The sequence below is a fragment of the Struthio camelus genome, chromosome 12 (assembly GCF_040807025.1).
Source record: "Struthio camelus isolate bStrCam1 chromosome 12, bStrCam1.hap1, whole genome shotgun sequence".
Taxonomy (NCBI): Eukaryota; Metazoa; Chordata; class Aves; order Struthioniformes; family Struthionidae; genus Struthio; species Struthio camelus.
Window position 1 is genome coordinate 4584684 of NC_090953.1, and position 106699 is coordinate 4691382.

The 106699-nt window shown below is 39.8% G+C and overlaps 3 protein-coding genes across 7 annotated transcripts; 2 read left to right on the forward strand and 1 right to left on the reverse strand.

Annotated features, from left to right (window-relative positions):
• Window positions 1-9768: 9768 nt before the first annotated feature.
• On the reverse strand, window positions 9769-40064 carry ASB7 (ankyrin repeat and SOCS box containing 7). Of its 3 annotated transcripts, XM_068958339.1 has the most exons (7): window positions 39984-40055; window positions 39041-39135; window positions 33400-33497; window positions 31078-31231; window positions 30048-30308; window positions 22470-23075; window positions 9769-11006 (listed from the first exon to the last, which is right to left on the reverse strand). In XM_068958339.1, the coding sequence occupies exons 5-7, from the start codon at window positions 30256-30258 to the stop codon at window positions 10867-10869; spliced, it is 957 nt and encodes a 318-aa protein (XP_068814440.1). In that variant the 5' UTR covers window positions 30259-30308; window positions 31078-31231; window positions 33400-33497; window positions 39041-39135; window positions 39984-40055; the 3' UTR covers window positions 9769-10866. The 3 variants fall into 3 exon arrangements, with proteins under 3 accessions (XP_068814440.1, XP_068814439.1, XP_068814441.1); XM_068958338.1 differs by lacking the exon at window positions 31078-31231 and having other exon boundaries at window positions 39984-40064; XM_068958340.1 differs by lacking the exons at window positions 9769-11006; window positions 31078-31231 and adding an exon at window positions 13743-14764.
• A 283-nt stretch (window positions 40065-40347) lies between these two features.
• LINS1 (lines homolog 1) lies at window positions 40348-52336 on the forward strand. Its single transcript, XM_068958161.1, has 7 exons — window positions 40348-40528; window positions 43535-44078; window positions 44167-44256; window positions 45507-45648; window positions 45949-46539; window positions 50026-50206; window positions 51454-52336. The coding sequence occupies exons 2-7, from the start codon at window positions 43671-43673 to the stop codon at window positions 52334-52336; spliced, it is 2295 nt and encodes a 764-aa protein (XP_068814262.1). The 5' UTR covers window positions 40348-40528; window positions 43535-43670.
• An 87-nt stretch (window positions 52337-52423) lies between these two features.
• Window positions 52424-106356, forward strand: CERS3 (ceramide synthase 3). Of its 3 annotated transcripts, XM_009681203.2 has the most exons (14): window positions 52424-52546; window positions 54888-55057; window positions 59218-59447; window positions 62373-62504; window positions 69002-69184; window positions 70760-70877; window positions 72318-72436; window positions 76345-76402; window positions 77299-77349; window positions 78500-78592; window positions 78870-78998; window positions 80630-80736; window positions 82130-82286; window positions 101480-106356. In XM_009681203.2, the coding sequence occupies exons 5-14, from the start codon at window positions 69003-69005 to the stop codon at window positions 101612-101614; spliced, it is 1149 nt and encodes a 382-aa protein (XP_009679498.2). In that variant the 5' UTR covers window positions 52424-52546; window positions 54888-55057; window positions 59218-59447; window positions 62373-62504; window position 69002; the 3' UTR covers window positions 101615-106356. The 3 variants fall into 3 exon arrangements, with proteins under 3 accessions (XP_009679498.2, XP_068814263.1, XP_068814264.1); XM_068958162.1 differs by lacking the exon at window positions 62373-62504 and having other exon boundaries at window positions 101480-106355; XM_068958163.1 differs by lacking the exons at window positions 52424-52546; window positions 54888-55057; window positions 62373-62504 and adding an exon at window positions 55066-58659 and having other exon boundaries at window positions 101480-106355.
• The last annotated feature ends 343 nt before the right edge of the window (window positions 106357-106699 follow it).

A 106699-nucleotide genomic window follows, 5' to 3' on the forward strand; every position in this document is an offset into this window, starting at 1 on the left:
GTCTATACAACGCAAGTGTTGGGTGAAGAACATGGCGGGGAAAACTGGACAGCAACAAAAACAATGCCGGGAGCGGAAGAGAATCTCTTTAAGCCTCATTCTACTTATAAAGAGGAAGTCTGAATAGCAATTGTTTACTACCCCTATGAGTATACGTGGAAATGATATAATCAGCAAGACGAAAGACTTTACAGAGACACAGCAACATTCATTACTTCCCAGCTGAAATTAAAAGATTCAACCTGGAAACAAAGACTTCAACGTCCCAGCAGTATGGCAATTAAACAGAAGTGGCTGAACAGTAAAAGGTTTTGATTTGCCATCATATGGACTTTAAGGTGCATTCAAACTTCTTCCTGAAGATAGGAATTCACCTAGTAGTTGGGATAAATTATTTGCCTCAGGTAGATGGGAGCTGAAGTTGGAATTTACCTTCTGATCTCCCATGACCCGCTGAAATAAACAAAGATCTGTCCACACTGAGCTCAACACTCTCATAATACTTTTGGCTGTTAAGAATCAAGACCATATTAACTTCTAAAAACGCTATTACGAAGACTACCCTTCCCTATTCAAGCTGCTAGGGATTGTGGAAATGCTTTGCCCCTCCCTGCAGCCTGTCTTACCTGCCATGATCATCATCTCTGCGATTCTCACGTAAGAGGCCAGCCTGCTGCTGTGCCAACAGAGCAAGGAATAGCAGAATGCAGAATGAAGAGCCGAAATCCTAAGCCAGGCAGTCCTGCAGCAGGACCCACTGCAAAACGAATAGAAAAAATAAAAAAAAGACTGTCCACATAGGTAACAGCCACTAATGCTGTTAAGATACAAATTCCAAGGCAAGTACCTCTTAAGATAGGTGCCTGAGGCACAGGCTAGAGGGTTACTTGTAGAAATCTTTAAGGTAGCCTGTTCCTCAGCCAGACAGTTTAGCCCTATCTTTGGAGCTTTAGAATAGGGCTCTTGTCCATATAACAGTTCTGCCCAAAGTAGAAAGGCCTGAGAAGGTTAAACATGGCCTTCTTGCTAGAGGAGGTGGTTACTTTGACTTGCAAGTGAGGTACGGTTTTTAACTCCAAGCCACAGGCAGGCAAAGAGTGTTTGTAATGCGGAGTACAAAGGATTATACAGTCCACACATGGCTCCTAACAGCGATAACCAATTCAGTGACAATTCTCACTGAGGAATACAGTTTTGCAGAGCATAATTCACTACAAGTGAAAACTATGCAAGCCAACAGAAAAAAATGCATATAATTAATTATTTATGGCTTCTCAGGAGTGAGGAAGAGAGGGAAATTAAGAGCGAACAATGCTGTGTTGCTCAGTAAGGAATGCTACAATATAAAGAACTGCAAATTACAGCACTGCAAAAAACAAATGGCAATTTTCAATAGATACAGCATTAATATATATTAGTATTTCTGACAAGCCAAGAATGTCAATTTCTAAATACAATATGAATCACATTAGAATTAAGAACAGCTGAGCCTGCATAACAGATTATATAAGCATTTATAAAGCACAGGAAATACTCAAAGCCAGCTAGTTCAGCTGCAGATAAGAATATAACTAATAACTGTTATATTGCATGCATCTGATTAAAAAATTCACTTTATTGACAAGAAAACTACAATTTAAATGAAGCACTAGAGATAAGACACTGAACAACTGGGCAAAGTGTAGTGGCTGTTAAAAATGCCCTTTAAAACAAGGGGTCTGCTCTCATTAAAAGTTTTCCTTCTACCAAGACGTAAGGAAGGCCAATGAGCTGTGAAAGCAATTCCAATTCAGCAAAATGTTCCTTTGCTCAAAGATGGTAGACTTCAGGAAATTCTGACAAAGTAGCTCGAGGGGAAGAAAAAACAAATCACAATGTTGTCCCCATGCTTGGGGGGAAAAAATAATAAAGAACCCCAAAGGCTTAATTAGCAGCAGGGGCTATCTGAAACCATTTATCAGATAAAATTGATAGTGCCCATATCTGGATCATCTTTCAAAGAAATCTTATTTGGGATTGTTCAATATAAAGCGTTTTCTAATATTACTTGATAAATATTGATGAGACTCTCAAAATAGTGAATTTCATTGCTGTGGATAAGAACAAATTACAAGCAGAGGATATAGTACTAATACTCAGATATGTCACTGCAAGATTTCGTTGTGCCTTTAGTCAGTCTGATCCATTAAAATAGTAACTGGCTGTGACGAGCAGCAAGCTGTTAAATGCGTTTAAGCCTTACAACAGCACAAGATAAATCAGTGATCTGGCATTCCACTGGGTTGGAACATTGGCACCAAACTCAACAAAAATGCAGAGTAAGGTATTTTGGTTTTATATATAAAAAAGTATGAGTTCTTTAGCCAAGCAATTAGATTAAAATAAAATAAAAATCAAAGCATGTAAAAGTCATCAGCAGTATCACGAAAACTAGAACCATGTAAGACTTTTCACTTACGCTAACAACAGATCGATAGCAAACCCTGTCACACCGGGGCACAGCTGTGACTTTTCCCACCAACCACCATTTAAGGCAAAAATTACATTTATCATTGCCACCTTAATTAGCATCCCCCGAGTCTTCTTTTCCTCACCACCTTCTCTTTTCAAGCTGCTCTCACTTCAGGTTGTGAGGAAATGGCTCGGAACAGGCAGACAGAGCAAGAAACCAACCTAGACAGGTGAAGGACAGCGGGGACAGCACTGACACATTGCATCTTGCAGTATCCCCGAGTTGTGGCATTGTCACATTCCGTTGATGGAGGAAAAGTGGGTGCAGTTGCCAGACAACATTTGCAAATGACACCAGTAAATGTATTTAAGACAATGCACTACTTCCCCTTCGCAGTCCTACTCTATAAACTACAAATAGCATTTGTTTTGTACCTGCTTTCACTGCATCCCGTTCTCCTAATCATGCATTCTTCACTCATGAACTTCACCCAGACTGCTCCCCTCTTTCAGCTGCCTGCGCAGACTACTCCCTCCAAAAAGGGAACTGATTGCAGCACCCCAAGGAACAGAGGGGATCATTCCCAGCAACTCCCCCAGAAGTGACGGCTGACAGAGCACCAGCACGTTCTTGGCAGATCTGAGTACTACTAAGCTCTCGACTTGGTGCCTCTGAATGCTGCTGTCACATGATCCCAGAAATTCAATCCACTTGCTAGGACGGTCTCCTTCTGACAGAGGGAGGCCTCGTTCCCTGTCCTCTTCAGTGAACTGGTGTAGAGGTGAGGTTGTGAAGAGGAAGAGAAGGTTGGCAGTGATATCAAGGACTACAGCTGGAGGCAGGTGGGAGCTCATGAACACAAACACCACCAGAGCTTGAGGTAAGGTGCTTAGGGCACCAGAAAAGATCTGAATAATCTTTTCTCCACGTAGAAGAGAGGTAAGTAGAGACAAAAACAGTCCTTTGTTCGCATAGGCAAAAGACATGAGGGTTAGCTCCACCCAGTTGGGTAGCCTCTGAAGTTGACTCTGAAAAGTCATTCAGAGTAGCTGTATACAAGTGAGTTTGTTCCCCCCCCCCCTTTCCTTCTCTCTCTCTCTCTCTCTCTCTCTCTCATACACACACACACACTTTTACAATCCTGAAATCACAGCACTGAAAGGTGGGAACATCAGTTCAAATCCTTGGCCTTAATTGCTTTGCCTGATTCAGAGTGGGAACCTGAACTAAAGCCTCTCACTCATCAGGAGGGTGCTTGAACCAGCAGAAAATAGAATGATTTTTTTCTGGCTCAGTGACCATTAAATAGCTCACACAAAAGTAGCAAAGGATCAGACTCAAACACCCACACAGATTATTTTACATTAAGGACGTTCAGACTTCTGAGCCCAACAAACCACATACAAATATTTCTCTAAAATCAACATTTTCTGCTCTTTCACACACAACCCCCTCAACCATGACCACATCGTAACTTCTTTCTCCTACCAAACATCCTTGTCATTTTATTTTCATACCGACTGCTATCTGAAAACTCTTTTTTTTTACTTCCTGACAGCAGTGTTAAAATCTATTACAAGATGAGGAATATCCAGATAGCTAGGGGATGGATCTGCAGTTGAAATGCTTAAGACAGGTATGGTCTGCCAGTCACATTTCAGCACCCCTTGCAAAGCAGCTGGGCACCCTCCAAGGTTTAAGTCGAGCACAGGAGGAAACTGAATCTAAATTTTCCATATCCCATGCAAACACTATTGTCAGTTAATAATAGATGAGGGAACCTAAAAACACACAAAGTTGGCTTGCAGCTGAACAGGACAGAGACATCTACCTTTCTGCAGCCTCACTTAACGCTTAGCCTTAGACATATTAGAGATAAGGCAGGTCTAACTGCTTCAATCAATAAGATGCTACTTAGACCCCTAACCTAACTTTTGTAATATGTTGTGAACTGACTGCACAACTGACTGCAGTCAACCGGTCCACAAGCTAAGCGCGCATTCAGCAAGAGGCGGAAGATCCTGATGTAACACTGAAGAACATAGCAGTTGACTGGACCAAAAAAAAAAACCCCCACACTATAATCTGTAACAGTTTAAAATTAATGAGGTCTTTAAAATAAAATTAGTTTACATTTTGCTTCAGACTTACTTTAACTAATCTGCTGTATTGGAGAATAAGCAAAATATATTAAGTTTATCAAAATACAAAATGGACAAACTGAAAAGTTTGTCACTAACTCAAAGGATTTAAGCAGCAACTCTATCACGTTACAAAAACAGGCCGTGGTTTTAGAAAAAAATTTGCCTATTTCTAGCTTATAAACATGACCCTAACTACAGAATTTCTCTTAGCGCTCCTTCACAGTGTTTCGTAAATACTTTAAAAAAAATACTCTCCCTATTAGGCCATAAAGCAAGAAGCACGACTGAAAGCTCCTTATATAAATGATCTGCTCTTTCACACTAGATTAAATGGCAAATAACAACCAGCTCCAATGGAGTTACAACAGTATACGTCAAGAATGAGGACATAATATAGTAAAATATAAGTAAAGATGATCTTTTGATATACTTGGTGAGTACTAAGACTGCAAATGAATTCTGTTTTTTCAAGTCAGAACAGAGGAGTTACGGTCATTTCATGGCCTGTAAATAAAGAACAAAACTGCTTAAAAAAATGACAAAGAATAGATGGTCTTTGCTGTATGTCAGTCATTTTCAGACTTTAGTTTTCTCTTAAAAGCATATGCTCTTGTATAACCTACTGAATATAAACTTGCTTTTCATTTACCTTTCCCAGACCTTCTAGAAATATTTCATGGACCCAGAGGGGTCTCCAGAACACTGCAACAGATCAAATCAGAATTTGGGAAATACTTACTCTCTGTAGCATTTGTAGCTCTCAAGCACATTTGTTGTAAGTCTACACAAATTTCATTACATGGAAAAAATGGGCAAGTTTAGAGAAGGCACAGCAATACTTCCTGTACACTTGTAAAAATACCTACAGAAGTAGATGTTTCACATATACCTCTTGCAAACATGAGGACAGACCTTTAATAGAACAGTGTTCAAAACTTACCTGAGACCTCACAAACAGCAGCCAGCAACACTGGGGATCCCAGATGCGTAGGAAGCAGCTGGAGTTCAGACTTCTTCACTAGACAGCTGGAGATTTCCCAATAAAAGTCAATGCAGCTTTCGATCCCAACTTTTTTGCTGCTCCAGCTGCACGTTGTGGATCCCTGGGGAATGCACTCGCTGAGGAACTCTTGGTAGCAAGGTTTCATACAGCAGTGTATATAGTTGGTTTGTTTCTTATTTTCATGACATTAAATTGCATATTGAGCTTTACTTTGGTTAACATCATAGGACAAGAAGTAGAATTATGAAGAAAAGATTCAAATATGCCCGTGATATGGGAAAAGAATAAACTTCAGCGTTTCAATACTCTTTTAGTTTCAAACAGTACAAAGCCTTTGAGGTTGTGGCAGTCCCAATCAAAACAAGGTGAGAGAGAGAGAGAAAGAGAGACAGACAGACAGATACTAGAGCAAAAAAGTTGCTTCTGTCCAGGCTGTTTGGGGAAACATATGGCAGAGGCAGAGCAGAATTCAGGTCCATGATCCTAATTAGCTCATTCTCATTGGCTCCATCACTTTTGCTTTCAAATAAGTTTTTTTTTTGTTTTAAATGCTTAAAAATAAGTAATGTCATACAGAATAAGTACACTTTCTTATTGCACACTTATACCAACATATGGAAAGACCATATATTCTATATATAATCTCATTTGACAACAGCTTGTAAATCAAGTAATAACATTAACCATTAATTGTTTTAAACTTAACAAGTGAACATTCAAACAAGAAGTATGATACATAAACAGGAACCAAGTCTTAACATAACATTTAGTAAATACTGACAGACTGACCAGGCTTTGACTAGTGTAACTATCATCAACAGTTCTAAACACAACTGTTGTCTTGTACAACTTATGTACACCCAATGATGTTTAATGCTTTGTCACCGGGCAATGGAAAACATCTCTTCCACTACCTTTCAGCAGCAATAGTTAAGTCTTTATTCCAGTTTCCTTCCTCTCAGACTTTTTGGGGTGCAAAAACTTATTGCAATTTTTGCTTGTACATCACTCTCAGGACTGAGAACCCTTGCTCCCAGTCCCCATTTGTGTGCCAGGAATATTCAGATATCTTCCTTATTCCACTTTTAGTATTAGTAAATGGATATGAAACAGACTTATCTACACAATATGACCTATATTTGGTCCATTTTTGAATTTCAGTTGGCGTAGGAACTTGAGAATGGAAAGGTATACCTATACCTTTTAGGCCTTAAAGTGGCTCCATTGGAACCTGAGCAGGAAAGAATGAACTACTCACAGCTAAAGACTAGCTTGTTCCCTCCCTTCTGCAGTCCAGCTCTAAGACCGAGTTTTATTCCCTGATTTACTGGTACAAATCCCAATACAATCCATGAGGCATGTGAACTCCTACGTGGGGTGGCAAATTTGAGTACCGACTGCGTTACCAGAATCATGAGCACTAGAGAAGGGAAAAGGAGCAGAAGAGACAGACAAACATTGAGAAAAAGTGTCTAAAGTGATATTATGTTATTAAAACATCACATCAGAAATAAACAGAACATAAACCAAAAGGAAGGTTTTAACCAGATTTAACTTTTTTTTTTTTTTTTTAAAGTTTCAAATTGACCCAAAGCAAAACTTACATTACAAAGGAAGAACAAAATACATTATGATATTGATAACAGAGTTGCATGGAAGCTAGATTTGTGGGCAGGTTGTAAATTGCTCTTGTCACAATGACATTGTGGGCTCTGGACAGATTTAACTGAGAGAGTTAGGATCCAAAATTTTTCATCTAGTCCAGGTCCACCCTGGTAAACATGCTACATATTCTCTTTGCTTCAGGGTATGTGTCTGACAAGTCTGTCCAGATGTGTTCTCCTACTATTGCCAACTACAGCCAGAAAACTAGATTTTTCACATGATCCCAAGGAAGCCAGAGTTATTCCAAGCATCAGCGATAATGAATTTAAAAAAATCCCAAAAAACAAAAAACACTCAAGAGCTTTTCAAACTAACAAGTATTGTCTATAATGTAAATAGTTTAGAAATATGGTAATTAAATAATCTAAAAAACACTCTTACTCTGCTGTACATTTATAAACATAAATATTTACAAAAACTTTCTGCTTTGTTTTAAAGGATGAGGTTTGCAGTTTGTTAGTGATCAGAGTCTTTTACTCATATTGTTTCTTTGGTGTATTTGCCAATTTTTAAGGTTTATTACAAGTGTTCAACTGTGAATTTTAAGGTAAGGGAACTAGGCTACATAACAACTTTATATTATGCACTTATCATTCCACGTTCTAGTCCAAACAAAAAAAAGTTCAGTTTGTTTTTCAAAATATTTGTGCACAATGTTTAAAATAATGAAAATAACCAAATTCCCCATTACTGAAGTTTGGGTAGGATTCGTGACGAATAAACTCTCGTACTTCACTCACTCGAGCACATGGGTAACTCAGAACAGCCAACAGGACTGTCCGCGTGTTCAGAGCTACACACGTGCTGCAGTGCTTTGCTGAATCAAGGTCGGAGAAACCATCTACAAGAGATGGTTTAAGCTTTGTAAGAAAGGATGAGGGCTTCCCTCTGCCTTAGGGAGTGGGGAGAGAGGATGGGATGAAAATGAATTTAAAAAGAACAGCTTTTTTACTGGCCTGAAATGTGTGTGCTCCTTTCAGATGTCAGTTACTCAAAAGAAATATCCAAAAAACAAACCTCAAACAATAAATAATGGAATTACATTTTTCTTCATTAAATAGCATTTCTGTTACCAACAAAGTCTTCCATAATTTTCCTCAGTCACAGCAACAGACAGAACAAATAATCTGCGTTAATATAGGTTGCAACTAAAATATACTCTAGATTACCTTAGAAAATATTACTGTAAAAAATCAGTGGGGAAGGACATTGGTTTAGACCAACTTACAGATGTTTTGAACAATATTAAGGATTAAAAAGAAAAAACAACAAAAAAAACCCCCACAATGTTAATGTTCTGATTTCATTTCACAAAGCTGAAGTCTCAAGCTTAAAACCTGCCAGTCAATTCTTAACTTCTGTCATCATGTCTCAGTACTGTCAAGGTTTAAAGATCTTAATGGCTGATCCTTCCAGCTTCGATAAAAGCTGACAGATACCATCATGCACGCACGCTCTCACGCACCTTACCCACGCTCTCAGTTTGCTGCCTCTTTAGTGCCACCACCATTACGTATAATCTGGAGGAAGCGCTGTAAAGACGGGAGCTCTGCCACCCAGAGGTGACCAATGCACTGGCTGTACAGTGTTAGGAGTGGACGTACTGGCTTCCTGTGCGCTGCCGTGAACATTAACTTCTGATCACTGCTGAAGCAGGCTGGACTTGAACCGATACGAGTTGGAGATAAAAAGGTTCAACATCCCATTACCAATCCTCTCAGCCATCAATCTCCAAAATCACTACTGTTTGGAAATCTGATGCAATGTTAGGCACAATAGGAAGAGGGAATCCTCCTTGCTTGCACAGCTCCAGTGCATCTGTTACTAGTGATAAGATTTGTGCTTGAGGAACTGCAATCCAGGGTTATAAAAAATTAAAAGGAACTAGTATAGTTAAATAATATGAGTATACTTGCTTCCCTTTTTCATACTTTTAACATTAAACATTTTGAAAGTGACAGCGTTAAAATGAAAAGCCACCACCGTTCTTTTCATCTCCCCTCTGCCATGGATGCAACTGGTGCAAAAGCACTCCTGATATTAGAGAGGCTCTTTAGGAGCCAGCAGGATGCCAAAACAAACGTAGAAGTCACTGGCAAGGACCTTATGATGATTCCACAATCCCTTGAAAATAAGGAGAAGGAAAGATGTGGAGATTTTGGCCCACTTTTTTTTGATGGTAAGAACAGAGTTTTCTATCATTGGAAACAAAATTCTTTAATGGATCTTTTTAATATCTATTATGAAAAACCACATTCAGTAGCCAAATTTCAGTACTGCTTGCAGTTGCTGCTTTCAGATTAATAGGAAACCACCTAATGTTTGCACAATTTAAAATTTTAATATGAAGGGGACTTTTCTTGTTAGTGCACGTAAAAGATGCAAATCAACAGATTACATGCACTTCCTACTCTAACCTGAAGCAAACTGAATTTCTGAGGGGGAAAAAAAATCGTTGCCTTTAAAGTAAAAGGGTTTAGGCCAATTTCTTTTTTTCTTTTTAGATGGACAAAATTTGTCTGAGAACCCGTAGATAAAATTTCAACCGAAAGTGAAATAAAGCAGGTTATACATTCATGAAATTCAGGGATTAATAATGAACAGCAACTGCCACATCATTAGAGTAATATCGTATCAACACTACAGTGAGGCAGCAGTTCCTATTCTTACAAATAATGTACTGAGACTAAATGAGGAATAGTGTGTGGGGAGAAATCACACATAAAGGGGAAATACATCAGAAAGATTATTGCACAGGAGGCACTGTATGAGAAACTGAATGCATTGGCTTCAAAAATCTAAATTTGTGTACTCTTAAGTTAATGTAAAAAATACAGAGGCTATGCCTCTCTGTAGTGTACTGTCACTGTTAAAAATAGACTTACAAACAGCCACCCATTTTACAGGGAATGTCAGGAAAGCAGAGGGCCCGAATTTTATCAGCATCCAAACTACAGTAATTAGGAAGAGAATAATACAAAAGAGCCAATGCTTACACCTATGAATTGAATAGGGTAACTGCTTTTTTTTTTTTTTTTTTAATTCCCAAATGATATCTGAATAGTACTCCAGGACATGTTGATTACCAACTCTACCTTCTGTCCTGCAAAAACACACAGCCAGGTAGAGACTTACAGCTTTGTAGCTCTTTGTGGACTCTTGTGAGTCACAACACACAACACGGCCCTGAAGATCTTCCTATAGGTACCCTTTTGCAGGACTGGTGCCTCGGTTTCCAAACTTTGTTTCATTTAATAATTGCTCAGCATGCCAATTCGAACCAATCACTTCCCTTGAAAGGCTATTTTCCATCTCCACTGCAAGTCTGCACGCTTAATTTGAAAACAAACAAACAAAAAACCAACAGCAATTTTTAAAATGTAATATTGTATAGAAAGCTTGGACCTTGTAAACTTGGACCAAGAAACCAAAAATTAAGACCTTCTAGCATGTGGTATAAAAAACCCAAGGAAGTGTATACCTGCCTTCTGACTTCACAGAAAAATCAGAATTTGCATAGGATATACTTTGTGCAAGGCAACAAGCCTCTTAAGTATCTGGAATATAACTAATCTTGTTCAGAGTTCTTCTCTTCATGGATATCAGATATCATCAAATTTGTGTTTTAAGTAGTCTTTCATGACCTTGGCAATGGGTAGTTCATCAAGTAGTTTTAGGTTTTGAAGGCCTATACACTGGCGAATTTTAATTCGGCATAGATCTTGCAAGTTTCTGGGCTGTCCTGAAAAGACAAAAGGAACACATAAAAGTAAAACGATCACATTTTAAACATAATTCAAGAGAACATTTACTTATTCAAATCACAGATGTGCTGCTTTCTTGAAGGAAGAGGGCAAGGGCACAGGCAGAAGAAAGGAAAAAATTAAAAAAAGGAGTGTAAGTTAGTAACTCTGTAATGAACAATAATTCAACAAGATCAAGGGATGATTCCTAAAAACGTTGACAGTTACATGCAAAGAATTTTACTTACATCAGTGTAAAGTGACATCACACACGTAAGGGGTTATGTTCGTTACATTCACGCAAGGAAGTAACGTGTGCTTAAGTGCTTGTAAAACAAAGGCCTAGAATAGAGCAACTACTTTACATAAAGGGAAAGGAAAAAATGCCCCCAAAGTTATCATCTGCGAAAAAACAAACTCAGCCTCGCCTCCTTTATAAGGTTAAGGCAAACATTTCTACGCTCAACTGTAACAGGAATAGGTAGTCTCCTTCGAGAGCAAGGCTTACAAAAGTCATTCAAGGATCACGCGGCTGAGTTAAAGATTAATTTCCCCCCCTCCCCCCGTCCCCTCTTTCTAATGAAGAGGCAAGGACTTTGGATGTAGCCACAACCTTGTCAAACAGAAAGAGATGAAAACATGAGTTAACCACCGCTCACCGAGGGAACGCTTTTCTGATATCACATGAACTTAAGAAATTCTGGCAAGCATTTTTCAAAACAATCACGCCCCTTTCAAACTCCTTAAGAGAAAACCAAACACTTTCAAAAACGGTCCTCCCATGCAACACAGCATAATAAAGACTAATGTAGTCTTGTCTCAGAAAACAGCCAGTAATGGATCCCAAGGAAGGAGATGGGGGAAAGCGCAGAAAAAAAAGGACAGAAAGACGACAACAACAGACATTGAGAAATCCTGTCCCGACGCACCCTTGTAGCTTTCAGCACCAGTAGCTTTGGGCCTTCCTAAACCAGCGATTGCATACAGATCAATGTCTTTAATAGCCACGAATGACATGCCCTCTGTAAATCTGTCTAATGTTTTTTGCATCCATTCATAGTTTCAGTATCCAAAACATCCTGTGGCAACAAATTTCACAATATAACGAGGCGTTGGCTGGAAAATGACAAAGAGTTTGCATGTATTTTAGATCTCCTTCCAGATCGCTTCATCAAGCGCCTAACGTTCTTGGAGTTACGAGAACTAATGAATAAACGTTCTCATGCCAGTCATGACTTTACATACCTCGACATTATTCTCCTTCTGCCACTCATGCTTGGAACCTCTTTTCAAGGTGAAAGACTTCAGTCTATTTAATCTCACCTTATGGAAGCCTCTCCAAAACTCAGACCAAGCTAGCTGCCTGCCCTAGTACCCTTCCTCATCCTACAGCATCTTTACGGAGGTGATACCAGTAACACTCGGAGCGTCTGCTCATCAGTATTTTGATCATTGACTTATGTGCGTCATGGTCTAAACCTGAAAAATGGGCCTAAACAGTTATGTCACCAGATGACTGTGCGAATAGAAATGACACGATGAACGATGTAGGTGCTTTTGCCAATGTATATACAATCTCTCGCCGACAGAGTGAGTTGCTGCAGTCTTTTATTATCTATGTAATTGTTCATGGCAAAAGATAGCACTTGCTTTCGCAAAGGAAGGCATAGGGGTTTTACCGCGCCGATCGTTTGAATCCATCATTTTCTTTAAAAGGATGAAATAACAAAAGTGAATTTAAGCAACTCAGATGGCCGTTTGCAACCTGATTTCCTGAGCCACCTCCAATTAAACACGATGTTTTCAAAACGGGAAATGTCTTCACCACCACACACGTGGGTTTTATGGTGAAGAGCCCGATGCCTCAGCTCACCGGGCAGCAAAGCGACCGAGCGGAGAGAGGAAGGCTCCACGCGGTGCCCGCACCAGGTTGCCCATGGGCACGGCCCCGAGCCACCCCACCGCCTCCAGAGCTCCCCTTCTGCCACTGAAACAGCCAGCGACACGACGAGTTTATTGGACGTTCCTGGTTAGAGCAAAGGGACTATGAAATTGTTTCCCATCTGCTACTTTGGGCACTCGGACAAGGTGTCAGGTGCCCTCTAGAGTGAGTTCTCTTTTTTCACTATGTGGGTTTTTCCTAAAGAAACGGCCTGACGGACATGTATATACTTGCATTTATCCTAAATACTAAAATTATCCAAGGTAAGCTGGCATGGGTAATGCATGAAATTAGTTTCAGTTTATTTTTAAAGAAATTAGATTTGAAATTAAATGGCATGAAAAAGGAAGTTTCCTTCATATCAGCTCATAATATTTTTGTGATATTTATCACCAGAGTATCTAAATGTCAAATTTTTTGATGATATACTTCAGCCAGGATATTGCAGCTTTGAATACTGATGATAAATTACTTAGTCCACTGGTGTTTTTCTTAGTAAAAATTTTGTTTCATCTGAAGGAAAGAATTTCTACAGTTCAGAAGACAGACAAACGTTCAAGTTCCAGCTACAGAAAAGTCACTTTTGGTAAGAAACCAAGCAGAGAAATCTTATGACGACAACGAAATAGTTCCGATACTTTCAAATGTGAATGAAAACAAGGTTCAGAAAGGAAACACCTTTTTAAAAGGTGACTGCAAACAACAGTGTTAGAGGCTACAGAGGACTATAAACCTGTATGTATATTTTATGTATTAGAGCACACAGCAATACAGCTACGAGACAATGATTTCCGGTTTCAGAAACGAATGTCTTTTTAATTAAACAGCCTATGTTTCACGTGAGAGTAAAACAGAACAGACAACTTTAAAACACCCGGAAGAATTTGGTCATCGGTTAATTCAAAAAGACCTGATTATCAAATGTATGACATTCTCCCCTGACAAGCCTAAAAATATTTCCTGGGAATGTGCTAACAATGGACGTTTCCAGTGTTAAGCACCAGTTGCTACATCTAGTGGCTGTTAGTGTCTTAGGTCATGCCTTGCAAATTCCAGGGTTATTAATGCATTTGTGATTTATTAGAAACGGTGTCTAGAGCACTTACTCATTCTTGGTTGCATCTGAATGAAAAAGAAAAAAAGTAAAGGATTACAGACCAATGTCAGTGAACCTTAGTTTGGCAAATGAAAAATGTTATTAGTAACTTGGCAAAGTAAGACAAGTTAAATGATGAATAAAGTTCTGTCTAACAACAATCAGGAAGTAACAAGTTTGGGTTATATCCTGCATTACAAGTTTGGAACGACGTTTAAGCAAATAAGCTAGAGAAGAAAAAAATTAAAATAAAAAAAGACAAAAGGTAAGATTGACCAAATTACCACCATTGTGCCACAGGGCAAAATAAAAGTAGTTCTGGTGCTGAACACACGCACACAAAAACCACCCCTTATCCAGTGTCAAAGGGACACCTCAATTACTGCAGTGCTGTTCCCCTGGAGCAGTTAGTTTACTGTCACCTTTTTACATAACTCCAGGTACAACCCCAGCAGCAAACACTTGCACTTGCTGGAGAGCTGCAGGTTAGCTAACGTGTTCACATGAGCAAGTCAGATACTTCAGTATATTTATTTTGCAAGCTTTATAGTATAATAGTATATAGTAAATTAGAAGTATTAATTACAGGAACAGAAAAGGAGATCTGTATATTTGATCTTTGTCTTCCAAAGCTGATGCCATGTGCCATAATGGAAAGTAGAAAGCCCCAAAATCCTTTTTGTGTATAGTTTCCCAAACACGACAGAAAAGTTTCTTCCCTACAGAAGAAATTATGGGAGGAAAAAAAAAAATTATAAAATATAGAGGATTACTGCTTCTCAATTTTATTCTCTCTACAAGCAGCAGACTTAAACATGTATGAAATCTAACATTTTCCTAACTCAGTTCTTCAACTGCTCACAAAACAATTTCCAGAACTTTTATTCCTTAAATAAAACTTTAATTTAAAGTAATTACTTCCTTAAATAACGAAATAAACTTTTGCCTTATTATTTTTAGTAGATTGACTTTCTCTGTCAAAACAAGGGGAAAAATAATGTGCATTTTAATTGCAAGAAAATGTTGCAATTAATCCTGCATTTCCACTCACTACTTTATCCCTTCCCCTTTTTCCATTTTAAGATTTTCTGCTATTTTATTTGGCAGTTTGTTGTTCTATCCCAAGGACAGACAAGCTCTTTCAAACAGAGCTAGCCTCTGTTTAAGTCCCAGGTTCAGTCACGGAAGTTGGAAGTCATGGTACCGTTCATTATATCCTACAATAATTTACCACCAGGCTCAATTTTAACGTAGTTAAGCGTGGGCCTCTTTTTTTTTTTTTTTTTTTAATAGAGCAGAAACGATTTCTCTAACATCTGTACACATTGGTTACAAGAGTTGGAAGGGATGAGGTAAACAGTAAGCTTTAAAGGTCTTTAAAAAAATCATGGCGTAAAAGGTTCCCAATTTTTCCTGTAGAACATTGCAGTAGTTTATTTCCAGCCATCCTACACGATAAAGCAGCCAAGTTTTTCTTTTAAAACACGCACGTAAGAGCTGTAAATAGAGGAACACTGACAGCTTTGTAATGGGGACATTTACAAAACAAGGCAAGTCCAACACGTACAGAACAGGATCCCTGGAAGTTTTTATTTTTGTGAATGCCGTACCGTTAAGTTTCATCTCACACCAGTTCACTGAACACTAATTAGACGGATGCGATCGAATCTCTCTCCAGCATACTGCCTATTCATCAGGAGCACACAGGCTTTAGGAGAATTTTTTCCTAGTGATCGTGACCTGAGGAAATCACACCTCAGACTTCAGGCAAAACAGAGACCGATGAGAACTGAGGGGAATATACAGCTTTGTGACAGCCACGGTGCAAAAGGATATGCCATCAAGAGCATTTTAAATTAAAACTTGAAAAACGCAAGGCTTCTTTAATAAATGCTAACAATTCTTCCCACACATTTGGGTAATTTGCACTTACCAGACAGAGGCCTTCTGGATGAAACATCCTGTTTTTCTAGATAAGGCACACTACTGAAGGGGGACACGTGTACACAGGAATACTCACACAGCTCCTCCACAGACACGATCCTCAAGAGCACAACACCTGAACTCACTCAGTAAGTTTATATTTAAGGATTATTAAGGCATAATATTAGAGCTAGTACCTCCGAAAACAAAGAGGTTTAAGGATGGCCTCACCCACTTTTAAGAATGAGGGATCCAAATACGGTAAAGGTACAGCGGGGGAACCCCCAACCACTGTCCTCCATTAGAAGATATGAGGACATCTGCACAAAGCAAAGAAATGACCTGTTCTGTTATCCAAGAGGAAGCTTAAGAGTAACTGAAATTAATGTACTTGTAGGCTGTTAGACAATCTTCTCCCTAATGTTTTGTTCCACCTACTTTAAAAAAAAAAAAAAAAACACTACTTATAAAAGCTAACAATCAGCGTCATTGGCTTCATGTGGACGGGCAATTTCTGAAGAAGTTAGAAAATAAAAAAGAAATGTCAGTTTTATATTTGGGAAGCCACCCACAGTTTTCTTTGCAATATTAATACATTTCTTTAGAAACCGCTTACAGCGGTATTTCTCAAACTGAGCCTCTGATCCCCCTGGGAATTGTGAAATGCCGAAAACAGCAGCAAGAAACCATTTAGTAACTTCTTTTTAGCTACAAAGAAAACTTAAAAGTTTTTTGAAAAATTTAAAAAAAACAACTGAACCCAGGCTGACATAGCTGGCAACAGCTCAGTTCCTCTAGAGCGTGTGAATAAATACTTCCTCTGCAGCTAACTATGAATCCAGTTTTATTCCACAACTGTGGAGGAACTGAGCTGCTGCCAGTCACTGAAGTTAGTTAAGAATTTGCTGGTTTTCAGGGTAAAAAGCGTCACGGAGACGACAGAAGTTCAAAAGGGGATTATAATCTCACACGCGCACTATGTAAAGAATTAATTTATCAACTAGAAACCTCACATTCAAAAAGCCAATAGCATGGGCTAACACACACCCCACCAGCCGAGAAACACAACGATGAAGTTACATGATTGACCAGGATCATGCTGAAAGGCTGCAATCACCTAGCACACACCACTACTGCTGAACTGAACAGGAATTCAATCATTAATTTCAGCCGGAGTAGGTCCTTAACAGTTTTAAGGGCTGCAGCTTCTTGTACTGTAGGTTAAAAAAAAAAAAAAAAAAAAAAAAAAAAGGCTAAATAACTACCAAAAATACTTGGTTTTGCAGCTTTCTAAATGCCAGAAAAAGCTACTACCACGAATCTATAGGTCTGAAATATAAACTCAGTCCTGCATGTCATATATATAATATATATATACACACACATATATACACACACACACACGTACGGGACTACTCCTGGTCCTGCAACAGCCAAAATACTAAAAATTTTTGCAACTACAACTATGCACTGTGAAACTGAACAGACTCCTTGAACTAGGAGAAAGATTTAATCTTTTTTTAAATGGATATCATACATACCATTTTCAAAGTTCTGGCTTAATTTTGTGTTTAGTATGCCTCTGCTGGAATACTTCAAATTGAAGTATGTTTTCATTGCTCTTTGAAAAAATAATTCTCCATAGTTTAACTTTGTTAAATTTCAGCTTCTGGCACAGAAAACAGGCACTAAGGAGGAGTGGGTTTTGGACTGAAAATTTATATATGGAAAAGCAGAATGCCAGTAAATCATAGTGTTAAATATAATGGGTGTATTTGACAATAAAATTAAGATCCGAATATGATAAACTATATGCCTGCATCAGATTTTTTTTTTAAAAACATTTTGCAACTTATCCATAAATTCAGGTCTTAGTTGAATCCACACAGCAGACTCAAGAGCAGCTTCAACAGCATAACGCTTACCTATTTTTAATGAGATAGTAAGTAAAGTGGCCTGAAATTTATGCCTGAACTGGTAGGCGAACGTAAAGAAAGGCTTAAGGCACACTGTTACACTACTTTCACATTATAACATAGAGCACAGCATAAATATGTGAATAGTGCCCTTCACCTGGGGGGAACACTACACCTGACATATAATTTTATTTTATATAGGCCTCCTGGAGTAATTATTCTAAGGTACCCATCTAGACATATAAAAAGGATTCAACTACTCCATACAATCAACTGCAATTTGCTTTGCTAGGTACATTAAATATCACATTAGATTCAGCCAGGTGATTCCGACTTAATCACAATCAGACAATGCTTTGAAAGTTATCTTTTCTTTTTCTTGAAAGAAAGGAATCGGGTTAGGTCAGTTCCCCAAAAAGAGAATTTGAACCAACTTAATTTTAAAGGTATCAAACACTACACTGGTCTTTAAGAAAGAGTTGCCTGCAATCAGCAGAAAGTAATCACGATTTAAGCAACATTTGTGCATCACTGATCCAGCTAAAATGCAATCTGCAATAACTGTTTTACCCTAATTCCCTGTATAACACTGGATGACCAAGCAGATCACATTTATCAGTGCAATATTTCCAGCAGCACCGAAGGAAACAATCAAAACTTGTAATTCCAGTAAGTTTCTTCTATAGTATAGCAAGCATGAAGATACCATTTCCTCAGCAATTAAACAGATCTCTACTTATTTTGTTATGACATTTCTGTATTCATAAAAGTTTCAGCTATGCAAAAACTTTTTTTTAAAATGCTCTTCCTGTGAAGAAAGCCTAGTGAAAAGTTATCTTTATTTAGCACAGACAAAGAAGGTATATGAGTTTCCATACCTGACTTCCCTCTAACTTTTTCTGCACGTTTATAGTGCTTTATAAGCCTTCTAACCATAAATTAAAATCTCTCGCCAAAGCCAATGACTTGCCCTTTGGAAAATACAAAGCTGAATGCAGATGAAATATCTGCATTTCATTTACCTACTCATTTGGTGACCTTTAGATCCCGTTCCAGATCTAACATTAGTTGCCTTTGATACCTGCTCACACGCAGGCCGTATTGCACTACTGTGCCCATATTCATTTATTTAGTTAGCTGCCTCCGCACAGAGCAGCAACTTGCACAGCCAGTTACAGGCTCTCTTCTCAGCTAAAGTTATCTGAACGGTGATTAAATTAAATGAAGCTATGGGGAGGGATTCAAGGGTTCAAGATCATAACAATTTTTAATATGTTAAAATTTTAAATTTAAAGTATTTTCTTAATGCTTAACATTTTTACTACCTGCAATATTCTCTTTATTATTAGTATAAAATTCTCAAACCCTGTTCAAGCTCAACTTCAATTTAAACCATTCCATTCAGGACTGTAATCACAAGTGTAATTCTCTTGATATATTCACTACCAAAAAAGTGTATATATTGTATGTGTATACGTATATATATACACACACATGCACACATATATATGTGCATCTATATTTTAATTTTACATTACTTTATTCCAAGCTTAACCCACTGACACCCCTGAAGAGGAAGTCCACATCTTGTATCTGAAGCCTCTGACAGTCCAGATAGCAAATGAATTGTCACTGCTTCTTTGCACAACTGAAGTGTCACGCTGAAGGGCTCCAGAATGACTCTTTACTGGATGATCGCAGCTACCGTGGTGGCTGCCAATAGATGTCTTTGGAGTGGGAAAGCGTAAGCCATATTATATGAAAAGGAAGGTGATTAATAAAGACATTAAGCGCTTATCTTCAATACTGCTATTTCACGGAGATATATTACTCATTTTTTGTGATGCGAGGGGGATAGGAGAAAGCAAAGGAAGGGCAGATAAGAGTGACTGCCTAAACACTGAGTCAACAGGAGACTCATGATTAAAAAACTTCACTTTCCTAACTTCCAACTTCATGCTTTAATACTGAGAGGCAACTACAGACTAACTTCATTCCTTTTGGAATTATTAAGAGTAAAGAAATCCCTATTTGTAACCAGGAAGAGTATCAGACACTTTCCCTCGGGGTCAAAGAACAAAATCTCCAACATGCCAATCTTCTTATAGACTTACAGAGTCAGTATTAAGCATTTCTGAGAACTTGGTTTCTTGCCCGTTCTTCAGAACGGGGACTAGACTAAGACTGTGGTTATTGCCCATAACAGCATCTAGCAGGGAGCCAAATGCTTTAAAGCAAAACAATTCATATATGCTGGCTTTTGCGGACTTGAAACTGTACAAATATATGATTTGAGGATAAAAGTAACTGCAACTTTATCTTACATATAGACTGCTAAACAGTATCTCTTACCTGAAGCACACAACTGCTTTCTTTTGAAGATGCATACCAGTTTGATCTCTTTCATAATTTACACACAGTAACCTTAAAAAATTGAATCTACTGCAAATGTAAATATTGGTTTCTGGTTTACTCTCAGAAGATATCTTTTCTAAACTCTGAACGCATATATAAGAACTTACAGCTATGGATTGCTACACGAAGCACTTAGTCTAACGCTCAAATAAACAAACAAAAAACTCCCCTTCCTAAAGCCCTAAAACCAGGGCACTGTTACCAACCACAAGAGATGATTCCAGTACAACTACCACTAGAAAAATTTTGTAAAAGTTTTTCTAGTAAATACATATTGCAATAACTCAAATAACTTTCTTCCCTGGAGTGCCACAGTATGAGATTTCAAAGCTCCTCTGTATATCATTTGAGCTAGCTGGGAACTGCTATCAAAATTCCAGCCGATTCTTTCCCCACATCCTTTCTCCTATATTGTCTTATTAAAGAGATTATTTATGAAAACAATGGAAGACAGCGTTTGGAGATTAATAATAAGGGCATCAGTCTGTTCATAGCTGTTGTAAACCATATATGAATATTAACTTTGCTCAGAAGCACAAAGCTGAAGTATTTTTCTCAGCATTAGACATCCCTCCTTTGCCACTTCTCCCTCCTTTACACGTACAGAAATATAAACCGTCAGCACAAAATTGGTGCCAAGAGCCAAGATTATAATATTGGCCACAAACTTAATCTACAAAAAGTTTTCTGTAGATCTAGCAGAATTTACTTACTACTTCAATGAAATCCTAACTCCAAACCATTAAAATAGGGAATCTACATCTAAAAATAAGTTAGAATACCAGCTTTTGACTTTCTGAATTAGTCTTTAGATATTGGGGAAAATCTCGGAAGCAATCTAACCCTTCAGGTTTAGAGATAAGTTTTCAAGGCCGAAATATTGCAAAAGTCTGGATATTATATCTTCTACTAATAACCCAGACTGTGCCGTCATATAGCATGAAGCTCTTAAAAAGGAAAGCGGGAAGAAGTACGTTTGAATAAGAAGGGGCAAAGGAAATTGTAAAAAGCCAATTAGTTGCTTGTATTTCTTATTACAGACTTCCTCATTTCAAAAATTCACTTTGCATTTCAGACATATGCAGAAACAGCAACACAAGTCAGGAAGACAAAAAAAAAAAAATCAAATTCAAAATGCTTTTTTGTGTCAGCTACTGCCAGATCTCAGCTGATTCGTTCCTCTACCTCCCCTCAATAAATGTCACTTTCTTTGTGGAATATCCAGAGCACCTACCACATTTTGAAACAAACAAAAAAACAAAAAACCTACAACACACACAACACAGGGCTGCAGGCAAGCACATACCAAGCACCCTATTCTTCTCTGTCATTCAAAGATAATCCTAGTTGGATGATACGTTATTGGGCCAGCTTAATATGCTTGAATTAGCAAACTCCCGCTAACTGCTAATCAACAAGTCCTAAATGCTTTAAGTAATACTAGAATTATGAAGCACTTTATTATAGCATTGCATGTGCAATGAAAGAGTAAAAGAAAACTTTCAGTACGTCTAGTATACCAGAAAGCGATAACCAAACTAAATACAACATCAGTAGCCTACATACTTTCAGCTGTTTAAACGTCAGAAGTAATGACAAGGTCAAATCTCTCTCTCATATCAGAGGTATCAACAAAATCAAATCAAAGCTACACAGCCTATGAATCCCCAACAAACTGCATGAATAAAAAAAATGCCCATTTTGTTGTCTGGTGAGGAGAGAGGTGAGATAACGTGGGAGAACATAAAGCAGCAAAAGCTCTTTTTTGCCCTAGTCACAGGGCCAGGCAAAACAGCCACCAACTGCAGACTGGCATGGCACTAACAAGAAAAAGATCCTAAAAAACCACACCCGCCCACCCGCCCCCCCGCCTTGTGCTAAGATCATTACTAAAACTAGATTTTACAGTCCTTTTTTTTTGTTTAAACGAATGCTTCATGCAGGTATTTAAACAAAATAAATTTGAATGAGATATAGTTAACATTAGCACCTTTGCTGAGTAGGACAGCAAGAGATTCCCGGTACTACCATCCCCTCACTTTCCCAATAACCTTCTAGTGCATTTAAATAGCCTCAAGGGGCAAAGAGGAAACATTTTTTCTGGGAACAAACTCAAAGAAGGCGTTAAGAGGACATTGTGTCCTGTGATTAACTTTTCTTACATACATACTTGTCACTTCTTGTAAGAAATCCAGACAGGGTCGGCTACTTCCAGAAATACTTATTGAAACAGCCAGTGGGGTCTGTCCTTCATAGTTCCTTGTGTTAGTGTCTGCTCCATAATTATACAACATTTGTGCACAAAGCACATCATCTCTAAGAGCAGACAAGTGTAAGGGTGTCTGTCCATCTTCCAAGCGACCCAAGTTTGTATCCGCCCCTCTCTGAAGGAACATTCGGCAGTAAGAGTGATTGCTTTTGATCACAGCGTATCGTAACAGGAAACCATTTTGAATGTCGATGTTGGCATTGTGATCCAGAAGGATTTTCACACAGCTTGACCTCTCTCGGATAATGGCCAGCTGAAGCGGTGTAGTACCTTTATCACTGAGCGGATCAACCTCAGCCTTGAACTCCAACAGGAGTCTGACAAATGAGTCTCTGCCGTAGTGGGCTGCTACATGGAGGGGAGTCCAACCATCATTGCTTTTTGCATTAATAATGTCACTTCTGTATTCAGACTCCAACATCAAGCGTGCAATCCTCGCTCGGCCATGCATGGCTGCATAATGCAGAGCAGTGAAGCCTCCAATTAAGTCCTTAACAGTGGGATCAGCTAAAGTTAAAATGAAATTAAAAAAAAAAAAAAATTAGAAGGCATTACAGTAATCTGGTTCTGCAAAGAAAATAATCAAATGGTTGAATGTTATTTTCAGGTATAACATTACACAGGTTTTTTTAAATACTTTAAACAAATTCCTGCTTTCACAAACCAAATGCTACTTTTAAGGAAAGTTAATTTACATTTAAGAAAATTACACCAAAAAAGGTTGGTTGGTTTGTTTTTTTTTTTAATGCCTGTTTGCATTTGACTAATAGTTTCCCACATCTTCTTAGCCCTCTTGGGCTAACTACTCAAACTTCTCTGTCTATCCAGTTTTCCTCCAGCTCTACAATATTACAGTTCTTTCTCAGTTTTTGTTTTATTTTCCCTTGTGCTGCTTCTTGGTCTTAAAAAGAAGCATGTGTAGCAACATCTGCTGTCCCAAATTGCGGATGTTTTGTGGTCTGGCAGGATTGTATTGTTTTCAGGGTGTAATACTGTATTAGGTAAAACGTTTCTCCGTGGTCTGCAGGATTTCCAAAGCATGTAGGATATATGTTATTTTAGATTATCTTGATAAAGTCTGTTTTTATAGATGACAAATCTGTTCTGAATTTATAGTTTTATAAAAATTTAAGATTTTACAAGAATGTAAGCATCCCGTTATGGAAAGAGTCAGGGGACGTTAGTACAGAATACAAGCGATTAGATAGATTTTATTCTCCAAAACAGTACACAAACTCAGTCCGCTTTGTGAATTTAAAAAATAAGACAACAAAGCCAATTTACTTAAGTCAATCTGCTCTGCACACCCAGATTTCTAAAGCAAGTGACTGTTTACATTTGCCACATTAACTACCAAAGGAAAGGTGCCTGCCTCATTACCATTTCTCAGCTATAGAGTAAGCCAGGCCAAAAAGTTTTTCCTTGTACCGTGTGCAGATGTCGCCTGTGGGATGGTAAGAGTTGAGCTTACTACAGCTTGGAGGTTTGAGGCACTTTCCTAACTTAAGGCTACTTGCTGGAAAAGAGAGATATTACCTGCACCAAGGGACTAGCCTGAAGCTGACACATGTTCAATATGCCAGGATACCTACTGAAAAAACTGGTGAGGTCTGTCCTTCGTAATCCCTTGTGTAAGTATCTGTTGTGTAATTATACAACATTTGTACACAAAGCACATCACGTCTAAGAGCAGACAAGTGTAACAGTATCTGTCCATCCTTCATAACCTTGACAGCCCTGTCCTTGCCTTCTGGCATTGAATTCTTTGTAGTTTCCTCATCTATACATACTGCGTTTTTAAAAAAAAGTAGGACCAGTCAGGGTGGGGGGGAGGACATTGAGACGACTCCGGTTTAAAACAAACTTGGTTGAAGGTTATAAACATCCAATGATCACATATATCACTTGAGAGGAACACTCGGTCTGCTCTACCATATAGAAAGGGCACAATTATTTCCAAAAAGTGCGGGGGGAGACCAATTTCCATCTTAAAATTCTGGCCTACTGTGAGCTAAGTTCACAGCATAATATTAATTGCAAGCTAGTTTAGTCTAAAGGTCTGAATATGTAAAGATTTTACTGCAGAACAGTAAGAAAGACCTTCCCAATATGGATCTACTGTGACCTTATCTGGAAAATGCACTGAGATAGAGACCTTACCAAAATAAAAGGACAGGCAAGAAGGAATTCTGAGTACACCTGCAAAAGTCATTCAGCCTACGTTAAGGATTTTTTAAATTTTTAAATAGGGACTAGGGGGAAAAAAAAAAGACAATCTGGCTATGCAATTAAACAGCATTCAGAGATACAAAACTGGAGAACTGCCTCTACTAAATAGAGTAGGTACCTCTAAGTAATGAGAGAAAAATTAAGGAAAGTTTAGACCCCTAGTGGTGACAGCCTTCCTAGTTTTCTATGAAAGGCAGCAGAAGTTTCAGCACTTTGCAAAGTTACACCTAACCCGAGTGAAAATAATTGCTGAAGCATCTACAGGTTGGTGGGAAGATGAAGTCAGCGACTGAAAAGCTGGTTCCTGGGCTGCACTATGATGAGGTCCAAAACACAGCAGAGAATCAGTACAACCCACAAAGTCACTGAAGACTAAGGGGAGTATTTCAAAGTGATGTTAGCTGCTCCCAGGGTCTGTTTCTTCCCACTGCTCAGACTACTCTAGATTGTTTCCTGATTGGTGATAAATACCTTAAGTGAGAAGCACAAACATGAAAATTAAGATGCAGAGGGGTGACAGATACATTCTGACAGCTAGAATTAGGGAGGAAGATGGACATAATGGAAAGGAGACAGCAGTGAGGGCCATTTTCCACCCCCCCCAAAATTTAAGTTTTGACAACCACTGTTTCGCGCTGTGCCTCTTCTCTTCTGTGCTGCACAAGGCACGCATGCCAACTATTTCTACCCTCCAACTGAGGTGCAGGCCACTGCTGCTATCTTGTTTAGTCTATGCCATTTCCAAATTCAATTAGATACGGTCAAAATTCTGCATGCATGTATTTTTGATTCCAATATTTGAATTTTAGCTCACAAAACAAAGATGCCCTTTCCCTACAGTTTAAAGTACCTTTCCACAAAATTGGATCGTTTTTGATGACAAAGGTTAACTAAAAAACTAAAAAAAAAAAAAACAAAAACAAAAACACACAAATCACATAAGTGATAAAGGTCTCAAGAAGAACAGGAAAAAAAAAAATTCTTCCATTGGGGAAAAAAAGCAACAAAAATAATAAAACTTCCAAAAGCAAGTCTGGAAACAAAACCTCATGATAGAAATACTGCAATTCCTGTTAAGATTACGGGCTTCTAGTGAGTTAACGGTGCCAGTCACCTCCTGGATTGGAGGAGTAATTTAAACAAGACCAAAACACTGCCTGTTACTATTCGGTAAGTGTTTTGCTGCCATCTCCTGGACAAACTATTTTAATTGCACAGGCACTTTTAGCAAAAGTTGGACTTGCATCATGTTGCATAAAATTTCCACCTCTTCAGTCCCTGTGATATTAGTGAAAGTATGCTACAAAGCTGATACTGCCTTAAAAACTTGGGATTTTTCTTGATTTCAGCATTTGCTTCATATCATGAAATAACTCTCTACTCTTGGAACACAAGTAAACCGGGAAAGAATTTTTTTGCTTACCTTCCAGAATCTGCAGAGAGGGAAGAAAAAGCAGCTATTATTAGTATATTTAACCAGGAAGGTATGAAGCCAGCACTTGTCAGCATTAATCTTGCTTTCAGCCTGACTGTCAAACATTTATAATTATTTCTTCTCAAACTTCCCATTAATTTGGGGATAACAAAATCTAGAAATACGAACAACTGCATTTGGTCACTCCAAACATTCTTAAGCATTAGTTACAGTAAAGTGACATAAACCTTAGACTGCTGCATTCGTTATCAAGGGCACCAAATAACTGCAGCTGATCTCAAACGAGACAGAGAATTTGCAGCTTTGAAAGATATGCAGACTATCTCACTTCATGTTACAGTTAGGTCCCTAAGCTCGTCATTTAAACTCAACTGTTAATGAGAACGAGACTCCAATTCTCTAATCTAGAGGATATATATACATTCTTAGATTTCAGCCTGAAATTTTAGTGTTTTAATTTACTCTTCAGTGGGACAGACTTTCCCTTCTTCCACGCTACCTTTGTTAGGTCATTTCATCATAGTCTAATTTGGGAAGCCAAGAAAGGCAACGCTTCTAGCTCTATAAAGCACATCTATTATGTCAAGCTTACTCCCCCACTAGGGTTTAATTATGACCTCAAGGTTTAGAAACATGGCTACATATAGCTTCTTGTTTTGAGTTTTCTAGGACAAAATGGATACAGAAGACCTCCAGGAAAGCATTACTGCTCAGGCACAAAAACATTTCATGAGCTGGTTTAGGGGGAGAAGCATTTCCCCTTCTCCAGTTTCTCCTGGATTCTGCATGATCACACTAAAATTCAGATACCTTGCAGTCAGGACTAAAAATAAATGCAAACCTCTATTTAGATACTTCCTTCTCTTACTCTTTCTTCAATTTCTAGGAGCTTTCATGAATTGTTCCTTCATTTTAATAGAAGTAACTGGAAATTATTCTGCTTAGTGTTAAGATGATTTCACTAATAGACAGGTAACAGCTACACACTTTGAAGCTTCTAGTTGGTCCTAACCTTAACAGCGATGGCAGGGGCGTGGATTAATAAAGGGTAGTTTTTGTCCAGCTTCAGCTGTCTAGCTCAACATATGATTTTAAAAGCAAAAAGTACATTAGAAAAAAAAAAAAAGCTTCTTAGGCCAGAATTCTAGATTTCTCAAAACTATGCCCCTATTTTTGCACTGTTCTCCTAAATTTGAGCTTTGTGACACTACATATTCTTATGGAGGGGAAGAGCTAATTTCACAGAATCTTCACTTTATTAAAATGAAACATACTCAAAGAAGAGTCTAATTTACCCTTTCCTATGAAAATTAACTTTCTCTACGACTCTGTTCAAGTTTCTGCATTTCATCACTTGCTAAAGAATATTTACCTGACCTATTATTTCTATATCCGATGGTTGTTTCTGCTGGCTTCATCCTTAAATTTGGACTAGCTATATTATGCATTCTCCCCATCTGTGTCTCCCTCTTGTTTAACAGATAATAAAAAGCTTGTTCCTATTCTAGCTTCTCCATTCAGTCCATGCAGCCTACATGCACAAGCCTGTCCCATGGCTCTTCCTTCGCTGGTGAGCAATGATGGAAGAGAAGAGTGAAAGAAAAACCAGGAGGCAGCCAGGCCATAACTCCCCATAGAAAGCTACCTTTTATTTCCAGGTCAATGATCAGATCCCTTCTCAGCCTACGTTAGCGAAACTCCATCTCAACCCCACTATCATTCAAGACTCTTTATGTCAATAGTGTTCGGTGTCCCAGATCTTAGGCACAGCACTTTCCCCTCAGCAACAACCCAGCATGGTTTTCTCACTCCTGCACTATGAAAATATTTCCAGCTCTGCTAAACTTCATCACCGCTGTAGTTAGACAGCTATCAGCGGAGTCCCCATCCTTCCCACTAACACCTCAGTTCCCTCTTCTTCAGTACTTCAACCACTCTCCCTTACTATCTCTTTTATTATAAATACATACAGTCAGTTCAATACTGTTTATCATAAGATTCACACCAAAAATGACTTCTTCTTTCGCCACAATATCATTTTAGCCTGCACGGATTAGCCCCCAATATAAAACTAAACCACTTCCTGAGTGGGAGGAAGGTGAAAAATTGTGTGAAGAAAGGTAGACACAGACCTCTCAGTAATGAGGCAGGCATAATTAAGTTTGCTTTTAACCATCAGCTCATTCACTGCTTAACAGTCTCATTTGTGACATTATTATTCTTTTTACATACTCATTATCTTTTACGCCTCTGTTTTGCAGGAAAACAAGGCAAGGCACAAAACAGTGCCAACTTTCTGAAGCAAGGCTCAGCTAAAGAAAAGCTGCTGTAGATGACTAACCCTCACACTATTTGTTACTCAACTTTCTAGTCCTGGTGATTAAATTCCATGTTGCTTCCCGAACAAGGATGTTTCACTACAAGCAATTCTCACCAAGCAGCAGATTGAGCCGATATTTCATTTAGGAAAGAAAGTAACAACAACAAAAATAGAAACAAAGCAAAACAGTAAGCCAGCAGCTATCTAATATCAAAACCTATATGTGAGATATACTTTTTTTTTTTTTGAGATCATCTTCAAGTTTACAGAGTTAAAAACAACTTATTTCCAGATTTAGATCCTAAAAATGTAAAATCATGAAACTGAAGACTTGGGATTTCCTTCATATATGACATTTTAAAAGTAGAATTTAAAGTTATTTATGTGTGCAGTCTAGTAGCTTCTCCTCCCTCCCCCCCAAAATGACATGGGGGATTGCCAATTTAATATGGTTAGAAAACTGTTGTAGGCATATGAACAGAGCCCAGTTGTTCAGGCAGTATTTCACTATTACTCTGAAGTAACATACTACCAATGGTACAAATATAACAGCCTACCAGCGCCAGCCAGCGTTACGAATGATCTATACATCTAACAAACAATGCAATACAAATGAGGGGCCTGTATAGCCTCAGGTGTAAATAAAACATAAAAACTCAAATGAGTTTGCTCGGGACTGAAAACATCTTACTTCATAATTTATTAACTTAGCTGACAGGAGCAGTGCTAGAGTAGAAAATGTTGTTCTCTTAAGAACTCTACTCGGAATGCAGAGAACCTTTCTCAATTCTTGTTTTCCACTCCTAGAGTCAAATGAAAAGTTTAAGACTACCAATTTCCAAAACTTAGGTGGTCTTGTAAAAAGATATGGCAAAAAGCAATTTTCACTCCGGCATCTGAGAGGGAACAAACATCAGCCAAAGGACCATAACACTTAAACTGACAAAATTCAATCAGCTGTTCAAACAAAGCTTCACTGTTCCTGATGCATGTAGGAGAGGCACAACTGCACTAGCTGACACTAAAATCCAAACACAAAGAATACCATCTTCAAAGCTTAGCAGACTGTGTTAAAGCCTACATGGAAGCTTAGTCTTTAATCTGACTTGTTAACTTGCTTGAGAATTATGAAACTATCTTCCCTAGGATTTCAACTCAAGGGCTTGCCTTCTAATAATCCCCCTAATATTGCAGGGAGGCCTATGATGAGTGCTGTGAGTGCATCTAAGAGCATCATGAGCTCTTCTGCCCTACTTTTATTCTGAAAAAAAATTAAGGTATTAAGATACAAAGCTAATCTATTACCTCATTCACAGAGCATGCATCAAATGGCAACAGTAATGAAGCACCACTCCAAAGAAAGAAAAGAGGAGGGGAAGAAAAAATAAATAAATAAAAAACAAAATCAGAAGCAGTCTCACTTAAGTGGTGCTGAAAAGGCATACAACAGAAACTGAGATAGAAAGCTGCGAGACAGGTTTCAAGATCAGCTTACCTCCATGCTCAAGAAAAACACGGACACATCTCTCTTTCCCTCTTGCTGCAGAGAAATGAAGCAAGGTCCAACCATTGGCATCTCGACCATTTGGAGAATATCCTTGCTCCAGCATCTTGCGCACGGTGTGAACATCGCCAGCAGCAACTGCAGCCTGAATCTGCAACTCTTCCTGTAGTTCAGGGTTTCTCCGACAGTGATGGTGTAACATCCTAGCTGAATCTGGCTTTTACAGAAGCGTCATGAGGTCACACTAGTCACCTTGAATCAATACAAAACATGAATAAATTAGGACAGGGACAAGAAAAAGAGGTATCTAGGAAAAGAGTCAGTAAGTTTTACTCCCCACACACAGAACAAAGCCATCTTATGTATAGGACAAGAACTACGGACTATCTCACTACTGCTAGCAGAAGCACAGCACATGGTTCAAATCACTCAACTGTAACAAAATGGGACACTTACACGTTATAAATACTAAACATTTTCTTCTGAAATGATAGCATCAACAAACAGTCCACCATTAAAGCAACCTGAGTAATAAGCAAAATAAAAAAACCCCTACAACCCAACTTTCCTTTAAGATCACAGCACGGTTATTATCACTAACTCCAGAGATATTTGCTACATAGATTATCTAAACTGTTGCATGAAACAGTGCTGGCTTGCTAGAGCAACTGGGTGACAATACTCTTTTCTAGAGACTTTTTTTTTTTTTTTTTTTTAGAAATGTAAGCTAAAATGAAAATATTTTCATCTGACTAATATAACTTTTTCTTGTGACACACTGCACAGGAATATAAGTAACATTAAAATAAAGTTCTCAATTTGAATGTTAAGCTACAGTCTATTGCCCGTATTTTGGCTTGTGGAATTCTTTACTAGTATATAAACACTGTAAAGGACCTTTATAATCCAAGGATCAGACACAAAGATGATCATATATGAAACCTGAGAACATGCAGGTGCAGTTGATGTAGCCCTCAAACACTACGAGCACATACATCAGAACAATTCAATTTATAATTACCTTGATATAGTATATGAGAGAGCTAGGCCAAAAGGCTATCTAAAATAGCCATCGTAAAAGAGCCTAGACACCACCATACATTGGGAAAGAAATAAGTATTATACTCCATGCTCTGACTGAAAAGTATTCATCTTCAGTTCTACTTGCTACCCAGCTGCAGACAAGAAAAAAAAAATACAGATATTTAGGGACTCTTTCACAGTACACAAAGTCTGCTAAATGTCTGCATTTGCACATACATTATGAATTACATCCCATTAACAGGTATTCCTAGAATGGAAAAGGGTATCAGAAGAACGTGAGTAAATATGAGCTATTAGAAAGGGAACGCTGAGCAGCAGAAGTCTCGGACAATATTCAGAAACTATTGCAATGGGTATTAACACGCAACTTGAAGATAAAAAGAGAAAAAAATCTTTTCTAAAAAGACTCCTATACAGTTAGTTAAGTTACTCTTACTGGTACAAGGAAACATTCTAAAGACAAAAAAGGAATTTTTAAGCTATCCTTAAAATTTACAGCAACCGTATTTTATTAGGATGTCAACTCATACCATCACCTAACCCTTCATTTACATAAATATAAGGATTTCCAGATCCTCGCGATTCATAGGTCATTCAAAAGACACTGCAATCAACTCCCCATAACCCAGTGGGCACTTGTTTTCCTCTGATCCAGATATACATGCAGACAAGAGAAAAGTGAAAGCATCAATCACTCGTCCTTCCCGATAAAAGCTTGGATACGTAGTCACTCTTACAACCTGGCTGGGCCCATGGCAAAGTTATCTCTGCAAGCAGCATGTAAATATAAACTCAGAAGTAACAGGTAGCCACAATGACCCTACTTGCACAGTGAATATGGAAATTACATAGAGAAAATGCCTATTTTTGACATTTATAAATGCTTCAAGATACCATGTATGGCAACAGTCATCATTTCAGCATATGGTTATGAAACATTTTCTAGCTCAATAGGTTATACATAGCTTAGGAACTGGCTTTGTTTTGTTTTATAATATGGATTCCATTATCTGGCACTGGAAGAAAAGAGGCTTTGCAAAGCCAGCACCTGTTTACTCCATAGTTCAGCTTTTGCACCATATCCAAAAATCAAACTTGATTAATCAGATGACAATGGAAGTATTTCTATTGACTCTAATAAGCTTTTGCTAAGCTCGTTCCTAACTTAAATTAGCACTTCAGAACATGCTCAACTGTGAGACAGTGAGCTGTATTTCATTTGGATCACGCTGGTAACGGTACCGTTATTGACATTCCAACTATATGGTCAAGATCTTCCTTTGGATTTACAGGTGAAGACTGATAGTAAAGCCTGCCTAATAATAAGCACAGGCCATGAGAAGATCCCTCAAAAAAACAGAACACGCCTCTTTGGCCTCACTTTCTGAACGCGTAGAAAAACAAAATATGAAAACTCTTCCCTTAAACTGAGACCATCTGAGAAAAAGGAAATATTCCTTGTAAAGGAATAATACTTGTAGGATCTCATACTACCTTGAAAGTGAAGATCAAACTAGTTGCTGAAAATACTACAGAAAGACTGAGCAGACCAGGAGGGAAGAAACAGGATTTCTCATTAAGGGGCCAGCAGTATCCCCCCAGGTATCTATGCAGACAGTTGGTTAAGAGAAAGCAAAGCTCTTTATATCGCACATCTCAGCTGGTGGGTATATTTGTAACGCAGCATTATAAAAAGTTGGCATCGGCCCCATATGTTGCACGTGACTAGCAGAGTTTATTCAAATTAGCTAGTACTGAACTATGTAAGTACAAAAACATACAAAACAGAAGACAAAGTCAGGCCTAAGCAGCTCCTTTTGTCATTTATGGAGTTTCTCAAAATATCTATTCTATCTCATCCCCATGGCAAGCAATGAAACTGAAATTACAAGAATACTTAACTGTAATGCTGAAGGTTTCAGGATAGTTCTAGACACATACCAGCTTTAAAAACATTTTCACTTCCACTCCATAGCTCGTTTAAAATTCCCATTTACAGATTTCCATTTACAGCATCAATCTTTGGATATGGAAAGGACGACTGGAAGTCATTAGCCATTTGGCACTTAATAGTTAATGTTTTGCAACTATAATCAATCTCATTCAGAACACAGTATGCGTTTGGACTGCTAAATTTTGGCTTTCTCCATGCAAGTAAAAAAACAAAATAAAACGAAGACAAGAAAAACGTACCTAAACATTCTTGGCTACAACGATGATAGCACCATGAAAATAGAGGATAACTACTGAACTGATTTTGCAAGTACAATAGCATAAATTCAAAGCCTTTCTGCATTACCTGATAGGAGGCTGTCACTTTGTGATGTATCTCCCGCTCTTCATTGTCTTCATTATTCATATCTCATGTGCCCATGTGTGTCAAACAACCTGCTACCCCTTAAAAAGAATGATATTTCTTATTAGGAGCAAAGAGTAGAAGTAGAGTAAAAGCGAGAGGTTACCTAATTTTATCTTGTACCTATGCTACAATTCTACATTATAATGAAGTTATGCCAGAAAAGACTAACGTGTGTTTTCTTTCATTATTAGACAGTCCTCCAGAGGTTTTTTTTTTTTTTTTTTGGGGGGGGGGGGGGGGGGGGAGGACCGGAGGAGCACAGAGCACTAGTGCCAGACAAGGAAAAGGCTGCAGAGAATATTTAATAGAAGAAAGGAGAAACTAGAGATGTACTATATTGCTGAAGTAAACCTTGAAGAACCCTTCTTACAGGATTTCACGTATCTGTTCCTGCCACAGAACGAGAATGGATGCAAAGGTTATAGCAGACACTTCTGCCTGACTGCTCAGCAGCTCCGTGTGGGAGCCAGACTCCAGGAAAAATGTAGACGATCCATTAAGTTCCTCCCAAACCATTTTTGTTTCTCTATCACATCTATGTTTCTCTATCTAAAGAGTAAAACCTGACAACACAGAACGCTGTCTTCCCTGTCCTTCAACTGAACTTCTCTAGTGCCACCATATAGTCTTTCCTCCCTCACGCAATAAACCTGCCTAACACACACTGCATTTCACAAACAGGTAAACATACTTTCAAAAAACTAGCAGTACTTTCACCTTAAAAATCTTCACTACATATATAAAACTTTCCCTTTTATCCCTAAGTTTACTAAACAGTTGTTACAATCCCTATCCAGCTTTCTCCTTCACATTAGCCCTTCTTACCTTCCTTCCCTGTCACCTACAGTTAATAATATCAGCCCCACAGTCAGATCATTCCTCACAGCACTTTGGAGAGCCTGTGCTAATTAATATTATTTCCATTAGTTCTTTGTATACCTCTTCTATCTGACCTTTCTTTCACTTTGGCTGCAAGCTTCTTGGGACAGGACCACTTTCAAGTATGTGCATACAATGCTGAACACAGTGGGATATTAGACCACGACTAGGCACTGCAATAATATAATAAATAATAAAAGCATTAATTACTTCATTTTATAGCAGATCATACAAGAACAACTTTGACTTGTTTCTTCTGTAAATGAGTTGTACCAGAATAGTTACAAGAACTACGCAGCTTTTAGCTTAAGTGAAAATTTCTGTCGCTTAATGCGACATAAAACCTTGCCTTCCCGATGATAGCTCAGAGAAGAGCAGAAAAAAGCACTCTTCATCCCTCTTATGCACGTTTTCAAGAGCTTTGCTTCCCAAGATAAAACATACAAGGTCTGCAGACATGCTCACAGCCCTGCACAAAATTGCACTGCCATGACCTCGTTTGATCACATTTCTAACCTTGTTTTTTGCATAGATGATCAGTCGTTAGTTCACCTTTTTTTTTTTTTTTTTCAATTTCTGCATGATTTTCACTTAAAAACCCACACATTTTTTATTAGCTGATGCAAATTAGAATTACACTGACTTCACAGACTACAGACAAGGTAACAGATTGCTCCACTAAAAAAGTAACAAGCTTTTTTTCCCCCCAAAGGAAAATTAGCTGCATATGGCAAGAGTAAGATCTGCAACTTTAATAAAAAGAAGTTATATTTTTAGTGAAAATAAAGTCACTTACTGAAAGACTTGACAAAGTTTGCTCAAGATACTAATAATGTACTAGAAGTAGCACACCAACTAAAAAAAATAAGACAAACATCTTCATTATCTATTGATAAAGTCTCATGTTGTCAAAGAGATCTGAGACTTTTCTACATCAATGTGTTACTTCATTAAACAAGTCACTGCAAATATTATGTGGAAAATTAATTCTGACACATCTACGTTTTTACTTTAAAGACAGTTCAAGGTTGCCACTAAAAGCAAGACCTTATAATAGAGTAGTTTGTTCATTCAGTTGGCCCGACAGACCTCAAGCCTGGGCCATAAGGTTACACATTCAAGAGCAGAATAAGGACCTTATCTTACTGATGTCAACCTAATGCTATACAACAATAAAAGCGTACCATTACATAGGACATTTAATAGCTAGCATAAGACCCAATCAACGTAGATCCTAATTGTCTCCAGTTGAAATGAAGTATCGTAAGACACTGGGGGAGGGAAGAAGGGCGGGGGAAAGCCCTGCGGACTAAGGATAATCACATTAGTGTCTGTTATCCCTGCAGCCCACTTCTCTCACCCAATTGAAAACTGTAGCAAGCAGAAAGTGTTCTCACTCAAATGGCATTTTAAAAATGGTCAGTATGTGTTCAACAAGAAGTCCAAATGCAACTATCATCTTCATGTGTTGCTTAGCTTCCTATTTCTGAAGCTGTTCAGACAGAGTAAGGCAGCACATCACGTTGGTATTTGTGTTCTCATATTGCAATAAAAAAAATTTGCAAATAACACATAAAATAGCAAAATTTCAGAGCCTTATAACTCTGAATGCACTTTCCGGTTGATGCTCAACACTACATCCCAGACAGACATCAAGCAAAGTATGCCTTATCTACCCACGTGGCTGAAATGAAGATTACCAAGTAACACCTGTGTACCGCTGGGTCTGAAAGCAATGAGTTAACAGTACCTGAATCCCCCAAAACATCACAGAGGAACTTGTACTGCAAGGGAAACAAACCATCACTAAGAAGTCTAAAAGATACACACACACTTCTCATGACAGCACCATCTTATAACTTGGACAAAGTTAACTTAAAATAAGTATAACCTAAAAGCACTACATCAACTGCAGTTGTTGATGGCACTGTATGATGCTGTCCCATGTTGTTCTATACTAATAAGAAGCTTCTCTTACATTCTGCAGGTAGCTGCAGCTCAAGTCTAGAGGTATCACTTTATGAACTATTATCCGTTTCACAGAGATGTTCTGAGGTCTGATTTTTGGGCCCGATGCAGAATAAGTGAAAATCCACAGCTCAAATAACTTTAGGTCTGCAAACCTGAGAACAACAGACGAGATCTTGCCTTCAGAAAGCACTAGTAATGCATCAGCTGTTAACCGTTCTCAAAAGTCTCACCCATACACTAACAACCTTAACTGCAAGCAGAGCCCAAGCGAAAGAAATACTATAAATCTTTCCAAATCAAGGACCTCAGTGTAGCGCTAAAGTCAGCCCTTACGGATCTTTTTCAATAAAGAACGTTGCATCAGGTTTGCATAGCTACAACTAGCCTTCCTCAAAGTCTATACCGACAAACTGCACACAGAGCTTGCGGTCTGCAGCATGCTTTGAGATCCTCATGTACCAAGCATAAAACCACGTCTCTTCTAAGTTATAGTGGCGCTGTTGTTAAGTCTCAAAGAACGACACAGTATAAGTAAGATAAAAAACTTGCCTTAAAAGTAAGCAACAATGCAGAGCAAGTGCTAGTATACAAGATTTATCCAGTTTAACGTGACTTGCTACCACCAAAGCATCCAAACGCCAACACTTCATTGAATAACAGACGCAGAAAAAATGGCCAGTTCAAACCTCATTAAAGCAATCACTTCAGTTCTAATATTCATAACACAGCTGATGAACAAATGAGCACCATTTATAAAGCTCATTTCATTCAACAGTCTCCAGAAGACTTAAATTTGCTCTGTATATTTTTTTTTAAATACTGTGTAAGAGTCTGAGAGGACAAAATTCATTAGATGACTTCAGCGGATAAAGCAACAGTTTTGCTCTCTGATAGTATCATTCTGTAAGCAAATTCTGGAACAACGGAAAACAGACTCTCAGTACATTTTCTTTAAGGGTTCAGAATTCACTGTAAGAAAAAAAAAAGAAAACAACAAAATGAGCATATAGCCTAAAGATAAAAGCAAAGTCTGGATGTGCAACTTTATCTAAGGGGATAGCTATACTTGCAACGTGCTGCATTTCCTCCAGAGAGGAAGAGCAGGCCTTCAGCACATCATTTACCTTTGTTCCCCGTTTTAACCATGCATACATGTCTGCCAGAAGCTAGTTCTCCAGTTCCTGTAAACTCAGTTTCAGTTTCTGCTTCTGGATCAAACTTCACTGCATTGGCATTTCACATTAAGGAGCTTCACAAAATCAAGTGAACAGTTGCATTTCATTCCGTGAATAAATTCTAAACATCCAAGGATTTATCAGCACCAGAGGTGTCCTGTTTGAGTAGCTACAGTAATGCAAGCTTCTATGGTTAGATGCACAGGATGGGTTGTAAGGAGAGCTATAATAAACCAGCTTCACATGAAATAGGGGTGACGTAACTGCATTGAAAAGTTTGCACTAACGTACATTCATCTTGCCTATTATATCGTTACCAAAAATCTCTCCTGCAATTACACTGGACACGTTCACACGCTCCAGTCTTACACATGTGTTTTTATAATAAGCTATCAAAATAACCGGAATATTTCATCACTGTATCTTTAAAATGCCTCTCCAAGCTTGTGGCTTGCGTTACCAGGAAATGTCCTACTTAATCTTTGAAGTTTAACAGCTACTCTTCGCCATACCCTGAAGATACCTATATTAGAGAAATGATCCATCCTTGACCAAGGTTGTTGACAACAGGTACTGCTCTTTCCCCTGCAACTAATGCTAAAAAAATAATTTACCGTAGACAATGAAAAACATTATGCTACAGTCAATGACATCTCTGAAAACATGACAAAGACAAATAGGATGTATACTGAGGATATATTTGCCAAAGTAACACAGGCTCATCTACATTTGAAATGGATTTAAATGGGTTCAGTACAGACTTTACATGAAAAGAATGAGCAGAAACTCCATTACTCGGAGCGTACTAAGAGCAGGACGCAGAAATAGGCTGATAGACATCTTGAGTGAATCTTCTTACCACATAGAACATGCAATTTGCCCTATGAACTCTTCTTCCCCTGAAACTCAACCCTTCTCATTTTAGCAGTAGCATTCCATTTTTGATATCATGTTTCATATTTTAAAGTATCTAACAGTATTATCTTCTTCTGTGATGTCAACACAAAAAGCTGGCACTTGTAAGCCAACACCCACCCAACTAAATGAGTGTCAATTTTTGCAGCTGAGTTACAACACAACGCAAAGAGCCCCTGATACATGCAAAAGTTAGATATACCTGAACCAACATAATGCAATTACCGTGGCCTACCCCAATAATGATTTTAGGCTCAGAGCAGTTACTAGAAGTCATGTGTCATACCATAAACCAGTGAAAAGGCTATAAGAAAAGACCCTTTTAACTACCCAGAGTAAAGTAATTTTAAATGACATTCCTGAAATGAGGAACCACAAAAAAACATTATGCAGCAAATCATAAAGAAAATAACGTCTGTAGATTAAATTTAGAAAATGAACAGAACAAGAGAGAGGAACAGAACTTCAGCTGGCCTTTAAAGCTTTTGAACTTTTAAAGCACAAAAGCAAGTAGTTTTAAGAGAGGAAAGAAATCTAATGCTACCTATTCAAATCTATCAAAAACATTCACAACAAGAGGCCCCAAAGCCAACCAAACCACATGTCTAGGATGATTTTGGAGAGTCTACATGAATTATCACCTTTTTTTTATTTTTTTGAGTGCTGCTTTCTCTCTTCTGTCTTATTTTGTTCTTCAGAGATGCAATTTTTAATTCTTCTTTAAGGCAGCTTAAATCTAAAGAAAAAAAAAGAAAAAGAAAAAAAAAGGAGCACTAAACCATGTAATGACATAAGACAGAGAAATGGAGAGTAAAAATAGTTAATACCAAAGCAATAACGGGTTGGAACAGGAAAATTCTTCAAAATTTAGGAAGGAAAGGGTTATTTACCCAAACCGGGACCTCAATTTGAAAAGAGGAGCGCTCTCTCAGGACACCCAAGAGTTGGAAGGCCCACAACAGCAGGACTGCTAGCCCTGTCAAGCCCAAGTCTCAAGGGAATTGGAGTAAAAGGTAAGCGTTAGAGAATGGGACAGGAAGTAACCCGCAAAGCAGAGCTGCTGGGAAATCCAGTCGCTCCCTTGCAGTTAGTAACTGCCTCAGGACCCGTCCAGCGCACGGAGAGAGCTGGGCGAGCCGCAGCGCGGGGCTCCGGGGCCTGGCAGCGGGGCGGGGGGGGGGGGGGGCGAGCCCGGGGCGGGGGGGAGGGAAGCTGGGGGCGCCGGGTCCGGAGGGCCCGGCGGCAGAGTGCAGTAGGGGGCGGGCCCCCCCCCCCGGGAGCACGGCGGGGGCAAGCCCAGGGCCGGGCGGGGTGGGGGGGGGCGAGCAGCCCTCTGCCCCCCCCACCGCGGGGGGAGAGGGCTGAGCGCCCCCTCCTTGACGGGGCGGCGGGGGCGAGGAGCGGAGCCGCCCCCCCCCCCCCGCCGACGAGGGGCTTCCCGGGAGCGGCGCAGCGAGGCCCCGCCGCGGGCCAGGGGGTCGCGTCCCCCCCTCCCTTCCCCGCCCCGCCGGGGTGTGGGGGGGGGGGAAGGCTCAAAGCGGACGCAGCTTTTCCCCCCCCCCTCCTCCCCCCCGCGGCCGTTACCTGTCTGCCGCCGCGCGGGGGGGGGGGGGGGGGCGGCGCGCGCCCGCTGCCTGCGCAGCCGCCCCCCGCTCTGGCGGCGGCGGCGGGAGCGGCGGAGCCGGGCGCGGAGGGGGCCGAGCCGTGTGGGGACACTTTGCACCGAGCCGCCCCCCGCGGCTCGCGGCGGGGTCAGCGGGCAGGGACTGACCTCCGCCTCAGCCAATCCGCTGCCGCCGAGCTGGGCCCGCCCCCTGCCGTGCGCCGCCGCCGCCTCGGGTTGGGCGCCGGGCTGACGGCGGCTCCGCCCACCGCTCCTCCCCCTTGCCGTAAAGGCGCTGGGGAGGGGGGGTAGGGTTTTGCGACAGAGAAAAGCCGGGGCGGGGGTGGAAAAGGAGAAGGCTATGGCAGCGCCGGCGTTTAGACGGAGGAGAATTGGGCCTTACCGCGCCCTGTCTCCAGGGGGCGGGTGACTCGGAGCGGTTGCCTAGCAGCAGGGAGAAAGTAGTGGGGGGGATCCGTATGCGCGGCGGCTCGGGGTGACTAAGCGGGGCCGCGCGCGCTGCCAGGTGAGGGGAGGGGGAGCGAGGGGCGGAGCCTGGGTGGGGGAGGGCGGGGGCGCGCCCTTGTGGGGGGGGGAAGTTTGGGGTGGGGCCTGGACTGCGGAGGGCCGAGGGGGCGCGAGGCCGAGGCGGGCCGGGCCGGGCCGGGCCGAGCCGAGGGGCGCGAGGCTGAGGAGGCGCGAGGTCCAGCCCCCCTCAGCTGAGGGGGCTCGGAGCCGGCCTGGGCGAGCTGAAGGGTCGCCGGGCCGGGCCAGGCCGGTTGAGGCTGCGGGGGAGCCGCTGAGGGGAAGAACGGTGCGGGGAGCTCCAGGGCCGCCTGGGCCGAGGGGCCGCCTGGCTGAGGGAGCAGGCCTGCGGGCCGGGGCTCCTGTCGCTGGTGGTGAGAGCGCCGGGCCAGGCCCTGCCTGCCGGCCCCCGAGGCACTGGGTTACCCGCCCGGCCTTGCTCCTTGTGCCGGCTCCTTTGGGGCAGTGAGTAGCCTGCTCTCACCTCTCTTCCCTGTCAGACTGCAGAGTGGCTTTTAGCCAAGTGTTGCTACTCCTAACCCGCCGGAGGCAGCAGTGCTAGAGGTACAGTAAGGGTCCGGTGACGTCTGATCAGGCCTCTCTGGTCCTGTGTGCTGCAGTGGGTAAAGGTGCCTGCTCAAGAGCAGGTTAAGCACCTAGCGTGCTTAGGTGTCAGAGTTAACTGTCTGGAAATGGACAGCTCACGGTAGAGGTTGTTTGCAGCCTCTGGAAGGAAATGATACTTCAGAGGCGATTATAGTATTTCAGCACTGAGCAGAAGCATATTCTTTAATGAGCGATGAACCTACAAAGTCACTGTAGGTACAAGTAGATCAAAGTATGTTTTCTCTGTTTTTTACCCATCGTGTCATACGGTGATCCAGCGCCTCCAAGCTCTTACCTGTTAAGTCATGCACCATGACGGCATTCTCTGGTTTTATTTTATGACGATAGTTTTTCTCCCGGTTGCTATTTCTGTGATAACATTTAATGGTATATGCAGCAGGGAAAGACTTATGCAGTGTAGGGATTTGACAAGATTTTCCTTTCATAATGCCTGTTCTTCACTGATACCTTTGAGTAATCATAGTGTGTTATTGTAAGCCATTCATGTTAGTAAAAAATAAGAAAGTAGATGCAGCTATCATATTTCAAAAGTTTTATTTTTTTCCAGTCAAACCAATGATTTATGTGAATTCAGGCTAAATTAAGCCTCTCACCCTGGAGAAATACCCTGATTTTATAATTCTATTTTAGGACATTCTGGGGGCATTTGCAACCACTTAAACTTTACTTATTTGGTTTATGTTGATCCTTAAACCAGGCTTCAGCTGCCATCTGAGCTTTCATTTCTATTCCATTATTTCCTTTTCCATCAAATTTCTTCTCTCCTTGCTATCTGCAGCTCCACGTGACTTTGTTTTTGATTTTAAAGCCTAACTAAAATAGACATGAAAATAATGTATAGCAAAATATTTATTCTCTTTTTACTGTATGGTTTTCCTTCCTGCCTGATCTGTCTGTATCTTAGCTCTTTAGAACTGCTCTCTGTTGTTTGTGCAAGTGTCTGGCACTGTGGAGCCTTATCTTCATTGCTTTTTAGATGCTGTCATGAATAACACAAATAAATAATACAAGGAAGGGCTGGAGTTTGTCATTTCTTGTTTCTGGGTATGATTGCTTTTTTTACTCTTTAGCTTTGTGCTTTTCACTGTGCTCTCTCTTACTATGTCTGAAACAAATTTAGTCGTTTGACATTCCCCCCCTCTTTCAAGTAAATGTCTTTAATTAGTAAATTTAATTAATAAATTTCTATATACAAAACAACACCCACTCCCAACTTGGCAGTAGATAAAGATAATGCTTTTCTTTTAATAAAAGGGTTCTGGGTAGATAATGTGTTAAAACTGTCCTGAAAAGACTGATATTACAGACTAGCATTACTCTTTAAGATTAACATGGTTTCTTTTTCAGCTGTATTAAGTATATTGTTGTTGTCTTCTGGTTTTTATCTATTTTTTGTTTTCTATCTAGCCGCTTTTATAATGACTGGAAATATGTAGGTGCTTAGCTACTCACACTTGAAAGCAGAGAGAGCAAGATTTTTCTTGAAAGGTTTTCATTTTAAGCTGTCCTGAGTCTTCTCATGCTATTCCAAAATGTTCCATTGACTTTGTGATCAAAGATTTTTCTGTTCTTTAACTTTTCTGAATGTGGTTAAATATTTTTACTGGCTTTCAACACTTTGTTTTTTTAAGTAATTTCTAATTTTAAATGTCTCAGTCACTGGTCCCTTGAGCCTACAGGCCTGTAGCATTGTTGGTCTTGTGCATCTCTTCTGGGTTACAAGATTTAGGGGCTCAGAACGAGAGTTCTGCAGGCGTAGATGTAAAGGAGTTCTGTTAAGTGTTTCGTTCCGTCCTCCTTACTAAATTAAGAGCCCAGTTCTTCCCTCCAGCATATTCATGTTACTCACCTTGAGTCTACGTGCAGCAGAATAGAAGATTTGTTCTTTAGTCTCCATTTGTTGTTTCTTGAGAAGTGTTGCTCTGCACAATCTTAGTGGAGCAATAAACATTGCCTGTTCAAATAAAAATTTGTTTTTGGAGGAATCCCAAAAAAGAAATGAGGTTTCGGAAGCTGTAGCTATGTAAAGATAGAGGAAGGCTTGATCACAATTTTCTTGTGGTCTTAGATGAAGTCCCTAATAGTAGTCATTCTTGTTTGCATTAGGCCCAGCAAATCAGTCTTAGTTTCAGTAGTATCGTACTTGGGACTATAAACTTCTTCACTACATGGTCATTCTTGTAAAGTTACGCCATTTAAATGTCCCATTGGGAAAAAAATTATGCAACTATTAGTTTATCACTCTTGCTATTTAAAAACATAGCGTATATTTTCACGTGATGTTTAGTAAGGGTAGTATTAACTCTAAAAATGTATGTAGTTCTTCTGCATCTTCCTGCTTATCTATTAAATTCAGTAACAATGGAATATTTATTTCTAGGTATCTTAGAAGAGAAATGCCTAATAGTGCTTCTGTTTCTCTTACTGGATAAAAATAACTTCAAAACAAATTTGCAGTGACCAGGAATAATCAGTGGAGACATAAGACGTTCTCCAGAATATTTATTGTTCTCATTATGGAGATGTCTCTGCTACAGCAGATGTATAAGGATGTACTGGTAGGCATTCCACTAGCAAAGGAGAGCCGTCATTATACCTCTTTCCTCAATCTGTGCACTGAACAGTCACCAGAAAGAGATGAATCGTGTAATCGGATGCATCTGCCGTCTGCTAATAGTGGTATTAGGAGCCATCAAGACCCTGATATTTCAGACACCGTTGTCCTTGTAACAGATGATGTATCTAATAACTTTGCAAATATGAACTCCTCGTTGTGTCCACGAGAAGTGATGCTGCTTCAGTTAACCTTGATCAAGATGATGGTGGCTAAAGTACAGTCCCAGGAAATTGAATTCGATGCAAGACGGAAGTACTGTGATATCTTTGTCCTCCTTCTGAAGGAGACAAAAATCGACTCAAAACTGGTAAGCTTTTACAAACTTTTGGAAGATTTTTATGAAAGGGAAAAAGGGAATATAACTTAGATACTTTATTCTTTTCACATGTCTGCAGATTTGTCTCCTCAGTAGTTCTGATCAGCTGTTATCTCACATGGCGTCAAGAAGTTTAGCGTCTCTTGTGTATTTCCAGCTGAAGGAAGAGGTGAGTGTGAGTATAACCTTCCACAACTTAGAAACGATGAGTTAGTGAATGTATGCCTTCAGGTTCTTCTATTTGACTCTAGAGCCGCCTTTTTGTAGTGCTTATATGGCACAAAAGCAGGGACTACATGACTACAGTAAAATCTATAAGTGCTTCTTAAGATGTGCATTCTGCGATTAGACCCATGGAGAGACATTAGGACTGCTCCTTTGCTGCATCTGTTGCCTGCGTGTCTATTATGCTCTAACTTTCTGAAAGGCAGATCTACAGTCTGTTGGTGTTCAGCATGAAATATATGTTAGTTCCCTCAAAATGTCATGCAGTTCTGTTGAGCTGTCTTTAGACCCAGCATCAGGAACAAGGTGAAAGCTATACAAAATAATGCTATATGATAGTTCTCCCTTAAAGAGCATCTTAAGGGGTTTGGGGTCAGGAACGATTGATAGGAAGGATATGTAATAAATATTCCAAGAGATTTTTTTTCAAGTGTGTTAGGAGATGCATGAAGTTAAGAGAATGTGTAGAAAGAAGGGAGGTTGGATGTGTAGCGGGAGTAAAGTTTGGAATGTGAGGAGGAATGTCTTTCTATATAAAGGATCTGGAGTTTATGAAACTATTTTAAGGGAAAAACATATCTGAGACCCAAACAGCATTCTTTTTAAGCTTGCAGTATGGATGTTGCCAAAACCTAATAAGCTACGTTATCAGTATGTTTACAGTTAATTGAGCTGTTAGCTGATGCAGTGATAAAAATAGGTAATAACCTATTGAAAGTTAATCAAATACTTTTCTGTGTTTTGTTGTCTGAATATTGCAATTATTTGCTATTTTTTCTACTTACTGTATATTTGATGAATATGTATTGTAGGCACCATAGTACCTTCTCTGAACAGGGATTTCTTTCAGAAGCACGTTTGTAATATTTCTTGTGAAGTTTTAAGGGACTAGGAATTATTAAATTATTGTGTCTCTACAGTACTATCAGATTTGAGGCAGGTCACATGACATTAGCAGGTTTTTTTTCTTTTCTGGAAAATACAGATAAATTCTATTGCGTAGTTATTTGACTTCACTTCTGTAGATACAGATCTACATACTTAAAAGTAGGAGGATATCGTTTTCCACCTGTTTGACTCTATGCCTATGTTTACATCTTTTAAAATCTACAATTTTAAATCATTGTATTGTGGTTGAATTTAATTTGCACAATTGTAAAGCATACATGATTATTTTTGAACGTATTTTTTTAGAATGCATTAAATGTCACCTGGCTCACATTTGGTTTGAAGACTCTGTCAGAATTTCCTGTAACTACTCAAGCAGCAGAATGTTTGTGGACTCTTACAGCTATTATCAGGGACATTTTGAAAGATAAAGTTTTACCTAAAGCAGGTACTGTAACAAACTTATGATGCTATCAATATGAGTGCCCACTAGGGGGAGGAAAATTACTTATAATCTCCTCCAGAGCAGCTTGTCTGAAAATATCAATGGCAGTGGCTTATTTTCTTGGTTGTAAAGAGGGAGGCAAAGTACTGTTAAAAATGTAATGTTTTTAACATGCTTAAAAACTGAAAATAATCACAATCAGCTGTTTGCTGCTTATTTGATGAGGATCTTTTAAGTGCTATAGCTGACTGTGTTGTACTTCTGCAAGTGCATCTCTGTGTAACGTTCTTCTTGTTGCCGTAGGTATCTTGAAGAAGTTGTTGGCTCCTCTTGATGCTGTGCTTGAAGGATTTTATAATTCCATTTTGTTCCATCATTTTGACAGTCACCACTATACTTCACCTTGTTCTGAAGCTGCAAACAATTTGATCAGTTTCATAGATCTGCTTGAAGCTCTTTTGGCTTCCAGAGTTGAATTAGAATTACCACTGAGATGCCAGAGAGTGATATTTGCGAAAGTTTCTTATGTCCTGAATCTCATTAGCTCATCAGTTCATTATTTATTCAAGAAATTGTTCATTATATTCCTTAAGAAATGTATCCTTTACAAGTCTAGAGAATATGCTGTGGGTGGACCACTGTTCTTACAAAAGCCATGTTTATATGAGGATATGCTTGCACTGAGTAATGCTGTTCTGCAAGGCGTAAATTTGACTTGGCTTAATCAGATCCCTCTCAGTGAAAAGGCGAGCTACTTTGGAGGCAGTGAACCCCATCCTGGAGATAATACTCACAGTGGTCCTGACCAAACCCTTCTCAGAGCCTTAAGTCTAGTTGTGCTTAAAGCATTGGAATTCAAGTTTCAGAATTCTGCTACAGAAGCTGAAGTCAAAGGTAATAGTCTCTTTTTGTTTTGTTCATCAAGCAGTAAGAGTCTTAAAACTTTCATGTTTCTAGTCACAGCTCATTGAGACTAAATATAATTCAACTGAATTAGAAGTTATTAGTATGAAGAAATTGATTTTTCTGAAAATTAAATGAACTGAATGTTAGAGAATATGGAGGGAGGAGGGAAGCCACACAGAAAACCTGCTACCACTGTCACTTTGTGTCCTGCTTATTAGTTGTCTCCTTGCCTTTGATCCTAGCCTTAGCCTAGGAATATGGAGGGCTTGAAACAGCTGCGTTTGGGATTGAAAACCGTTCTTTTTGAGAGCATTTGCTAATATATGAAATAGATGAGCTAGCTTGAGGAAATTGGTCTCCTCTCGAGCTGGGAAAGAAGAGAGCCCATAGAACAAGCATCTACTCTATTCATGGATGGAGAACTAAAGGAAGGGCAGGTAGTGCTCTCCTGGTTTCTAATGTGGAGGTAGACCTTTAAAGTACCATTATGCCTTTTTATCTTGATTGAATGTACTAGCCGCTACTGTCAGACAGATAATGTAATAGGGCAGAAAACAGCAAAGGTAGAAAAGGGAAAAAAATAACGAACCCGAAGAAATAAAAGAAGGGAAGACTGTGGAAGTTCGCGGAGTATAGTGTTGTTCTTTACCCTCACTTATAATACGCCTAGTCCTATGGTTTGGTAGGTGCTAGCCATACTTTCCATACCTGCTCAACCTGAGTTATGTTTGTTCTACGGAAGAGATGAGTTGGATAATAATCCAACTCATATAATAATTAGAAGATCAAGTCTCTTGTGCTAGGGCTATGCCACAAGGCAGGCAGTGGGAGGGCAGGGGAATGCTGTGTAATTTGCATTCCTGATGGGAGAGAAAGCATTGCTGTGTCACTCTAGCCAGGTTGTAGTCAGCCTTCTCCTATGCTATAATGGAGTGCTGGGGTGAGACTGTTCTCTTCTGCCTGTGGGATACTCGGGAATTGCATAGTCCCACTCGCCTCTTTACCTTTTGGAGGCGTATGATACACGTCTTCTGACTCTAAGCCATGTGAACGTGGATGTGCAAATTGTATGATCAAAGTAGCTTGCTGTCCCTCAATTACAGACTTCATGGCCAAAATGGAAAGGCGCTCCTTACTGTCAACCAGTTGTCAATGTGGTGAAAAATCAGTTTGTTTGTTTTTTGTTTTTTTTTTTGGTACAGTGATGAAATTTGACAGCATTCTAAATGTACTGGGGCATTTTTTACAAGTTCTAGATGTAAATGTTATTCTACTTTTTATATTTCTACGTTCTGTAAAAAGCATAAAATCCACTTTTTTTGAATCTGACTGTGCAAAAGAGCTACAGAATTCTGCAAGACAGCTTCTGATGCTTTTTCCAGATTTTGGAAGATGTCGTATTTGTGATTCCAGTTGCATTCTTACAGCTGTTAAGTATTTGTAGCGAGGATTTTCCTTACAGACCACCTTCTGAAAACATCTAGAGACTCTGAGATCCTCCAAGGACAAGTGAATAGAATAAATGTAGCCTAAAACTATTTTGGATACCTATTTAAAAAAAAAAAATCTGTATGTCTTAAAGAAAAAGTCTGATTTTTTTTTTTTCCAGACTCAAGCCACAAACATTTTTTTTTTTTTAAGTTCAGTTCAAATACCATAGCCATCATGAAGATTTTCAAGTTGAAAATAATGGTGCTTCTATTTTAGTAACATTAAACGAAGTGGTTAGCATTCTAGTGCTTGTTCTTTAATATGCTACCTTCCCTTCCGGGAAGCTAGTTGATCCCATCTTTCTTTATTAATATGAATTAGAGTGACTTAACTTTAATTCCTTTCAATTTTGAGAGTAATTTCCAGATAGCTTTGATGTACAGGGAAGAATTTCAATCTGAATAGTGACTATTAATAACTAAGATAAGTTGCTGTTTGTATGTCTTTGCTAGGAGGAAAAGTGAATCTTAAACATTCAGGCAAGCCGCATAATGCTGATTTTGTGAGTCAAATTGATTCCCATGTTGCAAGAAGTCTTGTAAAAGCATTAATCACTGTTTATATAAACCATGCATCTTTGCTCTTTGAGCCATAATGTACTTTCCAGCAGCATGAGAATTCTTACCTAAGGAGTACCTTCTGGATGAAGATGTATGTCACTGTTTTTTTTTTTTTTTCCCCTCCACCCCTGTCTTCTAAATGTTGAATATATGCTACGTTATGTGAAAAGCTGGTACCTAAGTTCAGACATGAAGAATCTTTTTATAGTATTCCATTAGTATTGAAGAGGTAAGTTTCTTGACTTATGGAAAACAGTCTATTTCTCAATTATATGACTTTCAAGAGTAAACCACTGCACTGAAATGGTTTTGAGGTGGTTTTCCCATTCAGGAGTGCAATGTTTAGAGGGTGGGAAATCAATACTGAAGATTTACCTTAAGGTCAGTGAACTCAGGACTTTTAACAAGGATTTTGTACCATCACATGAACATACCTTTACTCCAAGCCCATATGCACTTGAGAAACGTAATGACTGTATATCATTGAAGATTTTATTTTATAAAGAATAGGTTTAATTTTGACTGTATTATAAGCCTGATACCTTATTTTGTTGGAGGAATGATAGTTTGTTCCCAGGGACTGCAGCTGATTATCTACAGTGAAACACACAGAAGGGGTTTTAGCTTCAACCCCATTAAAACATTAAAATTGGATTATTCTTTCATGTGGGAAGGAATAACCAAGATGAAATCTCACCAAGTGGTCATATTGGATCGTTAAATCTGTGGCTTTGACTAGATTACAATTCACCTGTCTTTAGTTTGCCACATACCAATGAAACTACCTAACCAAGAAGCTAAAGAAAAACAGAAAACCCAGCTGTATAGATGTATTTAAATTTTTATAGGTTTCTTATATCTACAAGTTTTTGAAAGTATAATCTTATTCATTAGGCTGCAACGTTAGGTCTAATAGGGTGAATCCTCTTATACCCACAAGTTTTTGTTCCCCTGTGATTACTTTTTCTTGAACACCAAGAGAGTTGAGTTACTGGCATTCAGGAATATTGTTGTTTTATGAATAGCCTGCATCCTTAAGTTTTATGTTCATCTTTGGGAGAAAAAAAGAGTGCTATACCTAATGAGTGAACTCATTTTCTGCAGGATGTATGACAGCTGACATTGCCATCTAAACATTGATACATGTAGAGTTACGAAGAATAGCCATCCCGTTGAATTTAAGTTTAGATAACTCTTTGTGGCTTTCTGCAAAATGTTTCTTTATTTCTTTGGTACCGAGAAGCAAGAACTAGTCTACAAAATTTGATGATGCTGTGTTAAATCTGTTGAGCTACAGAATGATAAATACATTCAATGTTATGCATTGTTAAATTTAAAAAGTATGTATCTTGTTTAGTAATGAAAAACTATAGCAAAATTCAGTTACTTTTTCTTTTTTTTTTTTTTTTTTTAATGTTTTCAGGAGAGTTTCAGAGTTCCATGTCCCAGCTGTTGACTTTCTGGAGGGGTCATCTGACATCTTCCTCATGTTCTCACCCAGTTGTACATCACTGTGAATGGCTTTCCTTGATTTTCATAGAGCAAGATGATGATATGTGGGAAGCTGCTAAAGCATTGTTACTCATATATTTAAAATTTCATAGGTTAGTATACTTTTTATTTGATAGAACTATGAAGAATAATTTAATAAGGTTGTTGCAAAATATGTAATGACATTTTTATTGATGACTGCGTAAAGAAGGCATATTTTTAAAATAAGACTCAAAACTATGTAGTAATGTATGGTGTAAGAGCTGTTAACTTTTCTGATAACTTGATTAAGTGTTTTAGATTGACGTGAGAGAGTTGTGCAACAGTTTTCTGTCAAATACTTGATTGTATTGTTAATCCAGAATAATTGATTTCACAGATCTGAAATAGTAATTATACAAAAGGCAAGACTGCTTTCTTTCAACATTGAGAGTCTGAGAAGAATGCAATATTATAACTAAAGTCCAAGAATTCAGGGACTTGTGGCATAGTAGCCCTCTAAGGATTGGGCCCATGTTAATTCCTGTTTGGTTTAAAAACAGCAAAAACCCCACTGTTGTTACTAACATCTGAATCGTGGTGTTTATAGATTTGTCATGGACATTCACTGCTTCATTGTTGTTTAAATTCTCATACCAGGTACTATCCTAATTTATAAGAGCTCAAGCTCTTATCCCTCAAGCTTCAAATTTCAAGATATTGCAGATAGTATCTTAGCAATATAAACTTTTTTTCAGGAACGTAAATCCAAGTAGGCTGCTTTTTCCGGTAGGCTTAGCATCCTGAGAGTTAGTCTGTGTTTAGATTTACAAAAATGTTAAACAATTCATGTTGTAAGTAATTTTGTTGCTTCCAGAATGCATCTTAAGGAGGAGTACAATTTTAAAAAGCCTGATTTAAGTGCCTTCTGTTCCTAAACTCTCTGATCTTCCACCTGCCTGAATTCTTTCTCATTCTGGTATCTAAACTTTATTTTCTTTGTGGTGTTTACTTTTTGACAAAAACAGATGTGTCTGGTGGGCTATTGGATTTCAAAATGTTACATTCCGTAGGGAGGAACAAATTTCAAAACTGTGGGTCTTGCACAGAAAGCCATTCTATCAAAGCAAATTCCTCTGTTTTGATTCCAGCAGGTGCTTTTCTGCTTATTTTTAAACATAATTTTGTTGATTTAAAATGTTTATCTGGAAATGTATCACTGTAGAAACAGTTATTTGCAGCAGGATCTGGTATGCATGCTGTTAAAGTCTGTGTTTGAGAACACCAAAAAAGATCAGCAGTAATGTTTTATGAAAATACCTATTTTTAAACAGCTCTTAATTTCCATTGAATTTAATCAATTTCACTAACTACTTTTCAGGTTACGACGTGACGCTGCTCGTAGCTTGAGCCTAGAAGAGGAGGAAACTTGGAACTACCTTACTCATGCAAGTGGCTATAATCCCCACTGTATCTTTTTATTTTTCCTAAAAAATATTGCATTTGATTCCACAGTTCTTCTAGATTTTTTGATTTCATCGGAAACTTGTTTTCTAGAGTATTTGGTAAGGTATTTAAAACTTCTGAGAGAAGACTGGCACCATTTTGTCAACGTCTGTAACCATTTTGATACGAGACCTGGCACTTTTCAATCCGTTTCTTCTGACAAGCCACCCCCTGAAGGAAAACAAAACTATATGACTGATGCTTGTTGCGAACCAGATCCGCAGACTCTGTCTTTGGCTTCTTCTCACAATTACTTACTATTTGCAACGCAGCAAGGTGATAATGAAGTTGCAGAGTCCAACCAGTCTAACTCATTGCAGTGCACTGATAGTGTGCCTCTGCTGGATTCTCTTCAAAGCCTTGTTAATTATGACAGCTCAGAAGATTCTGAATTAGAGACGGTTGGAGAAGAGTGTTTGGTAAACACAAAGCAGATGCCTTCAAATTGCGAGGGCGAGGCAAAGATAAGGGAAGCTGTTTGCAACTGCATAGATGATAAACAAAATACACTCAAGTCTGAAGTGTTGCCTCTGAAACAAAAGGGGTCTAATACCTCATCCTTTCTGGCTTGTAGGGTGTCTTCAGATAACATCATTCCCCGAAGAATAATGCTTTACAAATCAACATCATGTTTGGAAGAACTGCAAATAGCTATTTCAAGATTGCAGAGAAGAAATCTTTTCCCCTATAATCCATCTGCATTGTTAAAACTACTGAGTCACATTGAGAAGATCAGTAAGAATGTGAATCCACGTTAAGACAAAAGTGTTCTGTTGATTTCTCACTGGTGTGCAAGGGAATGTTTACATAAGATAAATGAACTTTAAAGCTCATGCCTTTTGCACCTATCATGTATTTAAACTGAACAGGCTAAACTTGTTTTTGTTCACTCCTTAAAAAGACCTTAAAATTTGCAGTTGCATTCAGTGACCTGATCCCGTTACCTTAGAGTCCTAAGCTTATTCACGGTATGTATGTCACTGTCCTTGTATATAAAGATGAATTGTTAGGTTTTAAAAATCTGATAATAAATGATTAATCTGAAAGTATATCAACAGTATATGATGTTTAAAGTGATGTCAGTTATACCTGATGTCATGCTGATGTGTGAAGCCACTGCCAGATCGGTAGTGATTTAGGGACTCTGGTGCAGTACTACTGCAACACTTACATGCTTAGAGGTTGAGCTAAATAAAACCTTTTAGTCAGGGACAGTTCTTTGTTTTGTGTTTATGTTGTTTGTTCTGCATCAGTGGTCTGGCCTAAATGGACATGCTGGGGTACTCTCACAACTGCCAAAAACAGGTGTCTCTTCTGGGCTGAAATGCTTAATTGATGTCCAAGATGTATGTTTTAGCTGTTACTGTTTACCTGATTTTATCAGCAATCTTACCATTTCACTGAAAGTTGAATTTAATGTTTCTTAAATGTTTTATACTATATTCCTTTATAAAGAAAGGTAGATGTTGGACTAGCCTATCTGTAGGCGTTGTGTTGCCTATCTATAGAGCATTGTAATGCAGCATGAAATCTAAAATCAAGCTTGGGTAGCACAGAAGTGAAATTCAAACAAAACGCCTCACTTCCCTTATACATTCTGTATAGAACGCGTATTTATTTAAAGAACGTGTTAAATTAGAAATATGACTGAAATTAAATATTTTCAGTGCAGTAAGATGGATGTCAAACTTAAACTTTTACACTTGCATCCTTTATTAGAACTAATTTTAATTACCTAAAAAGTAAGTGTCTAAGACAGTGCCCAGGGAAAGCTAGTTCAGAACAGGATCCGAAGCAGTGGAAGCTACCTAATGTTGGTACGCTTAACATGCAGCTTGTAATGATGCTATAAGGATTAGGTAATGGGAAAATATTGGTGGCAGGGGGGGATTCCTCCAAATTTCTAGACTTCCTCAGAACTGTAAGGAAGCAATTTTCCTCTTCATAACTTCAGGAGAGGATCTTGAGTGCTCTATTGTCTGAGAGAACCAAGTTTTATCTTCCTTTTAAGATAGGTATTTAATGTAAAATTAAAATAGATATCGAGTAAGACAAACCGTCTTTGGAGTAGTTGACCCCCACATCTCTGTGATAATCTGCTAGATTAGTCTTGAGCTCTGAACTAGTGAGTGGATGGATGTGGTGGATGGGGGAGAAGACTAGATGGAGTTTACAGAATAATTTAGCTGGAAATTTGGGTGCCCTCCTGAGACATTTGAAAGACCTATGTTTCAAAGGAAGGTTTGAACCTTCCTTGATCTTACTCTTTCAGGATGACAGCTGTAATCACTAGGCTGTTTTATAGGGCAGAGTGATCTCCTTCCCCTTCTTAGCAGTCATATTGACATGTAATAAACCCAAACATTATGTGTCTATGTTGTACTTTGTTTTCTTCTTGCAGATGGATTTTGTGCTTAGGAGTGGGTGAAAATGTCAATGAATGAAAAATTGTACAGTTACTCTTATAGTCACTTTAGTTAAAACTAACAGGTACAGTCAACCTCTGAGTTGTCCTAGGCAGAAGAATGCCTAGTTTCTGTTTACTGTTTGAACTTGGGTATGACCTAGATGTTGAGCTGCTGAAGACGAAAAAGCCTCTGGGCATATTCAAAGATGCAACTCTAGACAACTTGGGAACTTTTCAGTTCAAATAAGGGAAGTGCCTTTGGCAAGGCAGTTGAGCAAGAGTTTCTCAAGATCACAATTTTAAATTTAAGTAATTATGTTTCAGCAAAATCTTTTCCACTGCTCCCTCTTCTTTTCTAATCTAGCCTTTACTGACTGGTTTATTTTAACAAAGTAACCTCATTATTTCATTGAACATAGTATTCAGCATTTCTTGATTTTTATGTTGCCAGTTGGGAATGTTAAATTAGAACAGTATTTTTTGCCCATTGATAAGATGAGAAGGGTAGGAATGGTGTAATGGGTAGATATTTCTGTTTTGATAAGTGCTAGTCTTCACTACGTTTGTCAGGGATTAGCTCTGCAACTGTAGAAACTTTTTTTTTTTTTAAGTAAAAGCTTGGACTCCTCAGAATAGTGTGTAAATTTAGTAAGAAGTGTAGGAGCCTAGATACATGTGTATATATTTAAATAAAGCAGTGTTAGATTGCAGTCTAAGTGAATTTAATTCTTATGGGCACAAACTTGATTGTGTGCCCAGTTATTAATAGTGATCATTCCCACGTATTTTACTTCTCAAAAATCCACTGTTGAAATTTTCAAAATATTTTAATGGTAAAAGTAGGTAAATGTGGTTAGTGTCTGGCCTTAACGTGGTGATATGTTTCCATTTATGAACTATAGGACCTGAGATGGAATAAAAGTTTGAGTCAACTTTTTTTTATTCCTCCTTGTATTCTTTGAGCAACAAAATGAGCGTGAGAGACTGCAAGTAACTAGTAGTTCTAAGACTGTGTTTCAAAAGCAACACAAAGAAAATACCTTTGCAAAAGAATGTATATGTTAATCCATTGGTGAGTATTTCAGATTTTACTTCTTTTCCTGAGTTTTTGCTATCTAAAGATTTTAGGTAGAGCTAGTATTTCGTTAGGCCAGAACAATTTATAGAGTGAATAAATTCAGCTGCAGAACCTCAGCTGCCTTTACCAATGTTAAATTAGAACTTCTGAACTGGGTCTATGGTGCTAATTCTTACTAGGAGTATGATATGGCCTTGTCTTTGGGTATTGATATCTAACAACTCTCTTGTATTATTGCAAAGCAAGATCCAGAACAATGCAAATGACCTGTCTAGGGAGAGTTGCCTGTTTGAGGACTTAAACTGAAATGTCCTCCGTTTCCATTTATGTTTGTGCAGTTGTTTTGAGTTTTCCTGCAGCATCAGCAAAATAAATTATGCTTTAATGAGGTAAGTGGTTAGCACTAAAGTTGTTTACGAAATGTGCCTTTTTTCCTTTTTTTTTTTTTTCTTTTTAGAATAGATACTAAACTGTAAATATTTTTAGAGCTTGACTGCGATTACGCCTAAATCCTGGTGGTTCTGTGCTTGTGGTTCTTCAGACTGGACTTCCTCCGATATTTATGATTGCTTTACATTCTAGTTTTAAGACTTGTAATATAAGTTTTCATTCTGTAATACAACGACAAAACCCAACCTTGAGTATTTCTGTACTAACAATACTCTTATAAAGCTGATTGTTCCCTAGTTTAATCACTGCAGGATAAACAGTGTCTGTACTTCTCCTAAAGTCACTCTGGGATGGTGTCTAAAGTGAGTATTAAAGATTTATAAGAAACTTTAGCTATCAGAAGGAGCTGAAAATACTGTGGCCATTACAATGCTACTTTAGAGTTGTCTGAATGGATTGGTAGACTCCTGTGCTTTGCACAACTCTTTTAGGCTACCTCATTCATTCTGAAATCTTGCTAGAAGCAAGTTGTGTAGGTCAGGTTGGATCATAAGCAGCCTGTTATTATCACTAGCTTGACAGGAGGCATGGACTGGACTTGACTGAGTAATATCTCTCAGTCTTGAGCTTTCCCAAGGCATGATTTCTTTAAATAGCATGGAGGAGAGTTTATTGCCAATTGCTCTGAAGGCTTCAGAAATCTAAGTCAGAAACACGTACTAATGGACAAGCTGACTCTATACAAAACAAGGAAAGAAGGAAGGAATAGAACCATATACTTGTGGTATACTTGTGGTGAAAAACTCTTAGATAGCATTACAGTATCCTTAGTCGTTTCTGGATCCTACTTAGCTGTACTGCGAAACATAAGCTTCCATCAGCAATGCCCTTTCAAGTGGAGGATCTGAAAAAATTGAGAAATTGATGTGAGAATTATAGATGCTGCGTTGTGGGCCTTTGTATAAAATTACTGACTTTTTTTTTTTTAATTCTTTATCTCCTCAGAGAGGAACCTAGTGCTAGGTCATCTTCAACAGAATATCGAACCCTCTAAACAAGTATTTCTTCACCTAGGTTTAAAACATTCAGTAGTGTGATGCTAGCATTTTTTGTAGTTTTATAGTGTAAGATGATTGGGGGAGGCATGGACTTCTTGCTGGCTGTGAGTCGTCAAAGGGATTTTCTTTAAATTTCACGAAGAACATGCTGATATTTTTGCACTTATGTTCTCTTTGGATAGAAGAGAGTAAGATATTGATACTATGAGAGTTTCCTATTAATGTAATCACACAACTTTTGTAATATTCTCTAATGTGCAAGTGATACAAATTGTTGAGGTTTATTTTCGTATACTTGTTAAACCAGTGCTTGTAGCCCCAAGGATAAAAAATGCAGCTTTTTTTTTTTTATCCTATATTATTTAGATTGTTGGAAATGAATTTAAAAACTCTCCTTTGAACTAACTGGTTGATTGACTGTTAAATTGCTGGCTGTTCCAGCTAGAATATTTTGTGTCTCGGTTTACTGCATCCTAAGATAGGGAATATTATTTGAACAAATAATGGGAATTTTATTTGAACAAATCAGCAGCACTATATTTGGAATGGACAGGGTGAACAATAAAAGTCAAGCCTCAGGTGCAGCTTTTTTTGCTAAGATTTCGTGAGTTGCATGCATAAGCCTTAACAAGGACATTGATCTGTGGCGCCCCAGATAAATTTAAACTTTCTTTGCTTTTTGTATAAAAGAAAACAAACAAAAAAAAAACCCTTGTTTTTATTTTATTTAAATATTTATTGACTGCCCTGCAGGTGCCATCATATGCCACTGATCTGATCCCAGAAATTTAAGATTTAGTATGTTTAGCAGACTAGCTGAGGCTGTTTTCCCTACTGAGATAGTTAACTATTACTTAAACTCAGGTGAAAACTCACATCCAACGGGTGGATTCACAGGAATTTACTATATGTATTTAGGTGACGAGGAAAAAAAGTTGTGAATGTTTTTGTTGGATTTTATTCTAATATTTTTTTCACTGAAAAATTATTTTATGTAAATGTTGTCCTTTCTAGTGATATGTGACATAACTGTTTGGGTCTAATACATGTCTTCATTATCTAGTTACATTTAATTGTCATCTGAGTGAATGGGTGTTACGCTGCAAGTAAGGAGTGTTCACATTGGGAATTTTTCCTAATGAGATGTACAGACTAAGATTTTTGTTTGGCTGGTTGGTTTTCCTTTTTGCAGCATTCAAATTTGAGATACCTCAAGGAAAAAGTGCTAGGAGCGTGCGGTGATAATTGAAAGGTCAGTGGGCCTTGATCAAGAGGGTATGGTTAGCTTGTTTACTGTGCAATATCGTTAATCTTGTGATATAATCCTACATAGATGGTAAGTTCAACCTAACAAATGCTCTTCAAAAAAGTATATAGAAACCACATTCCCCTATTTTATTATCTGGAGCAGCCCCAAATTTGCTGCAGTTAAACAAAAGGTTTTTTTGCAATTTAGTGCAACAGTGAAGAAACTGTGGATTGAGGCATAAGAGGTGTTCCTGCCAATTACCTATTATGTTACTGGCACTGTATTAGCCAAGTGATATATGAATCAGCTTGCTCTAGGCTTTCCTAATTGGCAAAGTGTTCCTAAATCTTCTGCTTGGTTCATTCTCATGGTTCAGATGTGGGAAAGTGTGGAAATAATTTAAAGCAATCGCAAAGCCATACTACTACCTTCCTAAAATAATCCTCCTTCATGTTTAATATGCCTTTGGTGCTTCAGTTTATTGCATACCGCTCCCTGTTTTACAGTAGGACTAAAGAAGTGCAATAGCTACAAAAAAACCCCAATACTTCAAAACAAAACAACAAAAAAACCTGTATGAACAAAAGCAAACCTTTCAGCCCAAATCACTTTGGGGGAAAATTAGAACTGGATCCAGATACTGGCTGTGTCTTCTTTTATTGCAGTTTTATGGATTATGATGAGAGTTTCCATGTGCTCAAAAGGAGTTGTGGAAACTAAGGGAAAAAGTCTGTGCAGAGCTATTATGTACATAGACATTTTCTCTGGTTTAGGAAGTCTTTGAGCCCCAGACTACTGAAGGCTGGGGGGGTATCAGCAATTACCATATTGTGCTTATCCTGTTCTTTTACTCTTCCATAGCCATCTGCTCTTAGCTGCCTTCAGAGACAATGTACTGGGTGAGATTAAACTTTGATCCAGCTTTGACATGCCTGTTCTTTTTGCATGGGCTGCTGTTCGCTGCAAGCAGAAAAAGAAGGCTAATAGAGCCTCTCTGCAGACTCAAAATGTTGAGGCTCCTAACTTGTACATGACACGCTTTTCACTCTTTCCAATAAGATGTCCTACCATCAGAATACTGAGCAGTGCCAACATCTTTGGATGCTGTTACTTATTCACCTAGGGTTAAGTAAAATTAACATGTTTTTAAAGCAACAAACACACATTCAGTTTGTGTAAGTTCCCTCTACTTTAGGCATTTCAAGAATTCCAGTTTATATCTTCTGAGGAATTGGGACTCTCTGTAAAGCATTCAGCTGATTGAGGCAGGAAGTATTCCTGGGGGTGGCCAGTAAAAGGGGTGATGCCCCCCCCCTTTTTTTTTTTTTTTGGCATAGTCAGCAGGCACAAGCATCCTCCCATGCATGTCTAGAGCAATTTAAGTTGAGACAAATTCACACACTGCAACAAAATATCATGTGACTTAGAACATTTCTTCATCTACTGTGTTGAAACAGGCACAAGGGAAGGCACTCAGCCTTACTACTCCAGAGTTGCACTGACTGGATACATATGACGTCAGGATTGCCTTCAGTCACAAATCTTGAAGTGCAGCTTTGCTGGGTGGGTCTCTGAAGAATTTGAGAGTGTTCTGGAGAGAGGGCGTGTTTACCTTGACAAAGTAGTGAACGTAATACTTCTTCCCTGCTAATGTGCTTACATTCTCTTCAACTGCAACATCATAAAGGTAGGAATTTCTTTTTCTTTTTTTCTTTTTTTTTTCTTTTTTCTTTTTTTTTTTTTATATGTGAGGTTATGGTTTGAATTGTTAGCATGTGCTAGTCTCTAATGTCTGTTTTATAAGAGATAAGGGAAAGTTAGAGCAACTCTTTTAATAGTCTTAGGATAAGGAATTCAAACAGGTTAGACATTTGGAACAGGTGCTGGTGAGATTGTGTATATTACCACTAATTAATTCAACCCATGAGAACTGCTTTCTATTTTAGAGAAGGATGTACAGGTCACAGTAGTAGTTTTTACTTTTTGTTTTTTACCTCCTGTTTCATCATTCTAGAAAGTATTTCTAAGAGCCAATTAATTCTGAATGAGAAGGGAGGTAAAAAATTAACAGGAAAAATGAAGTTAGTTAATGTAAATGTGTTTTCATTAAAAAACCTTGAATTTAAGTTGCTTGAAAAAGCGTTCTTTAAAATGCTATGAAAAACCTGTTCCATATGAAAGTCATTTTAACAGAGTAAAATACATTACTTAGCTGCTGAAGATCTGAAGCAGATACTGCTATGAATAATGCACTTTAAACAAGCTGCCAAACATACTTCTTTCAAAGTTATGCTGTAACAGTCAAGTGGTGAAACCCCGTGCATTTTTTCCTCTTATTTTTTTTAATATATATCTATTTTTAGTTAAATTCCTAGCTTGGATCAAATCTTCGGCAGGGGTGACCCCACTGATGAAGAAGTTGCATCTTCAGCTAACGTGTATCAGTGTGTTTCTTGCATTTGTTAGGACATGAAGAGATGCCAAACAGAAGCTGAAATAATGAAACAGCAGTTATGTTCTGGCTCCTCCTCTAGTTGGCTTTGTGGGTTGAAAACGTGTGAGCAGGTTAAATTGCAAAGGAAGAGATAGCCAATAGGAGGAGAACTAGGGAACTATTGATGCACAAGAGACTTAGTTCAATTTCTTGTTTGGGGTGGTGAAGAAATCATTAAAGGCAATGTCTAGTTTGAGGCACTGTATGATAGCCAAAGACCTTCATTGTCTGCCAGACTCTGTTTCAGAAGGTAGTGCAACTGCACCACCCCGTCTCTTTCCCTACCTCCCAAAGGCTAATTTAAAACACTGAGTCATCCGTGGTGCAGGCGAAGCAGTCAACATCTTTGCCTTTGCACCCTCAGGCCCACTCTCCACTTCCAAGTATTCTACTCTTTTCCCATGTGTTTTGGCACTGTTGTACGTATTACTGCTAAGAATGTGTTTATTCTTGATCATGCAATGGATGTGAGCAATGGGATGTTTCATTTCCTGAGACGCTCGTAGTTCAAAGAGGTGAAGCGAGGAGATTGGGTGCACAGGGATACTGCAGAGTACATTAGGTGACTGCACTGTAACAGCAAAGCTCATTTTTCCATACATATGTTTAACTAGAGGGTGATACGAAGGAAACGTAAAATGGCATAGAAAAGGGAGCAGCAACAAAGACCTTGTAGCTACCTTCCATCCACGATGGAGTTGGCTTCTGATGTAGCTCAGCATCACCTCTTGCACTTAAAACTCTCCCCTCGTTTTTCTTCACACATTTGATCTGACAGAAGCCTCTTGCTGAATCTGGCTCTCATCTGTTAAAGAAAAGCATCTGCTACCCTATTTCCAGTATGTTCTTTCACATCATAGATCTGGGGTCTGTCTACCTCTACTCTGCTTTTTGGGGTGCTTGCCTATTTCAGGCCTTGCTCACAAAAGTGTACTTCATACAGTCAGCACCCTGGACACTGTACCAGTACTCTCCTGTATTCTTTTGTGCCCTGGCGTATGAGCAGATGATGACTCTTAACCCTTACCTTAAATAAAAACCAGGTGACCAAGCAGTCTTGCACCTCTGCTAAAATCTCCTTTATATAACTTAGTATTTTAAAAAGTTAGACTTCAAGTTTTTATTTCAACTAAAATTTTAGTAAATTACAAAAAATAATCATTTCTGTATGTTTTCCTCAAGTTATTATTGGGGGGGGTCATATTTGAGCCCCCCCCCCCCCCAAAAAAAACAGATTTTTGTTACATTCTGACAAGTTCTTCTAGCAAGTTCTTGAAGCAACTGGTCTTGCCCCTTTTGGTCTGCTCAAACCTCTAACAAGTTAAGCATCTACCTATGAACCTGTACTTTTGATAGGGCATTTTTTTCATACAACTGTAGTTTTATTACTTCAAGATTATTGCAGAGATTTGAGTTTTTATCCAACTCAATCAATGTTATGGATTTAAAGCTTAAAAGCAGACATAGCTTATGCTATAGTGCAGTATAGTGAGAGAACTAGTTTTCACTTCCCTCAACTGCCTGTTGTCAGCTAAATTAATTTTAGATACTTCAAAATAATTCACCTTTAAGGAGAATATCAAAAACTTCACCCAGAAAATGAACTCTTTCAAACAGTTCTTTTTTTTTCTCCACCCCTTGAAAACAGGGAAAAACATAATAAAACTCACTTGCCACCTTAATTGAGAGTTACTGCTCAGTGCTATTTCAGCATGCTACGGTATAGAAACCAAGTTGCAAGGTAATATGACAGAGTAGTAAAAGACATAAAATATTCTAATTGCCTTATAACCAAGCACTTATAACTGTTTACAGTTGTGATCTGTATGTGTTGGTGAGTAAATCTGAAGTTAAAGGTCTCATACCAGTCTTGAGTTAACTCTCTTTTTTAATGCATAAAGTATTTCAGAGTGTTCCATCGTAAGAACCTCTGACAGCTCTTTTATTCTGTGGTACCACTGGTTGTGTGTGAAGACTTGGCAAGATATCTTTCCTGCTGTGGCTCAGGCTGTGTGAAATTTTACTGGAATCTTTGTTTCACGTTTCAATAAACAGGATGAGAAAAGATGGGCAAGATGCAGAATGATTCTAGCATCAACCCAATATTCTTCATTTCAGCCACAGTTCAGACTATGTGTGCCAGTAAACTGAAGCAATTCAATGGAATGCAACGAACTGTGCCAAGAAGCAGAAACCGGCAGTATCTCAAAGAGGAAGATACCTAGAACAAACAGTTAGTGCTTCTAACAGGCAGGTACCTAGAATGAACAATTGATGTCTGAGTGCATTTTTTGGATGGGAGAAGAGGATGGAGGTCAGGGTTGCCCTTATTGCCTTAAGGGCTAATAACTTTTTAGCATAAAAAATTACCAGTGAAGAAACTAACCTGGTATCACTTCCTACAATTGCTCATAAACTTGCAAGTTTGTATGTTCTGTCTGTCTGTATGTATGTATAAAGCAGCTGCTCTATATTTGAAAGGCTCGGTGGCACAGTATCAGCTGTCAACACTTGTATAAGTACTAACCAATTAGTAAGTTAGGGTTTGCACATGTGAGCTCTTTGAATTGGGATTTTCTTTTTCAGGTGTCTCTTAGCTAGTGCTTCTGCTATTCTCAGTAGGAAAAATGCTGCATAACTGTTAACAAGAAAGTGTATGCTCCATGTTTTTTCACCTAATACATGCGATTCTTTAAACAATGTGCTATCTAGTATTAGCAGAGCACAGATCTGCTGCTTGAGACTTGTCTGTTAATTCATGCTTTTGCTTACTCTGAAACGAAAACAAAACCTGTGATAAGGTGGATCTGGACCTTATTAACTCTTTCAAACCGCTTTGGTTTAATGTTGATGACTAAAGGCCTGAAACAAACGGCCTTGCTATCTCTTTTGATATCTGGGAGTCTTGATTTTTCCCCAGTTACTGCACCAGCTTTACTAGTTCTGTCAAATGATGAGAGAAATAGGAGAGAGAGGATATTCTTGCTTTTTGCTGATTTTATTCTTTCCCTGCTGCACCTCCAGAATCACACCCAGTAGACAGTCTAATAAGATGCTTAAAGAAATGAATCCTTTTCATTTGCATGTTTGTGTTAGTGATCTACTGGGCTTTTCAGTTTACTGAATGGATCAGGTAAGGAAGTCCTGCAAGCACATCCTTCAAATCTGGATATTGCCCTCTGATAGTTCTGTTCTTGCAAGTTAGGTCTTTGCAAGCAAGATTTTGAGTTTTCTGAGCTTTTACACAGGAGAAAGATCAAAGCTTTTCCTCTGTATTTTTTTATTCATTCCCCAGACTGTAGTAGCTAGAAATTCTACTTCAAAGCAGGCTTATGACTTTACTTTTCAAAATCTAACCACCCAGTTTATGTCAAAGAAAAATTTGTTCTTCTTTGCTTAACAGCATTAAAAATTCCAGGTTAATTTTTAAGTGACTATATCAGGATCTAAGGACCAGAGCTTTAAAATGGACTTGATTTTGGTACTTCCCAATTGTGTAGGCTTTGATTTTAATTATAAAGGATGCAATTCCTGCACCAATCATTCCTGATTTTCCTGTTTTGCACTAGCCCATGTAAAACTAGATTAGACAGGCTACAGAAGAGGTCCTTCCTTAGCAAGGAGGTGATTAGATTTCTTTACCTGAAGTGATTTATTTTCAGGATGCAGGGGGGCTTTCCATTTTTTGTAAGGCATCTTTATTTTATTATTAGATTGACTTTTAGGTCCTTTTTGAGCAAAGGCAAAGATTCCGGTTTTGTGAATGAAAATAACATTGGTAGTGCATGCCTGTGGATGTGAACCTGGGAAGAAGCAGCAGGTTGTGTGTGGTGTTTTTTTTTTGTTTTTAAATTTTTCCCCTCTACACTGGGTTCAGCAGAATACGCGTCACTCGGCTGCTGTGTGAACCTGGCATACATAGCTGCTTCCACAGCTCTGTTAGGAGCTCTAAGAACAATGCTGTGAACCAAGCCCTGGGAGCAATAGGAGGTTGACGCCAGGCAGGCTTTCAAGTTTCTTGTCAGAGCTGGTTCCAAATCAGGAGAGACCAGGTCTTCGCAGCCAATTCATTGGAAGCAGTGTGTGTGCGGGGAGGATGACAGCTGGTGACAAAGGGAGGCAAACTAAAGCGGTCACTGCTCTTTGGCATCCAGCATCGGCAGCGTGATCCCAGCACTGGAACTGATGGCTGCAAGCTGGAGCTATGCTGGGAGCGTTGTAACAAGCTCCTGACCACAGTTAGTGCGCGTGTGCTCTAGTTTTACACTAGCCTGATCTGAGCCTGAGTGCTGCAGTCGTGGCCCTTGCTTTTCAGGGTGAAAGTTGCTTGGCAACATAAAATGAGTTGCAAAATGCACTTCCCTCAAGTGAGTAATAAGAAACTGGTTCTCCCGTTTCCCAAGGAGATGTCAGGCACTATCTGAGGAAATGTCTGTCTATACCATGCTGCCTACAGCCCCTCTTCCTGCGTGGCAGAAGGGACAGCTGAAAGAAAGACCTATACCTATTTATTAGTCCCATGACAGGAGCATCTATGGAGGGTGCCTTTCACGCTATGGGTATTTAGAAGAGGTTTTCTTAGTCAGTGTAAGATTATACAGCCAAGCTGTGTGGTAGGCTTGCTAGTCATTCTAACTTGTCAGCATTTAACAAGATGCCAAGTGTCTTTGGGTTAAAAACAAAATTAAACAGCATAGACAAACATAATTTAAAATAAATGCAAGTGCTTGAGGCTGGTCCACATGTAATGTGCCGGAACCATATGCCACCTGATAAAAGAAAACATTTTTCTTCAGAAAACATACTGTGCAAACAATAACGGGGAAATTTTCTCTCCTATGGCGTTGGCAAGGTGCCTTTAACCTGATGTGATCCAGGAGAAGAGTTCACTCTCTGGCCACTCAACCTCTGCCTGCTAAATTGGCATGAATGGGGGATTCAGGGGGTCTGGGAAGTCCCTCTGGTGCAATTGTGCAGGCAGCTGGTGGTGGGGAGGGAGAATCAAGTGGCACAGCTGATGGCCCAAGTCAGTGTGTCCAAATCAGATCACAGCTGTGTGGCTGCAGCAGAGAGGAGAAGAGATCAGCAAAAGCACCTATGGCTTTTCTAACAGACTTTAAAGCTCGCTAGAGACAAATGAGTGGGATGCCCTCTCTCCATCCCTTTTTCCCCCCTGTTCTCCACCCTGTCATTTCACAACTTGCACAGTCATTGTTTAGGGCCAAAAGGATTTGAAGCAAATCGTTTAAACTGAAGCAATCAAGTGCTGATGTGGAGAAGCTGATAATGAGGATTAGCATTTGGGGCAGTGGTTGCTGTAGATGTGCTGAGCAAGCCGTAGAGCTGTATTTCCTGTTTCAGTGATGCCGAGGGAGCTTTGAAACAACCTGTCGGGCAATGGGGATGGGATAATAGATGGAATCATCCTTCAAAGTGTCACTTCACTCCAGTATTAATTTTAATCAAGGTTTCTAGAAAGTAGCAAGTATGTAGCTATGGAGAAGGAGATGACAAATAAGGCTTAGTACTGAGCTATTCCTACTTGCCTTTAACGGTGCTTTCTGTGGTGGAGACGTCTGTCAGGGGTCAGCTTTCTTTTAACACAGGAAAAAAATATACAGTGTGTGTACCCCAGGAGGCTTTTCCTAGTGAGCTGGAAGGGCCCCAGCTGTGGCCTAAGAACTAAAGATCCCTGCTTGTATATGACGTATGCTATGAAATGGTACTTGTGGAATTCCTATATGTTTCAGGATCTCCTGATCTGACAAGGAATAAATGTTTGATCACACAGCCACAGCTGTGGAGTGCTTAGGAGCACAGAGGGCAGAAGCAGAAACTGTAAAATGCTCGGGCTGCTGCTGCTCAGGTGTGTTTGGAGGGATCCCTCCAACTTCTCAGTGCTCCAGGAACATCCTCTTGAGACCTGCCAAAGCTGAAAGGAGACAGGAAAACAGCCCCAATATGAAACAGCCTCGCTGATGGTGATCTCCATGATTGCCCAGGGAAACAGCCTGATTTGCTGCAATGGAAACATGGGTAGGATGTAGGGTAAATCTCCAGTTTAAGGGTAATGAAACGTAAGAACAGGCTGCAGGCAGACATTGTGGAATCTCTTTCATCAACAGTTTTCTAAGAATAACTTGGACAGTATCCATCAGGGATGGTCTAATCCCCTGTGTGCCGGGCAGGACCCAGCAGAAATACAGGAGACTAGACAAGAGGCAGTTTCAAAGAGCCCTGCTTTCCAAAACCGCATTAGGTATCTGCGAGTAAGGATTTCCACTGAAATCTGTGGATCAGATCCTAAGACCCAGAATTCCTTTCAGTTTTAAGATTAAGCATGGTCCTGTGTGCTTTGCTTAATAGAGATGGGTCGATGAATTCATCAATGAACTAAAAGGGTAGTCATTACTAACAACGCTGCAGTGGGTATTCATGTACTGAAGGAAAAGATGAATTGGTTAGATCCCAAGAATTTTTATTACAATTTGCGCTACAGGGTGTTGCTAGTGTTTGAGTATGCCGCGTGCATACTTAATCGCAACCCATCCCACTATAGGCTAACTCTTAGTGCTCTTTCCACTGTGTTAGAACAGGCCAGCCTATTTTTATTACACTTATGGTTTGTGAAAGTTTACAATGCACAATCTGGGGTGTGTGTGTGTGTATGTATATATGTGTGTATACATACATACATATATATATATATATAAAAGAAGCACTACTGTGTAATGAGTCTTTCCTCCTGGTCTTCTAATGCAGTATGTCTGCAAGGCTTTATATCTGACCTAAAATGTCATGTTTCAAAGCCCTGCTTCATTACCATGGCGCCTGCTAGCTGTAGTTAAGGGTCTGTTAGCAGCCCTATTATAAATCCTGACTTCCAGGAGTTTATAATTCAGCAGTAAAAAATTGCTCTAGGCCAAAACTTGGCATAAAAAGTCTCAGTGCAGGAACAATTGTGATTTCTCCCTCCTTTATTTTTGCGTTTGCTTATACCCACACATGCACAATCCACTCAGTAGATTTTATTGTTCCCTTTCAAAAGATTAAATGGGAAAAGATTGTTTCCCTTTAAAAAGAGTAAATGGCTGAGATGTTAATATCTCAATACTAACTACTGTGTGTGCCAGTAAATTGATTTAAAGTGTCTGTTAACGCAGCTCTGGTTGATGGATACGAGTCATCATTTCACAAACCTGCTGCAAGGCTTCAGCAGAGCCCCACTCCTCAATGGAAACAGCCTAGTGTGGACTGTAGTGATTGCTCATAGATAGTGATTAAGCATGGGCTTCTGAGTGGGCTGGGTCTGATCGGAAAAGTCTGCGCAAGTACACTAAGCGGGTTGTCCTGATCGCACGTAGGTGATATGCAAGTGTGAATGCAGACAAAACTGAAGTTATGTGGCTCTTGCTCAGTTTGGAGAGATCACTAAGACTTTCTGGAAGTGTGAGAAGACCTGACCTACCATCTGCCCTCAGCATGATTTAATCTTATCATTCGATCCTGTTTTACTGTAAGGTCTTCCAATGGGAAAGTCTAACCGTGAGGAGACTTGGCTGAAATTCTCCCAGCTTAACTGTTTTCTCATTGAAAAGTAGGGTTTGGTGAAGTCAGCTATTTCCTTGTAATTCTTCTGCTTTATAGGAAACTTTACTAAGAAAAAAAGTTATTTCAACTTATTTCCAGGAAAATTACTTATTTCAACCTTATGGAAAACATGGAAAACATTGTATTGACTTCTATTTTTATTTTATTTTAAAATATTTTTATAGGATATATAATATGTTTGTTCTGTAAAGTCTTTATAACTAAATGAGGGATAGTAGAAAGCTCTAAATAGATCATATAAAATGTAAAAGTTGAAAATTAGATCCCCAAAAAACTAATTTAGAAACAGAAAACTCAACACACAAGTTAGGGGAGATTAAGTCTCTTGAGTATCTTCTTTGTATTTATGTGATAATTTATTCAAGATTGTTGTAAAAGATTTGACCAGTTATTAAATCTAGTGTGAATGACTGCATCCCAGCCATGGAGCCAGACCTCCCCTGAGTACTTTTTGCCAGCTTTGCCTCCCGCTAGGTTTTTTTCTGAGTAGCTGGGAGATGTGAGGAGGGAGAAGCTCTGGTGGCCTTCACCCTTCACTTGCCACAGCAAAGGACTTGCCTCTGCATGTGTTGCATGGGAAAGGACTGCAGGTAACATGAATTGACAACTGCAGATTTCAAAGGCTCTGCATCGGTTTATACCAGTGCAAGATTTAGCTCTATGATTTTTCTCTTCCCTTCGATTATAATCCCACCTGCACCCTCCAAACAAGAGGTTTTGACTTCCCGCAATCGAGCCTTTTTGGAGAAAACCGACACAACTCCGCACCCCCCTGGGTTCTTCCCTGGTGCTACTGTTACTCATTCCTTGTTCCTGGGCTACGTGGCCAGGTCTCTTCAGCTTCGGATGACTTAGTCTGGGGACACCTGGACATCTCTCCTCTACAGCCCCTGTGGCTTCTCTGCCTCTGTTGGTCCTGCAATACCAATGCAACCCATGTGGGCCTGGAGAGCTTATTCTCTGGGGACCAAAGCCTTGGTTGAAAAATTCTGTGATTTGCTTGTACCTTGTTTGTTAGAAATGTCCTACCATCTCAGAACCACTGTTCTACACAACAAAATTCAATGTATTTTTTTGCATGCAATTTCTCTTTAATATGGCAGGAATAATTTTCAATTATCTTTCTATTTGCTTAGCATGGCGCACATATTAAAGACGCTCAACAGCTGGTTCTGGTGGGAGAATATCTGGATGCCTGCCAATGTCTCATGGGCACATTTTGTAGACCGTGATGGCCTTGTCTTTCCAAAACCACATCAATTATATGCCACAATTCCATATGCTTTTGTGTTGCTTATTATTCGATTCTTCAGTGAAAGGTAAGAAATATACATGCTTATATTGTGCTGTTAGTTCTCATCAATGCTAAAAGTATTTGAAAATCAAGATATCTTTAAATCAGTAGTCAGATGTTTTGATAAAGAAGGGTTAGCCTGGTAGTTAGCTAAGAAGATCTAGTATTGATAATGTAGCAGGGAAAAAATTAGGAAATATTTTTATTATTAGGAACATGTGGCTGTGGTCCAGTCTGCAAGGAAAACATTTCTATCAAGGTCTTTTGGGCCAGAATTTTGATACTTCTAAAACTCTGTTGTTACTAGAGATAGAATTCTTCCAAAAAACACCTGGTTGTCCCTTTGCTTTGCCCTTTTGGTAGAAGGGTGGAGTTATTTATCCTGCAAACCAAGCTTCTTTTATTAGGTGCTCTCCCAGAACGTTTGTTGAGGCTGATAAATCCCAAGTGTGTGACTGTAGCAAACCTCAGCACACTGGAAGGATCTCAGAGTTTCATGTGAACGTTTCACGCAGCTCTGGTAATGCTGATTCCTCTTTTCTCAGTTTGGCACTGAAAGATGGATTGCTTCGCTTCTGCAATTGGAATCTTATGGGACAGGCAGAGGTTGGCTCCATAGAAAAAAAAGCTACACACACATCAAGCTTTTCAGTGCTCTGACTTGTTTGTTTGTTATTGCTAGACCTTTTTTTCATTCTGAACAGTGTGATTAGTATGTTTTTGTAATTATTTCAGGGTAGAATGAGGACATTTGGAATGTTGTAAGTTGGACACGCTTAAGACAGAACCGGACAAGATCATTCATGTTAGATCACAAGTAATCTGGATCATACGCTTGCAACCATTCAGTGTCTCCTAAGTAAATGCTTGCCCAGCTGTGTCTCCCTGCACTGCTGACGAAAATTGCTTGTGTGCGTAACTAGCCCATACATCTGGCCTGCAATGAATTTGCCAGTGAATGAGGAGAAGTGACCGCTGCTCTGAGTAATGAGGAATCAATTGCAGATATCGGTAGGAACGAGAGGGCTTTTTCAGAAAAGCCTGCCCAAGTGGAAGAGCACAGCAGTTAATCTGCTCTGCAGCTCTTTGCAGTGGAAAGCGGAGGAGAACAAGAGGCTTGAGGAGGCTGGAGGAGGTGCCATGTGCTGGAGGCCACGAGCAGGACCTGGTTTTCCTGGCGGCGGCAGCCCTGTGAAGCAACGTGCTAAATGACGCTGCTGCTAGGAGAAAGTATCCCGGTAGCGATCCTTCAGCTCACACAGAGAGAGCATCTGTTCTTGTTTTACTCTCCCTTAACTATTGCCTAGCTCCAATCTGCCTCTGAGAAATGCAAGGGTACAAAAATCAGGCTCTGTCCTTTTGTTTTATAGCATTACGGGACTGCACATTTAAGTCCTTGGGTTTGCTTTTTGCAAAACTGCTAATATGCTATGTTTCCCTGTTACGACTAGCTAGAAGGAGATTCCTTTCCGTCACAGTTTTACATAGCCTATGGCAGATTAAAATTTCAGATTTATTTTCTTTATATCCTGGCATGAGAATAGTTAAGATCTTGTAACTGTGTTGCATTTTTAAAGTTTTTCCTCCTATATCTTTTCAGATATATTGCTATACCTCTAGCAAAAGCCTTAGGTATAAAGAACGTAAGACGTGTGAAGCCACAACCCAATCCTGTTCTAGAGAGCTATTTCCGGGAGTGCACAAAACATCCATCCCAAGTAAGGATTTTCGTTCTTTTGAAGCAGTTCTGGGTTTGGAAAATCCCAGGTCTTACTGTTTCAATCAGCTATGACCAGTGACATCATGGGATGAGTTCCAGCTGATTGACAAATAACTTAATTTATTTGGCTTTATGTTACTGTCCTGCTGACAGAGTATATGGCATCCAAAATAGAAAATATATTTTTTAAATATGTTTAATTTTCTGGCATGCTGTTCTAGGTTATACTGTTAATATTATTTCCAGTGAAGATCAGTGCTCCATCTTTAACTCATTCTGCCTGGAGAAAACATCAGCTGACATCTGTTGTTGGAAAGTGATATCATATTTATTGCGAGCAATAATATTGGCATACTGGAATAGAGGCCTTCTGATCTGTTATATTGCTGCATACTTAATCCTGGCTTACGTGAGAAAGAAAAGCGAGCAATCTTTCCATTACATTGCTGTTGATTTTTAAATGTGAACCAAAAAAAAAGTCAACATTTACCATCTCAGAAAATGAAGCAACCTGACTGTTGATGGGAAACAGATACCGGGGCTGTGAACACACTCTCAAAAAGTTCGCTTATGTAACTAAAAATGCCAAGCAATTACAGCATTCCTACACAATTTTTGGAAAGAAATACATGTTTTCTAATAATGGGGGATATTGGCTGTTGCATGGGACTTCTACTTTCTGTCCCTCTCCCTGACATGCTTCTTCTGTGTCTTTGGCCTGACACTGTCAGGAGGAGATGGACTCATGTCCGCAAGCAAGCTCCTCTCTACCTGGGCAAGTCTCCCCGATTGCTATTTTGTGCCCTCCTTCTGCATGAGGGCAGCTGGGTGATGCCTGGTGCCTGAATGGAAGTGCAGCATTTTTTGGCTTGCCTGTAAAATGAGTGAGGCTGCCTCCTGAGGTGTCCAGCTCAGAGGACTTGCTGTGGCAGAGGTGGCACTGCTGCCACCCACAATTTGCATGCTAGCCTTGCGAGGAAGAAGCTTCCCCAGAGCGCACCAAGCCCTGCGTAGACCACATCCTCTGCCTCTCTGAATGGAGGAGCCAGAAGAAGCCAAGAGGCAACTGCTGCTGCCCTAACTTCTTTTCAGGTGCTGAAAGGAGGCAGTCTGGGTCTCGGCCTGAAAGATTAACTAACTTGTCCCATACCACCCAGCAGTGCTGTGGGTGTGAGAACGGAGCACAGTCTCTAGACCTGTACATTTCATGCCTGTTCTATTTATCAAAATTAATTTGTGTCATGAAAATCCATGACTTCTATGAATGTCACTTGAAAACTGAAGCAGGAAGCCTGCAAGGTAACCCACAGAGAGTTAATGTCAGTATTATTTTTAAATGCAGACCTCACAATAGTGTGAAGCTGCTCTGTGAAACACCAAATAAGTGAAGATGAGATCTAGGTACATGTTATTGCTAACATTATTTCATTTTTTGCAGTCAGAGATTCAAGGCCTGGCCAAGAAGTGTAACTGTACAGTCCATTTGGTGGAAAAGTGGTTCAGGAGACGGCGAAACCTGGAGATCCCAACAGTGCTTCGGAAATTCCAGGAGGCTTTGTAAGAGAAGACAGCTCTCTTCTTTTGCTTATTGTGGGTTTGTGTTTTGAAAAAAATGATTGAGTCCTTGGGTGCTTTGAGATGAGCTGCCCTTCCAGAGGGGCTCAGTTCCCTTGGAAGCTGGGAAGCTGGGTCTATCTGACTGGGGTTTTTGATTTTGTGCATACACAAGCAGATTGAAAGGATCTACTAATATTTCTCTAAATGCAGTGACTTAAAATATAAGGTTAACTGTTTCTCTTCTTTCTTAAAGATGGAAAAAACTCTCCCAAATACCTCAGTGTTTTCTTCACTGTGCAATAGTGGGCTTATTCGTAGGTTCCTGCTATGCAGCACTCCATGAAAATACGCAGAGCATAGGAAAACGTTTTCCTGTGTGCCAAAAGTCATAGAGGAAGAAAAATGCTTATTCACCCTGTTCGAATATGTATCCATGCTGTCATCTTGGCATGCATTATGCATGTAGGAGTTGGTTCAAGAGCAGGAATCATGGCATCCTAATTAAATGGTAGAGGGCCCAGTCTGGACACTGGGTAGGCATATGGAACATAAAGTCAAATATGCTAATGTTTCCCATTCAACAATTCTGAATGATTATATTTAAATATATAAATATATTTAAAATGTTTCACAACCTCCTGCATTGATCAACAACGAGAAAAGCATTCAAGATTCTGATTTTTTCATAAGTGTTTGAGAACTTCCTTGTACTTACACATTTTACTATTCAACTGTTCCAGCATTATCCAAAACCTCGTACAACCCCCAAATCCTAAACTGGACAAGATTTTACTGATGAAAGCTTTTAGCATGTTACAGCTCATTGCTTTTGGAAGCTGAAAGAAACTGTACTAACATAAAACACCTTCCTAACGTCCTGTGTGTTTGGGGTTTTGACTAACATAACAATATTGGCAAAAATTCACATGGTTGTAACCATGTTACCTCTTTTAGTGTAGGTTATCTTAAGCACAGGAATGAGGGTTAAAAGTACAGCCACAGAGCTCCAAGTTGAGTACTTTATCAAGTACTCAGTGTGAATCAGTATGGTAATGATTTCGTGATGTCCTCTGTTGGGCATAAATCCAGTTGATATCTATAGCTGTGACACTCTGAAGCTTAATTGAGTTGAGTGAACTGTCTTGGCAAACTGGCATCCTTGGGGGTTTTTGCTATTGTTTTGTGGATCAGTTAACCTTGTTTTGCAAGCAACAACAAGATTTCCTGCTATCCGTGCATGACTTGCCTGCCATGGATGTATGGCTCGAGTCAAACATGGCCAAAGACTGAAGTTAAAACTTGCTTGACAGCTTGAGTGAGAATGAAGTGAACAGGTTTCTCTTGTGCAATTTGTGAACCTTGTTCTGCTCTTTGTCAGTGAGTTTAATTGGATATAATCCTCAAGGCAACAAATGAGGAACAGAATTATTCCACTTTAATAGTCAATGTTATGAGCATTGTGACATTTTGAAAGCCTGGAATCTCCAACATCACTTTTCTGAATCACAAGGAAAATCTGATGAGCCAGATCTAAACCATACTTAAGCTATTAGTGCTCTCAGTTAAGCAACATTGGGGTTTGGAAAGCCATCTGCAGGAAACCTTCCCTGCCTTAGAAGACCTACCAGCCTTTAACTTCACTCAATAAATTACTTTTGTTAGACTCAATTCAACAGAAAAGATTCCTGAAGCTAAATTAGAAGAATCCTTCTACACAGTTGTTCTGCACTCTCCCTAGTGGCCACATTCAGAGATTAAAAGCCCTTTGTCAGGTGAAATTTGGTGAATTTGGATAAATTTTTTTTCAGGTTTTGTTCACCAAATTCATAAAGAAGCTCAGCTAAATGCAAAATGAGATAGTGCTCTGCCAGACTTGCATGTATAATAAGTTCATCTGAAGTCAGTTAAGCGCCTGGTATTTATTGCTAAGCACAGTCAATATATCTTTGTGGGGCTGGGGACTAATGGTTCAGCCTTGTAAGGTGTACTGTGTTTTGGATCTGACCAGGAAACCACTTAAGCAAACGCTTAACACTGAACTCAGGATCAGTCCAACTATGTCCACTGGAGTGCTCACACTTCCCTTGCCTGAAATATGAGGACATGTGCAGACAGAATCATCCCCCGCATAGAGGCAGTCCTATGCTACAGCGTTATTTTCCTAATGTCTCTTGGTTAACCCTGAGCTGGGCATTACTTGCAGGTTCCACTCTCCCCTTCCATTTGCTCTGCTAATTTCTGCCATGAACCTTTAAAGTTTTCTGCCTGCACTGTAGGTACAGGGTTATATAAGGGTTATATATGGAGGGTTATTTTCATGTCATCTGAGGAAAGCTATCTTAAGGTTGAAAAACATAATGATCGTTTATTACCATTTATCTATCTGCAATTTTATAATTTTCTTGGCCTTCTCTGCAGGTATAAGACACATTTCCTTGTCTAGCCTCTGCCGTTCCCTGTCCTCATTTTTTGCTTGTTGTTTTTTTCCTTTAAAATGCAGACTAACTCTTTGAACATCTCGTTCTTTCTCCTGAGACACTCGCCTGCAGGTAGTGCAGCGCTCAGAAAGGTGGGGCTGCCTTCACCAGGCAGTCTCTCATCTTCTCCTCTCACATGACACTTCATACTTCATTAACGTTTGCCAAATCATAATCATCATTTTTAGACATCTCTCAGTCCATTAACACTAGCAAAAGCGGTGTTCTTAGGAAGGCTTGCTCTCCTCCTCTTTTCTGGGAAGTGGTTCGCTGCCCTCCTCCTGTGGACCTCTCATCCTACAAGACCATCCCAGCAGGTTCAGGGTTGCACATGTCCCTCCATGATCAGCACATGCAGGTGAACAGCGTTTTCCTCCTGATCTGGAGAGCTGCTCGGGGGAAGGTCAGGCTGGTGGCTGCCAAGGAGAAGGTGAAAAGGAAGAAGTTTCCCTCACCTGCAGAGGAGGGAGTGGGAATGCTCTGGCAGTCTCCAGCCGCACCCAGTCCCAGGGACAATACCTCCCACGCTGGCTCTGGAGTCATTGCAACGCTGATTGCTGGCTTCAAATCACAGCATCCTCCTCTGACATATATAAGCAACAATGTAGTTTCGGTTCACTAAGACACATAGGAACTTTTTCTTTTTCTTTTTTTTTTTTTTCCTTTGCCGACTTACCAGATCAGTGATGAAAAACTGAAAGTTTTATCTGCCTTGATGGATATCCATTTAAACCACAAAAAGCTAAGATCAAGCTTTGCTAAATGCTGGCAAACGTAGTCAAAGGTTGAGGTCTACAGCTAGTTCAGACCTCTATAATAACACACAAACTTATCCTGTAGTCATTGTGAAAGTTTCAGAGGGCTCCCCTGTTTTCAACAATTGAGGTTAAGACGGAGCAAAAAAAATTAACTCAGCAATTAAAACAAGTCGATGCTAGTGCTTGCAGCACTCACCATGTGTGATCAGATTTGAAAGTATGCACCACCTGACTGAAAGGTCTTCTGGAGACAGGGAACTGTGAGACTTTCTTAGACCAATGCGAATATTTGAAAAGGATCGAGACAATGGGGAAGTTTGGTGCTATGAAATACTAATAAATTCCCTGAACGCCAGATTTACATTTGCTATGGCTGTTCTTTGGATCAGCTAATTTCTGGCTGGAAATTTACTGTAAAAAACATAACCAAGATATCCATACTGTAATAATGTAAAATTATATGGGTTTTTTGGCGATGAGTCAACATGTAAGTGTTTGGATATTAATAATTCAGATAGAGTTAATAGATGACTACATCTAACGCAGCGTGTGAGGGCATATTTAAGTGAAGATTGGCTGTGATATATAATGATTTGCTCTAGTTCTGGCTCAGGATAGTATTTATGAAAAAGAAATAATGTTTTGTTCTTATTTCTTCATTTTAATTTTGCAGCTGGCGATTTTCATTTTATCTTGCATCATCCATTGCTGGACTTATATTTCTATATGATGTAAGTTAATTTTTTAAAGATTGGACATTCTTATATTGTTAATGAAGTGAGGACCTATTTCTAGACCTTATTCAAGTCCGTTGAAAGACTCACTGGCTTCAATGGCTCTTTGGACTCAAATCTCTATGAAGTGTGCAATCTAGATGATAGATTGCAAAGCGCACTTAGATTTTACTTGAATTCTTAAATTTTCTCTTAAACTTCCATGTTAAAAAATAATTTGTGAGTAATCAGCATTTTTAAGGAAAGCTTTAGGAAGTCAGGTAGGCAGTTTTACAACATGCCTTGTTAACACCTGTACATTGCGTAGCCGTGTTTTGGGTTTTTTTTATTTTTATGAGATTTTTCTGGTACTACTTCTTGGGGTCACAGCAACGGTGTTTTTTGCAGCTATCTGCTGAGGAGTTACTCCCAACTTCTGACTCAGCAGCAAAGAACGAGTGCTCCCTGTGACTGAGAGCGCTCTGCTCAGGGTGTCCTTAGGGTTCCACCTGAGCAGCAGAGCACCTCTGAGCACGTCTGTGTTCATGAGGCTCTTCTCCTAACACTGTTTATCATGCCGAACCAGTGGTGTGTGTGGCTGGTAAACAGCAAAATTTAATCACTGTGGCAACATATCTTGAGTAATTGCAGTAAAAAACACACACCCACTGTTTTGGATAATGAAATGATGAACTGGAATGTTTCAGGTGTCCCAAAAAGAAGCCGAAAAGCTGGGACTAATATAGTAAATCCGAGATGTAAGATCCCTTTAGAAATTGGTGGAGAACAAAGTTATTGAGAATATAACCTTTCAGCCTGCTTCAGTTAGAGAATTTTTAAGTATTGAGTGTTTTGAGTTAAGATGACTTATTGTTGCTCAGCTGATCACACTCTGAATCATCTGTCTTCCTCAGAAACCTTGGTTTTATGACATATGGCAGACGTGGGTTGGCTATCCATTTCAGGTGAGTTTTCTGGCATTGGGCCTTGAGGCATTCCTTTCCCGGTTGAAAGGGGTGATCCAAGACATGCTTCTCCCTTCCAGTGGGTACCACCTTGAGAGGCGCTGCACCAAAGCCATCGCCCTGTCCTCAGTGCCTCCTGCTGCAGGACTTTGTCATGATCTGGCTCTCCTGCAACTCAGCCCTACAGCCAGACATCTACAATTTGCACCCATCTCAGCCATCCAATCGTCCACAGCAGTAGCTATGTGTGTTACTGATTTTAGTGCAGAAATCTTAAGCTGTCAGCAGTCACAAGGATGCTTGGAGGAGCTGTGCAGAGGGCTCGAGGCACTGAGCAGCCCAGTGGGCCCTGCTCTCAGTGGACCCTGCTTTCAATTCCTCCCTCCATGGGTCATGAGGCTCTGGTTCTTCCTAAAATATTTTACTAACAGTCCCCTAACAGATGACTACATACAAACTGGCCTTCTTGTCCCCTGGTGGAGGTTTTGTGTCTCCCCCTGCCTCCGGTCTTATAAACCTGTGTCCTATCACACTGCCTTCTCCTTATTCCTTTCCTAGACAGGGATCCAAAAAAAAAAAAAAATCTTACCTCCCAGCTGTTTTTTCCTAGCTTCTCTTACTTGTGGGCTCTGATAACTAAACCTACCCCCATGGTGCAGTACAGAACCAAGTGAACAGCCAAGCTCATGTTAATGCAGCATCTAGCTCTCTTGTTCCCTAGGCAGATACATAGGATTTTAGTGGAAGTAGTGACATACTAGTCATGGGATGCGTGAATGTCTAAAATGCTAATTGTTCATCAAAATTAAGGGCTTCATTTATTTGCGGTTGTTTGTAATTAAATGCAGGAGTACTGTGCGTGTAGTTCTCTGACAAAAGCAGAGTAAAAGGCATGCTAAAATTTGGAGATGGAGGAGGAACTGCAGAAACTGAGAGTTTGGTCTGAGTAAAGGTTAAAATATTTGGCTCCCAGAACATCCTCCTTAATGAAGCCCAGAACGTGGATTTAGTTAGTTTAATTTTTTAAGCAAGACTCAGCAGAGGAGGGGGGGAAAAAAAAGGAGGAAAGGAAAAAAGAAGTAAGAAGTAATTTCATTTGGCATTCACTTTGTGCTATTCTCTGCATCAACTGTGTTTTTCTTCTTTGTAGACTTTGCTGCCATCCCAGTATTGGTACTACATGGCTGAGATTAGTTTTTACTGGTCTCTCTTATTCACACTTGGGATTGACAACAAAAGGAAGGCAAGTGGGCATGCTTATTGGTGGCTAGACTGTCTGTTTCTAAGAAAAGAAAAACAAAAACAAAAACCAAAGTTTATAAGAATAACCGCTGTCCTGATAGTGGATTTGATGCAGCCACATGAGGGCAGCATCAGCCTGTCCCTGGCAGTCCTGCACACATCTGTGCACCCCTGGCTGCCAGGCTGCGCCGGATAAGCCTCGCTGGTCACTCCACACCAGGGAGACCCTCAGGGGACATCCTTGCTTGGCTCTACCTCTCTTCTTCTCCTCTTCACAGGATTTTCTGGCTCACGTCGTTCATCACTTAGCAGCCATCGGGTTGATGAGCGGTTCTTGGTGTGGCAATTATGTGCGTCTTGGAACGCTGGTGATATTTGTGCACGATACTGCGGATTTCTGGCTTGAGGTAACCCTGCCTCTCAACTTTTTTTTATTGCCCAGGTTATATTCAGTGATGTTTTAATCTCTTTGCCATCAGTTCCATACGTTTTCTCCCTATCCCAGCAGAGACGCAGCTTCACACAGTCATAAACTGTAAGATAAAAAAGAACATCTAGATAATTGAGGCTGATATTCCATTACGGCATTGGTTATGAAAAAAGATCAGGAGAGAATATGCACTACATAACAGGGACCGGAAATACAGCTGCCTCCCTAGATTATTCTTGTTTCACTGTTAAAATTTGCCTGAGTTGGCTAGCCTGTGAACAGCTTGTCATGATACCAATTCTCAAGCAAATTTAGCAGCTAAAAGCTTGCCTACTTCTGACAAAATTAAGACAGTTTGAAGCATTCACATGCTTGTGTTGGCCCAACGGGTACGGCTACATCATACAGTGCTGGCTGGAGATGCTCACTGTTTCTGAACGAAATATCTCAGGTATTGGCAGAAAGAAAAATTTCTCCTTTCTTCTCCATCCCTGCACTAAATATCACTTAAGAAATGCTTGAACATTAAGAAGTGTCTTATTTTGCAGACAGCTCTGTGACCCTAGAGACATGCATTTGGGTTTCTCCAAAGAGGAACATGAGCTTTGTTTCCTTCAGTGGAGTTATTCTGGGTTTATAACACCAGAATTAAGGGCACAGTTTCATCACCTGTGGTGGTGGCAGCATCAGTGCAAGCAGCCCTTCTAGGCTGCTGTTTCTCACTACTCATTTCTGTTCCCAATACTCTGTCAGTTGTGCAGGAACAGCTAAACGTGGGGTCACATAGTTGGTCTGATCCAGATTTAAATACATACACACAATTTTTTGCTGAGCTGTTTTGTGACCCAGTTCATTCTGTGGCCTCACAAATGGTTGTACTGACACCTGGTGGAAAAGAATCAAGAAGGATGCTTAAGCTAGGTATGGGAATAACTGCGTTCAGCCCTGCCACTAAAGAAAAAAGTTCATCAAGCTGCTGTTTAAGAGCTGGGCTTGGCACCTGAAGCTTTGTTCACGCTTGAGAGCAGCTAGTTCATCCCATGGTGGCCAGGGTGACTCCTAAGCAGAGCAGGGGACTTGCACATTTCAGCTGGGGCGAAGCAGTGGTTAGGATCTTTCCTAGTGGGATGGAGACCACAGCAAGGACCTCTAGCCCTCCAGGAAGAGGAAGCAGTGGCTGTAGGAGGCGCACAGAAAGGTCTGTGACCTGGAGTCACCAGTATGCCTGGGTGCGATGGGCCACAGTGGCTCCCCAGCTGGTGGATACAGCTGGGAGGCTGTTCCTAATCTGCTGTGAGACAGAGGGATGGACCTCTGTCTCCAAGAATGCTTTGTGTTTCCATAGCACTTTTGTATTCTGATCAGAGAGCTGTTCTTTAGCCCTTTGATATAGTCCTTTCATTTAAGATGAAAGGAGAAATATAAACAAGGAATCTGTTTTGATAATGCTATATTAGGTATGAGTAAAATGATTGCTCTACATGTCAAACAGGGAGGAAATTTTCTTCCTCTTTAGGTGGAAGATGACTCCTTGTTTATGAAAATACTAGAAAGGAACTTATTTCACACAATATTTATAATAAGTTTGATGATTTTTATTTAATGCAGGCAGCCAAAATGTTTAATTATGCTCACTGGGAGAAAACCTGCAATATGCTCTTTATCATCTTTGCTATCACATTCTACATCACAAGAATCATCCTATTCCCCTTCTGGTAAGCAATATTTGATGTAGTCACAGGCTTTTATTTCATTGGCATTTCCAGTGAGAGGTAATTATTGATTGTGATAGAAAAAGAAAAGGAACTGATTGTGTTTAAAGAGCAGAAGAAGAGCTTTCATTATTATTGATCTTAGTGGCTAGCTAGAAGGGTGGATGAAAACTGTTGTTTTCTTTAAAGGAGGCATTTAATTTAATTAAAAATGGTTTAAAAATGAGTCTCTTAAACGTGATACCTTAGTAAAGGCTTTCACTTATTATTTAACTTACTTTCACAAATTGTAGTTAAATGTTATGTGCTGCTGTGTTTCCCCGGGCACTGAACTACTTAACTAGGAGAAGTCACTGTCCCTTTCGTTCCATCCCTCCTGCTGCAGCTGCAAAGTCAAACTACAGTGAAAGTCCTATATGACAGTATTTAATTTTTTGTAGTGCCTTCTTTTTGCTACCTAGTTCCTGGGTAGTAACCCACCTCATTTACCTACATGGGAAGCGCTCAGAAAAGCTAAGGTGCACCAATTAATCTATGAAGTCAACACACATAAATTAGAACTTGTTAAATGCTCACATGACTTTGAAGTGCTATGATTTAATCTCCTTTGGAGTATCCACACGGATGCTTAATGCTTCACATGTTTAGCCTTCAAAAGTGTTTAATGTGTTTCACATTCACCGTTTTGCTGATTTGCTCTAGTTTGCCTTCATGCCCCTCCTGCATGTGAACAAAACCTTAGAGACTCAAGCTGGTTGAATTAATAGTTCTGAACATTGATCAACACAAGGTTTTAATTTCCTGTAGTGTTGGCTTTCAGAAATGCTGATGTCTTTTACTCTCCTGTTATTTTTTGATTAACTACACAAGCTATCTCCAATCATTTTGCTTCACCGAGTTTCTTGTTCTTGAGTTTGGAATCAAAACGTGATGAGATTAAAAGAACTGGAGAAAGCCCTGAATAACATAGAAGTGAAGGCTCAAGATGGACAAAATGTGTTAATTAACAAAGAGCCCAGCTGAAAAGCTTGTAGGAGTTCCTCTACAGTGTGGATTTTAGATTAGAGGGAATTTGCATGAAAAAAATGGTGTAGACAAGCTCTGAGCTGCATTGTATCTAGACCACACAGAGCTCAAGGTTTAAAAACCTGAGATCTTTCTAACCTTATTTAGAATACTTTGATATAAGACCCAAATACCTTATCTTGTGAAGTCTATATTTTAATTGTTATGCATAATCTAGTTAAGCTAAGGTTTGTTAATTAATCTGTCATCTTTGCAGGGCTTTTTAATGTTTTGTGGAAATAATTAATCAGTTTGGAATGTGAAATTAGAAATTGTTATAAATAGCACAGAGAAGGAATCGTGCACCATAACAGTGACCTTTGTTTTTTAGGATTCTTCGTGCCACCTTGTATCAGCCTACATACTATTCCACGACTCCTGTCATAGCGTATTTTTTATTCAATGGACAGCTATTGATCCTTCAAGGCTTGCATTTATATTGGGGTTACTTAATTTTCAAGATTTTGAAAAGGTTCATTTTCATAAAGGTAAGCAATCTTGCTTCTGCAGAAAAATGTGTGAGATGCCAAAAACAGGTACTAATACCTTTAGCAGATTTACTCAGCATGTCTTACGGTTTTCCTGAGTGATCTACAAAGTATAAAGATGTTCAGATGTGCTTTCTGCCTCTCGTGGTCACATGTAAGGTCATAGATCAGGATACCAGAACTATGGTTAGAGCCTTTTGTCTGTATCTGATGACTTGCTCTGATATGTAAATCAGAAGTGAGCTCTCCCAAAAACTGGAGTCCAAAGATGGTGCAGCATTCAAAATCCTGTATTGAGAATGGCTCAGAGTCAAGTTGGAGGCCTGTGGCTAGTGGTGTCCCCCAGGGGTCAGTCCTGGGTCCAGTCTTGTTCAATATATTCATCAATGACCTGGAGGAAGGGACAGAGTGCACCCTCAGCAAGTTTGCTGATGATACTAAACTAGGGGGAGAGGCTAACACACCAGAGGGCTGTGCTGCCATTCAGAGGGACCTGGACAGGCCGGAGAGCTGGGCAGAGAGGAACCTCATGAAGTTCAACAAAGGCAAGTGCAAGGTCCTGCACTTGGGGAGGAATAATCCCATGCACCAGTACAGGCTGGGGGTTGACCTGCTAGAAAGCAGCTCTGCAGAGAAGGACCTGGGAGTGCTGGTGGACAACAAGTTAACCACGAGCCAGCAGTGTGCCCTTGTGGCCAAGAAGGCCAATGGTCTCCTGGGGTGCATGAGGCAGAGTGTTGCCAGCCGGTCGAGGGAGGTGATCCTGCCCCTCTCCTCAGCCCTGCTGAGGCCTCCCCTGGAGTACTGTGTCCAGTTCTGGGCTCCCCAGTCCAAGAGAGACATGGCACTCCTGGAGAGAGTCCAGCGGAGGGCTACCAAGATGATTAGAGGGCTGGAGCACCTCTCCTATGAAGAAAGACTGCAAGAGCTGGGCCTGTTCAGCCTGGAGAAGAGAAGATTGAGAGGCGATCTCATCAATGTGTGCAAGTATCTGAAGGGGGAGTGTCAAGAGGATGAGGCCAGCCTCTTCTCCGTGGTGCCCAGCAACAGGACAAGAGGCAATGGGCAGAAACTGAACCACAGGAAGTTCCATCTGAACCTGAGAAAAAACTTGTTCACTGTGAGGGTGACAGAGCATTGGAACAGGTTGCCCAGAGAGGCTGTGGAGTCTCCTTCCCTGGAGATGTTCAAAACCCGTCTGGATGTGATCCTGGGCAATATGCTCTAGGTGACCCTGCTTGAGCAGGGAGGTTGGACTAGATGATCTCCAGAGGTCCCTTCCAACCTAAACGATTCTGTGATTCTGTGAATGATGGAAATTTTTTGTCACTGGACCTTCTATGAACATTACAAAAAATGAGAGGAGAGGTGAAATTTTTTTAAGGCTACAAAAAACTTGTGGTCAAAGTTCTCTACTCTGAACTCAGCTGTACTTACACGTTATGTTTTCAGATTAAGAAAACCTATCCAAGCTAATCTAATATTATGTTAGGAGGCAATGAGATACTGTCGTATTCAACTGCAGCAGAGAAACAGTGCAGGTCTGAGACATCATAAGCTACTTTCACCCTATACAGCAAATTCATTTAGGAAAAAGCTGATAGACTTTTGATGCGGATCTGAAGGAACAATTTCTTGCTTAGGGTGAATTTTTTTTTCCTCTTGTTTTCTTCTTTATTTAAACCTGACTTCTCATGGAAACTCATGCAGTCAAGTTACATATCTGTTTGATCCTACTGGTCAATCTCAACCACATTTGATGGGGTTATTTGGTTCCTACAAGCCTTATGAAAATAGGTACCTAGATAGCATAGGGAGACCCAATGTCTCCTCTAGAAGACGACTGCAGTTACAAACTCAACCCTTGTTAGACAGCAAACAGTTCAATGCAAGGGACAAATCTGTAGGAGAAATGGCATGCTTTGTTCTGCTTGTAAAAGTAGATATTTCTGTGTTTCCTTAGACACCAAAAAAGTTGTGCTTTTTCCATGTCACTTAGTTCTCTTAGATTAATTACCAAGTCATTCCTGGCCAGGTTTATCGAGCATTATTAAGTGTTTTGCCTCTCCTCATTTTCTCTTTAGGTTATGGCCTTGTCTCTGTGCTGGGCTGCAGTGTGTATCTGTTCTACGTATTTCACTATAATTTGACAGAATTTCTGTTTGACATCTGTTTTAGCTCATTGTTGTCAAAATATCAGCTGTCAGGGTGTTTTGTCAAAAGTGGTCCCATTGACCAACATCTATTTATCTCATCCAATCTTGTAAGACGTTACTAAAGATGCAATTTTTTCAGAAATAAGCATCTTTTAAAAGAAGAAGTTAAAAAAGAAGAAAGAAAATAAGGTACTTCAGCCACTAGGACTGAAGATATTAGCTTGACTATAGTACGAAGAGATTTGTACTCTCTGTAGAGGTATGACCTTGGCTATGGCAATTCCACAACAAACACATACAGGTCTACAGGAGAACCTGGTATGACAATGAATATGGTTGGAATAGACCTGTAGTTCAGAAAGAGGAAGAAAGCTAATTCCATGTCAATCACAAACCTGTAGATGCTTGGAAAAATTCTTGACCATATTTGAGAAGTCAAAGATAGGGGCAAATTGACTGATAACACGAAATACCATGAAATTAGGAGAGGCTTCTATTCCGTACACGTAGAACGAGTGTTCATTGTATGCAGAGCTTGCAATAACAGTGGACCTTTTCACACAACTGTTTCGTGATGAAATCAAGAGGGAGCTCCTGCCTGCTTTGCAGCTGAGGAAGAGCAGGGCCTTGGCATAGTCTCCCATCTACACTGGTTGAAGTTATGAGAGTGCATTGCAAGCATGTCTTCAGATGTAATGCTAAAAAGGACATTATTCAGCCGGCTGCATAAGGCCATTCTGCCCTGCCTGCTTCTATGCCTTTGTAAGGGGCAGAAATGCTTTATTTTGAGATAAGAGCTTTTTTGTATTAGTCATTGCTAAAAAATGAAAAAGCATCAAGCCTGCATCCTCACTGTGGATTTTTTGATTCCTTACACAGCTCTCTGCGAAGATGGTTTCCAAATAACATTTTTACAGTGGTAGCAGGAGCAGCCCTAGCCCTTTTCGGTCTGCATGACTTCAGCTGGCTTGCATGTGCAGCCTGTTTTCCATAGCAGTGGCAAACTTGGCTGTGAAAGCAGCCAGTGCCTCCAGAGCTGTAAAGGCAACGTTGAGAAGAATGGTGTTTGCAAGGCAGCATTTTTATACCAATGCATTTATTACAGACATACTCCACACAAATAGCTGTTGCTATTTTAGCAGAATACCAGTAAACCATCACCCTCATATTAGGAGGGTTTTGTTTCTGTGCCCAAGACTTTAAAGCTTTCATTCAGAAAACAGGCAATTTTTGACATTTTTTTTCTTGAAGCAGCAGTTAGCTACTTCAAATGGAAAAACGATGTCATGATGTAACTGGAAATAGGGACTGATGTTGTTATTTAACTGTATGAGCCCTGCAGAAGCTGTGAGCGCAGCAAGGGTGTAAGGGATTTTTTCAGTGCTTGCTGTGCCCTAAGCCATGTGTGTTGGTGGGTCCCTGGTGACAGTCACTGCAGCGCAGCAGCCAGCAGCTCCTGCATCCTCCCAGGAGGCCGGTGTCTCCCCCAGTCATACCCTTCTGGCCCCGTCACCGTACTGGCAGAAAGTCAATAGACTTTAATGCATTTATTCTCCATGGGAAGTGCTGTTGTCCCTTGCTGAAGCGCAGGTTAAAAGACTTTCTGGGTCACATATGAAGTCCGGGACTCAGCAGGGAACGTAACTGAGAGCGCCTAGCTCTCCAGCAAGTCATATACCCCCCAAAAAGTCTGCAGCTCAGCTATCCCCTCCCCTCTGCACTAATAACGTGGAAAATTATCCTCGGTCTCTCTGGAATAATTGCTCAGCTGACTTGCTTGAACAAAAACCAGTTGGACTAAAAACCTCGCAATCTCCTCCTTCCCAAAAACCGCAGCCAGAGGCAAACAAAAACAAGGGGGAAAGGGAAGATGGGAGCAGAGTCTCTTGCTCTGTCCCTCTGTGTCGTGTTTTCCTGGGTGCCTTCACCGGTCATGCAGCACAGAAATGGTCCCTGCACCACAGAAACCTGCCAAAAGCTGAGCGACACTTACAGCTTCTTTGCCTTAAGTTTTCATACTTTATAGCCCTTTATTTCCTATAGGGGAAAACTTAATGGAACAGAAGTATTACATTATTTTCCAGGCAAGCATTGTTTTTACTTCTGTAAAGTATAAAAAATACCTGAATAAGGTAAGTTAGGGTTTGACTCCTTTCCTGCAGGCCATTTCATGACCCTGTTTATGAGTAAGGCACACATATGTAAGAAAAGCCCTTCAAGGTCAGACCTGGAGCCATTTATCTTAGATCGGCTGTGCCTCGAGAGGAGGAAGGACATTTTTCAGCGTAATTTTTTTTCAAGCTAGGTCAGACGATTGAAATGTTAAGCTGCTGGCTGCCATCTTGATGTCCAAGGCCTTTTGTTGCTAGGAAACTCAGTGTGTTTCTGTAATATTGTTCAATTACATGGTTAAATTACCCACTTGTATCAAGTTTCAAGCACCACTGAAACATGTCTAGTCATCATGTCTGCACATATGAGAATATTTTAGGAAAATTGAAAAAACATAGAGAAGTATGTACATATGCACTGATTTAAAATATCTCGCCAGGAAAATCCCATGGAGATTAAATGTTTTATTTCCAAGGTCAGAAAGAGGGAGCGAATGACAGCAGCTTATAGCCACATTATTATGGCAAATTAAGATGTAAAATATATGTTAAAACCATTACTCACTGAGTTAAGGTTTTGAGATTACAGTGCTTTAAATCTTGAAAAATATGTATAAGTTGTAGGAAATGGGCATGATGTCCACACGACTCAGATACTTTAGGGCTGACGCAAAGTCCATCAATGGCAGAAGGTAATAGCGGTTTTTTTTTAACAGACCTGTAATGTCACCGGGTGTATGTTTTCTTGCTCACTTTGCTTTTTTAATTGTTTTGTTGTCTTCAAGCAAGGCAATGAGCTTCTTCCTGATGGTGATTATGATTTAGGAGTCATCAGCCACTGTTTTGTTTAACTCACCTTCGTTCTTTCCTTTTGCTAGAATAGAGGATACCCTTGGGGTCCTGCAGTACTGTAGATCATGCTTTCGAACTTGTCATTTGCTTTAAAAAACTGGCTGGCATGACCTCCATATTTGCAATATTCTTTTGATATTTTGTTCTCAGTAAACAAGATTTTTTTAAAGGCTTTGGTTGGGCGTGTCCTAGCTCATGGTTTATTCATTCCTTATTCAGTCCAAAATCCCAAAGGAACAGTGGGAGTTAGTGTTCAAAGAATGACTAATGATAAAGTACAGATAGCTGAAAATGATAAGAAAATACTATTGTAGAGTTGAAATAAGCTGTGAAGTACTTGCTTATGATACTTCTGCCCCATTCAGCACTCATTCTTTGACTTTAGCATTTTGTTTTGTCTGAAGATTGCTCTTGCACTGTCATAACTTTTTTCTTTTTTTGCTTGTTTACTGATAGTGGCATGCCAGTGCAGTCCTTGCCATGGAAATGGTTAGCCATATAAAGACTCCTTAAACCAGTTATTTCCTTTTCTGTATCAAAATAACATATACTAGAAAACTGGATCCCTAGAAGTGTGCCCATGGACTAGCGTACTTAAGATGTTTCAATATTAACATGTAGACAAGGCTTATGCTTGAAAGTCCTTTGGGACACAGACACAGTTTGCTCTTGTAAAACCCCTTATATTGAAGAGTAATGCTTCTTTACACCTGCAGAGGTGCTGCCCTGTGGTTCTTTCTGTCTGACCTAAGTTGTTGTGAATTTACCTCTTTAGAGACTTGCTATAACCCTTTGTGCAAGTTTTTCAATTAACTTTATACAGTTCCCAGAGGCTGTATTACCTGCTCTTGACAGATGCCTTTAGCTGAATTTAGGCTGCAGCTATTCAGACCCACCTCAATCAACTTCTGCAGAACTTTCCTTCCTTAGGCTTAGTCTGGAATCCTTTTATTCTTTCTTCCCCTTACTTTTTGGTGCTTGATCTGTTTGCATCAAGCTACTTTTATTTCTAATAATTCATTTGAATGTCATATTTATTTTGTAACCACATGGGTGCTGGGAGTGTGACATTTCTGTGCTGAACTTGGGTGAGAGTTTTCTTGCTCACCAAACGGAGGCCCGGAGCACGTTATTTAAAGCAATGGTTTTCAATTTTTTATTTTGGTGTGCAGGTCCTTAAACATTTTCCAATGGAAGCGCAGACTTCTGCGTGACAGATTTCAGCCACCTGGCAATTGCTTTGCTTTCCTTAGTTACCTTCAGAATTAAAGTCTATGTCCTTTAGAATTAGACCATGGATCCACAGCGGTAAAAAGCTACCAGTTCACCTTTATTACGTGACAGTCACTCTTCAGCCTGCGTTCACCCAGGAGTGCTGTGACTGCAAACATTAGGCTGTTCTGGCAGCGGAGGCAGCACTGACTTTTTTATTGAGCAACACAGTAAATTATCTCAACTTATCTCATTTAATCCCCGACAGAAATCTTATTTCTAAACTATGGGGGGTAGGGGAGGAACCCTATGTAACATGAAAGTAGAACAGGTTCTGAAAAGATGACATTTTAAAGCTCTTTTGGGGCAAATAATATACAAAACGGTGTTCCATGTGTTTGAGCTGTGTGCTGTTTGGTGTGGCACCATAGGTGAACTGAGTCTGATAGCTGCCAGCTAATAAACTGAGATTTTTAACTTGAGCTGTTAAGGGTCGTCGCATGACCCTGATCGTGCACAACAGCACTGTGCTTCTAGGCACTGTGCAATTACTGGGATGTGAAAATGAAGTTAGGGAGTGCACAGCAGTTTACCTGACTCCTAAAAAGTCAGACTTTCAGCTGACTTTTTTGAAGCAGTAGAAACTGTTTTCAGGACATTTACAATCAGAACATGAAGTTTAATGAGAATTAACCCATTCAGCAAGAATTCATCCGTTTCAGCAAAACTCCATTCTGCAGGAGTTAAACAGTAGATGGGGTTTAGTTTCCTAAACTAGAGGCACGCAAGTTTTGTTTTTTCTTTTCTTTTTAGTTAGTTGCTTTGTGAAGCCAGTAGTGTGCCAATGGCAATCAGAGTGTTGATACTTGCCTTAATTCTAAGTAGTCCTCTTAACAGCAATAGGTATTTTAGAGTATAACGACAATCTAGTTAGTTACCATTTTAACGACTGTGGGACAGGGAGGTTGTTGAAAAGCTTTCACTGGTGATTTTGGGGTGACTTTCTAGTCTGGCAAGGGTTAATACTCATTGATGCCACACTTCAGAGTTTGAGTTCCCTGAGCAAAGTTTTAGTGCAAACACAAATGAGATTCAACCAGATTAGCACAGGTTGCCTTTCTCCCATTTTAAAGGAAGATAGGTCATGGAGAAGCCGAATTTGTTGATTCTCAACGGGTAAATATTTGTAGTGTATTTTGTCATGAGGATGGCTTATTAGGGAAACAAAATAGGACAAACGAAAGTTTTCCCTCGTAGAGATGAAAACCAGTCTATCTGGGAACCTTCCCAGTCGATTCAAATTATTGCCTTTGGGACATCAGCTTTTTAATAGCCTGGAGATGGGAGCTAGCCAGCCCGGTCAGCAGCATGTAGGCTCATGCCCTAGTAAAGGGAAATTACTTCCTGCTATGACTTTCTTTCATCTGCATATTTCCCATTCTGCTACAGCAATCTCGTTAAGCCCAAAGCCTGGCTACATGTCCCATTTTATCCTGCCAAATTTATCTAGAGGAGGAGGGGTGAGAGGCAGACAGAAGAAAGCATAAAAGAATTCCGAGGTTTTCTGGCTGGCATTCAGAGCAACAGGCAAAAAAGAGAAAGCCACTGCTTGGGGGACTCGGGAGTCCTACCGTTACCAGGGGTTTGAAGTCAAAGCTGACCTCAGCAATGCATAGGTAAAGCTCCTAATCCAGCAAAGTCTGTGAAAGAGGAAAACCCAGCAGTTCTTCTCTACAGCACAAATGTCACGTCCCCATCCAAGAGCGCTGTCTGCTTTCCTTTGCCTCAACCAGCTCATTTCCTGGCCCTGTGAGTTAGAAGGCAGATTACTGTTTAAGTCTCTGCTTTTTATTCCAGATTAGGGAAGGGGGTCAGCATCTGAACAACAGCTTCCAGGGAGGTATGTTGTACCATACACTAAAATGCACTTCTCAGATTTCAAAACAGCAACAATATTCTTTGTTGGAATTTTGATTTTAACCCACTCTGTTAAAAATGCCCGTAATTCTACACCCCTTCTCACTTCAGAAGCCTTAATTATTATATACATGTCAGTTAAAGTTTAGAAAAATTTGAGTTAAGGACTGTTGTGATCATTATGGAGGAAGGAACTAATGAGAAACTGAGGAAATTTATTGCTAAGCATTTGACTGGAATAGGTGGGCTTGTGAATGTACGCTGGGGCTGGGAGTGTTAGGGCAAAGCACCCTTCCACAGCCCTGTTATGCACACGTAAGACTATGCAAGAGCCGACTCAGTCCCCTGGCCATATTCCAACAAATTGGATGTGTGGATGCTCCCTCTGCCTCTTACGTTAGCTGTGCTATAAGTAGGGCTGTGCAGATCTCTTTAATGTAGTGCATAAAAATCGTTTAGTTAGTCTAATGTTCCCAGAGTTGCTGAGTTTGACTTCTGTAGGAGCTGCAGATGACCACTGCCTCTGAGAATAGAAAATCAAAACTATATGTAATTGTGAAAGCAAAGCTTTCCGCCCCGGTCAGTTCGGTAGGACTGAGAACTGTGTGTTGATGCAGGGCCAGGCTCTCAGCTGGTATAAATGAGGACGGCTCTGCTCCAAGCCAGTGGGATTGCGCTAGTTTTCACCAGCAATAGGTCTGGCCAGACAACTACCCCCACCCCTCTCTCTACATGTATGTGTCTGGCACAAGGCAGCTTTATTTTCGGTAAATCCCTGATCTAAATGAATTCTCTTTATGTGAAGATTGTTAACTCAGATGAAAGACAAACGCTGGTCAAATTTTTGCTTTCCAATTCATTGATTTACCTTGCTGTCCACAGAAGGGCATTTGCTGACAGTTCTTCTGGCTTCCCTTGTTAGCTGCTCATATCTTTTAATTTTCTGGCAGGCTATTTATGAAATGTTCCATTTGTTGCTAGTTTTATATATATGCACCTATATATTATATATATAGCGTGCATTTGTATTTATTTTCTCAATTGCCAAAAATCAGTCCACAGAACAAACCCTTAGCCTCCTACAAAACTTTCTGATCTTTTCATTTACTATTTTCAATATAGGCTGCAGAGGTTTGGATTGTGAATTTCGTATGGGATGAATAATTCTCAGACTTTCAGAGGGATTCTCAGTAGTGCAGTCTGTTGAATCAAGATTTTTTGAAAAGGAAGAGATATGTCTGCATTAACATTAGTTAAATGTAGATTCATTTCAATTGAAAAAGGAAATGGTTCTATCTTGTATTTAAAGAAAACGTGTTTCCCTGGGTAGACCTGGGAGTGCTCCCGTAATCCCTGTTACATGAGAATGAGGCAGGAAATCCGTACAGAGGCAGCCTCTACTCTGAAACACAGTTCTAAAAACCTTTGACGAGGCACAACACACTACAAAATTCACATCATCAAAAAAAAAAACCAAACCAAACCAAACCAATTAAACAAAAAAGCCAATATCTTTTGACCATCCGCTATCTATTCATACATAATTTTGATGTTTTGCCAGGATTTATCACTGACAAAGGATTATAGTAAGAGAGTTAAGTAGCCTCTAGCCTTTGAAGAAGTCACTTGGGACAAGAAGAATTAAATTTAATGACCATGAATTAAATTTAATGACCATGAGCATAACATATAGGGAATGACAAAACATACCTGTTTTAATTCTGGAGCTGATTGTATTTGCTTTAGGCAGCGATGCAGTGATTGATAGGCAGCACATGGCAGGGAGATTTGTCTCACCTCTCTTTAGCCAGCTAAAAGTTGTGTCTAGCCCAAGATAAAGGGTCCCTCTGCAGGCAGCGGAAGAAGAGAGGCTGGAATTTCTTTAGCAAGTAATTTGCTGTGTCCAACGTTGCCATCTCACCAGTGGTGGGACAGGTCACCCTCTGGAGACGCTTGTTTTCTTTTTCTGTTGGTTACAGAGAGGTCCTATGCGACCATTGAATAGATACTGAACTTGTGGAAAGCTGAACTTAGCTAAAATAAGCCTCCTGCTAAATGACTTAAACATTCGAGTCTCAGGGACTTCTAATGCTATTTAATAAACTTTGCTTACTAGCTACTTCTTGAAGTACTCCAAATCCAGCCTAGACATTGGGGGGTTAGAAATGCTGCACTGAAATAATTTTAGGTCTTGTGTATACTGATGTGAATGTGAAATGAAAAGACATTAGTTGTTAGATATTTGACTTGAAGATTAGATTGATATTTTGTTGTATGGGGGTACAACTTTAGATACATCATGCAAGGAATGGAATGCCTCCTAAAAATGAAAGCAGAGGAATGAGTGCCTTAAAGAGACCCAATATATAGGGGAGAAGTGCCTCTTTTCTGTAGCTTTATACTTGTAGTTTCAGGCTAGATTCATAGTGCTGTAAGGCTTCATGAGCATATTCTTTAGCAGCTATGGTGTTAGCTGAAGTGCAGTATCATACCTTGCTAAGTAAGAAAAGTATGAGTGCCTGATCATTTGTTTTGTAGCCAAAAAAGCATTTATAGTGACTAAAATTGCATGTTCTGATAAAGGTTCATAACACTGAACTCCTTGGCTTACTGCAAGTTTTGTCCTAGGGTAAAAAAAAGTTCACTATACAGAACAGCATCAAATGCTTATTATACTGTTCTTTGTTTCTTTGCCAGCTGTGGATTTAAAACTGGAATAATTCAAAAAGCAGTGGGACATTATGACTCACTCAGTACCTCCTGGGCTTTTGACATTATCGTAAAGCCTCATACACATGAGTGCAAGGTTTAGTTAGTGGATTTCAATAACATAGCTAGCAGACTTTATTGAAACCACAGAGTACCTGATTAACTGTAAACAATGATTTATTTCTTCTGAACAGTCAAGGTATTATAGCTCCAGTTACAGATGTGTTATGCTGAGTGATAATACAAGTGATATTTTCTGAGGTTAAATTTATTCCTTCAGTTGAAATCAGGGACGCATTCTAACAGTGACATCTAGTTTTATGAGGTTATTCTTTCCAATATTTGTGGAATTAGTGTGACTTTTCTTTTGTCCTTTGCACATCTTCTTTGAGTGCCCTCGGAAAATTCCCAATGGGAAACTTGGGGAATGGATATTCCATAGAAGGGAGAGAGTCAATAAAAGGAGCTTTGGCCACAAGATGTCCAGTATAATTGGACATCTTCATTTAAAAACTGTAGAAAGCAAAGTATGACAGCACATCTTCCACTGAACATTGACAATATTTATGTTGATTAGTGTGTATAAGCTAGAAAGGGAAATATATTTTCTGATTCTAGGCTGGAAATTTAGAACAGTTTGCTTGAATTCAAACGTATATTGCTTGGTCTCCACAGGAAAGTAAAGACATACTAAATCATATGTCGGCTGAGTTGAATTATTTATGTTGAACGAAACATGTTGAACTCAGAGATTCATCAACTTTATAGTACTGTTTGTTAGAAAAGTACCCCCTTCTGTCTATTTGGACTCACTTTTTATTATCTCTCTTGTTTATTATCTCTTTTATTTGAGTCAATGGTTGCTGACCTAGCTAATAGCTTTCATCTTTGTCCTGCAAGCTGTTTCCATATGTGCAGGTGCTGTGGAATTTATTGATTTTACATTGGAAAATCAAGATCTAGTCAATAAGTGTGTAGATATTTAAATGAAAATATTCTCAAAGTAGAATTAAGGTTCAAAATATAGGACATTCGGATTTTAATGAAAGATACATTTAAGAGTCAGTTAATTCCAATTTAAGGATAAAAGTAAATACTTGAAAATCTAAAAATCTAAATTTCACTAAATCAGAAAAGACGTAATTAAAATTCCAGATTTAGCTGTGAATTGTCCTTATGTATGTGTACCTGGCAGAAAGAATCCCGTTAATTGTGTGTTACCGTAAAAGGCCCAAGCATAGGTCCTTAAGCCCTAGTATCTTCATGAGAGCACCCTGGTTTTTCCCCATGTCTGTGAGGCGCAAGAGGCTACTTGTGAGTTCAGTGATCATGCACAACCACACAGCTGTAATCCATACATGGAACAAAAATGAAAGAAGTACATCTTCTGCGGCACGTGTGAGGTACAGCAGTGTGTTCCTGTGTAAGCGTGTGACCCAGCTTATCTCAGCTGCAGGGTTGTTTTCGGGGTTAGCTTATGATGAGCTGGCTGATGTCATGTTTCGCAACATGAGGTCTCTGTTATCTGGGCAGTGAACGGGCTAAGCTGTGATGCACCGAGTCAGCTGTGATTATGCAGGGAGAGTTAAAATGCAGTACACCCAAACGGATATGGTTACAGCAGCATGAGTGTGATTAGGGTGATGTAGCCAACAGCTCCAATGGAGAGTGTAACTCTCTCTAAATACTGTAGTAGCCTGTGTGATTATGTGGATTCTGAGTGCTACTATCAGGGCAGAAGCTGTTACTGGTGTTGCGATTTGTTTATGCACCAGAACTGTGGCATTTTCTCTGGAAAAGTTAAAAGTGCTGGAACTTGCAGATAATGTTTAAATAAGGGCCAGAATCAAGACTTACTGAAATGTGTTCAGACTTCCTGGCATTTAAAGTCTGGGATTCAAGTTTTCTGACTGCACTTTAAAACTAATATTATTATTTTTTTAAATATGTAGTTCATAGAACTAAGAAATATCACTTCCAGTAGTGTAACTGCCCTCTGACAGGGACCTTTTTAGGTATTAGCGGGAGTCAGAATCTTTTTAGAGTGAATACGTGCCTGTAGCTTAGCCTTGGGTTTTATACCATAGGCAGGACATCAGGTACTTGGTAGGGTTCCTTCATAACAATTTCTGTATAATGAAGCAAATGATCTGGTAAAGGCTTGAGATTTAGCTGCTATTTGTCATTTCTTTATAGGTCTATTTTAATTAACCTTTCTGTTCAGATACACAAATCTCAATTTTGAAGTTTTTTGAAGTAGAATTTTGAAGTTTTACTCTGTGCTGATTTTCTTCTGGTGGCAGATCTTATTTCTTTGAGAATGATGTCGTTTGGAGAGAGTTTGTCAACAGCTGCTTCATGAAACAAATGTTAGAGTAACTGAACTTTACTTCAGAAATCTCTCTTCTCCTTGCATCTGAGTTTGCCTTGAAAGGGTGTGAGGTTCGGTTGGATTCTTTTTCTTTCTCTGAGCTGCCTCAGTGGCTATCTCTGTTTCGGAGGTCCTTTATAGAAACACCTTACGTTTTAGGACCTTAACCTGACAATATGCAGCATGCCACGTTGAGCTGCCATTGTGCTTGCTAGCAAGTGCCCTTCTTCTGAGAACGTGGAAGACATGTTGCTAAGGCTTTGTCACTGTTTATAACATCAATCAGTGTTGCTACCATGTATTTTTGCCCCTTTTTTAAAAATACTGTTTGGCACTGTCTGCTCTTACGCTTTCCACTTTAACTGCCAAGCAGCAGATACGAAGCCACGGCTGCACCTCTGCCTTGGCACACACGTGGGCAAAGATGTCATTTGCCTGAGATGAGGGGAGCAGGGGGTTATCTGCTGCCTGCTGGCCTCAGCTGGCTCAGTGGCACTAGGATTTGGGAGTACCCCAACGCTGCCTCTAGCCTTCCCGGTCCCACCTCTTCAGCACTGTGCTTCAGCCCAAACAGCGTCACAAGTGTTTAGGAACTGGAGACGCGTCCAGCGGCCTCCCACACAGCCTTTCTCCCGACACCCTCATCAGCCATAGTGGGAAGACTGCAGAGCCAAGAGCTGGTCAAGACAGAAGTGATTTCTGAATGCTTTATTGAGACACATTCTTGCATAGTTAGGAGAAAATTATCTGTTAATTTAAATGGGGATTTGACCCATGTTCTTCTGTTTACAAGAGTCTGGTAAGTGGCCTGTGACGTTTAGCCTGAAATGAAGAGACGAGCAAACCTTGTCTTGGTGAAGTCTGTTGGGAGTATTGCACTGGTTTCATTTGATTTAGTTACTGACAACGTACAATCTTTGATAGTTTATAATTCATGTTTTTTTAGCCTTGCAAATGCCAAAGTGAGCACAGAAGTCACTTCCACTGTGCTGAAATAACAGCTTCCATTATAACCATGTCTAGAATACTCAGTGAGCAAAAACATGAATCCTGATTATTGGATTGAAATGAATGCAACCAAAGTTACATCGAAGTAAAACTGCGGTCAATGTCTGGCATATACGCTGCTGTCCTTCCTAGCTACTCTGGACATAGCATAGTTATGGCTGCCATTGATCCAGAGAATCTACAAAATAGAGAAAAGACAGCATGAGAAGAGCTTTTTAATTTACAGGAAACCATGACAACAGTCAAAGGCAAGATTTTAAATCCTATCAATCCAGACTAGTTGTTGTGTTTGGCTGAAGCAAACTTTTAAGGAAGATAGTGGATTTCCCCTCTCTTGTTGTCCTCATACATGACATGGGTGCCTTCCTGTGTAAGGCATGTAGGTCAGCCCAATACCTTGGATCAGTACAGGCACAACTGGGTCACATTTTGTTATGCGAGAGGTCAAGCTGGATGACTGACATACCTTAGCCTGCAAATAATTTACTTAATCTCTCTTGTTCTTGTTTTCCTTTCTTTTTTCTTTCCTTTAATGAGAATTTGATGAGAAAGGAGGTCCTTCTTTCCCTTAGATGAACAGATCAGACTTAGTTCTCATGTTGGCAAAAATAGGGAACAGATTCAACTGAAGCCAATGTTATTAAGGTATTGCACATAGGATTTAATCAGGCCCTTCCTCCCTGTTGAAGCACCTTTACCAGTCATGTAATAAGATGTGGTGCTAATGGCTTGCATGATACTAATTCTAACAGCAGTGAAATACAAGAAGCCAAAACTGCCTTAACAAATACAGTTCATTTAAGTAAAAGAGGCAGGCTGAGCAGCAGGTGGAAGGGTTAAACAAAAGGAAAAAAGATTATAAAAGTTTGCGGCTTTGGCCTCACTACAAATGGCTCTCTTGCAGACTTTTATAGCATTAGTGTTGCTTCTCATAAACGCTGAAACCATTCATCCACTTAGAAAGATTAAATTGGTTAGTCATCCAGAACATAAAATATAGACATCCATTTTGTCTGTTACCCCAAACCTTCTGAACTATAATAAATGCAGTTGATACCATTAAACCAAAGGATTGAGAATTAATGATGGCCTCAGTTGTTGTATTTACAGTTTTCCAGCTCTCTGTGGTTTTGATAGTATAATCATCTGTCATTGCTCAGGGACAGTAAGAGCAGAGTCTTTGGGTTGGAAAACAGAACTATAATATATGGTGTGCAGGGGTCAGAGAAAACATCTTGGCATTAAAGTAGGGAGAACCCTAGGAGTGTCATATTATTTTCCATTCTTAGAAGGTCAAAGTTAACAGAGGCACAAACTTATGATATCTTAATATATTTATAATAGTCTATTGTAAACAGTTTGCAAGGACAGATTTGTTCTGTTTTCTAGTTACAGATGAAGCTACTGCTGTTTAAGGTCTGTTCTGTCTTCACTTCTGTTGCATTCCAGTCACTTAAACAAGTTGGATAAAAATGGCCAGACTCTTCTAAAGCAAGGATTTCTCAAGGCACTTGGTCACAAAGCAGGTTCATGATTAGAAAGATAACAAAAATTTATATTTGATTCAGCAGCATTTCTGTATCAGTATCAGAATTTCAGAAGTAGTGCTCTTTCCCAGAATTAAGCAAATTTGCTCTGTAATGGTTGCTTCAGATTACAAAGAAATTTAACCCCTGCTGCCTTGAAATATATAAGACGCTATCTCAAATACAGGGATTTGTAGTGTCCTGGAAGGTAATATTCACATGTTTTAGAATTGCTAGAGGTAGTGCCTTTTATCAGAGCATGTAGCTTGACAACATGAAAACTGGGCAACAAATGATATCCGAGCTTCCAGTTCTATGCTGCAATCGCCAGCCCATTCTTATAGGAAACAGGAACTAATTCCACATATCAGTTGTCGCTCAAAGCAGAGCAGATCACCAGCTATTCTTCAGCACATGCTTGAGCACCAGCAACCTCTGTGGGGCGTAATGAGATGCTCAGAATGAAATACGCACTCAGGAACTTCGCTGTCTCCAGGCCTCTTCAGGCTGGGAACAAAAGCACTCCTGCCTGCATCTCTCCCCTCATTTTCAGCCTCATCCAGAGACTGCTCAAGAAGATGAGAGTATTTCCCATGAGTCCAGCAGACTCTGCATCAGACCCTGTACTCAGGTTTTATTTGCATTTGTTTCTGAAATATGTCCGGTGGCAAAAAAGTAACCTCCCACAACATTTGCCTTTAACTGTAAATGCAAATCACAAAACTAACAGGAGCGAGAGAGGTGATCTGAAAGAGGCAGAACATCATAAATTGTTTGTGTGGGAAAGGCTGTCCTTCCTTTTCTTTAACTGATGGTATGCCAAGTTTATTTTACAGTATTTACAGTACGATTTGTTTGTTTTGATACTCTTATATGTTGTTAGGGAAAAGGCAAAAGAAAAGCTCCAGGAAGTTTATAGTTTCTGAGGAGACAGAATTTAGGCTTTAATTTTCTTTCTAGCCCTATACATCTTGCTAGAAATGTAATAGGTAACGGGGATATGAGACTGCAATTGGATGAGTTATTACTGAGCTGTCATTTATTTTCTCTGTATAAATTTGGTGCTGAAGAAAGACCCCAGATGAGCAGGCTGCGAGCGCAATTGTGAGTGCACTTAGAGAGCAGATACAGGGCGGACAGGGACAACGCTGGTTTCTCCTCTTTGCATCTCATCACTAACCTTGGAGCAGGAAGGGTGTGCAGGTTGTACCTGCTTAGTTGAAGTCCAGATAGGTGACAAGGAAAACAGATTTATGAGCAAAGGAGTGGTCCCCAGCATGGCTGTAGAGGCATAGCTCTGGAGGAGACATGTTCTGTTAAGAAAAAAAGCCTAAAGTCACCCTTAGCTGATGGTAGAAACACCATCCTGGAGTCCAAACACCCTTGCGTTATGAAAAGTCACCACAAGACCTGCAGTCCTCAGTATGTGAACACTAACACCTCCCAATGTCTGCCTATTTAACTTTGGAAGTTGCCGTTAACAAACTAGATACCCATGTGCTAGTGGGTAAATTGTCAGCCTCAGAGTAGGAGGACCCTGGTTTTGAGTCCCAGCCTAAGGGGAAGGGGGCTGTCTATAAAAAAAAAAAAAAATGAGATGGTGGAAAGGGAATGACTGTTGCTCATCTCTTCTAGCACAAGAACTAGTGGTTATCATGCGAGTCTATCTGGTGCTAAGCTCAAAACAAACAACAGGACGGTGCTACAACAGGACAGGTAGTTAGCGTGCAGCTTTTCTGCCCTGGAGTGTTGTGCGTACTAAAACTCTACATAGGACCGAGGGGAGACTGGACAAGTGCCTAGAAGAGAAAGCCAGTGGGGGCTGCTAAACGCATAGAAAGTGATTCTGGCTCAGGAAACAGCTGGAGGTGGGGAAAGCGTCCTTTGTGCCTCCTTTGATCTCCCTTCCATTGTCAGTCATCCACCTAGGCAGAAGGAAGTGTTTATTCTGTTTGTGGTCTCTTTCTGGAGCCTGAGTCTGTGGAGAAGACCATCAGCTGGTATGGAAAGTCATTATGAGAGGCAGGTACTGCTCTTCTAAGCTTTTGCACTGAAAGGGAAATAGAGATTTTTTAGTTTTAACACCAAAGCCTTCATTGTTTGAACTAAGCTCCTGAACACGCTGTAAAAACCGGATTATGGTAGGACTTGAGAAATAAAAGATAGAAGTGTTAGATCTTATTCACTGTCCTGCACAGCACAGAATTTTTTTACCTCCCCCTAACTTTATTGTGAAATATCTGTGTGGACATAATATTGTCTCTGTATGGTAGAAACATTCATTAGCAACTGCCGTATTTGACTGTTTGGGTATGAAGAATGACTGCCAAATATTAGAAGCTGTTCCTATATAGCTGGGAAGGGATTTTCTCGAGGGCAGGCTGTCCCTCTGATCCCCTTTCATTCCTGCTAATGAAGCAACCATTGTCTTCTCCCTGGCAATTTCCTTAGCAGTCATTCTGACTGGGTGATGTATCCAAAGCCACAGCTGGATGGGAACATGACCTTCCCTTTGCAAATGTATACACCACCAGGCAGGGAAGAATATTTTAGGGTCACCAAGTCTCTCTGAGCGAAGGTAATGCCAGGAGTTGCTGGCACAACCAGTCGCTGTTTCGCTTACACCTGTTAGAAGCAGGCAACCTCTCAAATCCTATGTTTTAGCTAGAGTATTCATCATATTTAGCATTTATGCAATGTTCTTTTCATCTTCCATGCACTTCACAATTTTTAATCCCACAGCACCCAGGGATTACTTGCAACACTTTACAAGGGAAAGTGGAAACAAGGAAGAAGAGGTCAAGTGTCTGGGCCAAGGTCATGGAGAAAATTTTGTCTAAAGAACGTTGGGCTCTATGAGATTAAAGGGATGATAGCTGGCTTCTTCTTGGATGTCAGCCTCTGTCTTCTTGGGAGGTGGTTTTGGGTAGCAGTTCTAATACTGTCTGGTGTTTTTACAGCTCCCCTTTGATTTGTTCCCTTTTGCCAATTTTTCACTGAGGCAAATGGAGGAGAGAGGAGTTTTATGTCTTCAGAGGACAATGAAGAATTTCCAAGAAGGGGGAGCGTCTTATTTTCTGGAACTTTTATGCACCGTCTTTTCATCTTGCAATAGCAATGGGGCACTTCACTAATAAAATTAATTAGTTGTTTTTTAAAAGCCTCTGTAAAGATCCAGATACCCAGTTCACATTGATATGGATGACCATTTCTTGTCAGGCATCCATAAGCCTTTTTGAAAGGTTTGCACTGCACTGGTGATGGCAATCATGTAATTTATCTGACAGCAAACACAATGTGGAGTATGCTCATAGTGCTTTCTTCTCCCTAGGACTTGAAAGATGTCCGGAGTGATGAAGAGGAGGAAGACTCAGTTACAGATAATGAAGAGGAATCCGCAAAGAATGGCAACAAGAATGGCTGTTCGACAAGCAAACATCCCCTCCTAAACAGCAGTCACCACTAGCCTCCTCCTGCCTCACTTCCTGCAGGGATTTCTGGTCTGCTTTCAACCCAACCTGCAGGATAGAACTTAAGTCAAAAGGCTTATGAGAGACTGTGATTGATTCATTGTTGGCTACTGGACCTGGGAAAAAAGCCCACTTTAGAGGGGAGGGAAAAATCGCGTAACATGACAAAATGTGTTAATGACCCATTTTCTGAACGATTTCTCAGTGTTTGGAAGACCTACCAGGAACATGCTGATCGTTCCACTCTTACAGTGCTCAACAAGGTCAAAGCTCAAGAATGTCAGATCATTTTGTGTCCCATTGATTCTTAATGTAGTTTTTCAATCTAAGTTATATTTTACCGAGCAATTTCATTCACAATGTTTTGTGGTAAGCAGTGTGAGCTCCATTAAGAACCAAAATTACTCTATGTGGGAAAAATTTGACAGTGGTCAAAAACTAGCATTTTAGTCTTTACTTTTTAGCTTAAGTCCTCATCAAAAAGGCTGTTTTTGTGAGATAGTTCTCTTTTCTTGGAGGCCAGTGGAAGCTAACATGAAAGAAGTGAGGCTATTTGCCTATGAAGAGTTTGCTTCACTGTGTAAGTATAGAACCTTTCTTCAAAATATACTGTATAACATAGAATTCAAATATTGTGTTTTGAGATTTACCAGTCAAGAAAGTGACTTGTGAGATAGCAAAACTCAGCCCCAACTCTCCATTGAGCTCTAGGTTCCACAAATGTCTTTAACCTCCATCATTTTGGCTCTAGGCCTGGTGCTTGAGGGTGCAGTGGGGAGAGAAGGAGAACCTGGCCAAGGTGAATGAAAATCAAGTCTTCTCACAGGTTCTTTTGCACTTATTTGCCTTAAGCACTGCTGAGTGCCCCTCTGCTCTGGACACATCTACAGGCCAGAAGATTAAAAATTAAACTGGTCCTTTCCCTTTTTGTGAAGTGTCCCCACAAAGCGATGCTGGATGATTGTCTTCTCAGGAGCAAGTCCGCTAAATTCTGTGTTGTTGTTCCTGTATATTCACTGCATGTATATGGTTACTGGGAAGGAGGCTGGGGGGGGGGGTGGGGGTGGGGAGCAGGGGGGCAGCAGAGCTAGCCACATCATCAGTGCTGTCTATTCAGTCGAAACCTGGATCTGTATTTCCATCTCCACTCTTTAGTAATAGTGAATCACATCAGTTAGAGCCTAACTTGAATGTGAGTATGTAGCTGAAGCTCAAACCTAGTTTATGCTCTAAGAGGTGGAGGAACGGTGGATATCATGCCAGCTCCTCTTACCAAAAATACCTGTAGCACTAGTTAGCAGAGTTTGTACCTCTTTTTTCTTTATTGCATTGAAATCTATGAGAAGCTCTGTTGCCAAATCATCCAGGGTTTGATGCTTGCGCAGGGGCAGTAGCTTCTTCAGTCCCTGGGGCTTTCCGCAGAGACCCTGGTCCTTTTAAACAGGGTGGCTGCCGTCTCATTTCTGGATGCATTTAACTCACAAGGTCCTAAATGATTGGTGTCATAGGTTTCGAAGGTGAGAGGTTGTCCATGTAGTTCTGCAGTAGCTGAGATCTTCTGATGTGCCAAAACCAGGAGTTTGATAGATTGCACGGGGACCACTGCTAAAACCCTCGGTGTAGAGCTTTTGGTTGTGAAAGGCTCTTTTCCCCTTTAGGCTGCACAGGCAGGAACTTGATGACCTACAGGAAGCACTATGTGACTGACTTGTTTTCTCAAGATTTCCTTGGCAAAGGGAGATATAATTCAGTAACTGAAACATTTGAAAGAATGGGAAATGTTGGGGATCTCAGATATGAAGGAAAAATATGTTTTCTCTGTGGTTATAAGAAACTGTAGGAGTATTTTGCTACAGAGGACAGCAGTATTTTGCTACGGAGGACAGCAGTATGAAAATTTCTGCATGTGGTCTATGGCCTGTTGAAATAGGCTGCATTTAATTTTTTAATTAAATTAAATTTTAAGTAATTTTGGACCATTTAGTACCTCGAGTGTTTGTGCTTTACCGCAAAGAGGAGAATTACATGGAGAAAGGAGTGTGGCATAGTGCATTCTGACGAAAGAAGGGAAATCTCCAGCGGCGGACAGCATCCCTGTGTCAGGTCCTTGTAGTTAGGCAGCACTGCTTGGGCCAAGCGGGCAAAGTTCCCTCGGTAGGTGCTGCGTAGCACTGTTGCTTCCTTACACAGCTGTTGAGAATACCTTAAATACTGCAGTGTGGATTTATTGGAACTGTAAGCACTTATTACATCATTTAAAGCAACTGGTGACTTTGGCAGGGTCACAGTTGCTTATCAGGGCCTGTTTATTGCCTACATAAAAAGAACTGGCTTTTCCAAACAAAATGTGGACACCCAACATCTCATCTTGCAGGCTGTACGCTCCCTTTGAGAGCAGGGGAGACGATGAAGCTTTCTATAAGATGTAAAGTAATTTTGGGAGATGGCCAGGGTATTATCATTTGATTTTGATGCCAGAAAGCTTTTCTGCTCTGAGTAGGAAAGGAATGCAGGAAAGGAAACACGAAGGATGACGTTGTCACAGGAGTGAGCCTCTGAACAGCTATGGAGTTCTACACTGGAATTTATAGTCTCGTTGAGGCCAAATCTTGCCCTTCCTACTCAGACAAATCTCCCACTGAAACCAATTAACTCAATGGGAGTTTTGCCTGAGTAAGATTTTGAACTGCAGATATCCAAGATAATTAGAAGACCTCTTGTTTTATATAGATGTGAAAACTAAGATCTTAAAGGAAGAGTAAAAGACAGATAAATACCTTCACAAATATGACAGTAAGGCAAATTTGGGGTGAGTACAGAAGAAAATTTTCATCGTCTCCTGAAGCCGAGGATTAAGGTTTAGTGCATTAAGGCAACCAAATAAGTATATCACATTGCAATTAGGCGTACGGAAGGTAGGAATGTTATGGAAAGCCATTCTTGAGGGGTTTAATCTCATGGGCAGCCAAGCCATAAGGCCTAAAAATTCTGAACATAAGCCACCTGGAGGGGATAAATGCAGCATCATAGAAAGAGGTGGGAACAGATGGTCACAGTGGGAATGGACACACGTCCAGTGCTAACACTGAATTTGTCATTCCTGAAGTTACATTTATTTCATTTTTCCACTGTTTACTGATAGAAACACAGAAGCAAGAAGCTGAGGTTATGGGGAACAAAATCATGCTAAATAAATGAATGGCATTCAAATGGCAAAAAAACATGCTTCAAGTTTTTCTGTCTACTCAATGTCCTTAGTATCTTTTTTTTTTTTAATCTTATTGTGCGTTTTACTTGTGAGATTTGAAAGGGTAGGCAGAAGTCACAGTTTATCCAGTAATAATTTTGCATGGAAAAAGGTCTCAAAATGCAAGTGCATAACATTTATAAATATCATATCAGTACAGATAGTATCAGTGTAGATGGTAGACTGTAATGCATCATTTTGACCACTGTCACAAAATGGGTGCTGGTTTAACATTTCAACCCTGTGCATTTGATTTTGCTATGTCATTTTGACTATGCTACAATACTTATGACAGTAGACTGAAAATGAAATCCTGGTCCTGTTAGAATCAGTGGAAGCTGATCTGTTGCCTTTAATTCTTCTGAATTTTGTTCAGGTATTTCTGTCAGTGTGTACTATGCTGCCTCTGCCCCATTTTTTAGATTTACCAATCTACTTTGGACTAGATTTACCCATCTCCTTTGACTCCATGGAACTCATCAATTTGAATATTCAGCCTAATCACCTTTTTGTTCTTAGTACCACTGAATTTGGTCAGTTTTGCTACACTCTATAAATAAATATTTTTTAAAAAATAGCTATGTATACACCCATTCCCTTGGTTTCACTGCCTCTTACTGTCCTCAGCCCTGCTACAGAATCTTACTGATACCGTGCAGCATCTCAAAAGTGTGATGTGCCACTGAATGCAGAGCCCTGAGTGCTTTGGACTGTTATTTGTTGGCGAGGCTGCAGCGTTCCTGTCCAAGCATGTGTCTTTCTCTGTTTAGCATTACCCCTTGCACTCGGGTGCGCCTGTTCTTTCTGGGCTTTGATCCTGTGGTTTCTCTCTGGTCCGCTTTGTAGTGTTCCCCCCTCCTCCAAAATGTCCAGGCAAACAACATTCAGCGTTAACAGCTCTGCTTTCCATTCCCTCGCTGGCTTTACGGCGAGGGCCCGTTCAGGAACGAACTGCCGTCTCAGCTTCGTTTTTCCCCAGCGCAGGAAAGGCTTTCCAGCCACTTTTCAGGAAGAGTCTTCATCTTGTGCAGGTCTGGCTGACAACTAGGTGACCTACCCCCTTCTAAGAGGTAATGGTGATGGCTATAAATGAGCTTTCTGCCTTTGCAGGTCAGAGATTAGGAACATTATCACAGAATATATAGCAAACCAAACTTCACCACCACAGTGCAGACTGGACAAGTGTCTTAACTCTTAGAGTGCAGAAAGAGCCAATTGGCAAATAATGTTTTAATTACAGAAAAATTTGAGAAAAATCCCCGCTTTTTCTGGACAATTCATGAACGGAGAGGAATCAAAATGAATACGTTGTCTATCAATCACTTGTATTATTCAAGATTTATGCTTTGTCAAAAATATTCAGAAATGTTCCTACATACAATAGGAGCTACTCACTTAGCCAACATATCTTTATATTGCCATTAATTTGGTTTTTGTTGTGCATATTAGTACTGCTTATGAAGTTATCTGTATTAGAGAAATGTTTGAATAACGTGCAATTACAGAGAACCCCTCTGTTTTTTTTTTCTGAAGTGCTTCTGTTCATGCGTAGTCTGAGGTGTCACCACAAAGTTAGATTGCCCTGGGATTGCTACCTAAATGACTAGTCATCAGCACACTGCAGATATGGATCTTAAGCTGGCAAAAGCAGAAGAGGTCTATTGAAAACAAGAGCTACACTGATTTGTAACAGCCAAAAAGCTGTTCTGTATTTCTTATTTTCATTCTGTCTCCCCTGTCCAGAAGGTCACTGAGGTTCTGACTTTCTGTCTCTTCCCACGGGCTTCTCTTTGCAAACAAACATCAAGTAAGGTGTTGCAACCCAAATAATGAA

Coding starts and splice junctions, on each gene's coding strand:
- ASB7 (XM_068958338.1), bottom strand. CDS start 30,258: ATGTTACACCATCACTGTCGGAGAAACCCTGAACTACAGGAAGAGTTG. Junction 23,076..30,047: donor TGTTTTTCTTGAGCATGGAG/GTAAGCTGATCT, acceptor TTTTAACTTTAG/CTGATCCCACTGTTAAGGAC. Junction 11,007..22,469: donor TTTCTTACAAGAAGTGACAA/GTATGTATGTAA, acceptor TTGTCTTTTCAG/GACAGCCCAGAAACTTGCAA.
- LINS1 (XM_068958161.1), top strand. CDS start 43,671: ATGGAGATGTCTCTGCTACAGCAGATGTATAAGGATGTACTGGTAGGC. Junction 45,649..45,948: donor TAAAGTTTTACCTAAAGCAG/GTACTGTAACAA, acceptor TTGTTGCCGTAG/GTATCTTGAAGAAGTTGTTG. Junction 46,540..50,025: donor TACAGAAGCTGAAGTCAAAG/GTAATAGTCTCT, acceptor TAATGTTTTCAG/GAGAGTTTCAGAGTTCCATG.
- CERS3 (XM_009681203.2), top strand. CDS start 69,003: ATGGCGCACATATTAAAGACGCTCAACAGCTGGTTCTGGTGGGAGAAT. Junction 72,437..76,344: donor CGGAAATTCCAGGAGGCTTT/GTAAGAGAAGAC, acceptor TTAATTTTGCAG/CTGGCGATTTTCATTTTATC. Junction 82,287..101,479: donor AAAGGTTCATTTTCATAAAG/GTAAGCAATCTT, acceptor TCTTCTCCCTAG/GACTTGAAAGATGTCCGGAG.